This window comes from Sorex fumeus, unplaced genomic scaffold (assembly GCF_029834395.1).
Source record: "Sorex fumeus unplaced genomic scaffold, SorFum_2.1 ptg000006l, whole genome shotgun sequence".
In the NCBI taxonomy this organism is placed as follows: Eukaryota; Metazoa; Chordata; class Mammalia; order Eulipotyphla; family Soricidae; genus Sorex; species Sorex fumeus.
This window is the reverse complement of record NW_026606063.1, coordinates 16,796,785-16,940,963: the sequence shown is the minus strand read 5'-3', so window position 1 is coordinate 16,940,963 and position 144,179 is coordinate 16,796,785. Positions and strand designations below refer to the sequence as shown.

The following is a 144,179-nucleotide window of genomic DNA, read 5'->3' as shown; positions in this document are numbered from 1 at the left end:
AGAGAATCCAAGTCAATGTCACTGGTGTCGGGAGTCACCTGCGGGCGGAGGCCCAGGGGTCCCCTTCCCAAACACTTCTCCCGGCCACTAAGCCCTCCTTCACTGCCAGCTGGGGTTCCAACGTGAAACTGCTTTGGGGCAAGGGGGAGCTCCCGGATGCCCCCCCAACCAAATGAGCTTCACATGGGGCCAGTTCCTATCGAGGCCTCCCCCTCTGTCTCAGGAGCCAGCCAGCAGGTGCAGGCCCCTCCCCACACGCTCCCCTCACCCCTCAACTCTGGGCAGAACCCTGATACTGCCACAAAGTGTCATCCAAATGCTTGGCCTGACCCAGTCTGCTCAGCCCCACCCCCAGCTCCCAGATGGGCTCACTGAGGCAGCAAAATGGGAGTCGGGAACCCTGTCACCCCCCGCGCCCCCCCCCCCCAGGGCCTGCACATGGTGGTCTAGCTGAGGAACCAGGAGGGGTGCGGGGTGGGGGCTCCCAGTCCAGGAGGGCTGGGCGCATCCCCATCGCCCTGAGATGTGTGTGCCCAGCTGAGTGGGACAATGACCGTACCTGCCTGTCCCGCTGCCTGGCTGCCGGATGTGGTTTCCCTTCCTGCTGACCAGCGGCCAGGGCAGGTGGCCAGGATGCCAGGGTGCCTGGAGCCAATGCCCCACCCCCACGACCCGCCTGACCTCACCCAGGGGCCCATCCACCTGAAGGCCCCACAGTGAGTGCTACGCCCACCTCCTCCAGGTGGGCGACCCTGCCTGCCACCCTCACGGACACATGGCCACGCCCCAGACTGCCCCTCGGGGGCTGCTATTCCCTGGAGTCCCCAGCAGGACCAAGGTCAGAGTGGGAGTAGGGACCCACAGGCCCCAGCCCAGTCTCCCTGACCCATGTGCCCTCAAGCCCAGAGACATCAAGGGATGGGGGCGGGGAGTGGGGGGGAGGCGCCCTGCGCTGACGGGGGCTCGGCTGTCTCAGCTGGGGATGAGGCGAGAGCAGGATGGAGGGAACAGGCCCAGAGAAGACAGGGCCCCGCTTTGGGAGGAAATGGCCAGCAGGAAGGTGGCCAGGTTGCCCCAAAATTCAAGGGCTGACTCTGGTGCCCAACGGGAATGAGTCAGCTGCATCTGAGCAAGCCCAGCTACCACTGCACCCCTGCGGGGTCCCAAATGCGTCTACACACACACACATACACACACATACACACATGTCTACACACGCCCACACAACACACTCACATATGCACAGACACCTCGCGCCCTGCTCAGGACCCCCACACATAGTCTATACACACAGAGATGCACACACACACACACACACACGCGCGCGCGCGCAGACACATACACAGATGCATGCACAAACACATGCACACACAGATGCGCACACACAGACACACACACACACACAGATACATGCACACGCACAGATGCGTGCACACCTGCGCACAAACTCACAACCGTCAGCTAAGTCATGGGCAGTTTCTCCCAGGGCTGGCAGCCTAGGAGTAGCTTTCCGGATAATTACAGTGCTCAGGACTTTGGGAAGACCCCTGAGGGGCTGGTGGGGCAGATGAGGGAGCATGGGGCTCCTTCAAGGCCTCGCGGGCCAGGGCAGAGGATAGGGCAGTCCAGTCCAGCCCCCCATCTCCCAGCCCCAGGACTGCACCCCGCTACCCCCACAAACGCCCGAATCAGGCAGCAGAATCCTGCAGGAAAGCTCAGGCCTCAACACCCCCCAACCCCACCCCAGCCTCCTCTTCCCTCAGCACCCAGCACCGGGCGCACACTGAGTGCTCTGGGAATGCTGGAAGGTTCTAGCTATTCCCTGCCCCATGGCAGCTTCCGGAGGACAGGCTGGAGCAGTGGTGTCAGATGTGTAAAGGCACCACTTCCGGGTTGGGCTCAAACCCCCAGTACTCCTCTCGGTGCTGGAGGATACGGGAAGGTCTGTCTGGGCACTGGGGTGCACACAGAGAGGTTCCAGACCACACACTCCCCACCGGTCCCGTGGGACGGCAGAGGGAAGAGACGCCTGCGGAATGGAGGGGCGCCCAGACGCCCTCATCCCCTCCTCTCTACACCTCACACCCAAGTCTCCCTGGCTGGCTGGTGGAACAGAAGAATCAGTTCATGCTGGGACACAGAGAATGGGGGCTTCCTACGGGGCCTCTCCCACTGGGATCTAGCAATGGGAGCGGGGGGGGGGGGGGGGGCCAGGAACTCTTGAGCCCTAGGGGCCAAAGCGATAGTACAGCGAGCAGGGTATCTGCCTTGCATCCGGCCAACCCGGGTTTGGGCCCAGCATCCCATATGGTCCCCCAAGTACCACCAGTAGTTATTCCTGAATACAGAACCAGGAGTAGTCCCTGAGCCTCGCCGGGTGTGACCCAAAAAGCCAGGAAAAAAAATGAAAGAAAGAAACTCTGAGCCCTAGTAACCCCATTTGTGCCATGATGCCTGATTCCCAGGCTGGAAAATGGATCTAGGGATTCCCCAAATGCTTCCTCATGGCTAAGCTGAAATACATCTCAGGCTGGCTCTAGCTGGAGGCCAGCAGGTGGGCGTTGGGCACGGGCAAACCCCTTCACATCCAGGCAAGGATATCAGCCTGCATGCGTGTTCTCTATTCTGGCCTCATGGGTTCCAGTTTCCAAACCCTGACTTCTTGGGGTGAGGGACAGCAGGCTCTTGGCCACCCCTAAGTCAACCACCAAGTGATGCCAGCTCTGGTCCAAACCATCAGGCACGGTGCAGGCCAGCTAAGCACCCCTGTGACTCTCCAGCGATGATGCCCACCAGGACCTTGCGAGGTTGGGCCAGCCCCCCAGATGGAAGCCTCCTGGGGGAGACCGAATGACATCAATCTAGGCTCTGCTACCTCTGCAGAGAGGGACCTCGTGCCTTTGGAACAGTGGTCAGAGTCAAGGCAATGGGAACAATCAGAGAAGTATTATCCCAGTCTGTCACCCAGCCCTTTGGCAGCCAATTAAAGGTGCCACCAATAAAACCAGCAGCTCACTTCCCTCCACAGCAAACTCTCCTGGGGTTACCATGGAAAACGGATGCAAGTGACAGACGTGACAGCCTGACAGCTGAGGGCAGGGAGGGCGGAGAGATGAGATCCACTTTCCAGGGGAACCAGAAGCCAAGGGACTCGGCCCAGCAGGAAAGTAGCTGCAGGAATAGCTGAGGTTGCATCCTGAAGTTCAGCTTAAATCAAAGCACCCTTTCTGGCCTGCCAACGGCAGGGGCACAGGGGCACTCGGAGGAGTACAACCCAATCCAAGTCAGACATGAGTGGCTTGAGACAACAGGGGCATAATGATCAGGTTTCAGAGCAGTTTCTCAAAGAAGGCGATGCCACCCACCCTGCCTCAGGGTGCTGGAACAATCCGGAAGTAGGCACCTCGGCCACAATGCGGGGGGCAGGGGGAGGTGAAGCATTTTCTGCTTGTTCACTGAAAGGAGGCAGATGTCCAGAGGGGCGCTGAGTCCATTTGCTTATGAAAAGGGGGCTGTAGACCTCATACGTTTGGGAGCCTCAGATTCAAAGCAAGCAAACCTGGCTGGGTTCTAGACCAGCTGAGACGTCAGAGAGAGGAAGTGGGGAGCTCCTGTCTGTGCACTAAGGAGGCCCCTTGGTGTTATTCCGGGGACTCTCCGGGACACGGCAGAAGCCCAGGCAGCCCTGACCAGGAGCACTGCTCACACTTAGAAAGGAAATGGAGGGGCTGGAGCAACAGCACAGTGGGTAGGGCGTTCGCCTTGCACGCGGACAACCCGGGTTCGATTCCCAGCATCCCATAGGGTCCCCTGAGCACCACCAGGAGTAATTTCTTAGTGCAAAGCCAGGAGTAACCCCTGTGCATCCCCGGGTGTGACCCAAAAAAGAAAAAAGAAAGAAAGGGAATGGATGAGGAAACTTGCACTTCGCATGGCTGGACCAAAGTGCTAATTCGAATGCAATCTAAAAGCTGACAGCTCACTGATCTCCAAGGGGGATGGGAGACAGGAAAAGCACCTACCAAACACTGCATGAGGCAGGTAGTAGGGAGGGGAGAAGGGAGACCAGGCAGAGGGGCAACTCATTCTCTAGGAAGCTCAACCAACCAGCACCTCTGGGACTTAAAGAAGGTTTCTTGGGGCTGGAGTGATAGCACAGCGGGTAGGTCATTTGCCTTGCACGCGGCTGACCCGAGTTCGATTCCCAGCATCCCGTATGGTCCCCCAGTACCTCCAGGAGTGATTCCTGAGTGCATGAGTGAGCCAGAAGTAACCCCTGTGCATTGCTGGGTGTGATCCAAAAATGCAAAAATGCAAAAAAAAAAAAAAAACAAAACAAAAAACAAGGTTTCTTAGTGCGTTAGAAGAGAGGGAAATAGCTATCTCAGTCAGAGCTCAGTCCTGAAGTAACGCTTCCAAGCACACCACAGACCCTTAGCCAGTAAGAACCCCGACAAGGACCCCGGATCCGAGGAGAGATCATTTCCTCACCCACCCCACCCCCCAGAAGTTGAGAGTCCCAAATCCTGCTGGAATAGAAAAGATTCTGTTCTAAAACACTCCCATTCCGGCTTCTCACTAATTCCTTCCAGAGCCCTCTCCTTCCTTATTCCTCTTTCTGCCTACCCGGTTGGGGGAGTAAGATTTTATTGGAACCCACCACGCACTACAGGTAGAGACTCAGATGGGCTCCACCCTCGCGGGGCCACCGCCAGGCCTGACATCAGCTCCGAGGGCTGCAAGCGCGCGCACAGCCCCGCCCCCACCCACGCCGCCAGGCCGCAGGGAAATGTCTCTACTAGCCCCCATAATTAAGGCAAAAAGGGATTTTATGCCTTTCAAGAAAGAAAAAGAGAAGAAAACAGCAAATAGCTATTCCAGAACAAGTCATTTTTCTTGGGAAACAAAGGGCCCGGGGAAACACACAGGCATGCACAAACCCTGTGAGACAAACCTGTTCTCCACTCTCGGGACCGGCTCGGGGCATCTCCTGCCCCAGCAGACTCACCTGGCCCCTTCCGAGACAGTGCCCAGAATCAGGCCTGTTCTCTGGTCCCCCAGGGGTTCTGACCTGCTTCCCAGGAGCCAAAAGGGGGGAAGAGGGTCACATTTCTGCAACCTGTAGACACACCCCATTTAGGGCTCCGGGGGAGATAGTAAATCATTCTATGCTCCCACTGCTTTTTCTTTGGTGGAGGGTTGGAGTGATAGCACAGCGGGTGGGGTATTTGCCTTGCATGCGGCCGACTCGGGTTTGATTCCTCCATCCCCTCTCGGAGAGCCCGGAAAGCTACCGGGAGTATCCCACCCGCAGAGCAGAGCCTGGCAAGCTCCCCTTGGGGTGTTGAATATGCCAAAAACAGTAACAACAAGTCTCAGAATGGAGACCTTACCGTTGCCCGCTGGAGCAAATTGATGAACAATGGGAGGACAGTGCTACGGGGGTGGTGAATAGCTCTGGCAGTGCTCAGGGCCAACTGCTGGCTCAGTGTCTGGGCCTCACTCCCGGCAGCCATGGGATACTGGGAATTGAACCCAGGGCCTCATACATGCGGAGCAAGTGCTGTGCCACCGAGCCACATCCCAGGCCCGCTTCTTGCCACTTTTGACCAAGGACCGAGCCCTCACTGTAACATGGAACAGGCAGGATGCGGGAAAAAGAAAGAAACTAAAACTTAAGAAAACCTAAACCCAGGGCTGGAGCGATAGTACAGGGGGTAGGGCATTTGCCTTGCATGGGGCCGACCCGGGTTTGATTCCCAGCATCCCATATGTTCCCCCGAGCACTGCCAGGAGTAATTCCTGAGTGCAGAGCCAGAAGTAACCCTGTGCATGACTGGGTGTGACCCAAAAATCAAAAAGCAAGATGCAAACCTAAATCCTAGGCTGGAGTCTGCCCGTTGTCCTCCCCACCCCCCAGTATAGTACTTTAAGGCTCAGCTCAATCACCCCCGCCAGGAAGCCCTCCTAGGATGGCAGCTCTAACGAGCCTCCCTTCTTCCAGCTCAGCACATTCAGAAAGTTGGTCCACAGAGAAGCTCAAACCCCACAGTGCCAGCCTCAGCCTGAAGCCTCCTCCCCACTCACAGGGCAGTGGGTGAGAGCCCACCTCAGCAGTGGAGGTGGGGGCAAACCTCGGGGAGCCTGGAGAGAGTGGGACTCCCCGGTTAAGCCCTGCTGAGCCTGGGGGACACGCCAAGTCCCTCCCACCCCGTCTCCATAGCATTAACTATGAGTCCAGGCACCCTCCAGAGTCCCACAAAAGCCACAGGCCAACGTGCCGGACCCCAAGGCCAGGAAAACATCAGACACCCAGCAGCCAGGTCCTCCGGTTCCCTGGGGCTCCCGCAGACCGGGCATCCCGATTCCTTCTCTCTCTCTCTCTCTCTCTCTCTCTCTCTCTCTCTCTCTCTCTCTCTCTCTCTCTCTCTCTCTCTCTCTCTCTCTCTCTCTCTCTCTCTCTCCAGCCATTCAAGGGCCATCAAGAAGCTCCCGGGTTTCCAAATGTTTGCCTGGGCAGGCGGCAGGCGCCCACCTCGCAGCCCCCCCCTCCCCCCCGGCTTGGGGAAACGCCTCCCTCCCGGGGTGGTGGGGTGCGGGCAGCCGGCGGCTCCCATCCTGCGGCCGCGCCGGCCCGGAGCTGGCCCAGATGCCACCGGGAGGGCGAGTGGGGGACGCCGGTGCCCACGCGGCCGGTTCCTTTCCCCGCCCACGTGCCTGGCTGGCCCGGGCCTGGGAAGTCGGGGCCAGATGTGGTGGCGAGAGAGACCGCCACTTCCGGAGCGGGGGGCGCCCCTCTGCATCCCCGCCGCCGCCGGGACGACCCCGGGGGTGTCGGGGGGAGGGGGGGCGGCGGGGATGCTGGACGCGGGCCCCCCGACAGCCAGGTGGGCGCGGGTCTCGGACCCTCGAGCGGGCCGGCGGCGCCGCGGGGCGGTTCCCAGGAAAGGGTTCCAGGGGCCGAGAACAAAGCGCCCCCGTTGGGGAAGGCGCGCTAGCGGCCGGCGGCCCGGGCGGGAGACCACTTTCTGGGGTCCCTGGGGATGCTCTTTGTCGGCCACGTCTCTTTCGAGGGGAGCCCAGCCTTCCCCCAAGGTGGATGCTGCAGTGGTCCCCGAAAGGCCTCCCCGCCCCCCCCCCCCGCCCCAGCAAACCTCGGGCTCCACGTTGGTCTCCCCTCTCCCCCCCCTCCACCCCCCACCCTCCTCCAAGCTCCGCTGGGCGGGCCGAGGGACCCGCCTTCCCTCCGCGCGGCTCCAGCACAAAGCCGGACCGGGGGAGGGGAAGGGCCGGCCCCGGGTCCCCCAGGCGGGGAAGGCGCCCGGCCGGCCCCGCGGTGCCCAAGCGCCCGCACGCGCCCCCGGGGGCGACCGGGCGCCTCGACCCGGGCCGGCCGCAGAGAAGTTGGTTCCCGCCGATCGCCAGGTTCCGGGCCAAGTTCCCGGAACTCCAGCTGCCAGCTCGGCCCTGCCCGGCTCCCCTCGAAAAAGCGCGGGGAGTCCCCCCCGCTCCCCACCGCCACCTCCGCCCGCCCCCGCGGGGACCCCCTGCGAGTCCCGGCCGGCCCCGGCTCCCAGCAAACGCGCCCGCGCCCGTCCCGCGGTGCCCCCACGGGTCTCGACCCAAGGGGCCCGGGCTTTCGGGGCTGCGGGAAGGGACTGAAGGAAGGGTCCGCGGGGCTGGACGCCGGGGTCGTGGTCACTGGATCTCCCGGGTCACCGCCACGGTGCTCGGAGTGACGGGGTGCGAACCGGCGATCCCCGGCACTGCCGCAGGCTGGCGGGCTCCAATGCCGGTGGAGCCGGGTTTTTTTTTTTCTATTTTTGATATGTATATATAATTGAATGCAGAGGGGAGGTGGGTGGGGTGGGGTAGGGGGGTGTTGGGGCGCAGGCTCCGACACCCCCAGCTCCCGCCGCCCCGAGCCGCGGGACCCCGCGCAGCGCGCAGCCAACGGCGGCGGAAACCGGGACGCGGAGCGCGGACTGGGGGTGCCCACGGTCCCGGGCAGCGCGGGAAGAAAAGGAAGGGGGGGGTCTCCGCTCCCCTCCCCCTCCACGTGCGGCCCCCCGGGTGGCCCAGCCCCGCGCCGCACTCACCGGGACGGCCGGCTGCAGGCGCAGCGCCAGTGCGCACAGCCAGAGCCAGAGCGCCGCGCGCCTCATGCTGCCGGCACCGGGGGGCACCGTGCGGGGTTCCGGGGCGCGGGGAGCGGCTCCTGCGGTCCGAGGCGGAGGCTGCTGCCCGCTCTGGGCGGTGGGAGTCCTCGTCGCCGCGCTCCGCTCAGCTCCCGCCGCACCTCTCGCGCCGAGCTCCGCCTTAGAATAAACCCACGGGCCCTTCGCCGTTGCAAAAACTCGCCCCCTACCCCCCCCCACCCCACCCCACCCCCAGTTCGCCGGGTCTCGGGGCCGGCCCCAGTCCCCACCCCCTAGGACCCCGCCCCCCGAGCCGCCCCGGCCGGCCCCCGCGGAACGTCCCCGCCCCGGCGCCCGGACACGCCCCGGGCACGCCCCCCTCCCGCACCGCGGGCCGAAAGCCTGGCGGGGCCGGCCGGCTGGCCTTCCCCTTGGCGCCCGCTGCGGTCCTTGGGGGGGCTCCGCCGGCCCGCGGGTGGTGGTGGTGGTGGTGGGATTTCGAGTGGACGCCCCCCCTCTTCCGCCGCACTCCGTGGGCTCGCGTCGCGATCCACCGGGAGAAGGACGGGAGAGGAGGTCACTGGTTCTCTGCTGTGGGAGACAGGCTGCAGCGCCCTCTGGGCGTGAACGCCGAGCGCCCTCCTGTGCCTTGACCGCCCAGATCCCGGTGGGAGCCCTGGCGGGCTGGAGGTGCTGGGGTCTTCCACTCCCATCCAGTGCTGGCATCCTCACGCCGCCCCCCCACCCTACCTCCAACGCGCGCGCCCGCTGCAGCTGGGACTCCCCACGCCTGTGCGCCCAGCTCGGGTTCCCACGGGCGCGAGCGTCTGCGCAGCCTGTCCTTGCGCTTGGAAACGAGGGTGTCCGAGCAGCTGCACGCGCGCGCGCACACACACGCACACACACGTTCAGGTGGGGGCTGTACATAAATCAAAGGAAAAGCACCAGCAGGATGGGGCAACTTTCTTGAGAGATCAGTCTCCTGCCTTTTCAGCCACCGACTCGAAAGGAAAATCAGGTTGGAGGCACTCCCAAGTGATTCCAGTCTGCAGCCCTGCTGAGCGCCGCCTCAGTGCCTCAGTGATTCTTGGAGAGGCCCAGGTCTTCAGCGTTTCCATCGCCGATCACACAGGCTATGGAGACAGGCTATGGAGAGTGCGGGCTCCGGGCACTGGCTCTGCGTGTGACGGCCAGGGTTCCCACCCTGCACCCCTGCCCCGCCCCGGGAGTGATCTCTGAGCACAGAGCGTGGAAGAAGCCAAGGGAACAGCCAGATACAGTCCAGCCGCCCCCCTGACCCCCACAGAACACTGATCACATGCTTTGGCAGCAGGAGGCCCGACTTGGATCTTGGTTCCCTGAGCACTGGCAAGACAGAGACACCCCCCCAACCCTAAACACAGCTGGGTGTGGCCCAGACTTTTATTTTTTTATAGAATAGGATCTAGTGTAGGTATTGGGCAAAAAAAATACTAGAAAGAAACTGGGAAGAAACAAAAGGATGGTACTAATGACCCTGTGACCCCAGGATGGCAGCATCTCACAGTCCTCCAGGGCAGAGGACAAAGCCCCCTCACTCCCCCCAACACACACAGACATGTACACGCACATACACACACATACACACACATACACACACACACCTAGCTGGAGAGTAAGAAAGACTTTTTTTGTTTGGTTTGGCTTGGTTTTTGGATTTGGGGGCTAGGAGTACTCAGGGTTTACTCCTGGCTCTGTACTCAGGGATTTCTCCTGGCGATGCTCAGGGGACCATATGGGATGCCAGGGATAAAACCCAGGTCAGACTCGTGCAAGGTAAATGCCCTACATACTGTACTATCTCTCTGGCCCAGAAAGTTTCTCTTTTGTTTTTTTTTTTTTGCTTTTTGGGTCACACCTGGCAATGCACAGGGGTTACTCCTGGCTCATGCACTCAGGAATTACTCCTGGCAGTGCTCAGGGGCCATATGGGATGTTGGGAACCGAACCCAGGTCGGCTGCATGCAGGGCAAACGCCCTACCCGCTGAGCTATCACTCCAGCCCCTGGCCCAGAAAGTCTCTTAAGGCATCATTGCCCCTCTGGCTGTCCAGTCTTTCTGCTTAGTTGCATTAAATGTTCCTGGTGCTGCTTTGTGGCTGGGATTTGAGCACTTGGATCCTCTTTCACCAGCTCTGTGCTCTGGGATCACTCCGGGAGAGGCTTGGGGACCATATGGGATGCTGTGGATTGAACCTGGGTCTGTCCAGTGCCAGGCAAGCTCCCTACCCACTGAACCATCTCGCTGACCCACTAATATATATACTTTTTTTTTGCATCTTTTTGTTTGTTTTTTTTGGGATCACTCCTGATCACTCTGATTTTGAATGGCTCCCCACACTAAAACAGTTTGCTAAAGGCTTTGCCTACCTGCTTATAGGGGAGCGACTAGTGCCAGTGGCCCTCTCTGTTTCTCTTCTAGAAAAGAACCCCCAATCTCCACTCAGGGCCGCTGAAAATCCCCCATGACTGCCGTGTGTGTCATTCCTGCCACGCAGAGCGCATGACTCGGTGGAGCATGAGCCGTGGGCCATGAGTTCACTGCGGCCTGGGGAAGCTTTTTCCTGCTGGGATGCAGAGGGTGCAGCTGGGGCCAAGAAGTGACCTTTGATCCAGAGGTCACACATGGCCTACCTAAGGGCAGGGGAGCAGGAGCAAGGTGGCACCGTCCCTCCACACTACCCTGGGACCCCTCCCCCTGGAGGAAGACTCCTCTACTCCACTTCAGATGTTGTCATCTTGGCCTGGCTGTCCTTAGCCAGCAATCCCAGTCTCTCCCCCTCTCTCCACCACCCCACCCCCATCCCCGGAGAGAGCAGGGCTGGGCAAGCAGCTGGGAGAGGCCTGAGGGAGCTCTGAGATGCCCTGAAGCAAAATGGCACGCCCTGGGCTAAGCACAGCCTGACCTGGCCTGGACCACACTCACCATCTCTATCCTTCAAGGGCTTTTGCCTTGCACGCAGCCGACCCGGGTTCGATTCCCAGCATCCCATATGGTCCCCTGAGCACCGCCAGGAGTCATTCCTGAGTGAAGAGCCAGGAGTAACCCCTGTGCATTGCTGGCTGTGACCCCCTCCCCCTAAAAAAAAACCTGTGTTACCAGGGACCCAGTGGTAGTATGGTGGGTAGGGGACTGCTTTGCACACAGCCAACCCAGGTTTGATCCCCAACACCCCATATGGTCCCTAGGAGTGATGCCTTAGTGCAGAGCCAGGAAGGAGTAAGCCCTGAGCATCACTGAGTGTAACCCAATGGCCACCCCCCCCAAAAAAAAAGTATAAATAAGAGGATCTGTTCCACAATAGCCCCAGCAAGGCCTCCCAAGCTCCCAAGAGGGATGATTCTGGGTGTGCGGGGCCACCCTCAGCTCCAGGGGGGGTTCTAGAGACCCGAGCTCCCCTCCCAACCCCTGCCCCTTTGCTGGGCTTGAGTCCATGAGTGACTAGTTGTTGCATCTTCTAAGTAACTCCCACATTAGCTGCCGGGAGGAGCTGAGGGTCAAGACGGGGCTGAGTGTACCGTGTATTTGGTGCTGGGTGGCCCTGTGGCTGGGGATGGGAGCCTGTGGGTGCAGTCCCCCTTTGTCCTCCCTCCAGCTGCTGCTTGACAGTTTCTTATTTCCTCCCAGTCTGACTCGCCTCTCCTATTGGCCAGAATGTCAGAGGTGAGCGGACATAGATGCATCCTTTGTAAATATCACTGAAATTTACACATTCAAATGAGCGTATCTGCTTCCTGCAAGCAGCCCCTGGCAGGGAGTGAGCGGCTCCCCCTGATGCCCACCCCACCCCCAGAGGAGGCCGAGGGACCTTTGGCCTGCAGGATAATTATTGATTGGACTGTGAGGGGAAGCGGACCATGTAGCCCATTCATTAGGGGACGCGAGACCCAGTGCTACAGGCTGACCTGCTCGGGCAGTTCTGCCCCAGCTGTGTTCCTGACCTGCCTGCATGGTGCCCCTGGAGTGACAGCCACGATGCACCCGACGGAGCCACCACCTCCACCCCAGGCTGCAGAGACAACGTGAGAACACGACCTTTGCAGGCTGGAGAAGGCAAAGTCTCAGAGGGAAAATAGAGGCTCATTAAAAAAAAAAAAAAGAAAACAAAAAACTGGAGCGGCCTTGCATGCACCCAACCCGGGTCTGACCCCCAGAGCCACACATGGCTCCCTGATCCCTGGCAGGAATGACCCTGAATCCCGAGCTAAGAGTAAACCTTGAGCACCACCAGGTACAGCCGTCAAACCCAAGTCTCCCTCTAAAAATAAGTATATAAACTTAAAACAATACCCTAAAAACAAAAGTATGTGTATACACAAAATAGTGCATTGTCTGTCATCTAACTAATACTCGAAGCTGGAGCACACAACTGTTTTGAGCTGCAGAGGGAAGGTCCCAACAAGTTTCACAGATGAGGAGGGGTCTGGGATGGGGGTCAGAACCGGAACCCGGGGCGGAGAGATAGTACCAGGGTTAAGGTTTTTGCCTCGAATGTATTTAACCCTTTATAGTCTACCAAGAGTGATCCCTGAGCACGGAGTGAGGAGTTAGCTCTGAGTACCGCTGCGTGTGGTCCAAAAACTAGGGAAAGTCATTAGAAGCTGTCTTTTGATAAAGAAACAGAATTTCAGGGGCCGGAGCGAGAGCATTTGCCTTCCACGAAGCCGACCCGAGTTTGATTCCCAGCATCCCATATGGTCCCCCGAGCACCGCCAGGAGTAATTCCTGAGTGCATGAGCCAGGAGTAACCCCTGTTCAATGCCGTGTGGTGACCCAAAAAGCAAAGAAAAAAAAAAAAGAAAAAAAGAAACAGAATTTCAGCCGTGTGTGAGTTTCCTGTGGCTTCATGATGCCGAGTTGAATGGCCTCAGTTGACCCAGTTATTCTCTGAAGAATCCGGAGTCCACAAGTTCCTCATCAGTTACACGCATCGAGGTTCAGATAAGTTGTTCTCTCTCACCCCAAACCTCAGAGTGGAATCGCTCATGACTCGCGGCTGGAGGCTTCCGGCTTCCCAGCCAGCCCTGCACGCCCTTCTCTATGTGGGGCCATGGTCCTGCCATAAGGACACAGGCTTGTAGTCCTGGGTAACCTCGTATCAAAATACTGATTTTAGGGCTGGAGCGATAGTACAGCGGGGAGGGCGTTTGCCTTGCATGTGACTGACCCGGTGTCGATTCCCAGCATCCCAGATGGTCTCTCGAGCACTGCCAGGAGTAATTCCTGAGTGCAGAGCCAGAAGTAACCCCTGAGCATTGCCAGGTGTGAGCCAAAAAGAAAAATAAATAAATAATAATAATAATAATACTGAATTTAGCCAATCCACAAGGATCCCCTTACACATACTCTCTCTCTCTCTCTCTCTCTCTATATATATATATATATATCAGATCACAGATAACAGATCATCCTGTTATTCGTCGATTGCCTCGAACAGGCCCCAGTAACGTCTCCTTCATCCGAGCCCTGAGATTATATTCAAGGCTCTTTAGGAGAATGAGACCCATCATTGTTACTGGTATTTGGCATATTGGGTACGCCACGGGGAGTTTGCCAGACTCTGCTGTGTGGGCACGCTACATTCAGTAGCCTGCCAGTTTGTCAAAGTAGGAATGAGATGTCATAATAAGATGTCGCGCGGCCGCGAATGTGGCCGCACGGTTCCGGGAGCTGGTTTATATATATATATATAGTATATATATATATATATATATATCGTCCCCCCCTTGTTATGCCATTGAAGATGACAAGATGACCTTCCCAAGGTACAGCCTTGAATAGAAAGTGGCTTTTTCAAAAAAAAACATGGATTTGTTTTTAATTATTACAGTTTAGGTCACATGTTTACAGTAAGTGTTAATGAGTTTGATTTTCACCATCAAAATGTCCATGAGATATTTATTTTATTAATTTATTTAAGATTTTTTTATTGAATCACTGTGAGATAGAGCCTTACAAAACTGTTCATGATTAGGTTTCAGTCATACAGTGTTCCAACACCATCCCTCCACCAGTGTCCATTTCCCAGCACCAGTGTCCCCAGGTACCCTCCCGTCACCCCCCACCCCATTTCCAGCCTGCCTCTATGGCAGGCACTTTTCTATCTCTGTCTCTGTCTCTGTCTCTGTCTCTGTCTCTGTCTCTGTGTCTCTGTCTCCTTCTCTCTCTCTCTCTCTCTCTCTCTCTCTCTCTCTCTCTCTCTCTCTCTCTCTCTCCCCTTCCCTCCTTTTGGGCATTGTGGTTTGCACTACAGATACCGAAAGGTTGTCATATCTACCCCTTCACCTACTTTTAACACTCAGTTCTTGTCCAACGTGGTCATTCCCAGCTATCATTTCATGCTGGTCCCTTCTCTATCCTACCTACCCTCTGCCCCACACGCGCTTGTGGTAGATTCCAACCACTGACCAGTCCTCCTAGCCCCTGTTTTCCTTGGCCATGGATATTAGTCTTCTACTATATATTTCTTTATACATCACAAACGAACGCAGTCATTCTCTATCTGTCCCTCTCCTTCTGACGCACTTCACTCAGCACGATACTCTCCATGGGATATGACTTTGGGGGGGGGACAGTTATTTAGTGGGCCACTGGCCCTTCCCAGGCAGGGGAGGGACACCCAGGGGTGTAATCTGCACAGCAGCAGCCAGGGAGGGAGAAGCTTTGGAACATTTAGGAGCCAGAAAGCGTTTCCCATCCCGGGCTTGGCCAGGGAGTCAGTGGCACAGAGAGGTGCCCTCAAGGGACTGGGAGGGCCCACGGGGCTGCCGCCTTCTTTCTTCTGAGTGGACCTCTTCACGGCTGAGGAAGAGAGGCAGAGTGGGGCACGGGAGAGGACGGAGGTGACTTAGAAGCGACTTCCTGTCTAGGTTGGGTGCCTGGTCAGAGCATCAGAGGTGGCCACGCCTGGGTGCTGAGGTCACCCAATGGACTCCCCCTTGTGGCTTGTGAGTCAGATCTGGCCTCCAGGAACGGCCTCTGTTAGACAGAGTAGGGATCTTTCCCAAGGGCACCAGTGGGGACCAGGGACAGCCGCGCCCTCCCAGGCAGGCCTGTGCTCCTGAGCCATTTCCGGGGGTGTGGTGCCTCGTCCCTGACCCAGGCAGCCGTCACCCAGGACCCGCTGTCTGAGACGTGGCCCTCCGCTCTGACTCAGCCTTGGGTGGGAAGGGGACCCGGGGCTGCAGACCTGCTCCCCTCACCTGCCCCACCCTCTCGCTTCCCCAGATTCAGTTTCCTTCTACAAGGTCCTTGAGAAGGACCAGAGAGACAGTACGGTGGGTAGGGTGCTTGCCTTCCGCAGGGCTGCCCTGGGTTTGGTCCCTGCCACCCCACCTGGTCCCCTGCACCTGCTAGGAGGGAGCAGGCATGGAACTGGAGTGAGCTCTGAGCACCACAAGGTGTGGCCTCAAAACCAAAAAATAAAATAGACGTTTCCTAGCTGCATTCTGAATGGAGACAAGGATCTTGGCATCATGAGACCTGCCTGGGCTTGGCTGTGCTCCCCTGAACATGCCCCATGCTGGAGAGACTCCCCAAGGGCCCGGGAGAAGCTGGCTTGGGTTTCCACCTCTGCTCTATGGCCCCTGTCCTTAGACGACTATGGAACTGTCCCTCAAGCATCCTGAGCCCAGGTCTACACAACATGCTGCACCCACATTCTAACCCCTGTCCACGCCCTCCCCCAGGGTGTTCAGGAGAAATGCAGCTGCCAAGGGTACTGGCCCCACCCAGGGGAGCCTCCCCTCAGGGGCAGGATACACAAACTCACCCCCAAAGAGACAACGGCCAGTTGGCATTCCCCATACTGCCTAGGACCTGTAGAAGATTTGCATGTTTGGGGGCTGGAGCTATAGCACAGCGGGTAGGGTGTTTGCCTTGCATGCAGTCCACCTGAGTTCGATCCCTGCATCCCATATGGTCCCCCAAGCACCACCAGGGGTAATTCCTGAGTGCAGAGTCCGGAGTAACATCCCTGTGCATCGCGAGGTGTGACCATAAAAGAAAAAAACGATTTTCTTATTTTATTTTGGGGAGACACAGCCAGTGGTGCTCAGGGGTTACTCCTTGTTCTGTGCTCAGGGATCACTGCTAGTGGGGCTCAAGGAGACCATATGATACCCGGGATCTGACCTGTGCCAGACAAGCACCCTACCCGCTGTCCTATTTCTTCTGTTTCAACGCTAGATTTTTTTTTTTTTTTTTTTTTTTTGCTTTTTGGGTCACACCCAGCGATGCTCAGGGGTTATTCCTGGCTCTGCACTCAGGAGTTACTCCTGGCGGTGCTTGGGGGACCATATGGGATGCCGAGGATTGAACCCAGGTCGGCCGCGTGCAAGGCAAACGCCCTACCCTCTGTGCTATCACTCCGGCCCCATCCAACGCTAGATAGATTTTGTCCTTAATGTTTAAAAGGAATTTCCGCTGAGGAATTGCAGCTGGTTTCTAACCAGGTGTTGTTTTTTGTTCATCAATGAATAACTTAGAAAACCCCCTTCCTTAAAAATAAAAAAATCTGAGCGAGAGGACAAGGGTTAAAGTGCTTGGTTGGCTTGCTTGCATGGAGCCAACCCGTTTCATCCCTGGCACCGTAAATGTTTCCCTGAGCACTGCCAGGAGTGACCTCTGAGCACAGAGCTGAGAGTAAGCCCTGAGCACCATGGTGTGCCTCCAGAACAAAACAAAAGCAAAACAAGGATGTGTGGTTGTTTTAAGAACAAAATTAGGCACTGGAGCAATAATAGTACTGCGGGTAGGGTGTTTGCTTTGCATGCGGCTGACCCAGGTTTGATTCCCGCATCCCACACGGTCCCCTGAGCACCACCAGGAGTTAATTCCTAAATGCAAAGCCAGGAGTAACCCCTGTGTATCACCGGGTGTGACCCACAAAGAAAAAAAAAAAGAACAAAATTAGTATTTGCTTGTCATCATAAATCCAAACAAGACCCACATTTTTATTCATTTAGCATAAAACTTGGAAGTTCTTTTTCCCTTAGCCCCCCGCCCCCCCTCAGGCATCACCACTCTGCAGAATTCGTTCTGGGTCCTTCCAGGTTGTTCCTATTTGCATCCACAATCACAAGTGGCATTTATGCTAACGGCCTATATTGGGCATGACTCTAAATCAACATAGATTCATCGTTATTTGTGTATTTGGAGGGGGGGGTGTCACACCGGGCAGAGTCTGGGTCTGAAGACAGCGTCTTCAGCAGACACTAAGGCCCTTGTTAGCACTCTGTCCCCCTGCCCCCCATAACGTGATTTTTAGAATATAAATAGTACATGCATACATTCCACCCTCCAAGAAGTCTAACAATACAGAGATGAATAAGGAGGAAATTCAGAAATAAATTTCCCCCATCCCCCACTCCACGTCCTTTCCTTTGCATTTATATACACACACATACATACACATATGTATGCCTGGGGGTGTACTTCCGCCCTGCCCTGCCCTCTGTGGCTGCCTCTGTGTGCGATGCCCAGGGCTCACCCATGCCCAGCTGGGGGTCCCCCCCCACCCCCGGCACTGGTGGCTGGCTCCCACATGTGTTTGTCAGGAGCTCACAGAGGTTGCACAGCCTGGCTATGGCGCTCACACCTCTTGGTTGTGCTCTGCAGTCTCCGTTGTTTCCGCAAGGGTCCCAGACAGTCCAACTGCAGATGTGGCACAAGTGGGCAGCACTGGGAATTGAACGTGGAGCCTCACGCTTGTGAGGCAGGTGCTCCCACACCCTGGGGGAGGTTTTGAACGTCTTCCCGTAAACTTGCTTTTTTGCCCGAGCAGTGTGTAGAGAACTGCCGCGGTCCACCAGCAGTCGAGGTCTTGCTAATGAGGAGGAAATTGCTAATGAGGAGGAAATTCAGAAATAAAAGCTCCTTTTCCCTCCCAGCTGTTCAGTGCCACCTTGAAATGTCAAAACCTCCTTCTCTTCCAAGGGCCATTTTAAATATAAACCAAGCCGGGCAACCTCTTCAAGGGGTTCTTTTTGGGCGGGGATGGTTGGTGGTGGGGCCAAAGTCAACAGTGCTCAGGGCTTCCTCCTGGCTCTGGGCTCAGGGGTCACTCCTGGCAAGGCTCAGGGGACCATATAGGGTTCAGGGGATGGAACTTGGGTATGCAAGGCAAGTGTCTGAACCCCGTCTCTCTTGCCCTTCAACGAACTCCTCCCCTGGGACACAGTGGTCAACTGCCTCGGGAGACGGGATTCTGAGAACTCTGCTAAATTGACCTCTGCAAAACTGGCAATTCCGCATTTCTCACCAGCTAACGTCAGCTCCGGAGGCAGCCGCTTAAAAGATGAGCCTGCAATATCTTGTATGATTCTGGTGTGTTTGACCGATCTTCTACTCTGAAAGAAAACATTGCTTTTGTCTGGGAGGGTTGGATTCCGCTGTGCTGGTTTGGGACCATTATCTAGCAGTGCTTGGGGACTACCGTGGGGCTCTGTGCTCAGGGGGACCCCGGGGTGCTGAGGATGGACCGCAGGGCTCCTGCATGCAAAGCATGAGCCCGGTATATTGAATGCTCTCTCCAGCCCCAGTTTGGTTTTGCTTGTTTGTTTTTTTGGGTGTGTGGGGTTTTTGTTTTGGATTTTGTTGTTGCTGTTGTTGTTGTCGTTTGCCTCATGCAGTGTGAGTCATGCTGCTTTACCCCCTAGGATGGCTGAAGACTGAGCTAGAACAACTCCTGCCCGCTGGACCAGGAGTGATGGGACTTCCAGAATTCCCATATGGAGCCCAGGGTCCTCAGCTCCCGAGCAGGTGGGGGACACCCCTGACCTGCAGTTAGTGTGTGTCCCCATGATCTCTCTCCAAGGACCTCCAAGGTGGCTGTTTGCGCCACTCCCTTGGGGGGCGAAGGACATGCAGGGGTCCCTTCACCTAGGGGCACACTTCTCATTTGTGGAAGGAGGCTGCGCGCTGGATCAGGTGAGAGGAGGCTGGGTGTTCCGTGCAGCGTTTGTTTTGTTTTGCCACGATTCCTGTATCACGACCCGACCCGACCCATAGAGGCAGTTCCCCTCATGGCCCACAGCCAGTGATTGGGGCTGAGTGATTGGCTCAGGTGAGTTGAAAATGTTTGTCCACACGAAAACCTGCACACACAGGCCCGGGGGTCAAGCTCATGTGCCGGGCATGTGGGAAGTCCTGGGCCCAGCTTCACAGCCCCTGAGCACTTCTGGACATGGTCTCTGGCGGCCCCAGCATCCCGCTGAGTTCTGCTGGAAGTGGCCCTGGCCTCCTCCCCATAGCCCGGCTGGGAGGTGGCCGAGAAAAAAAAAATCCACTTGCTGAGAGTAGACTTTAGACCGAACATGATTGCCATTCAATGCCTCTTTTGCAAACCATGGCATCCAAAAGGAGAGAAAGAACAAGGGGGAATGCCCTGCCACAGAGGCAGGGTGGGTGGGGGAGGGCGGGGGGGCGGGGGTGGGAGGGATACTGGGATTCGTGGTGGTGGAAAATGGGCACTGGTGGAGGGATGGGTACTTGATCATTGTATCACTGAAACCCAAGCACAAAAATTTGTAGATCTACAACTGTACCTCATGGTGTTTTATTAATAAAAATCCAAATTAAAAAAAAATCCACTTGCAAGTATTCATTGAGGCTTTAGTCACAATTGCTACAACTTGGAAGCCACCAAGCTGCCCTCCAGTAGATGGATGGACAAAGACAAGAATATATCCAGGAAAACACCTCCTCCCTCCCTCCTTCCTTCTGTCCCTCTCTTCCTCCCTCCCTCCATCTCTCCCTTTCTCCCTTTCTTGGCTTTCTGGGTCACACCTGGCGATGCTCAGGGGTTACTCCTAGTTCTACAGCTCAGGAATTACTCCTGGTGGTGCTCTGGGGACTATAGGGGGTGCCGGGGTTCGAGCCCGGGTCAGTCGCATGCAAGGCAATCACCCCGCCCACTGTGCTATCACTCTTGTCTTTGTCCATCCATCTACTGGAGGGCAGCTTGGTGGCTTCCAAGTTGTAGCAATTGTGACTAAAGCCTCCAGCCTCCTTCCTCTCTTGCACTGCCATACCCCAGGACACATTTCCTCATGCAGGGCAAATGGCCCCCACACCCCTACTTAACACGAATACTTACTTTTTCTCATTTTGTTAAGGCCCCTGTTCTCTCTCGAGCACGGATCCATCACCTCTCTCCTGCTCTCTTTTTATTTCCCCAATAAGCGTAAAAAAAAAAACCCAAAACCCAAACCAGAGGACCTGCAGTCCAAAAAAGCCGAGCAACACCCCCACGACTGAGTCCAGCCAGGCCTTCTGGGGAGGCCAGGAGGGACTGGTGAAAAACACCAGCAGTTCCCAAGGCTGGGGGAGGACTCGGCGGAGCACAGGGTCCATTGAGGGCTGTGAATCTGCTCTCTAGGTCCTAGTGTCTTCAACGGTGCATGGCCATCTCGGCCACGTAACTGAAGGTGGGCGGGCTTATGAAAAATGCGGTGATGGTGCAAGATTTCTGAGCATGCAAGGTCCCAGAATAAATTCAGACTCCATCACGCGTCTGAAGAGTTGCTGGCAGTACTCACCCGCGATGCATTTCTCTGACATGGGGTGGGGAGGCATCAAACCGTGGAGCATGCATGAAGGCCTCAGCAAAGAGCGGTGGGTGGGGCTGGAGCGATAGCACAGCGGGTAGGGCATTTGCCTTGCATGCAGCCGACCCAGGTTCAATTCCCAGCATCCCATATGGTCCCCTGAGCACCGTCAAGAGTAATCCTGAGTGCATGAGCCAGGAGTGACCCCTGTGCATTGCCGGGTGTGGCCCAAAAAGCAAAAAAAAAAAAAGAAAAAGAACGGTGGGTGCCCGCGTGTTTGGCCGACACCCTGGGTGTGCATCATTGACAGCGCCCCCTGATGGACGCTCTGGGCTTGAGCACCTGAGACTGCACAGCCGCCTGGACACGCAGCTGCCCCTGTTGGATGGCCACAAGGGACACTGGAGGGGAGCAGGGGGGATCCTTTCGTTTTCCTCTTTTTTTCCCTCCCTCTCATTTTTTTTTCCTCTGTAAACCTAAGCTGCTGTTTTGTTTTGGGCCACACCTGGCGGTGCTCAGGGCTCACTCCTGACAGGGACTCCCGGAACTATGTGGCACTCTGTGGAATTGCGCCAGGTTAGCTGCGTGGAAGGCAAGCACCTACCCCCGTCCTCTTCGGCCCCCTAAGCAGCTACCTGTGGTGGTGTTGGTGGCGGGGTCACACCTGACAGTACTCAGGGCTAACCGTGCTCTGTGCTCTCTGCTCTAGGATCACTCCTGTGGGACTCGAGGGACCATATGAGATGCCTGGGACTGAACCTGGGTTGGCCCTATGCAAGGCAAACACCCTAAACAGCTATTTCAAAGAAAGTCACTGTCCTCCCGTTGCTCATCGATTTGCTCGAGCAGGCCCAGTAACATCTCCGTTGTGAGACTTCTGTTACTGTGTTTGGCATATTGGTCACGGTTAGCTTGCCAGGCTTTGCCGTAGGGGTAAGATACTCTTGGTAGCTTTCCGGGCTCTCTGAGAGGGGCAGAGGAATTGAACTTGAAACCAGCTCGGCCGCATGCAAGGCAAAAGCCCTACTGCTGTGCTACCACTCCAGTAGAAATATCTGGGGTCTCGTTCTTGGAACATTCCTAGTGGAGGGACCTGCGTAGCTTGCATGCTACATGTGTTCAACCCCCGTCACATTCGCACTATCCCCCCCGTGACCACCCCACTGTCTGCTCCTGGGCATCCTCAGAAGCCTCCCCAGCCCCTTGGACCTGGGGCCTTACCCCCTCAGTATTGGGTTTCCCTGGACCCTGGCACGATATTCACACCCAGCGCTATTCTGGGGAGGCTGCTCCTCCAGGGGCATATGGAGCCAGCCTTAAGGGGAGCAGTCTGGGCTCTCCTGCAAACAGAAATTCTGTTAGCCCAGGGAGAAGAAAAGTGACACTCAAGAGTCCCATCCAGAAATAGTGTATTTGTAACTTTTTTTTTTTGTTTACCATTAGTTATAGCTTTTGTTACTATTTGGGGGATGGAAAGTACAGTAGGTAGGGCACTTGCCTTGCAGGCAGCCAGCCCAGGTTCAATCCCCGGCACCTCATATGATTCCCTGAACGACCCTCCCCACCCGCCGCCAGGAGAAATTCCTGAGCACAGAGCCAGGAATAACCTGAGAACCCTGGGCGTGCGCACCCCCCACCAAAAATTTTTCAGTTTAATTGGAGGGGTTAGCGATGCTTGTCTTGCATATGATCCTCCCAAGCAGTGCGGCGAATGACCACTGAGCACAGAGCCAGGAGTAAGTCTTGAGCACTGCTATTGTGGTCTCAAAACCAAAATAAAATAAATGGAGTTCTCAGGGGTCCCGAGAGCTCAGTGGGCTAGAGAACATTTTAACCTTGAGGAGACCTGAGTTCAGTTCCTGGCCCCACAGGGCAGTGGAATTTATCAATTGCTTTTCTATTTCATGGGATTATAAAAACTTCCCTGCTTACCTGTTCATATTGTCAGGGACTTTTTTTCCCCCTAAAAGTTTAACAACAACATCAAGCATTTCCAAACTGGCCAGTGAAAATGATGGAAGGGGAAGACCAAGAGCCAGGCTTGAACTAAACTGTTCACAAAGCCTTGGCAGTTCTGCAACAAATGTGCTTGCCGAGTGCGCTAGGTGTACACGACGACACATGTATACCGACCTTTCTGTTCTGTACATACACATCGAGGCAAGCTGATTCTTGAGTTAGCACCATGACTAAGAATTAAAATGGCAAGCTCCTTAAAAGTATTTTTTTGGGGTATGGTGCCGCCAGCAGGTCAATCTGTACCCGTGAGGCGAGTACATCAGCCTCATAGGGCCTTTAGACTTCCAGATACCCCAAGATTGCTGTGGTGCCTTTGGCCAGACTCCCAAAACTTGGGGCAAAGTTTACTAAAGGAAGTAAACGGCCAAAAGTTAGGTATGTGGGAGACACACCCACAAACCACCTCCGGCTCAGCAATCTAATTGGACGCATGGCCTTTCTGGTTCCTGATGAACTGCTGAACGGCCCTGATCCCAGAGACTCAGAAACAAATCTCAAAACCCAATGGCTTCTGGCAGAAATGCATCCAGTCCCTGCAGTAGGTTACGGGCGCCGGGTCACCCCAGGTGGGAATAGGTTTTGTGCCTTGGCCTGTTCTCCCTGGCGGCCTGGTGGCCGTCATCCTACAGAGGCCACTGGACAGTCAGGTGTGGACTCCAGTGACGAGACACATGGGACCTCACGAGATGGGGTGGAGCCGGCCCTTTCCACCCCGTCCCAAGACCGAGTGGCCTCTCTGGCTCCTGATCAAGCTGCTTAATGGCCATGATCCCAGAGACTCAGGAACAAATTTCAGAACTCAGCAGGTTATGGAAAGAAATCCATCCAAATTTGTTAAAATTTTGTAATTTCAAAATCGCGTGGCAACTACCGCAGCCGCGTGACATCATGTTATTCATAACCAGGAATAGAAAACAAATTGCCTATGGTTGCCTTTTCAGCAGATCTGAGTGTTGGGGTGAAATCCCAAATAATGGTGGGTCTGGTGTCAAAATATTGAATGTAATCAAAGTAGAGTAATTTGGAAATCATCAGCCCCACAGGTAGGAGGAGGGTGTGGGATGGGGGTATACTGGGGTTTTTGGTGGTGGAGAATGGGCACTGGTATGGGTGTTTCATTGTATAACTGAGACTTAAACCCGAAAGCTTTGTAACTGCTCTCACGGTGACTCAATAAATAAAATTATAAAAAATGGGGAAAAAAAGTAAAGTGGAATTCATTCACAATTCAATCAGCCTAATCAGTGGTTGAATAAATATTACTCCTAACGTTTTAAAAAAAAAAAGTATTCTGACAATAGTTTCCCAAAGTAGTTGATTTCTTGAGAGCTCCAAACAAAACGTTTTCAGGCTGTGTGTAGGCAAACTCAGAAAGTACAAGAGGTTTTAATTAAGCCACTGAATGTGCCAGGCTCAATCTTCAGTATTTCATGGGATAGTAACATTGTTCTCACCTCACAAGGAAACTAAGATGACACCAACGATGAATCTGAAAGATTTGAAGTGTAGATTCTAGAATTCTGAACCATCCGATTCTGATTATGCCCACAAAAAAATTCTAAGTAATCCTTAATCACCTTTAGAACTGTCAAATATAACACACAATTCCAGTTTAAATTCTGTTGCTGACTGGCCCATGAAAAAAAAAAGTTCTTTACTGGTTACTGAGATGAAGTTGTCATTCACCTAGCTTCTTTGGGTGCCAACTTCAGTGTTGGGGTTAAACCTACCACTGGGTCTGTGTGTGGGAGGAGGAGGTCCCCTTCCCGAACTCAAGGACCCATGTTGCAAGAGTCAGAGTCCAAGAACGCAAGGCCACTCAGCATTAAGCCATGCCTTGGCCATAACTCCACCCAGCTTTAATGTTCTCTTAGGGGCCTTAGCATCTTCCCAGGCCCATGCTCTGGGGAGTTAGGGTACTGTTCCTGCTTTCTAGTATCCAACTGAGAAGCTGAGAGCGTCAGCCTGGACCAAAGCTGGCCAGTCCACACACAACTCAGGCTCCTCCCTCTGGCCGTACTGTCAACTTTCCCAGCATACCTGCCTCTCCAGGGAGAGCCCAGGTGGGATTCAGTCAGAACCCCTCACAGGTTACACAGGACCCTCAAAAGCTAGACCAGCTCAACCTCACTGCTCCCTTAGTGGAAACCAGAGCTGGGCACTTGGGAGGAATAGCATGAGTATGGCCAGGAGACTTGACAATGTTTACTTTCCTAGGTAAGGAGCTATTTTCAATTCTATCATGTCAAAGGACAAGAAAATAGAAATAGCATTTAACATTAATTCCAAGCTTATCAGAATTGGGTGTGATCCCATGTATCACGTGCAAGTCATCTGCCTGTCAGGTAAACTTGACAACGCCTTACTCCGGGGTACACTTTCTGAAGTACATGCAGAAAGGAAACAAACGCCAATGGGTAAAGACGTGATTTAATTAATCCTCAAAGCAACCTTGGTGAAGTATCATATCATCAGGAAACTGGCTGTTTTGTCCCAGGAAGTGCATAATTAATCCTATGTAATTAGAAGATCCTGAGTACTTAAACTAGAGGGAACCAATAGTATCAGAGTGATTAGTGGTCCCAGACTAGAGTCCATGTGATTAAAAAGTAAATGTGGATGGGTAATCTGAATTATAATGAGGTACAGAGGGGGATTTTATCTAGAGAAAAACACAAGACCAGGTTTATTTCATACAATGTTATTCACACATTTTCATTTTCTAATTTATACATAATATACAAAGAAGTGAACATAACATTATTTCATATGAACCAATAAGAGCCAGGACTTAAGACAAACTGGTCCGGAAACAATCCACGTCAAAAGGAAACACTCGAGAAAAGCCTAAGTGGTTCTGCCCAATTAAACGTCTTTATTCTGAAATGTCATTTTCAGACTTGACCAAAACTCCATACCAACGTACTCAAAGGTGGAATAATCAGGGAGATGGGTACCAAAAATGGCTGACCATAAAATTTCTACAGTTATTTTTCCACAATGGGCCCTCAAGTACTGTGACTACAGGGCTGACTTTGGGGAACGTGGGAACATCAGGATCCACCAAAGAGGATTCAGTTTCCCAACCGACTATTCTCTAGGACTTTCTAAATTTGCAGAAAACAATTTCCTGTACCAACAGAGGGGAAGGATAAAGGAAAACTAGGAATTAAACCATGCGAGTGCAAGAGTATCACTACACCGATCTCCAATAAGGATAACTTTGATCCTGAAACCATGAGTGGCTACTTGAACACAAGCTCCATCTGGGACCAGACACTCTGGGGCAGGGGTGGATGAGAGCAGCACCCCTGTGACTGGGACATGCTGATGAGCCAGTGTGACTACAAGATGGGATTGTGGTTGAACGTTAATGGCCTCAACATGGAATGTTGGGTTAGGAAACTAGAATAATTCAACACCAAACACAAGAAACTATGCCTGGCACCCCAAACCTCACGCCATTATTTTTGGATTCATGATATGAACAGCTAAGTGATAAAACCTTTATATTCAATATTGTGCCCAGAAGACTGCTTTTCTTCTGCAGACCTCTAATAAAAAAATCCTTCCCAGGTTCAATCAAGAGATAGCATGGTTCATTTTAGTCTTCGGTACTAAACGTAAGTGGGTCAACATAAACGTTTTATACAAAATACTGACTTCAACAAAATACAAAGCACTTTCTTTTATCTTTCAGAAACTGAATATACAAAGCAAGTTTTTTTTCCAAAATATCTTCATAGGCAAAGGATTAAAAACGATTTTAATTATACACATATGGTCACAATTTTGCCTTAAAAAGATTGTTGGGAAATGTACATAAGGCCGCTTGTAAATGTACATCATGTTACTGTTATAATGTCTTATGTCCAGAGAAAAAAATGTTATCATACAGATTTGCTCTTACTTGGGAGTAGGCTATTCAAAAATACAGTACTCTTCTGTACAAAGAAAAAAAGTCAGATCACATTTAATTAAGATGGAAAAAGCATTGGCCTCCATGGTAACCAAATATCTTAGTCCAATACTTCCTATTATGCACAATACCCTGACTTCTTGAAAGCTATCCAAATCCTAGCATGTCCATATTAACAGAGTCAACTATGTTATAAAACAAAATGCTTCTCACAATAATAAAAGAAAGCTGGTTCATACATCTGAAACCATATAAAGATAAAAAATTTTAAAAAAATCACTCTCAATTTGAAGAAATAAATTTACATTATACAACACTATATGGCAGGTCAGAAAGGGCAGGGATGTCAATGTACACTAAAATGCAATTGTTTCCAAGGAGATAAAACAAATTCCATTTACAGCATGAAGGTTTACAAATGTACACCTGTACAACCAAGGAAAGCATCACTACCAAATTAGCAAGGCTTTTATAATAAACATTGAAACAAGATTTGCTTTCAAAGTGTAAACTTACATCTATTACTACACACACAATGCATATATTTATAGGAAGCAAAAAAAGCTATCTGAATATGTAATCATGCTTATATGTTGAGCTATCAAATTCACTTTTTGGTGGCCCCTTTTCACCTCTATCTGTCTCCTACTTTCTGAACCTACTAGGAAAAAGTAAAATAAAGCTCAACAATTCCTCAACACATCCACATAATTCTATAAGCAAAACAATATACAAATTTCCACTCCTTCCCATTGCAAACCAAACAGAAAGGTTAAAAATGGGACTTAACTTTTCATTTAGTGTACTTAACTGGATGGAAATGTCACCATGATTTTTTTTCTACTTCTTACAACAATTACATATGTAAGTATATACAATGCTCTGTACATTGCCAGACACAATTTAGGGCAGTTATTGTATTAAAACAACATCCACTGTCAATAATTTAAGTTCACTTCATTTCAATTCATTTCATTCTTTTCTTACTTGCTGAGATTTTATTTGCATGATAGTTTGTGAATTACCAAAGTACAACTAAACTTTCCTTTTAAAATACTAATAATATTTATGCAGTTGATTGTTAATTTGTTATAAAAGGTTTCACACAAAGGACAAAAAAAAAATAAGGACTATATTTCTATATACATCTCTATAAACCTGTTGTGCTATGGGGTCCACAGACCTACCAGACTGCAAGCCAGTTTATTAAAAGAATACTGTACTTTTTCCTTTAAAAACTATTTTTGTGACTTTACAAGGTAAAAATTTACAAAATATGTGACAGCTCTTTTGCTACAGTTACATCATATACAGGCATTCTGTGCTTTGCCAGCAATCCAATCTGATAGGTCTCCACTCAGGGCTGAATATAATTTATAATCCACCCCCCACCCCCCAAATATACACAAGAACCTTAAAAAATTTACAAATGGATGAATAAAGTCAATAAATAGTTTTGCTTTAAAAAAAATGTGAAGATTCATAGTTGAGTTGTGTTTTGATAATTCACAAAAGAAACATTCTTTTCTCATGGTCACATGATCTTCCTTCTCTCTCCTTACAGCATTCCATTTGGTGGGCCTCCGATAGGTCCAAGATCTGGACTATTTTTCAAATAATATTTTTCCAACTTGGCCAGTATATGCTTCCCATACGTGTATTTGCGCAAAGTAGTAATGTGAGGTCGGATCTGCAAAAATAAATATTGTTTAATAATGTATTTTCAGTTTCTCATTTCCTAAAAAAAGCACCAGCACATCTGGGTGACTTACCAAGTCTAAGTGCAATCTAAAAATTTGTCAGACTCAACAGCTCTGATGCACTCAATCCAAACTTTGCAGGAAAGTATCACTAGTGAGCCATAAATTCTTTTATTCCGTTGTGTGTGTGTGTGTGTGGCTCAGAGCTATGAAATTCTTACACTTACATAAAACGCAGCAAAAGGCATGTATGAATATACATTTTAATGTTGTAAAAGCTATCACCTTTCTGTAATTTGAAAATGATTTTATAAATAATAGCTAGTATTTATAACACTTGTCATATACTAGGTGTATAAACTTACACAGACTTTTTTTGGGGTCACACAGGCATTGCTCAAGACTCATTCCCTGTAGTACCGAGGGGACTTTATGGAGCACAGGTCAGCTGCATGCAAGGCAAGTACCCTACCTGCCGTATTATCTCTCCAGCTCCCTTAATCAAATTTTTTTGCACAGTATTAAAATGTACAAGGCAATACTCAGGGCTGGAGAGATAGTAAGTTCTGAGAACTTCCATGTGTGGTCCCCAAACAAAAAAGTACAGGGTCAGATAGGAATTACCACATTAACTTGGCACATACCACTAGCGGCTCACTCTTGGATGTGGTTTAATTAACATATAAATTGCAACCACAGAGTTGACATGTTAAGGTGGTTGGCTTGCATGTGGCTGACCTGCATTTTTTGGGAGGTGGGTGGGTCGGATCATATCGGGCAATACTCAGGGGTACTCCTTGATGGTGCTCTAGGAACCATCTGGAAAGCTAAATTGAACCCAGGATGGGTGAGTGCAAGTGCCCTCCCTCTTAGACAAATGCTCTGGCCCTCACCTGTATTCTATCCCATTCTGTCCCCTGAATACCACTAGGTGAGATTTTCCAAGAATAGTATGTGGGGATGGGGGGGCTGGGTGGGGAAGGAAGGCCCACTTTTTTTTTTTCATTTTATTTTTTATTCAGATTTTTATTACTGAAACACCATGAGGTACAGTTGTAGATCTACAAATTTTTGTGCTTGGATTTCAGTTATACAATGATCAAATACCCATCCCTCCACCAGTGCCCATTCTCCACCACCACGGATCCCAGTATCCCTTCCACGCTCCCCCCGCCCCCCATCCTACTCTGCCTCTGTGGCAGGGCATTCCCCCTTGTTCTCTCTCTCCTTTTGGGTGGTGTGGTTTGCAAAAGAGGAACTGAGTAGCAATCATGTTCGGTCTTAGAGTCTACTCTCAGCACGCATCTCCCATCCTGGGAGGATCCTCCCAACACCCTTTATTTGGTCCTCCCTTGTCTATCTGAGCTGCCTTTTCTCCCAGCATGTGCGGCCGAAGGCCCAACATTTTAGGAGTGCTGAGATGCATATACAGACTGGGGCAAAGAGGCACATGCACTGGACCACAGTTGAGTCCCTGGTGACTCTCGGAAGCACAGTCCAGCCTGACTATCCGAGCACTACTGAGCACTGGGCCCCAGGAACACTGCTCGGGAGCAAACCCCCCACACGCACAAAACTTTCCCCTTCTGTTTAAGTATGTTTCAACTTAATTTTTTTTGTATTAAAAAGTCTCTTTTAAAATGCATACTTATTTTAAAAAATTTGACTGTGGGAGAAGTAGATGTTTTTGGTGCTATGCCTCAGGATGCCATAAAGTGCCAAGAATCAAACTTGAGGTCCAAAGTGAGAAAAGTATACTCCATGCCCTACCCCCCGTTATCACTTAAATCTTAAGAGTGACATTATTTAGCCATTATCTGTATGTATGGTATTTGGATTATTAGTTTTTTTAATATGAATGTCTATGCGTCATTTTGGGGAGGTCGTTCTCAAGCACTGGTCAAGAGGTCTGCTTATGATCCCTCCCACGCCCCCAGCCAATTACTGACCAACCAGGCCAGAAGTTCCAGGCAAGAGGCCAAAGGTACGATGCTCTGGAGCCCTGGAGAACCTCCAGTAGGCCATGGCAGTGAAACATGAGGGTAGCATAGGCATGCACTCTAACTGCTCTACCATCTCCTGGTCTGTGCAGTTATTTTTGTAGGATAATTCTTAGATGTAGAACTGCTATCATTGAAAGTGCAGTTTACCTTTTCGTGAGAGTGGGCCTCCCAAGCAGAGGGCCCAGGAACCATTTTGTGTGCTCTTGGTCCTGAGCTACCTCCCGGTCACCAAAGCTTGTGATCTTATGTGATCACTTTCCTCTAGGTTCAAAGGAGCTATATTTTTGGGAAATTATAGACTTTATATCATTTTAATATGATATATTAATCAAACCAAGCAATATAGCAATCATATAAATCATATCAATTAATATAGTATTATCAATTAAACATACAATTAGTATGATACCATAATATATCATATTAATACATACCCAGAACACTGGGGAGAGAGCTCTGATGGCCAGAGTATATGCTTTGCATGCTGGAGCCCAAGGTTCAATCCCTGGCACTGCATGGACCCCTAAGCACTTTCAGGAATTAACCCCTGACAAAAGAGATTTGAATAGTGTCCCTAGCCCGACACTGTCTGATGAGACACCAAACAACAATAAATTTGCAATTTTCTGCAAATCAGAGGGGTTATAAGAAGTCAGAAGGAAAACAAAAGTACTGAACAATTTTTTGTGTGCAGTATATAAATGAAACTGAAAAAAAGACAAAATAACACTAAAGCAGGAGACAAGGAAACTAAGACTATGTGAAAGGAAGAGGGTGGGGGAGAAGGAAAAAGGTAAAGAATGACAGGAAAATGACGGTCTTTGTTCTTCTTGTACAATGGGGAAAAAAACACCATGCACCTTTCCCCACTTCTTAGTGAACATTTTGGAAAAAAATTAAGAACAAATACTTAAACGTGATTTCTTCGAACAATTATTACATTTTGAGGCGGGCAAACCTAGACAGAGTTGCTTCAGGGAACCATGCAGTGCTACAGTTGAAGCCTCAACCTCCTGCAGGAAGTTTTGTGTGCAGGCTGTTGGGAATGAATCCTATGGCCCTCCAGTGGCCTTTTAATAAAAAGTTTTCCAATGGAAATTAATAATTTCTTAAGAGACACATCAGATTCTAGGACGAAAAGCAACATAAAAGGAGTTACTACCATAAGAAAAAAAAAATCAATATATATTCTCTTTAGGAAAGTGGGTAACTAAGTGTAGTGAGAAAAAAATCGGCTTTAAATCAACATTCAATTCATATGCTATGGCAAATCAAATACGCCTAAATAAAAAACAATGATCCAAGTAGGTAAACAGGTGAGAAATGGTCGATTTTACTGAGTTAATAAAAAAGAACACTATACTGACTGCATCTGCCAAAAATCTAGGAAGTCAAATGAATGAACTTTTGTAAGCTGCATTACCTTGTGCATGATTATCTTTCTCTGAGCAGGTTCAGCCATATCAATCATCTTTTGAACCACGTAATTGGCATACTGGTCCTTCATCATGGTGTATAAGGCACTGTGAGGACCATCATTCTGGCAGCAAACTTCATCTATCAGTAAAGCTCTCTCAGCACGGGAAGCATGAGTAACACATTTTTCTACAACATTGCTGAAAAGTAAAGCATATAGACAAATATTATTTCTATATTTTCTTTATATCAAGATCCCTCTAGCCATTGTGGGTGGGGTCGTGGAATATATACATTGTAACGGTAAAAAGGTAAAGGCCCTCCCGTTGATCATGGATTTGCTTGAGCGGGCCCAGTAACGGGCCCAGTAACGTCTCCATTGGAGACTTTGTTGCTACTGTGTTTGGCATATCAATATGTCACGGGGAGCTTGCCAGGCTCTCCGAGAGGGGCGAGGGAATCGAACTCGGGTTGGCCATGTTGGCTGTGATATACATTATATATAACATAAATATATATATAACATACACACACATATATAACTGCTAAATTCACTGGAAGACAGAACGTTAAGACAAAATTCACTTACAGCTGCCTTGAACAAATATATGTATTTTTGGGGCAGGAGTGCCAGGAATTAAAACCAAAACCTCCTACATGCAAGGCAAGACTGTCCCTACAATTACTTCTAAAACAAAGACTATCACAGTAGAACCTGTATTTGATGCCCATGTTAGTCACCAGCTGCATAAAAATTAAAGCTATAATTTAAAAGAGAGAGAGAGACCGAGGCCATTAATAAGGTCCAACAAACATGTGCCAGAGCAAATTTGTATTTACTCAAAGGGATTAAGTTTTCTAAATATAAATTTAAATAATAAGAGCAAAGTTCTGTACATGCTTTTTTACATTTGCTCAAAGTTATACCCTACATGCAAGTTCTGTGCTTACTGATGAAAGGCAAAGACATGAAAGAATAGGCCCGTGAAACCAGAAAATACTGTTACCTGGCAAATTTGTGTTGACTCAGGGCTAAGACCTTTCCTCTGATTTCAGAAACAATTTTGCTCTTGTCTTCAGGTCGACCATGTTCCAGGACATGCTGAATAACATAATTGCCATACTGATCCTAAGTATAGATAGGTAAAAATTAAGTCACTAAAATTGTTCTTTAAAAAGATGTTCATCATCATTTAACTGAAAATCTAGTAGTATAATTAGAGTACAACTTATTATCTACCTTTGTATAGTGCTAACGATTAATTTCCTTAAGAAAAAAAAACCCACAGAATTTATTAAAGAAAATTTAAACATTTCAAATGAGAGAATTTATACCTGTACCAACTGTTCTGTATGTTGGTGGAGTTCTTCCAAGATAGGTAATGTCTGTTCTGCAGTGCAATGCTCTAGGATGCGCTGGATTACTCTGCAGCCATAAGGATGAGTTGAAAGCACAAATACCTGAAAACAATTGGTAGAATTAAATGTTCTTTTCCTGAAATTTCTTCCAAGTTGCACAAGGCAGACAGGTTTTAGCCCCCCCTCAACCCCCTCCCCCCCCATCTACCAAGCAGTGCTTAGGGTTTACTCCTGACTCAGGAAAACACTTGCGGGGGTGGGGGAACCATATGTGATGCCTGGGATGGAGTCCTGGTTGGCAACATGAAAGGCACGCAGAGAACCCACTGTACTATCTTTCTGGCCCAGGGGCAGATGGGTTTTAAAAGACCTTCTGAATTATTTAAAATGAAAGGAAGAATTTGAATATGACGATACCAAACTAGCAAAGAATGAGAAATAGTTGGCAAAATTTAGGAGCCAAGAATTATTCGGATGAAAAGAAATCTCACCAGAAGACAGAGAACATGCAAAAATGAAGAAGGGGTCAGTTGAAGGGGTCAAGGCACTTGCCCGCCTTGCATACAACTGACCTTGGTACTTGCCCTGACCCTACCGGGAGTGACTCCTGAGCACAGACCCAGAAGCAGCTGGGGAGATCCACCCAGTGTGGCCCAACCCTCTCCTCAAAACGACACAAGACTAAGAAGGGGAAAGCACAGGAGTGCACAGTAGAACGAAGAGGTATTAGTTACTAATTATTATTTATTTTGTCTTCTGGCTGGAGCGATAGCACGGCGGGTAGGGCGTTTGCCTTGCACGCGGCCAACATGGCCGACCCGAGTTCGATTCCTCCGCCCCTCTCGGAGAGCCCGGCAAGCTACCGAGAGTATTCGATATGCCAGACACAGTAACAACAAAGTCTCCAATGGAGACGTTACTGGGCCCGCTCGAGCAAATCGATGATCAACGGGAGGGCCATTTTATTTTTGTTATACTGAGGAAGTCTTAAGTCTTCTCTCCCGCCTCTTCCCAGGAAGTTTGCAAAACATTACTAAGTCTATAATTCTAATAGTTTATTTATTTCTGCTTCCTAAAATAAAATAATTAAACCTCATTTCTACATTTTTCAACATAGAAAAATCAGTAGTCTCTCTGCATCTATGCAAGAAGCAGAAATACACATCACTACTTTGTCTACTTTTGTAGGAAAGTACTAGGTGTTAGCTTTGTAACATAATGAAAAATGTGCTAACACTCAAATTATAGAAGTCATGCTAACTCTTCAGAAAGCAAAATAAGCAGTCTTACCTGGCCTTTGAAAGCATCAATGATGAACTGCAGTGATTGTGGCTGAACACATTCAATACATTTTTGTACAACGTGGTTTCCATTTTGATCTTTCACACATTTGAGTACATGGCCATCTAGTTCCTTTACCATTTCACTCTAGAAAAGATGACATTTAAATATTTACATCAAACAGCCTAATAGAAATAAAAATGGTGATGAGAACAAAAGCACTCAAACACCTATGTCTAATATATCAAATTTTACTGCACCCAGTATAATTAGCAGATGCCACTGAAAGTGAAAATTACTAAAAATTTTTGCTAAATGGTAAGTAAAGAGTACTTGTTAATAAATTGCCCTGTGATGCCAAATTTGCCTATTTAAACTGTCTCCCTATGCAAATATTCCACTTTTCTTTCTTAGTTGACAGTTCAGAATTTTAGTTTCTCTAATGGCTGAATAAATTCACCAAATATAGGAGAAAAACGAGTTCTTTTTACATATTTTTACATATTAAATCATCACATAATTTCTCAACTATATGTCGTTAATAGTTATTTGCCATTTGCCCTAAATGTTTGTGAGGCCCTGGATTCAAACTCAGGGACCCTCCCCTCCCCTTTTCTCCCCTCCATTTCAACATAGCTTTTCTTTATGACTTTATTCAAGCTGAGACTGATGAATTTTGGGAGAGATCTTACAATTCTTCAATTACCAATAAATTGGGTTAAAATTACAGAGCACCCAAGGTTTACAAGTACCTCTGGGTATGGCCCTTAAAACTAAGTAAAACTAAGTAAAATTTCTCACTGAAAATTAGCCATGTTCTGACAAACCTATGGGACTCTTAACTAAATTAAAATATAGGCTAAATCACAAAATAAAATTCACAGAAAAAAAATCTAAGCGGGTATTACCACTACTCATGAAACGATTCATCTAAGACTTATTTCTATGTTCTATTTAAAAATCTTCAAACGTGTTTATAATCTTTAAAGCATTTACACCAGCTTCAAATTTATTCTGGTAAGTTCTACAGTGCAAAATGTTTGCTGATCATTTATCAACAAATGACAATGTGTTACTGGGCTGGAAGCTCAGATTCAGTTCTTGGCATAGCACTCCCAGCACAGTGGGAGGAGCTCTGAGCAGTCAGGAGGAACACACAGCCCCTCCTTCCCACCTCCTGCTGATAAACTCAACCTCGCTTTATTTTCAAACTCAAGTTTTCTTGGAAGAACTAAATAAATAATGTTATTTCCCCAAAGATTTTCGAAACTGTGATTAACGCATATACATATTCATTCATGTATTATGAAGTTGTCTTGGGGGGGGGAGAGCAGCACATGTTCCCTAGTGATGTTCAATGTGATGCTGAGAATTCAACTAGGGTAGAGATGCATGCAAGGCACACACAGTGTACACTGTACTATACCCTGTTACCCTGTGAACAATTTCCCCAGCCCACATTTGCTTCCAATTCTAGGTTTACTTCACAATGTACGGATTGTGAGTCACAGCTGACCTAATTTATTAATTACTTTCAAATGTTAACTCGGTTATATATAAAACACTATTTGGGGTTATAAAAGTCAACATAATTTTATTCAAAATTCCTACCAATTAGTGTTGCTTCCACATTTAAAAAAAATCTAGTGGAATGGGGCTGGGGAGATTGTAGAGTGGGTAGGGAACTTGACTTGCAAGTGGCTGACCCGGGTTCAATCCCTGATACCCCATATTATTCCCTATGCCTGGCCAAGAGTAATCCCTGAGCATCGTTGAATGTGGCCCAAAACAAACAAAAACTAGTGGACTAACATTAACCTTACGGCCTGTGCTGAATATGAGTAAAGGTAAAGGCCCTCCCGTTGATCATCGATTTGCTCAAGCGGGCCCAGTAACGTCTCCATTGGAGACTTTGTTGTTACTGTGTCTGGCATATCGAATACTCTCGGTAGCTTGCCGGGCTCTCCGAGAGGGGTGGAGGAATCGAACTCGGGTCGGCCATGTTGGCCGCGTGCAAGGCAAACGCCCTACCCGCTGTGCTATCGCTCCAGCTGAATATGAATATTCTTGTCTATTTCAACTAAGGAATTATCATTCTGGTCAGTTATGCAAATATGATTGGAATGATATCTTTTCAAAACCCAAATATTTAATATTTCTCTAAGAACATGGTATATCTCTGATCTAATTTAGTGTTCTCTTCTTTTTTTTGGGGGGAGGGGGCGCTTTTTGGATCACACACATCAATGCTCAGGGCTCCTGGCTCTGCACTCAGTAATTACTACTGGTGGTGGTCATGGGACCATATGGGATGTTGGAGATTGTACCTGGTTTGGCTGAGTTCAAGCTCCCTACCCACTATTACTAGCCTTCTTTTTCTCCCTCTTGAATAACTATAAATACTGTTAAGGAGGTTATTATAATTTGTTGAGATTAAAAAAAAAAATTTGTGGTGTTATTTTAACTGGCATGCAGGAATGCAATTCATTTTCACATTGTGATACTATTCAAAAATTACTGGAATGGCAAAATGTATACATGATAATACAAGAGAAAATGTAATAGGTAAGCAATAGCAAAAATCACCTATTACTTAGCAGTTCACTTTGTCCATCACGTAGGAGGTATTCAAGCTTCTTCATTTTTATTTATGACAAAATGATGCTAATGGGAATGAACAAGAGCAACTGCTCTATCACTTTAAATTAATCTGCGTGCTACTTCAGACATTTAAAAAATACTTTAGTCCAAGGAAATATTCCACTCCAAGGTTGCAGAAATATTTTTAAAAATGGGGTAAAATACAAAAAGTTTGTCGTTAACTTACAATTACCTGCTGGTCAGATGAAACAGACTCTAGCGCTTTCTGGATGACACGGCAGCCATACATCTGCAAGGCCAAGGGCAGGACATGACCGCGAATCCGAGTAGCCAGGGCTAATTTTTGATCCAAACTCCCAAACTAGTGAAAAAGAACACGTTCTCAGTGAAACTCAATCATATGACTTTGCTAAACATAACCCACCTGTAGCCACCTTTATAAAATATCACATACAGGAGGAAGTATGAGGTAAAACTTAAGATGCTTGAAACACTGTACTAACTTTTGAAGCCTTATTGTCTAAAATTTCTGTAATTACCAACACATCTTTATTCAAACAAGCAAAACACCCAGAATGAAACCTCTATTATCTTTAAGAGTATGAACCTGAGCCATATACATTCAGACCAAATAATTACCATCCATATCTTGATATAATTGTGGAAGAAATTCATAAGTTTAGTTAGCATACAGACTTTTAGGCTGTATGCTATAAAGTAACATTTTGATGAATTATAAAACATACCCAACAAGTCTAATGATAATTATACAGGCTATGTTACTAATTTCTTCTTTCGGGGCATTCCCAATGCTTTATATTACAAAGTATTAATGAGGAACATAATTGAGGATTAATATCAATCTCATTTAAAGTATGCCCATAGACAGCTATCCCAAAAAAAAGGGCGGGGGGATAACCATACGACCTGGAGATTGCATTTCTTAGCATCAATCCCCTAAACACTAAGCAATTTGAAAAGGGGGGCTGGAGTGACAGCACAGTGGGTAGGGGTTTTGCCTTGCATGCGGTCAGCCCCGGGTTCGATTCCCAGCATCCCATACGATCCTCCAAGCACTGCAAGGAGTAATTCTTGAGTGCCGAGTCAGGAGTAACCCCCGAGCATTGCTGGGTGTGACCACAAAAAAAAAAAAAAAAGGAAAAGAAAAGATATAAGTAGACCCATGTTCACCTCCACACTTATTAGACAACAGTCAAGATATGAAAACAAACTAAATGGCCAACTACAGATGAATGGATCAAAAAGTTGTGGAGTGTATGTGTGTGTGTATATTTATATATATATGTAATTCTAGATTTACTTCCCTATGTAAGGGGTTAATTACATACACAACAGACTTCTATACAATTCTAAGAACAAAAATGTAATTTGCAGCAACATGGATAGGACTAGAGAATACTGCGCTAAGTGGAATTAGTCAAAAGAAAAAGGATACAGAATTCTCTCACATAAGTGGATATATATCTCATAGGTAAAGATGCAGCAAAGTACAGCAATGTAGCAATAAAATTTCAAAGAGAAGAAAATGGTAGAACTGATCCACACAATTGCTGGGGTCCTTGGGAAGGTAGGTACAGGTGATAGTTGTAGTACTGAAATTATGTGCATTAGAAACCACTATTTTAACTGTTCTGTAAAAAGAACAGAATCTCAATAATTTAAAAACAGTAAAAGTAGGGAGATACAGATATATCTATATATCTATATCTCTTTGGGTCACACCCAGCGATGCACAGTGGTTACTCCTGGCTCAGCACTCACTCAGTAATTACTCCTGGCGGTGCTTGGGGGACCATAAGGGATGCCAGGGATCGAAGCCAGGTTAGCCTCGTGCAAGGTCAACGCCCTACCTGCTGGACTATCGCTCCGGCCCCAGGCCCATATATTTAAAAAACATTTTGCTATGTGGTGTTAGGTTCATTCTCTAGAATGTCCCACTTGTATAATGCCACTGTCACTGTTCACGTGTTATTCATCGATTTTCTTGAGCGGGCCCAGTAATGTCTCCATCGTGAGACTTCTTGTTACTGTGTTTGGCATATCGAATATGTCACGGGGAGCTTGCCAGGCTTTGCCGTGCAGGCGAGATACTCTCAGTAGCTTGCCGGGCTCTCCGGAGGAATTGAACTTGGGTCGGCCATGTTGGCTGCATGCAAGACAAACTCCCTACACGCTGTGCTATCGCTCCAGCCCTTGTATAATGTATACTTTAAAATTAAAATGTCATTTTCAGGATGCAATTCAATTATAAACACTGCTGTAGGACAGGAGCAGTAGTTCAGCAGGGAGGGGATTTGCCTTGCCACATGCCTGATCCTGACCCCCCTGGCATCCCATACGGTCCCCTGAGCAGTGCCACGAGTAATTCTTGAGTGCAGAGCCCTGAACATCGCTGGGTGTGATGCAGAAAGTCCCCAAGCCGCCCAAAAAGAAAAAAAAAATCAACACTGCCATGTAACTATCACCACTATCTATTTCCAAATATCTCCCATTATCCCAACTGAATCCCTATCTGACCAAAGCACAAGCTCTCACTCTTCCTCCCCCTCTAGGGAGACAAACCTCATCTACTTGGATCTCTAATTGATATAAATGTCATCCTATGGGGTTTTTCTTCTAATTTCTGGCTTTTTCAGATCAGAACTTCACTTCCTCTTGAGCTGAGTAAAAATTCTACTGTTAGTCATGGTCACTGTCCTCCCGTTGTTCATAGATTTTGCTCAAGCGGGCACCAGTAACATTGTCAAACTTGTTGTTATCGTGTTTGGCATATCGAATACGTACTGGGGAGCTTACCAGGCTTTGCTGTGTGGGCAAAATACTCTCGGTAGCTTGCCAGGCTCTCTGAGAAGGGCGGAGGAATTGAACTTGGGTCAACCGGGTTAGCCGCGTGCAAGGCAAATGCCCTACCCACTGTGCTCAGACCACAATTTGATTTTCATTGATTGACTAGATACCTGTGTATTTTCCATCTTTTTGCTTATTATGAATAAATAAAATTAACAAGGGTGCTGAGTTCTTTTTCTGTTTTAGGGACTACTCCTGGTTTGGCGCCTTAAAAATCCAGGACTTCTGCATGCAGAGCAAGAATTCAGTCCATGGAGCTATCTCTCCTAACCCTATGCATGGAACTGCTGAGCTATTTTTCAGTTTTTTTTGAGGAACTGACAACAAATATTTCACAGTGATATACAACTACTTTCCTACCAACAATGTACAAAAGGTCCAACTTTTCCACATCTCCAAAGTGACAATTTTCTTTTCTTTTCTATTTTTGTTACTGGACAATGTCTGATGGTGCTTAGGGGACCCTGTAATGCCTGATTTCAAATACAGGTATGTATTCCACTTGCAAAGCATGCACATAGCCCATTTAATTATCTCTCTCTCCAGCCTTCAACATTTGTGATTTTCCAGATAGAATAATCCTATGAGATGTAAAGTGAAACCTATGGCTTTGATTTACATTTCCCTAATGATTAAGAATACTATCTAATATTAGTCCTTTACACTCTTTTGCTAAGAATGTCTATTCAAGCCCTTGTCTCCTTTTACTATAACCTTTTGTTGTTGACTTTGAGTTTTTACATATTCTGAATTATTATCAGATCTGCAAATACTTTCTCACTAGTTCACATTTTTACATGTGAATTATTATCAATTCTCAGAACTTTTAAAAGCATCAAACATAGAACTGGATGGATATACAACAAACATGAATGTGTGCTTACCTCGAAAAACTTCTGTATGACATAGTTGCCAAAAACGTCTGTCATTAATTGGTAGGCTGCTTGTAGAATTTCATTAAATACCATCTGCCGCTCAGCTGGAGTAGCTCTCTCTAGCTTTTGTTGTATGAATCTATGTGAGAAAAATTTTAAACATTAAAAAAGGTGCCTGCAAAAATCTGCACTTATTTACACACCAGCATTCCCACATACGCACCCACAAAAATTATTTCCACAGATATTTTAATAACACTTTATACCACAATTGGACAATTTAAAATGAGGTCTCAAACTATGTCTTCAAAATACTGTATTTAAAAATAATAGCTACTAACACTGAAAAAATGTTTAATCCTTCTTGTTAGTTCTAGTTGAATTAAAATCAACAAGAGGACATTTGAATGTTTAAAAATTATTTAAAAATTTGAAACCATTATTTGCCCTTTAAAATATACAATATTACTAAATGTCTATTTTAGAACACCAAAGAATCTCTTAGAAATAATATACATCAATACAGTTGAATTTCTAAGCTAGTCACTGTTGAGTAAAACAAGGTTCATTTGCTTCTCTTAAGAACTTTAGAAGTATTCTGGGAAGATAAAATCAGTATGGGACTGGCTTGCTCTTCAAGCCCATGTTCTCCCTTGAACACGTATCTTGCTTGCTTTCCTATTCTACTCCGAAGACATCCACTTCTCACTTTCCCCACCCCCACATCTTTCAAAGTTTCAATAAAAACCACAAATAAAGATACACGAAACCTGTGCTCTCTTCAGAACACCCACTTCTCACTTTAACCCCCCCCCCCACACACACACACAAACACAGTTTCCTGCTCAAGATAATGAAATGGATGATGAGGAAGCTCTCTGGGGGGAGGAAGTCTGACAGACCATGATGTGCCTAGTTTGAAAGTACCTACAGTTGAGACACGACCTGGAGTCAGACAGTAGCATCCTGGGAAGATGTGGCTGCTGTCTGTCTGTCTGGGTGTGGGGGGAGGCAGGTTAAAGCAAACCTGCCCCAGCACAGGAGAAAAAAAAAATCTGTACGTAACTAATCTAAAACTATTCTTTTATAAGGGAAACCGAGCTCAGCAAGTGCTTGCACGTGAGGGGCTGTGTTTGATCCTCAGTACTGCCTGAATCCCTGTGCAGAGTTGGGATCCCCAAACTTGACATGGCCCAAATGCCAAAAACCAACCAAAGAAAAAGCTCTTCCAAGTCAACAGGTTAGGATTTCTACTACCATTGTCCTTCCAGAGCTCCCTCAACTCATTTTAACTCATCTACTGCTATACAATAGCTTCAGATTTCGCTACAAAGTGAAATGTTTCAACTTAATCCAGGTCACATCAAGCAACAATGTAGGAAGAAACACAAAATTAATTTTAAAATTTCTTTCTAGACAAAGTACATGCCAGGGATAGATTCGTGAATGTAATTCAGACCATTATTTTATTTTATTTGCTTTTTGGGTCACACCCAGCATTGCACAGGTGTCACTCCTGGCTCATGAACTCAGGAATTACTCTTGGCAGTGCTCGGGGGACCCTATGGGATGCTGGGAATCGAACCGGGTTGGCTGCGTGCAAGGCAAATGCCCTACCCGCTGTGCTATTGCTCCGGTCCCCAGACCATTCTTTTCAAAGGGGAATTTCTCCTGTTAGCTGGTGGTCAGCTTGGTCACCCCCATGCACTAAGTTGGGAGTGCAGTTCATCAACACAGCCAGGAGCAGCACAAAACACATTCTCATGGAAGAAAACCAAGAAATCATAAAAAAAAAAAAAACCCTAAAAATCTGTACTCATCACTTAATATGATACGTATCAATTTTAAACTTCCAGCATTTATGCATGTGAAACAATTCTAGTTTAAGGAAAAGAAAAAAGGGGGGGGGGGTGCTCTTCAAGACAGAAAATAAAAAAGGGCAACTGGAAATACCTTAAACCATATTTACCACAGAGGCAGGGAGTGGGTAGGTGGGTAGTAGGGATACGAGGGACACTGGTGGTGGAAAATGTACACTGGTGGAGGGATGGGTGTTCAATCATTGTAGACTGAAACTCAAACGTGAAAGCTTTGCTAAGTGTAGCTCACAGTGATTTAGTGAAAGAAAAAAAGAAAAAGAAAAAAAATCATTTGACATACCTGGAACCATGCTGGTCTTGAGAAAACTCAACTATGTGTCCAATTAAGTCTCTAAGTTGCAGGTTTGGGAAGCGGTTGTTCCGGAAATCTTCCAATAATCTACTTCGGCCCGAAGGCATAATATCAGACCTATTGTACCGAAGTCGAGAAGGAGGAAAGAGCTGGCTGCTGGAGCTAAACAGACTGGAAGTGCTTGAGGCACTCCGATATTTTGCTTCTGCTCCTGGCGCTGCAGAGATATATCGACCACTACCATTTGTCAGTCCTCCTACAACAAAGGAGCCGTGGTCAGCAAGTCATTTGGACAAAGTCATTCTGCAAATCAAAGTTACTTCAACTAAAAATGTATGGAAATAACTCATTCAAGAACTCCCGATTTGTTACAAGAGGAAATTATAAAGTTGGGGAAAAACTCCTAGGTATATATGTGTGTATGCAATTATAGGGAGAAAAGGGCTAGAAAATAAACCTGTATTAATTCTTGACAATTTAAAAATAATTATAATACCTAATATCAGACATACAAGTATCAATATCATAGTGCCAAAACCAGCAACAAAAATTTTACACTAACAAGCAAATTAATATAGCAAATGCAAATATTCTTAAGCCACTGAAAGTTTAACTGGAATTTACTTGGTATTAATGAAACATCAAGGGCAACATCTGTACTTATTTTTAAAATATTTTAAAATTCACTATCATGTATACTGTGAAAAGAAAAACTGTTTCTTAGTTAACCCACTGATAAAATATGAGGTTAAAAGAACCAACCCCATAATATGAGATAATATATTCAGATTAAAACTACTTTAAAGTATTTTCTAAAATAAATTCTCCATAAAACAATTATTTTTATAGTTAGTAGTAATAAATAGCATTGATTCCTAGAGCTTAGGCCTGATCATGGAATCTTGTGTATTAAAAAAATCTCTAACACATGATATTCAAAAACAAGAAAATGGAAGGGCAGTATTCAACAGAAACAAAAATACTAAGAATTTTTTTGTTACAAATAACAACTTAAAATTACTTGACAGTGTCCTTTTAAAAAAGGAAAATGTATAGAAAATGGTAAAGTGCAGATTTTAGTAGTTCAGATAAACAATATTCACCATTAGCTTTTCCACTATCACATATGCCATTCTTATGAGGAGTAGTGATGCATGTACAGGCCAGGCCAGTGGGTGTGGCTGACGCCAGGACACACTGTCAGCGCGGTTAGACAGAGGCACTAAAGGCCAAAAAGACTTCAAGGACAATGAGTAATGCAAAATCCCAACCCTGAGGAGTGAGATGAAAGCATTTCTCTTTTACTTTCTCTCCCTACTGTCCTGGCTTATTTTATGTATTTTCAAGAGTCCAGTACGATATACATTGTTATTAGTTATTTGAGACCTAAACTTCGTCTCCAATTTAGAGTCACAAAATTATAATCACCTGTATATTAGATGCCCGATGCCTAAAAAACAATGTCTGACTGACCGTAGTTACATAATATGTATGGAAATCCAACTAGAGATCACAACTATCTGTTTTTAAACATTTTGGGGCCTCCCAAAGAGTGCTCCGGGGACCTGGGGGGCCATTTCTGGCTATATCTGGTCCATCTATGTGGACCAGATGCTTACGGCTCTGCAGGAGAACTCGAGGAGCAACAAGACCTGCCCTCCACTAAAGACGGATCTATTTCTGTGACCCAGCGAGTATGAGTATTCTGTATCCTTCCTTTACAGTGTGGGATTTAAAAAGCTAGTTTATAGACAGACCAAAAGCACTAACTTCATCAAGTTCATTCCAATGCTACATAGCATGTCAACGCCCAATACAAAAAATAAAGTAAAACAATCCCCTAACCAAATATAAATTAAAAAATGATTCAATATCACTGGCTTGCCTGACTCCCTATGAATCTTGATTTCCTATCACCATTTCTACTTATCAAGTCTATCAATGGCTCCAACTCTCAACTACAGGGGTACCCTACTTACCAGACCAACTTGTAAGCTATTTTTCCTGCAGACTAATTCCCTAAACTTATTTGGTCTACCATCCCCTTGTCTATGAGTGGGGGGAAGGGGGAACCACCCCCTGAAAATAGACTTTCATGTAGAACAGAAAACACCCCAACCTCAGCACCCAAGGCCACTACACCCCACCATCCAGGTGTGCCTTCTCTGTGGTCAAGTCACCCACCACCCCTCAGCTAAACCCCAGTAGTATTATGCTGTTGTCGTACATCCTCTGGATTTTTCAGCATGGTACTCAAATAATTTTAAACCTATTCGCACAAATTTCCAAGCAGTATGCTAAGTTCTTGCCCCTTCTTATTCATTATCTCTCCACTGCTATTTAACCTTAAACAAAAAGCCTATTTCTCTTTATCCTTAATGTTCCTATGCTTTCCTAAGATTTTTCGATAAAATTGAAAATATGTACCTTCTTCAGATTATGACTGTCAATTTTATTTGGCATCTGTAAGTTCTATCACAATCAAACAAGAACTTCTGACACACCTAGAGAGCCTTTAACTATATTCTATTAACTAACATCAAACGCTTGGCGTACTTTGACAAATTATAAAAACTAATTTCAGGGCTGGCGAAAAGCTGAGGGTAAGGCGCCTGCTCTGCATACACCCAATACCGATTGAATCCCCAGCACTAAAAAACAATGTCTGACAGACCGCAGTGACGTAGTATGTATGGAAAGCCAACTTGAGATCACAACTATCTATTTTTAAACATTTTGGGGCCTTCCAAAGAGTGCTCTGGGGATCTGGGGGGCCATTTCTGGCTATATCTGGTCCATCTATGTGGATGCTTGGAGCAAGCATATACAGGTAATGGCACCCAAGTGCCACTGATACCTGAGCACTGAGTAAGTCTTGAGCACAGTCCAACCTCCCTAGATCACCCAAAATTCTCTGGGAAACACACCTCTTACACACTAAATAAGCACTAAAAATCCAGTTTACAAAGATAGCGAACACATAGAGGCCTATGGTTCAGTTCAGAGAATGCGGTGGTGCTTGAGCTTGTGGAGCCAGGGATCAAACCTGAGTGAGATGTATTCCAATCCAGGCACAGGCCCTAACTACTGTACCATCTCCCGGCCCTACATATGGTAAATATTGTTGAATTGGTTGCCTACTATTAACCAGCATTCAAAACTTTAACTGAAAATTAAGCAGCATTCCAAAATTAATCAACACTCTTCAAACTAGTTGAGGTCATCAAAGCACATAAAGTTCAAACTCGAAGACTCATGACAAATAAATGTAAAGTGTCTCAACTAAACAGATTCCCAAGTAAATTCTTCTCATCAAAAAAAAAAAGCAGTGAGGGGGGCGGAGAGATAGGACAATCGGCAAGGGACTTGCTAGCAGGAGGCTCACCTGGGTTAGATCGCTGAGTGCAGAACCAGAAGAAAGCCCTGAGCACAGTTAGGTGTGGCTCCCTAACCAAAAATAAAAAAAGGAGAGGGTCTGGTGAAGGGTACTCTAGAGTTCGTACACGTAGTAAGTTACTAAATTACTCCAAAATTTAAAACAAATATATAAACAGTTCACTTATATGCATACCACCGTTAATGGTAGTTTTTTTAAGCTTTTTGGGTTACACCCGGCAATGCTCAGGGGTTACTCCTGGCTCTGCAGTCAGGAATTCCTCCTGGCTGTGCTCAGGGGACCATATGGGATGCTGGGAATCGAATCCATGCTGGCCGTGTGCAAGGCAAACACCCAACCCGCTGTTAATGGTAGTTTTAAAAAAAGAACGTATCCCACACTGAACTGTTAAAGGAAAACAAGGCCCTTTTTATTTAGCAATTAAATCACTGTACCATTGCCAAAGAGTGTGTTATGTGTGTGCGCTTTGGAGGGGAGCACACCCAGTGGTACTCCTGGATCTGTGCTCACGAAATCACCCCTGGTGGGGCTCAGGGGGCCATATGGGATACCAGGTCAGCTGCATGCAAGGTAAGCCCAAACTGACAATTCCTAATCACCCTTGTAAAAGATAAAGTGAACAGTCACTGAGATCTGTATTTCACTTTCACAGAAGTTGTGCAATCCAAAAATGACAAGCTATGCGGCTAGTCAGCCAGAACTTTTAAGCTAGAATATATAATACAATAGTGTTTTGTTGCCCCTAATATGCCATTTCCATAGGTATTTTTCCAGTCCATGACAACTGAAGGCAAATACCCTATAATTAATTGTTTTCATTAGATTTCCTTGAGAAGATACTGGTGCGGGGCTTGAAGATGTGACCCAGCAGGAGAACAAATGGTAGAGAGAGCACATGCTTTCTTGAGTGTGAAAGGTCCTGGGGGAGCAGAGTAGGGAAGGAAAAAGGGGAAGAGAGACCAGAAATCAGAAGACTTTGAAAATATGGAGAAAAACAGGGAAAAAAATCCGAACAACTCAAGACAACTACAAAGTAACTACACTATGGTCAACCATTAGCATTCAGAATAACCATCCCTAAACCTATCAGTCCTACAGAGTCCAAATATATGGATTCCTGAGACCTGCTATTTATTATCCTTAGTAAATAATTCATATTTAAAAATCTGAAAGGTTACTGTAATAGTGAGTAGGCTAATAAGTCAATCAAGAAAATTAAGCTTTCATTGTATAGCAGGTTGTTCAATTCTGATGAAAACAGTGATTCCTGGTGCAAGAGGATAAGTATGGAAGGTAAGGATCTAGAAAGCTCAAGAAATGATATGATTAGCTGGTAGTTTTAACAGTCTATAGAAGTATTTCATTTTATGACTCAACTTCAGTTACTTCTATTTCATAGCATGCTAATTTGAGTCTTGTCTTATCACTTAGAAAAGATGTATCTGGAATATATAGACTGACCAGAGAGTGCATTTATCTGCACGTTTTAAAACTATAGTGAAGGAAAAAAATACTTGGGCAATGGTGTCCTCAATAACGCTCAGGAGTCACTGTGAGACAACAGTAACGTATTTCTAATGTTGAATGTTTTTCAAAAGACAACACTGGTGCAAATGCCCTAAATTCTTGGGATCTCACTGTAAATAGATTTTGTGTGTTCAACATAGTCTAGTTCCCTACTTTAGAAAATGACATAATGGGTTTCTCTCCCCTCCCCCATGCTGGTCTCTCCAATTCCCCAGTTTGTTCCTTTCAGGGGCTCCAAGTAAAAATCCCTCTTCTCTGGGGGGAAAAAAAAAAAAAGACTTCATGGTCCCATAGTCCAGACTGGCATGTTAAACCAAAGGCTCCCAGACTTTCTTAAACAAAAAACCCAAACAAACCAAACCTCAGTACCAATAAGAAATTTACTTTTAAGCAAATAAACAGAAAGCACCTCCAACTGCATAAAGCTACTTAACTACTCCCACAGGGGATAGATAATGCTTATTTTAGGAAATATTGTTAAATTCTGAGGGTTCATGGAATGTATTTTTGATTCAGGAAACAAAAGTCAACCATTCATGGGCCTAACCCAAACTATTATCTGCACGTTCACATGGCCTTGTTATTCTTCTATACACAGGAACATTTTTAAAAGGACAGCTACATTATTGAGGTTTTAGGATGGTAAATTTAGCATAATATGGTGTATTGTGCTGAATCATGAGCCCAAACTGCTTTCTTCTTAGTCACTGAAAAGGTGGTATTTTGCCACAGTGGCTCCAGCATTCTGGTATTGAGAAGTTTCTGTAACACAACTAAAAATGAGGACACGGCTATGGAACTGGGTAATAGGCAGTGTCCAAAGAACCAGGGTATAGGAAAGAAAAGGTCTAAATTGCCTTGGAACGTGGTTTGGAGTCAGAGACAGTTAAGGTCTTGTGTAAGAGGCCAACCCCAGTCGGATCTGTGGCATTCTATGATCGTGCTCCTTAAACTCCTCCCAAAAGAAAAGATGCTTAGCAGAAACAATGCAATGCTGCTGAAAGTTCAGAGAGACTTGGGCATATGATAAAGGTTCTAGGGTCTCAGAAAAAAACATCATAGACAATGTTGGTAAAAACAAGACCGTGAAAGGGGTTCCAAATTATGTCTCATGAGAAAATGAGAAACACTGAAAAACAGAAGACAGGAAATTCTTGTTAACGCCAATCTTTTGGAGTAGCAGAAAACCCAACTGGTTGTGCTATATGGTGCAGCAAAAATCTTTGTGGGATAAGCTTAAATGCCAAAGGTAACCCAAAACCTCAACTATTAAGCAAGGAATACTAGCACTTGATTTTGGTATCTTAGTTCAACCAAAAAGTGCTAAGGAAACACAACCAAAAAGAAGAGCTAAGGAAAACAGAACCACAGAATACACTCCTAATCCTCTCAATTAATGGAGGACTCATAATGGGAAAAGGAGGGGATTTAAAAAAAAAAAAGGCCACACCTAGCAGTGCTCAAGGCTTATTCTTGGTGCTGTGCTTAGAGAACCCTCCATATGGGATGCCAGGGATCGAACCTGGGCAGATCATATGGAGGGCAAACAACCTCCCTGCTGTAACTATTACTCTGACCTAGTTTTTGCTTTTTTTTTTTTTTTTTTTTTTTTTTGCTTTTTGGGTCACACACAGCGATGCACAGGGGTTACTCCTGGCTCTGCACTCAGGAATTACCCCTGGCGGTTCTCAGGGGACCATATGGGATGCTGGGAATTGAACCCGGGTGGCCGCATGCAAGGCAAATGCCCTACCTGCTGTGCTATTGCTCCAGCCCTTTTTTTTTTAAAAATCAGCATAATATACTGCAATTATGGGAGGAAATCAGATGGGACTGAGATAAAGAATTCTCAAACCTTGAAATCTAATGATGAAGAGAGATTTTGCTCTGAGAGGGACTCAGAGTCTTAATTTTTTTTTTCCTTTTTGGGTCACACCCGGAGATGCACAGGGATTGCTCCTGGCTCTGCACTCCTGAACCAGGCAGTGCTCAGGGGACCATATGGGATGCTGGGAATCAAACCTGGGTCGGCCGCGTGCAAGGCAAACACCCTACCCACTGTGCTATGGCTCCAGCCCCCCAGAGCGTTAATTTTGAAGAAGAAATTTTGGAGTTAATGCTAGTATGCCAGGATGAGATGAATATATGTTGAATTTGTACACGGCCCACATCTGAATTTGGGGTTAACAGAAAGCATTCTAGATTAAATAATAATTTCAAAAAGGTATTTTCAAGCCCTAACATTTGCTTCTTTTGAATATAATTTATTTGGAGAAAGTTTTTGCAGAAACTGTCAAGTTAAAAATGAGGTGAATGTGGAATTGAAAGTAGACTTTCATTCAAAGATAGACATACCAGAAACATATCGGGAGAAAAATCTGTATAGACAGAGATAGATATTAGAGTGATGAGTCAATAATTTGTTACCACAAGAAGCTAGGAAAAGGCAAGGTAGTAGATAGTACCTGAAGGATGTTCCCTGATGACATTTTGAGGTGACTTTTATCTTTCAGAAAATAACTTTACCTAGTTATCTAGCTGTAGTAGAATGTTCAGAGAAAATAAATATAGATGAGCCTCTTAAAAACCCTTTGAGGGCTGGAGAGATAGCACAGTGGGTAGGGCGTTTGCCTTGCACGCGGTCGACCTGGGTTCGATTCCCGGCGTCCCATGTGGTCCCCTGAGCACTGCCAGGAGTGACTCCTGGGTGCGGAGCCAGGAGTAACCCCTGTGCATTGCTGGGTGTGACCCAAAAAGAAAATAAAAGAAAAAAAAAACCCTTTGAGACAAAAATATACTCTCCATTTTACTGTGACAAAAAGGTTTAAAGTAGCTAAGTAGCTTATCAAGGATTCATACCTATAACACTTATTTAAAAAACTAATCTTAAGTTTGAATAATTCACTTAAAACTTTCTATTATACTTGCCTAAACTTCATGAATACTTAAGGCTACATGCCAATCTTAAATCAGTGATATGCCTGAAATTACATGGAGGAATAAGCTACATCAAACTTTTTGTGCTCCATTTTCCATACAATGACACATTTTACCGGGAAGAAACTGAGACACCCAAAACACCAAAGTGACAACTAGTTAAAAATATAATTTTCCACATAATATATAAGGAAGGTAGTGCAAACTTTATGACAGTACTAAGCTAAGATACAAACAAAAATTCAAAGTAAAATTTGTTCTTTCCGCCCTGATTGTAATTTTTTTCTTTTATTTGGGGGAGAAGGAGTGTTAGGAATTGGGGAACATACTCGGCGTTGCTCAGGATCTACTTTTAGCTCTGTACTGGATTTGATGGGGCTCAGGAATTGAACCCAGGTTGACCACATGCAAGGCAAGTGCCCTACCAGCTATACTATTTCTCCAGTGCCTGGTGGTATTTTTTATTTTCTAAGAACAAGTAAAATTTTATTCTTTAGCCTCTACTATATATACTTCAGAAATAAGCAAAGCTGGGGTTTTTTGATTAATCAAAGAGAGCACAAGCTGTGGGGCCCCGAGGTTGATCCCTTGTGTAGTGTAAAATAAACAAAATACTCATGGTAGAAAAAAGTAGTGGGTAAGGAGCTTGCCTTCTATGTGCTCACCTGGGTCCAACCCCAGGCACCCCGTATGGGCCCTGGGAGTGAACCCTTGGCACAGACCAGAAGTCAGCCCTGAGTATTGTCCAGTGCCACCTATCATCACAACTTAAGACATTTAACAATCCTTTTAGCATCAAGTAATTTCTATCACTATTCCATTAAATCAATTTCCATTAGTGGTACAAAAATTGACCCACTTTTTTGGTGTGATATCGAAAATAAGCCTGAGGAACTGAAGAGAAAAAAACAGGGGTTAAGACGAGGTTACCTGACCCTGCACACAGAGCAGGGTGTGGCCCACCACTCCAGTGTCTTGAATCTTTAGAGAAATCTAAGTACCAGAGCCACTGCTAAACATGAAGAAATTGTAGAACAAGGAAAAAAGCAGTGGCCCAAGTTCTACAGGCTGCCTAAGGAGAATTGGCTGTCAGTTCTTCTGCCTTCCATGATCAGAGGAATGCCCCTGCACATACCATACCATTCTCCCAGTGAATATCCCACTTATTATACACTGGAACTGCTCATCAGTCAACAAACAACTAAATGGCATCTTATTTCTAAATGGCACCTTATTTCTAGATCATCTTTTTTATTCCAACATCACAAATGTAATTCCTGAATTGATATTTGGCAAAAATTTAAGTAATCTGTTTTTGTAAGATTGTCTTCAGTTATTTTTGGCTGTTTTCTCATTGACATTTAAAATACCAGATTGTCAATTTCTTCTTAAAAGCCTGAAAATTCACAAAAAATTATGCTACAGGGGCTGGACAGATAGTGGGCAGGATGCTTGCCTTGCAGATAGTGAGCTCAGTTTCAATCCTTGGCACGCCATTTGGTCCCCTGGGCATTGCTAGGAGTAATCCCTGAGTAAGCCCTAGGCAGCATTGGGTGTGCCTGACCCAACCCCCGCCCCACCCCGCACCCAAGAGAGGGGCTAGAGTCAGCACTCACTTTGCCACTACTGTCAAGCCTAGGCTGATCCCTGGGCCCACTTATGGTTCCGAAATAATGGGTGCACCCATTAAAACCAAAAATCACGCACCCATACTGAGTCTTTCAATCTGCATGCAACTACTTATCTTTCAGTGTTTTAGTTTACAGCAGAATTCCCTTCCTTGACTTTACTTATTCCTAGGTAAACTACAGAAAACAGTCTCAAAAAAAATCAAGAAATTGCAGTATCACCTTATGAGACACATACTGCATTTCTGGACTAAGACTACAGTTCCTGCATGAAGCACATTTGCCCTTATTTTAAGAAGTTTTTCATTGTTGTTATTACTGTATATTCTTTTCCCTCTTTTTTGGGTTACACCTGGCAATGCACAGGGGTTACTCCTGGTTCATGCACTCAGGAACTGCTCCAGGCCCTACTGTGTATTCTTGATATACAATATAAAAATGTGCAATGAAGTAAGTTCCAAATGATTTTTTTGGGTAAAATTTAAAGTCAAAAATAATAAAAGGCAGGCCCAATGAATGAAAAACAAAATAATGTAACAGCGGGGGATCGGGGGATGGGGGTGGGGGGGATATTATCCATGGTGGTGGAAAATGGGCACTGTTGGAGGGATGGGTATCTGATCATTGTATAATCAAACCCAAGCACAAAAAATTGTAAATCTACAACTGTACCTCATGGTGTTTCACTAATAAAATTAAAAAAAAAAATAATGTAACAGCAAATTATATACAGAATTAGGGCCAGAGAAACTTTAAGGAAGAAACTCAAATTTACAAAATATTAAGAAAATAAAACATACTAACATTTATAATTTTTCAATCTTCTATTTTTAGCATGCTGGTACTAGGAATTTAATGCTGATTCCTATTATCAATGCAAAGGGGGGGAAAACCCCCAAACAACCAAATATCCCCAATGCAAAGCAAAAACTGTTACCCTACATTTCCGAATTGTTCATTTTCTAATACTTTCGAATATGGAGCCTTTAGGGGTTGGGTGTAGGGCTTGGAGAGCCAAACAAAGCCATACAGAGACCACTCCAATGCTTGTAGGCTGCTCTGGGCAGTGGTTTGAAGGGACCATTTGGTGCCAAGGATGGGACCAGGGTCTCTGCATATTTCCAGCCCTGGAGCCATCTCCCTGGCCCCTCACACTTGTTTATGTAAAACAAACAGTTCAGTGGCCTGAGAAATCATATTGGGGATAAGGGACTTACCTTGCAAGCAGCCAATACAGGTACGATTCATGACATTGTATGTGGTCCCTCAGCCCTGCCAGGAGAAATCCCTGAGCGCAAAGCCAGGAATAAGTCCTACGCATAGCAGGGTGCAGCCCCAAAACAAACTAACAAATTACAGTGCCTCAAGAAATAAAACTAAGGCTGGGAAAATGGTACAGCAGGTAGGGCACTTGCCTTGCTAGTAGACAACTGGGTCCGATTCCCAGTACCCCAATAGTCCCCTGGGCACAGAACCAGGAGAAAGCTCTGAGCACAGCAGGGTATGGCCCCCAAACCATGAAATAGTGAAAATTTTAAAATCAGGTAATGAAATAAGCAAGTCACTCCAATGCTGAACCACTAAACGAGACCATCAAGTATTTTCTAGTTTTAAATCTGTGTTTAATTGGTGAAAATATTTCATACTGATCATATAAATCAGAAACTATCTGGCATTTAGATACATTATATCACGTAAATATTCTGTTGAGTAGATATACTGCTCTACAGTCAGCCCCTAAGTCACTTGCCTTGTAATTGACACATATCCTCACCTCATGAGGTAGATAATGTATTTTAAAAGATACTGTATTTAAATTGATAATGTACTTAAAAAAGGCTTAAGAGTTTTTTCTGTATTTTGTGAATAAATGAGAAAGAAACCGAGAAATCTAGTAAACTTACATTGACTCCATTGTGAAGTTAAACAGTTTTGGAGTGGTCAATTAGAAAGAATACTGTCAAATATTTTGGCAACTTTCGGTTAATTTTACAGCTATTAAAAAGTGGGATAGTACAGGGAATCAGAACTGTGTTTTAGCCTCAGTTCCATATCTAAGAATGAAGTTTCTTGTGCTTATAGGTCATATCTGTAATTTTCTAATCCATAATGGGCATATCAGTCAATGTCAATAATTAGGATAAAATAACATGAAGTCGTTTTAGAAAACTAATCTAATTTAAAAGGTATTAACAGTTCTTTTCAGGAAAGCTTCACAATAACCCAGATTGGCTGGTTTGTTTATTCTTTTTTTTTTTTTTTTTGCTTTATGGGTCACACCAGGCATCGCACTCAGGAATTACTCCTGGCGGTGCTTGGGAGACCATATGGAAAGCTGGTAATCGAATCCGGGTCGGCCTAGTGCAAGGCAAATGCCCTGCCCACTGTGCTATTGCTCCAGCCCCAATAACCTGGGTTTTTAAAGACCATAAATGAAATTAGAAAATGTATCAATCCTTAAGAGCCAACGTGGGCATGCCAGTTTTCTGTTGTTCTTTCGTAACAGGAAGGGAACGCAGGTGGGCCATATCAGGGCTGCCTCCTTAAGATGCTTGGAGGACCACATGTGGTGCAAAGAATAAAACTGGGGTTGGTCTCATACAACACAAGCATCTTAAACCGTGTTCTTACTATCTCTCCGGTCTCTTTAACACTTCATTCTGAGCTGGTGAGAAAGCTCAAAGGACTGGGGTGGTTTCTCCCTCTTTTTTGGGGGACCACAACTGGCGGTGCTCAGGGACCATATGGGGGTACCGAGATCTAAACTGGGTCAGCCACATGCAAGGCAAGCCCTCCTCACTGCTGTACAAGTCGCTGGTGTTCTATATTTTACATGCAGAAAATGCACGTTTAATCCCACTATGACACTGTCCCAAGTACAGTGTCATGGTGGGATTAACTATAGGAGACAGCCGTACATGATAAGCTAGTAGTCTCCAAATAACCAAAACTAGGGCTGGGGATGAAGCTCAAAAGTAGAGCGCACTTGCATGTGTAAGCCCTGGGTTCCTTGCCACCCACCCGTACGCAAGATTTTTAAAATAGAGATGTAAGCGTACTTCCACAGGTGTAATAAAAAATATCGGCTGTCTTGATCATAGGACTCATGAAAAAATCAACTTTAAGAACATACGATTTTGCATACTTTTAAACACCAGAAAACATGTTAAATATTGTACAATCAAACAGGAAAAGTACAGGATAAATTATTTCACAAATGGTATGCAAAGAGCACATTTATAAAAAAATCTACCATGAGGCTATTGGTTGTTAACCAGGTTACCACTTACAATAACTAAATAGAGCTGTAAGAAAAGAAAGATAACTAAAAATTAAAATTTTAGATTAAAATTTTAAAAAATCTACAGACAACTGCAATCAGAAGTACATAAAAACATCAGGTTTCCAGCTGAGGCTGAAACTCAGGTGTACAGATACAAATGATTAAGGCCCTGCTGCCAGAGAGAGAGCTCAAGGAGCAGGTGGACAGGTACTGCAGGCTGGCATTTCACCCCTGGCACCCACAGGGTCCCCCCACCCGCCTAGCACTGAGCCAGGAATTGACCCGGAGTACGTTGGGGCACAGCCCAAAGACAAAAATAATTTAGGTTATATATACTGAGCTGCTATACAAGTGATAATTATTTCCTATAACTGATAAAAATCCTTCCCTAAGCACCTATATGGCTAGAACCTACAGTCTAAAAAGAAACCTCTAGCGTGCTGCTAAAAAGTCATTTATAAATCAATGTCTAAGCAAGCTACGTAGAGTAATGCTGAATAACACAGGCTCTAAAGCACAACATAAGCATCAACAGTTGACAAGATTCTGATCTGAAACTTACCTATGGAAAAAAATGACAAGACGTGACAAATATAATCATAACAAATAAAACACAAAACTATTATGAAAAAAATCTATTCTTGGATTTGCTGCATTTCACATTTTTGTGTTCATTTCAAAGTGTCAAAGGCATGTCTTTTAAGTGGTGGTGGGAGAGGATTTGAACACAAAATAACAGAAATCAGAAACTGAGTAGTTCCTGTGACTAAGAAAATAAAGATGAAAAATGAAGGAAGGTGTTAAGCTAAAAATGGATACTTACATAAGCAGTTCTGCAAAGCAGACCTAAGGACCCCCATACAAGTTACTGGTTTAGTTAAGTATGTCTGAAAAGCAAAGGCACCAACTTTGTGGTAGAAGACTAATCTTTAGAGAGAAATCTAGTCCACAAAGACCTTTGTTACATGGAGGCTTACTGAGCACTGGAGAAAAACAGACATAACTTGTGTAAAAGGGAAATGGGGGAGTAGGTAAACATAATCACTAGCCTATATCAACTTACAACAGGATTATTACTTTTTAAATTGCAAGCTGACTTCAATTTTTCTAAATACATAAGAGACAGCAACAGAATCTTAGTTTTTGTTGATTAAAGAGTCAAAAATCTAATTTACTGAATTAGATCTTTGAAGAGATATTCATACACAACCCCTGTTATCTAAAACCCCTTTACAATATACTGTAATGATATGAACAAATACCTGCAAGGGTTACGGGGAAGATAACCACCATTTTAATAAACTTGGGTGGAGACCTTTTAATATGCAGATATAAACAAAAGTTCTAGCTCTAAATGTTCCAACTTCAAGTGTTCAACAAGCCTAAGACACTTTTTTCTTAAACAACATATTCAAAGGTAAGAAAAATATATGGAACAAATCTATTAAGCATCTGGAATTTAAAAACATTAAACTCACATACCCTGATAAAATGGTTAGGATTTCAAAAACCCCAAAATCATTTAACTGAACTAAAATCATCTCAGTTCATTAACTATGTGACTTTTAAAAAGAATGGTGTGCAAAAACTTTTGATAGTGAAATTTCACTAGCATGTATAAATTGACTTTTCAGATGATCTAAAACACACACAAATCAAAAGCACAGACAAGAAAAAACACACCACTGTTATTTCTTAAAAGAAACAAAATAGGGTCTTTACCGTACTGTACATTAGACCCTCACTTTGAATTGTCACAAAACAGAACTTTTTCAAAAGGCTAATATCTAAAAGCAAAAGCAATTTGGCATGTTTTATCCAACATCAAATACTTTACACATAATATAAACACACACAAACACACTTACATGTATACATACAAATAAAAAGGGTTTTGGTTGTTTTTTTTTACCTAAATGCAAACTGGATGAGGATCCATGTGATGAAAGTGATGGCGGTGGCGTAAGTGAATGTCCTGGCGTTTGGCTTGGCAGAGGCATGCCTATTGGACTTGGAGAGGAGGAAAATCCCAGACTATTGTAAAATGGTTGCCCTATGGGTGCTAGGCTGCTACTAGATCTTTTGTACAAGTCAGAGCTAGTAGATAGAGACTCTCTCCTTGTGGCACTACTACTTGCAGAACTGCCAACTGAAGAAGAAATAAAAAAAACCCTAATTACATACAGTGTTAACTGAATAAAACCTATCCCCAACTCTTGCTGGGAAATAACAGAAGTGATCACAATAATTATTTGTAGAAACATATGGAGAAGATAATTACTGTGATAACTATACATACTAGCGTATTAATCATAAAAGGGTATAAATGCACCCCAAATCAAGTAACCAAATACTTAACAGAGCAGTCATATGTTCATTATTTCACACATATTTATCATTGACACATATGATTAATGTGCTTTAATACCCTGGTATGATTTTTTAACCCTAGAATTTTAATGATTTTCTTTAGGATATACTAGAGATAAATTTTAAAGAGGTTAAAATTTGGCAATACCCTAGTCTCTGGAACTGATAAACAGACTAATATAGTGCCCTCATCATTCTTTCTTGTTTAAAAGCTTCCAGTTTTGTGTTCAAACCATAGTCCATTAACTTCATATTGGCCCGAATATTAGTTAATTGTGAATGACAGTACTTTTCACACGATACATTCTCCCTATTCATCAGCTGAATTGCTATACAAATAAAAGAACAACAACAACAAAAAAAACCCCTAAAAACAACAACAATAAATAAATTTAGGAACTAGGAGGGCTTTTTGCTTTCTTTTTTGTTTTTGGGGCCACACTGGCAACGCTTAGGAGTTACTCCTGGTGGTGCTCATGCAGGATGCTGGGCATCATGCCCAAGTTGGCCATGTGCAAGGCAGGTGCCCTACCCACTGTACTATAGTTCGGCCTCCAAAATGAGTAGCTCTTATTACTGTCATCACACCAAACACAGGCTTTTGTTTACCCCTTAGGACCTCTATACCTATGATTCCTAATACTGCCTTGTAAAAACTCTTCCGCCAAAGACTGGTAAGCACCCCACCCCACCCCACCCCGATTCCTCTTGTATCATACATCCCTCACTGCCCTACAAAGGACATCTCCATTTAATCTCAAGTTGAAGTAATTAACCTACTAGATCTTTTATGTCCCATAAAATTGTTTTAAAAAATATTATACAATTTTATTACCTGTGGCTACGCATGCTCAGAAGAGCAACCCAAGATTTGGCTGTTAATCAACATAAAGATCAATTTATTTACCAGTTGTTAAATTTATGGGGCTATCCAAAACTCCCATTTTCCCCTCTCACTATATTTTCCTGTGATTTCTGGGCCATAGCCAGTATGCTCAGGGCTAACTCCGGGCAGGACTTAGAGGATCACATGGGGTGCCAGGAATGGAACTCAGGCCAACTGCGTGCGAGGCAAGCACCTTACCCAATGCACTTTCTCTCCAGCCCCTCTTCCCCCTCCTTATAGCCCATACTGCGGAAGCATGCTTAATTATTGACCACACTATCAGACAGGCTTCTTTCTTATGCTAAGCACTGGTCTCTTTTAACTGAAAGCCTTTTACATTTAGGAGAGGTTCACGTTACATTTCTTAACCTTTCAATGTTTTATATGACAACTTCTATATTCGGACCAATATGGTAATTCTTTTTAAGAAAAAATTTTAAAGTTTCTATCAGGTCTGGGTTTTCTGATCACAAGTAAAAAAGCAGGTCATACAGGATAAAGAGAAAAATTAAGCAGAGCACATGATGGGTACAAGTTGAGCTTGTAATACAGAGTGGAAATAATTACAATGATTTTGCCCAATTCAAAATTGTGTAAAGAAACAATATGATGCTCAAACAACTACACTAAGCAGAATTTGATGCTATTCACCCTATTATACTAGTCAGTCTGATTTCTGGACTTTTATTGACATTTTATAAAGATATATTATGAAAGTATTAGAAAGCTACATGCATTTTATAGCAAAGACAAATATAAATACCAATGCAGTAAATAGTTCTTCTCGAGTCTCGCGATACTGTAAATGTAGTGCATTAACTAAGCTAATTTAAAAGGACACTGTCAAAACTAATTACTCTAAACCATAATTCTATTTTAAATGACTATTTCAGAAAACAATTTAACTGACAAGACAGCACTCTAATGAGAGCAGCAACATCATCATTCCCTAGCAAATGATGAAAGAAACCATAGTTTTGACACTATTTCCTCCAAAAGGGAAAAACAACAAACAATCTATGAACAGTTATACTTTGAACATAAACTCATGTTTTTCCTGCATGTCTAAATAATCTGCAACAGTAAGGCTGAATAAAAAGCATACCTCAAGTATCTAAGAGGCTAGACAGACAATAGTCGTAATCACATCAGTTGTAAGATGTTAAATTACAAGATTTCAAGTGGCACGTAACTGGTTATATAAAGAACTATTTAGTCACTATACTGCAGTAGCTAAGCTTCTGAGCTGTGTAAGAATAGGGTCTTAATAGTTAAACATTAATTTCAACTTATGGGAATGAGAATAACTTACTGTGTGTGTGCGCACATTTAATTATATTTTAGATTTCCTATAACTTTGGAATTATCATGACATGAAACGGCAACCAACAGACTGGTAAGATAGCTCTAGACTTAACTGTCAAACTTCCAGGAGGAGAGAAATTATAGACTACTTGAAGTCAGGGGTGGCAATCAGTAATGTCCTTTGAAGCAAAGTAAAACAAAGGTATGAAGACTGAAAATAAGAATTAAATAGCAATACATATAAATAAGGAAGGCATGAAGAAATCAGTTTTTGGGGAAGAGGTAGGGGGATCTATGTAAGGAATAAAGTGTTCATGCCAACCAGATTCTGATTATGGGGCTGAGGGGGGACAAAATATTAACAATTAAGAGATAATGGGAATTTGGAAAATTTGGGCAGAAGGGCCTACAAATCTATACAACTGTCAGGGAGATGTTTTTATTAGAAAAGGAAATTATAAGGCTTATGAAAGATCCTGTCTATTTGTCTAGATTATACAGTACCCAATGGCTACAGGTTTTGGGGGATTCATTTTTAGAAGCTGTTTTCTATTTCTCAAAGATTGTGTATAGTTTTTTCATAATTTTATGTTGGTTAAGTATGGTATTCTTATATGTTTCTTTAGAACTACAACTCATTCTGTATTTGTGTACCATCATTTTATACCATTCTTCTGGCACAGGGTCAAGGATATGCCTTAGTGGCAGAGCGTTGCCCAAAATGTGTGAAGCCCTAGGTGCAATGCCCCAAATTGCCCAAAAGAAAAGAAAGAAAAGGAATCAATGAGTAATATACTATTTTGTCAGTTTCCATACCAGGAAAATAAAAATTGATGTGGTAGGAAAATACAAGAGGCCAAATATCGTTGAAGATTTCAGAACAGTTACAGAATGAGAGAATCTCTTGAGGTCCTAATAAACAACCCAATCCATCAAGAAAAGGCTGTCACCTTTATCAACAGAACTCTACGGGTAAACTATTCCTCCTCTAATGCTCCCTGATCATCTGGAAATCTCAAGAGAATTTTAACACAAGTGTCAACATGGAGCCAACACAGATTTTTTCACTTCATCTTTCCTCAGCTTACGGGGAGAAAAAAAAAAGTTTGTAGGGCCAGAGTGACAGTACCGTGGGTAGGTGCCTTGTACAAGGCGAACTCAGGTTCAATTCCAGGCACCCCATAAGGTCAGGAGAGCACCACCGGGAATGGCCCAGAAACAAAAAAACAAACCAAAAAATCAGTTCGTGTGAGCATATGTTTATTCAGTGAAGTTATTTAAACTTCGATTTATGTACTTCACTGCATAATCATGACAGATTTCATGCGAATTTTTGTTTATTTGCAGAAAAGTGGGATGCAGTCATTATGCAAGGCTTTATTTTTTAAAATTGTACTGGCATTGTTTAAAACTGTGCTGGTACAGCCATGCTGTTAAAATGGGGTGTGACAATTATGCAGTGGCAAAGATTATACACTGAAATATGGTACTACTTATTCAAATGGGTATATGGAAAAAACATCCTTTATAATAAATTTTTAGTGATATTGGCAAATTATTATTATAAAAGTCATAAACACTAGTAGGTCCTTAGACTTTTTATATAGTTTACTATATATTACATAGCAAAAATTTTTTAAAAACATAATGTACTACTAACATTAAGTTAGTAGGATGAACCACCTGATAAACACACAAATATCATTAGTTAAAACCAGAAATGAGAACAAAATATTTACTTCCTTAAACATTATAACTAAGGGAATAAGGAAGACATAATAATTAAGAGTAAAACATTGTTTCAAATACCTCAGACTGTAAGAAGCTACAGTGTTACAATTCTTAAAGCTGAGGTAAATACTTCAGTAGGAAAAAAAAGGGGGCCTCCTCCAAGTGAGTCATTCATAAACAGGTAAAGGATCTGCAGGAGATAGTGCCTCTTCTAGAAAATTAAACCAACTGACCAATAAATGATTCCTGTCCTTCCTAGACTACACACTGATGTCATTTGGATATTAAACATACACATATCCACGTCCACTTAGTGTCCTCATCTTAAAAAGAAACTTACCTGATGAGCCAAATCCACTGAGGGCTGAGCCTATAGCAGCACCCAAAGAGTTACTGCTTCCAAAGCCAAGAGATGTGCTTCCAGGCTGGCCAGGTCCATGAGAAAACAAAGAACTGCTCTGGGAGCTATTAGTCAGAGAAGTGCTCCCATAAAATGAATTGGACTGCAGATTAGTGCTTGGGGGCTGCTGCTGCTGCTGCTGTGGCGGCTGAGTGCCAATTGGCCGGAACAGACCATTCGTGCTGCCCGTGAGGCTATTGGCCGTTCCTCCAGCTGCTGCTGCGGCCGCTGCTGCTGTAAAATAAGTTTCAGATGTTTCTTGAAACTGCCCACAGGTTTGCTCATTTAAAAATACCCCAAATAAATCTAGAAAAACATTATCCCTCGAAAACTTCACTTCCACTTACCAGCTTGAGCTGCAGCTGAGCTAATGAGAACAGGTGTTGGAGCCATTAACCGAACTGGAGCTCCAAGGCCAGTTCTTGCTCCAGGGCCAACCACTAAGGCACCAGTCTGATCGTAATAGGCAGTTGGAGCCAGTACTTGATAACCTAGGTAACATTAAAATAAACATTTGTGAAAAAAAAAATTTACTACAGAAACTACATTTAATCTCCCTATATGTGTTTTTGCCAATAAAAAAATCGGAACTATAAAACTTCATTACTGTAGCAAAAATAAACATAAGTATGTATACCAAATATATGAAAGCATCACAATATAAAGACCCATTTTTTTTTAAAAGAAACTATTTATTTGGGGGGGGGGGGGTCACACCTGGAAATGCTCAGGGGTTACTCCTGACTGCGTTCAGGAATTACTCCTGGCAGTGCTCAGAGGACCATACGGGATCCCGGGGATCAAATAAGTGTCAGCTGTGTGCAAGGCAAATACCCTACCCACTGCACTAATGCTCCAGCCTGTAAAGAGATCTATTTTTAAAGAACTTTAAACAGACGCGATTTACTTTATGAACCGCAAAACAGGAATTTTCTCTAACATATAAAGTATAGGCTACCATGGGTTGATACTTGAAATATACTACAATTTTGTCAATTATGAGAGGGTTGAAAGGCTAAGGAAAGAGGAGAGATATTCAAAAACTTGAATGATAAAGTTACCTTGATATGGTAAGGTAAAAGACAAATTAAGGTTCTGTAGCGAGCACAAAGCAGCAGACAGTTTGCATGGACTATTATGCTAATTCTCTCCCCAAACAGCACAAACAAGTACAATCTGAGATACATGGGAAAGAGACTAAATACAGAGTGGATACCATAATAAATAAGACTGACAAGCGACAAGAACTTAAACTTAAATGCCTAATATTAACTTGCAAAAAAGGTACTGGTACCCTGATACAGCACACAAATTTTATTGTCTTAAACTTAATGCTAGGAAATGGGGGTCTGAAGGGCACTTGCCTTGTAAGTCGCTGACTCAGGTTCAATCCCCAGCATCCCAAACAATGCCAGGAGTGATTCCTGAGTGCAGAGCCAGGAGTTAACACTTCAGCATTGCCAGGTTTGCACCCCCACCCCCCCAAATGTAAGGGAAACTTCAAGTATAATCAGCTGTGGAGAAGAAAAATGACCTTCACTACTAATACCAATACCTTCACATACAAAGATTATTTTCAGCTGTATACAGTAATTCTGACTGTTCTGTTAGCGTCTAAGAGAACTAAGAGAGAAAGGAGAACTTTCACACCATCTATTTCATGGGATAAAAATGATAAATTTGACAAGATTATGAAACATCCAACTGGAGAAGTAGGATGACCAAGTCTGTAATTTAGAAGAAGGTACAGCAGACTGGAGTAGTAGATCTAGGAGTTGTCAATACGATGATGGTAAAGTCACAGAAATGATTACTACCAAGGAAAAGTTAAGTAATGAAGTATATGAACTGAAGCTACTTCATTCTAAGTGGAGACTGGCAGGAGATATGCTCCAAAGAGGTAGACCACGTGTCTAACATTTAAAAGGGTCTGAGTTTGATCCCCAATAGGAGTGGGCTCTGGCTGCCCACAGTGCTGACCTTTAGTTATGCCTTCAGCACCTGCTATGGCACAGTATTGCTAGGAATGAAGCTCTTGGTGACCCAGAGTAGTCAATGAGAGTGGAAGGATAGAGGGAGGGGGTGGGGGGGAAGAAAAGGAGAGAGGACAGAGAAAGAGAGGGAGAAAGGGCGGAGAGTATCACCTAAGAATGAAAGAATCTCCAGTATAATGTTTTAGCAATTTTCCTGTTGGGAAGAAAGTAAAAGATGGAAGCTACAGAATGATTTTTTTCCCTCCCATTTTTGGGACATACCTGAAGGTGCACAGGGCTTACTCCTGGTTCTCTCTGTGTTAAGGGATCACTTCTGGTGGGGCTTGGGCTGACCATACATGGTGCCAGGGACTGAACGTGAGTCGGCCACATGTAAGGCAAATGCCCTACCTGCTCTACTTATCTCTCTAAAGTATTATTTTCTTAACCAGAAAACTTTTTCTAAGCCAATTTTTATGGAAGCACGTTACAAGCACGTTACACTCCATGATCCTTAAGTATTTCCCTCTAAACAACACTTGATCTAAAGGGCCAGAGAACTAGTAACGAGGATAAGGCCCCTGCTCTGCGGGCCACCAACCGCAGTTAGATGCTTGGTACTGCATATGTTCCCCCAAGCATCATGGGGCAGAGGGGGGGTCCCTGAAAGGAGAGCAAGGATTAAGCTCTGAGTACCACGGAGTGTGGCCCCAGAACAACCACCTCTCCAAAATGCGCTGATTATTAATTACGAATTTCACATCAAATGTGGTAAAATGCACACAGTCCAACTACCAACTCCATTACTGTATACAGCACTTTAATAAAATCACAACTTATCATTTTTGCAGGTCACTGCAAACACTCAGGGGTTGGTTATCAACAACAGTAATACTATAAGCATTTTTTTACATGAATCCTGATGCAAAGATAGCTCTCAAGTCTAAGCTCTATAACTATTATACACTGAGTCCTAAGCAAGTTCATTTTCTCTCTTTCCTTTTTTCTTTTTGCTTTAAGGTCACACCCAGCAGTGCTCAAGGCTCCCTTCTGGCATTGTACTCAGGAATTACTCCTGATGGTGTTTTGGAAGACCATATGGAGTGCCAGGGATTGACCAGGTCAGCCATGTGCAAGGTAAATGCCTTACCCCCATACTATAGCTCCAGTCCAACTGGAGCATACTATACTCCTGTTCAGTATTATTTACTTCCAACCGTGGTAAATAATACTGAATTGCTTTCAAAAAGCAAATTTGTATCATAGATCCTTAAACTGCAAGTTCCCATGCTCTCAATACTTAGCACTGTCAGACATTTAATATTTGATCAATCTAGATATGCTGAAATAATCTGTTGATGGTTCTGATTTTCTTTCCCTATTATAAAGGAAACCATGCATTATTTGATGTACTCATTTCTTCCTGGGACCATCCTTTTCTAGACACTTCTGTTCTCTTATCGGGCTGTCTTCCCAATGATTTTCTTAATTCTTGGATCTATGTTGGATCCAAGTCTTTACTCTTTAGTCACTGCAAATGTCTTCTTTTGTTTCAAATCTCATCTTCCATTCTTTCTGGTGACATGAGGTAACAAGGTCAATCTAATTATTTTCTTAATAGACTTTCCGTAAGGGCCAGAGAGGTAAATGGGGGATATTGCTGCCTTGCATTCAGAACAGGATCAATCCCTGGCACTGCCTATGGTCTCAGGCACTGCCAGGAGTTACCCACTAAGTATAGTCAGGACTAAGTCTTGAGTACTGCCAGATTTGGCACAACCTTCCCATCCCCCCCAAAACCACAGACCAATAAGAATAAAGTAAAACCCCCCAGGATTATGGAATTCCATAAGCAGGTTAAGAAAGTCAGCTTCCCAGCCATGCTTGCCTTGCCTGTGGCTGACCTGGGTTCGATCCTCAGCATCCCATATGGTCCCTTGAACACCATCAGGAATAATTTCTTAGTACAGAGCCAGAAGTAAGCCCTGAGCAGTTTTGTGTGGCCCAATCCCAACCCCCTGCCCCCTGCCCTGACTCCCCAAACAAACACTCAATCACGTAAGTCAGAACCTTCAGCAATATATTAAAACCTGCTTTCTATACTGTCTAAATATTTAGGTGCATTTTATTAAATGGTAACTGAAACTCACATTTCATCAATAAGCAATCTAATTAAAGAAATACCACGCGTATTCTAAAGTGAAAAAAAGCAATCTTAAAAAATAAAGAGTTTAGAATGAAGTACAATACTTTATTACCTACTGATATTTGAATGCAGGTTTATTAATCAAACGAAGGCTGCTTTTATTTACAAAAAACTTATGAAAAAGAAATCTCCCAGAGCCAAAACAGATAGCGCTTGCCTTGCAAGTTGAACCCACAGCACCACACCCAAGTACTGCCAGGAGTCACATGTGAGCAGAGTCAGGAATGGCCCCTGAGCATTACCAGGTGTGGCCCAATACCAGTGGCACCCCTCCACCAACCCCAAATCTTCCTTCCATTCTTCTTCCATCATTATTCAAGCAGTCATTTTTATATTGCTCCATTACAACCTATTTACATGCAAAAAAAATCTTTTACTCTTCCTAAAAATCATGGTGTAGTAATGAGGAGTTATTTTAAAATTTTCTCTATATATTAGCTTTTCACGAACATATTACTAAAGATAGTCCTGTTATTACGATGTAAGTATCAATAGTTTGAAATAGTATAACCAGCTGGGTGTGCCCTCCATCTTCAATAACAAAACTGTCTTTTTGGGTTAGGGAGCATTTAACTGGCAGGGAACCGCTTGCATTTGGAAAGCCCGAGTTAGATTCCTGTCAGTGCATGATCACCTGAGCACCCTACAGGTACAACCCACTCAAGCAGAGTCAGGAGTAGTCCCTGAACAAAGTTGGATGGGGCCCTCAAGCTGCAAATAAATATAACTAGACTAAACAATACTGAAAAATGTTCAAAGTTGAAAATGACAGATGCATTCCTCTTGATATTAACGAAACAACTATTCTTTCAAGGCACGGAGTGACAAGTAGGCTTTTGACCAACTGATTCTATTTTTTGAAGCTGTGAAACAGAATTCTGGGCTACATTCAGCTGCAAAGAAGTTACAGCACATGTCCTAAACAGGAAGAAAAAAATAGCTATGCGACCAACTCTATTACTTTGTTAGCTCATAAATGTTTCATGCAATAACTGATTTCCTCTACTGTCATCTAGTTCTAAATAATTAATTCCAAGTAAGTGAGAGTTTAAAGACATTTTCTAGCTTATCCACTCTTCAATGTGAGAGACCTCTTTCAGCACTTTAAATCTACACAAATTTCTAATATTAATCAACTGTATACCTGGCATGCCGGTAGCAAGACCCTGACCAAAAGCCAAAGTTGGATTTGCTGCTGCAAGTGATTCTGCTTGCTGCCCTTGCTGGCCCTGATTGGGAGTAAGAGGGCGCTGACCTGCTCCAGCACGGAGAACCTATAAAAGACAAATGACTTCTTTAGAAATTGATTGATACATCACAAACAGCCTCTGGATCGTCCTGACATATTTACATGCAAGGAAATGTAGATTTAAGCATAAAATGATGCAAAGTATTAAACAATCACTGACTCATCATATCCAGAGCAATCTATTAACATGGAGGTTCTAGAGAGTCTGGCGAAGAGTACTTGGAGCATTTATATTCTAACTGATCAAAGTACTAAAAAAGAATAAAGACATTTATTTTGAAGAAAAGGATGGAAGCAAGATTTTAGAGACAAAATTTAAAATTTAGATTATTTTCTAAGGCTGAGTACCGACGGGAATAAATTATGATTCTTCAGTCTGTTACGAATGTGAGAGGCCTAAGTGAAAAGCTCAAATTAAACCAGTTTCAGAATGCAGACATTGCTTTTTATAGTAAAAATTTCAGAGTTTAAAAATTCTTAAATATTAAACACAAGATTACAGAACACTCTTTAGGCTAAGTTTGACTACTTTTGCTACATGGTAGTGATAAGGTTATATGCACAGATATACACTGATATACATCCACAAAGATATACACCGACTAATTTAGGATAAGGAAAGGTTAATTTTAGTTACAACTATGAGGGTACTTCATCTTGTCTATCTACTGTGACAGTAGGGTTTTTTTTCCCTATCCAAGGTATAGATTTAAAGAGAAATTACTAAATGATATTGTGGTGAAATCAAAGCAAAACTTTTTTTTTGCTTTTTGGGTCACAATTGGCGATGCACAGGGGTTATTCCTGGCTCATGCAATCAGGAGTTACTCCTGAAAGTGCTCAGAGGACCATATGGGATGCTGGGAATCAAACCCGGGTCAGCCGCGTGCAAGGCAAACGCCCTATCTGCTGTGCTATCGCTTGAGCCCCAAATCAAAACTTTTAACAGAGTATCAACACAGAATTATTACATGCTACAGTAAGAAAATTCAGAATAAAACTATTACATCTGAAATACGAATTTGAAAGTCTGAATTCTGATATTTATCAAAAAAGCTATTATTTACTAAAAATAATTCCATGAAAGTGAATAAAGTTGAAATGATAACTTTATGACATCTGATTAAGAATAAAAATAATCTATTGAAAAAATACCCTTTTCTGCTTAAATCAAGTATCCAGTAGTTTCCTTTATCTGGTCAGTAGTATATTAAGTAAATATTCTGAATAGTGATTTAAATGCTTAGGAAAAATGAAGTAATAATTATTTTGCTACAGACATTTTAGCACACTTTATTAAGCAATTTAAAAAAACATTTAAACTGCTAAGGATTTGCAAACCTTTTCAGTAAGATACGAAAATGGAAAGTAACAAAACTTTTTATTTATTTAACCAACACTCTCCACCCCCAGCTCAGCTTGTGGGATTTCATCTGGTGACGCTCAGGGGCTGATGCCCAGACTGATGCTCGGGATGGGTTCAGGCAGTGCTCAGGTGCCAGGGATCAGATCGGGGATTTCCACATGCAAAACAAGCACTCCAGCCCTCATGAGCCCTCTCCCCAGCTCTACTGGAATCTTTACTGGTCAGACAAGTGCTGGTTGAGGCATCTGTAGTCCTGGCAGAATAGTGGTGCTGGGAAGGACCAGTGCCACACCAGGTGGTGCTCAGAGGACTATGTGGTGTTGGGGATCAAATTCAGTGCCTTGCACATCCTACACAATGCTCTAGTACTTGAATCTCCTACGCCCCAATCAAGATTTTGGATTGATAAAATATTAATTAGGCAAAAAGCCCAGCTTGGTACTGATGTGTCAATTATGCAAGGTAGAATGAAAAGATACAAATCTTAAGCTCAAGTTACTCACAGAATTCAGAGTCGTAAGGTACCATTTAACAAAGCCTATACCTGTTGCTGTCCGGGCTGAGCCTGTGCTGCGGCCTGCTGATTGGTTGTGTTGTTTGCAGCAGCTGCAGCTTGTTGCTGAAATAAATTGGCTGGATACACCCCCCATGGAACACCATAATACTGAGGTGGAACCACTGCTGGACCTAAACCCCACCCAATAAAAGAAAAAGAAAAAGTCAGTAAATCTGACAAATGAGGTCAATTACCATTAGATCCTACGTTAGTTCTTAAGACTTAAGAGACATTCTTATTCTTAGTACAGTACTCTACCCAATTTACACCTTGTTCTACCCTATTTTTTCTGAATCTGAAAATGAGAGTCTCATTAAGGTATTTGTTCATATTTTCCCTGCTAGGGAACTAATTCAGGGTTGCAATACACAAGGCAAGAGTTCTACCTCTGGGATTACAAACCCACCAGTACTGACTACACGTGTAAAGACAAAGTACACAAAAGTGATATAGCAATGAGTGATGGAAAAAGAGGACCAATTAATTAACAGGATACTTAACCAGCTTTCCAACATTATATGTCAATGTATGAATACTGGCAACTGTATTTTCAAAAAACATTTGACAACATAAAAATTTTAAATTTATGACGATCAATTCACTGTTCTTTAAAAGATTTTCATTGTTGTTGTTGCTTGCTCTTCAAAGCCCCTGTTCTCCCTTGAACTATCTCACTTGCTTATCTCTTATGTTTCTTTGCCCACTCTGGAGAAGCCCATTTTCTCAAAGACATTCCCCCTCTTTTCTCCACTCACATTTAAGTTAGGTTCCCCTCGTTTCTCTCCACTCACGTCTGAGTTTCAATGAAAACTACCTGGCTTTAACACTGTATCACTGTCCTCCCATTGTTCATCAATTTGTTCAATAATGTCTCCATTGAGAGACTTTGTTGTTACTGTGTTTGGCATATCGAATATGTCATGGGGAGCTTGCCGGCTTTGCCATGCGGGCAAGATACTCTCCGTAGCTTGCCGGGCTCTCCGAGAGGGGCGGAGGACTCGAACTCGGGTCGACCATGTTAGCTGCGTGCAAGGCAAACGCCCTACCCGCTGTGCTATCACTCCAGCCCTGGCCTCACCAAAAAAAAAAAAAAAAAAAAAAAAAAAAAAAAGCCCTAGTCTATCTGAACCGTTATATGAAGTGAAAACCCTGAATTTGAAAATATTCCTTATATATGTATGGACTAGAATTAGTCACAGTTATCACAAAGCAACTAAAAAGAAAAAAAAATCACAGCAAACAAATGAACATCAGTGGTTTTGTAATTAAGAAAATGAACGCATTAAGAAAGCATTGGAGATTATATGCATACAGGGACAAAGACATAAGAAAGCTAGGAAATATGAATAAATTATTCTTGCTCAAATCTACTTTAGAAAATGTTTAATTCATGAAGAATAAATAGCATCAAGTTTAACAAGCTGTTATAACTAAGGCATCATGATTCCTGATCCTCAAATTCCATACATGATTTAGTGTATCTAATTTGTATGCTTAAGTTTGTTTTTGAAGAAAATAAAGTCCAGTATAATAAAGCAAATCACTAAAATGAGAAACTTTATGAAAGTTTAAAGGCAAGACAATCTAACATAGTCTGCAGTGAGCATGTTAAAACACTAAAAAGATTATGAAGGAAGAATACACTAAAGAAAACAAAACAAAACAAACACCTCTAGGATAATTTTCTAAGTCCCACTATTCAACACAGCAGCCAGCAGGCACTAACTGATAGAAAAACAGCCTTAACTGAGGTGTGCTCTAACATGTAAGATAACGGAACTTCGAGAACAACATGAAAAAGGACAGTACCAGTTAATTTAAAAAATACCGGTAGCATGCTGAAATAGCATTCTGGATCTGAGCTAAAATCAAACATTATGGAAAACTAATTTCATTCATCTTTCACTTTAGTAAATTATTAGGCTTACATTTCTATACAACAGTACTTTAGGCTACACCCAGATTTATCGAGTCTTTATAAAGCCTAAATTCAGATTCACCTGTTATCCCATACCCCCCAAATTTCTAAGTTGTCTAAAGATTTTATGACAACTCACTTAACACATCTCTGAAAGCTTATAAAAAAGAAAAAAAGAAAGAAATGCAGTCCTGAGCATGAAATCAGTCTATAGATTCCTTCAAATGTGACCACACTTCAGGACTAACAACTCTATTCTTGCTCCAGTAATCCACATAAACTATGCCTAAGACCTACTTTGTTTCTATCTCTATAAGTAAGCCAACTACCTTTCCCCCAAAAAATACTACATAAGAGACCAAAGCGTTTTCTGACACTGACCAGCAACCAATTTTACCTAAGTAACTTCAATTTGGGGGAGGAAACAAAGGATGCTGGGGTCACACTCAGCGGTGCTCAGGGATTACTCTAGGCTCAGTGCTCAGGGTCTAATTTTAGTTTTTATTTCAGACTAAGTCGTGAGACCAGAGGAGAGTTAAATGGGTAAAGCACATACTTGACATACTGGAGGGCTCATGTTTCATTCCTAGCATAGTATCCCAAGCACCACCAGGAGTGAGAAAAGCAGAGTAGCCCCTGAGCACATGTGGCCCCAACAAGCAAAACAAGGGAAAAAATTTCAATATGATCTTGGTCCTTTATATTCTAATTAAGTTTCCCATCTTTTTGACTCTTAGTTCAACCCACGCACTTTAATATAACTAAACTTTACTTTTTGAGACAGTCATTTCCTCAAGATTGTAGACGCAGTTTACTTAGCACTATCCTTCAACGGGTAGTCATAGAATCTACCCCTCATTTTGAGAATAACTTGACACTATATGTTTATGGATAACTGGATTGGTCATAATGAGGTTAGAAGAAAAGAATTATCAGGCTTAAGCTTTCTCCTAAGGTTTAAGTTTCTCTAGACACTTGTTTTTCTGAAAGTTTTTATTTTCCTGAGGAACTTCAAGTTGCCCATATAGAAACTAAAATTAACAGAAATCCTTACCAAGCAACAAGGATGAACAGTTACCTGCTAATGTTGCTGCTGCAGCCAATCCTGCTGCAGTATACGGGTCGGTCCCTGGAGGAGCAGCACTAATAATATATGGATTGGGCACAAATGCAGCTGGAGCAAGGCCTGCTGAGAATACACCAGCTGTTAAAAAGGGGAGAAATAATGAATAAAAATGTAAAGTATAGCTTTCCTCATTAGGTAAAAACATTTTAATTCCTTTGAGGGTGGGAAAGTAGAGTCTATGAAAGTATTCAAAATATTGGGGGGGGGGGGGGGGCATAACTCATAACGCTCAGGGCTCACTTTTCCCAGGGCCCTTTCCTCTGTATAGTATAATCTCCAGCCTGAGTCTTGAAATTTTTCTGACAAGGGCATACAAAACAGTTTTATCAATTGGTTGCCTTTAAATTTTTGTGTAAATTAAATGTGATATTAAAGATGAAACTGACTATATAGCATTTGTTGTACATTTAGACATGCGATGAGTGTTTAGAACAAGACCTACTATTGCTTAATAGTTTTCAGTCTTTACTAAACCTACGAGCTATAAAATTGATACTAAAGACATGTATTACAGCCCTCACATCACTCACCTAGTGAGAACACAACAAGAGTGAACAATTAGTAAGTTTTGGAAGGATGAGGGGAGGAGAAAGTGGGCTTAAATGAATTACATGATTAGATAAAGCTAAAATTATAATCAGAACAAAAAGCCATGAAGAACATCCTGGGTCAAAGAAAGCAATTTGGACTTCATTCTGAAAGCAACAATGAAAAAAGCAGATTTCCTTTAATATGTAATGCTCACTTCTAGTGTTTAGTAAAAACAAGAAATTTATTGTTTTCCCTCATATTAACGGTAATGAGGAAAATATGACAAAGATTTTAACATCCATTTGTAGTAATTTACTGCAAGGGAGGGAGGCCTGGGATCAATCGACCTCCAGTACAAAATGATCCTCTGAATTGAATACTGTAAGGAGTAGTCCCCTGAGCACCAGTAGATGTGGCCACCCTTCAAAAATATAGAGCAACAGGGGATGGGATATGGTTTAAATGGATGTGGTATAAAGCACAGGTCTTAATCTAGAGGGGGATAGGGGAAAGAGCTGAATCGTAGGTGGACTGAAAATAACTTAAAAGTACCTCAGAGACTGGAGGAATAGTACAGTACAGTGTTAAGCACATGCCTTGCACATGGCCAACCCTGGTTCAATCCCAGGCATTGACTGCATGGTCCCCCTTGAGTACAGAGCACTGAGTAGTGTCTCAATGCCAGAGATAAAATATAGTGGGTAAAGTGCTTGCTTGCACGTGGTGAATCCAGACTCAATTCCAGCACCACGTAAGCCCTGAGCACAGCTGAGTATGCCAAAACCCAAAAACATTTACTACCCAGCACCATCAGATAAGGCACAAACACTGCATTTCCCACTAAATGAAGTACTTGAAAGAACATATATATATATATATATATACACATACACACACACACACACACACACACACATACATATACATATATACACCTTATGGGTAAGGTCGTCAAAGGCTGGTTCCAAAAACTAAACTGCAACAGTGGGTTTCAAATTTCACTGTGACCCACAATTTGCAATACTTTCTTTAGTTTTGTTTTTTGGGCTACACCCAGAGATGCTCAGGGCTAACTTTTGACTCTGTGCTCAAGGATTATTCCTGGCTGGGGCTCAGGGAACCATATGTGATACCAGGATTTGAATCCAAGCTGGCTGCATGCAAGGCCATTATCCTACTCACTGTAGGGCTGTCCCTTGCAATACATTTCACAGTAACATAGAGTCCATACAGATACATACAACCACCAACAAAAACTTCACAATTTATCAATTTTTTGGTCACACCAGTACAGTTTAGGGGATACTCCCACTACATTGCCCCTTTGGGGGGGACCAGGCAGCGACAGTAATTAAATTCTTGTCTCCACATGTAAACCATTCACTCAAACCTTTAAAATGTCTCCCTCAACCTTTTTTAGGTGCCGCACCTGGTGGTGATCAGGACTTAACTCCTGGCTCTGTGCTCATGGATCACTCCTAGCAGGTTTGGGGCACCGTATGGGACAGTGGGGATTGAACCTGTTTGTCCACAAGACAAACAAGAAAATACCTAGCCACTGTAAACCCTCAACCTTTAAATAATTTTTTTATTTACACACTGTAATATATTCTGTAGTATAATGATGTTTAATATGTTTTAAATTAAGACCTGAGCCAGGACTACCCATCATAGGAGCAGGGGAAGGGGAGGAAGCTTGGTGCCAATTATCAAAATGAACCACATATTGGAACAGGTTTATGTCTCCACGTCATTAAATTGTCATGTCTATGAAAATTAAAAATCTGCCCCATCAATGAACCCTAAACACATATGTGCATAATTGTACAATCTACTGGTTCCCTGTACATACATATGCCAGCCACTGAACTGCTTTAATCACTGGAAGTAATAACTGCTCAGAAATATGGCTGAGCACTGTTGGACACTACTGGGTTTGTCCCCTCCAAATAAATACAACACTCAGACGATGAAAAATAAACATTCGTAAATTTTTAAAAAGCAAAAATACTGCATGCTATCAATAGCTGACAAAAATCTTGACTTTTTAATATTATTTATATAGTTGATGCGAAAATCCTACTATTAGCCAATTCAAAAGTTTATAAAAGAACCACATAACAAACACTTTTATTATAATTCAAGCATGATTCATTAGAACATTCAGGGTCAGGGAGATGGCTCAGGTTAGAGCACATGCTTAACATGCAGAAACCTTGGGGTCAATCATGACAAACATAGTATTACATGATTCCCCAAGCACTGATATGCATGACTCTAAGATGAATAAAAAGGAGCATTGTCCTCCCGTTGTTCACTGATTTGCTCAAGCGGGCCCAGTAACGTCTCCATCGTGAGACTTTGTTGTTACTGTGTTTGGCATATTGAATATGTCACGGGGAGCTTGCCAGGCTCTGCCGTGCGGGCGAGATACTCTCGGTAGCTTGCCGGGCTCTCCGAGAGGGGCGGAGGAATCGAACTCAGGTCAGCCATGTTGGCTGCATGCAAGGCAAACACCCTACCACAGTGCTATCGCTCCAGCCCATGAATAAAAAGAGGGAAAAAAAAATCTTATATATACTAAACAAGAGCTTTTGCAGTGTTAGGATACATGAGGCAAATGCTCCCCTGTAAACCACATCTCTTACCCTTTCATGTGTATCAAGTAGAAGCAAAATGAAAGAAGTCTTTTACAATAATAACAAAGATAAAAAAACTAAGAATGATCAAGAAAAAGGGTGGAGCAATAGTACAGCAGGTAGGGCATTTGTCTCGCAAGAAACCCACAGGGTTTGATTCCTAGCACTTCCTACGGTCCCCAGAGCACTACTAGGAATGATCCCTGGGTGCAGAATCAGGAATCACTCCTGAGCATCACTGCCCCAAAGATCAAGAAATGTGTAAACTTGAGAAAAATCTTGGAGTCGGAGACAGAATACAGGTCAAGCATTTGCCGTGCATATAGCCAACCGTGGTTCGGTATCTGGCACCCCATAGGGTTCCTTGAACCCTGCAGAAATGACTCCCAAACACATAACTGGGAGTAGGTTCTAAGCAATGCTGGGTGTTCACCCCCCATCAATACTAAAAACAATACCAACAGTAAAGATAACCAATGTCCAGGATAAGACCATAAAAACTGTAGCTTAGTTCATTGAGAAATATAATCCACAAATTTATTTTCTAGAAACAGATAAGCAGATCCTTAAATTCATTTGAAAAAGCAAATGGAAAACAAACAGGTTCAAAAAGGAAGCACAACAATGGGTATACAAGTCTGCCAAAAATTGAGACAAACAATAAAGTCCAAAGAAATAAAAACTATCATACTGCAGTATCTGTGGGAAAACTGGCGTCAGTACATTTCTAATAACACACTATAATATTTTATATGTAATAAGAGTACCAAGAGAAAGAAGACAGAAAAAGAGAGTATAGAAACAGGTTCAGAGTACATGTTACTTGGGTTTATCTTTCAATAAAACAAAAAATGTAACCTTGGAAGCCTTCTTGGAATGACAGACCAAGTTGAGAGTATACACAACTTTTCTGAAAGAAAATGAATCTAGCCAAAATCAAATAGGCATAGTTACATGAATCTATATATGTAATGGGATGAAATGATATAAAACTATACATATACACTTACTTACTCATATCTAGTTTTGACCTAGTACTAAAACGATGTAAGATTTTTCACTAGCAGTAAGCCGGAAGGATAAACATAGGACGAGTGATGCCTAGAATCACCCTTGGCCCCAGAGTATAGGGAGAAGGAAAGAAATCAAGTGGTAGTGGCAGGGATAGGGGTGAGTGGGTGGAGAGACTGAGGAGAAAGAAGAGTAAAGGGTTAAGGAGATTCCTTAACACCAGTGGTGCTAAGGTAAATGGGGCTAAACATGCAAAAGAGTCAACCACGCTTCAAATCATGTGACCCAAATTTGATTAACCATACTTGAAAGTGCCAGGTGGGAAGGGATAGGCAATGGGGTGGGTGGTATGTAGGAAAGAGCGAACCTGGGAACACTGGTGCAGAGAAACTCACACTGGTGGTGGGATCAGTGCTGGAACATTATGTCTAAAACCCAACTATGAATAACTTTGTAAACCATGATGCTTGGATAAACGAAAATTGAAGTTTTAGCAAAAGGTTTCTGATAAGGGAAAACTGGAACATGGAACTTTTATGATCTTTTTGTAGCATCACATGAATCCCTATTTCAAAATAAAGTTTTTTTAAAGTCACAATACAGAAAAATATGTGGTGATAACAATAATACACATTAAAGGCCAAAGAACGTATAAGGAACAAAGATTATATTGGGATTCCTATTTCCAAACAGAAACCAAACATTCTGCGGCTGGACAGACAGAACAGTGGTGCATGCTTGGCTCATGGCCGACCACCAAGCTCTCAGCACCACATATGGTACCCCCCCAGACTTCCAGGAGTGATCCTTGAGCACAAAGCCAGGAGGATGCCCTGAGCCTTTCGGGACATAGCTCCAAAACAAAAATTCAAATCAAACATTCACACCTGATAAGAACACAGTAACTGATTTGAATTTCCAGTACTGGATTTTACAATAGGGGAAAAACACATGTGTTGACTGTGCGTGCGTGCACTCTCTCTCTCTCACCACTCCCCACCCCACCCCCGAACAATGTTCACGAGTTACTATACCCTTGCCATCTCTCCGTGAGATATTTTAAAAATAAAAGATGACCTCTTAGTAAATGGAAAAGGAAGAAACTTTAGAGTCTAATCAAGACACTGGCAGCGGCACCGCCACTCACCGATATGCGGCTGCTGAGCTGCAGCTAACGCATACTGCTGCTGCTGGGCCGCGGTCAGCTGCTGCACTGTGAGCGCGCTGGTCCTCTGAAAGAGCTATTGGGAAAAACAGTGCACAGGAACATTAGCCTCAAAACTCTCGCTCCGAATCAGCTATCGGCAACACAACATCTTAAGCTTTTAGAACTGCTTTTTCAACTACAAGAGTATTTCATTAAATGAAACAGCAGGTGTTTAAGAATTCCTGCCGTTTGTCAACATCTCCTCGGCTTCAGACTGTAACAGCAATATACGGGTTCTGAGAAACTTCTCTAAAGGAGCATGCTTTATTTACCTGCTGCTGGGAATTGTAGTCAAAAAGGCCGACAGCAGCTCCTGAAGAGTCCATTGGTACCTGATTACCAGGATAATCAAACTGTAAAGAATCCAGACCAACTTGTTCCATGGCATCCAGATTCTGTGTTTCAGGATTTGAAAATTCTTCAACAAGTGGTTTATTAGCTGTAGGATTAGGAAGAGGCCCCAATCCTTCTGGGGGATTAGTAGTGGGGCCCAGACGTTCAACTACTTCAGTTGGAGAGGCTTGACGACTTCCAGGAGTACGACTATAGAAAGAAAATAGGCATTAATATGTAGAAGGTCAAAAGTTAAAGCAGGAAAGTAGGAAAACTAGAACAATTTACTAACAGCAGCATAATACTAAGTAAGCAGCCTTCATCACTATTCCACTTTACCAATTTTTTTTCCTGTCTAATGTAACTTGCAAGGGTGGACAGGGTTTTGGGCTGTTTATAATATTAACCATCACTGCTTCCAGTTTAAACAGCATAAACGTATTAACTCAATTTTACATTAAAAAGCAGTGAATATCACACTTTAAAGCACATGGAACTTTAGTCTTAAATCAGAGACAAAATGAATAGCAAAAATGAAGAGCAAATGGGGGGAAGAGGACTCTCTGGTGGTGGTGGTGCCGCCAAAATGATGTGTCCATGAAAACGATGTGTAATAATATAGTTTTAGTACCTATGTAGAAAGTTTTGTTGTTTTTTTGAAAGACATTTCCTGCCTTGGGTTTGCTACAGAAGCCTGACGATGGAGTATTTCCTTAGTCAATAATTCAGTTTTACCTTATTTGTGATTACTACAGCTGCAAAATATAATTTTACTGTCTTATTTAAATTTTATAACTTTAAAAATTTCTTACACTGACTTTTCCCAATAAAAAAAGAACAAAACACTATGATAAACACAATGGCCTTGATGCTGTTCACAGAATGGTACCCGGGATAAGGTACCTGCTCTGCACGCAGCCCACCTCAGCGCGAGCTCCCACACCACGTATGATCCCCTGAACGCTGCAAGGAAGGAATTACCCCAAAGTAGAGAGTCAGGAGTGACCCATGAGCACCACAGGGAACCCCAAATCCATCTTTCAGTATATCTGAAAGATCATTATTTGGGCCAACGAGATACCAGTACAGGGTAAGACACGTGCTGTGCAGCATGCAACCCCAGTTCAATCCATTTCACCCACGGAAGGTCCCCCAAGCACTGCTAGGGATAACTCGGGCAGTCAGGAAACCCTGACCACAGCAGTGTGGCCCCAAAGTAAACAAAAAGAAAACCCAACAGATCACTGCTGTACTGTATAATAAAAAGAATTTTAAAGAAATTACCCGCGGCCTACGCATATGAGCAATACGCTAGGACTTTTTGTGCGAAAACAAAAGGGAATGTATATGCGAACATTATCAATATAGTACTGAAATAAAACTAAAATAAATGAAAATTGTAGTCTGCCTTTCCCGCACTAGCTGGCTGACTGCAAAATCCAATTCATTTTCATTTGTTTTCTAATATACAGTGAATTAAAATAAACCCTTACCATGAAATCTAATCACTGTATCTTCCAGGACTCTTTCCTTATTGATAAGACTAAAACTAGTACCTTACCATTCCAAATCAACAAGAATAGCAACAAAAAACTTACGAAAACCCACAATAACAAATTGGTCAGTGTGATTATACCACAGGTTTCAATTTAAACCACCCAGGAAGATAACCAGGGAGTGATACGGAGGATGAGTAAGTGGTTTGCATGCCTCGACACTGGTTTGCTTCCCAGTGGCTCTGGCCCGAGTGCCCCTCCCCACTTTCCTTTTCTTTATCTGAGCCATATCCCCCCACCCCCAGTTCTAATCAATCCCTTTCTATTAAACCAGAGACAAAAATAATCGAAAAATGTTCTTCTCTGCGCATAATGCATTTGTCAAAATATGCACATCATACATGAAAAGTAGCCAACTTTCTCTACCAAATAGCTTCTCCATTTTCCAGAAATGGGCCCAAAAGATAGTATAGCATGTAAGGCACTTGCTTTGCAAGCAGTTTATCTGAGTTTGAAGGGTGACCACACTCATGGACCCCAAGCTCTGCCAGCCAGTGATACCTGACCAGTCAGGAGTAAGCCATTAACACAGCCAGGAGCACCCCAACCCCGCTGCCCCTAAATATTATCACTGGACTATTAAGAAAGGTTCCCTAACATTTAGGAAATTCCATTATCTAATATAAAACCGAAGGCTGAAGAAAATCCTTAGTTACCTGCCATGGAGTAGTAAGACTAAAAACAAAACAAAAAAACTACGAAGAATTTTGAGCTTAAAGCTAATTTTTTTAAAGCCTCCAGGATATTCTCTTCATCCTAATTTCAGAATATTAAGTACTAACATAACACATACTTTAACATCACTTGCTCCTGAGTTAAAATGAAGAGCAACTTCCCAAGTAGTATGCTCAGTCTGTTGCTTGTAGAAGTTTATCCAAAGGGACTTTGGAGACAGTCCTTTGCAGTGCACAGTCCTATCCACCCTCATGCTGCTCCCTGTCTCAGGCACTAAACGTACAAGAAGTGCTTAGAAAAGTTCCAGGCCAGGATCCACACTGGTGAAACCATCATGTCCATCAACATCAAATTGTAGAACAAGGAGCATGTGACTGAGGCTCTGCACAGGGTCAATTTCAAGTGGTCAAGTTCCCTGGCCACCACAAGATTTACATCTCTAAAAAATGCAGCTGTACCGATTAATATTAATATTTCATATTAATACTTAATATTAAAATTAATATTAAGGCAGATTAATATATAAAGACATAATGGTAGAGAAGTGGCTCATCCCAGATGGCCCTGGGATCAAATATATTCCTAATCGCAGACCTCTGGACAAATGGCAGATATTGCACTCCTGAGGGGGCCTCAAAGTTGTCTCACCTCCCCAATCCCCAATCCCCAATCCCCAATCCTGCCTCCTATACAAACAGCAAAAAAGAAAATGGGTGAGAAGCATCCTCCTTTAACCTTTATTCAGAAAGATAAATAAATAAGCAAATAAAAAAAACACCCCAGGTTAACACATGGTACAAAGGAAAATAAACCACAACACCAAACTGGAAAAATGTCCTCATTGGTTACATCAATTAATAAGAAGAGTATCTAAAGAGATAGGCTTTTTTCTTGCCCCCTTGAGAACATTAAAATCTTACTTAAAATCTTTGCAATCAGCATCCATTCCATTTGGCAAACCTCTGCCATTTATTTTAGAATCATCCTCATCTCCTGGTTTAAGATCTCTATTTTGGTCCTCCTCAAACGGAGAAGCCTTGCCTTTCTGATCTCCTTTCTCAGGTCCATCTGTTTCAGCATCTCTAGTACCCTAAGGAAAAAGACTCTGTTAGATTCTGAACATTTAATAGAACACAAAAAAGGCACCATAAAGTGACCTAAACTATACTATGATGCTCTCTATGTAAGAGCAATGGATTTTAGATTTCAGCCAACAATTCATCAAAGGTCCAAATAGCAAGTTCAACCCAGTGATTCAGAACGGGAGAACTAAGGCAACTTGAACTACAGCAGTGACAGAAAAGCATAATTACCACAGTAAGATTAAAACTCCTATTTAATGAAGTCAAAGACTCTGTTCAGCCATTTTCATATCAAGCATTGCCATTAATAAGCTATTTTAATCTTGCAAAAGATTTTTAAAATTAAGATTTTTATAACATAATCAAATGTCCTAACAGGTCTAATATTTCACCCTAAGAAAAGGCCAAAGGAAGAAAACAATTGTACTGACACTGACAGAATGTCCTCTGACTCTACAAAGAACCAGAAAAACGAATCGACTTAATACTTACAAAAGTTCCTTTCCTAAATCGAGAATCCAATTTATCAGCTGGAGAAGAACTTAATACATATTCTACCATGCTCACGCCAAGGCCTCCACTTTCAGATCGCGGAGACAGTATTGCATTTACTTCACTGTTTCCATGAAAACCCTGTCCAGATCTTCTCTGTACCATAATAGGCTGGGACATTGAATGGTCTGTTTGGAAGAAAGATGAGAATCAAATATTTGGACAATTAAACTGAAAAGACTTTACTTAAACAGATAATATACTAAAGAAAATTAACATTTTATTTTAAATGTTACTGAATAATCAATCCATATTGAGATGCAAACTCTTATCTATGTGTTTCTTGAGAAGAAATGGAAATGCATTTGGCAACACAAGAAAAGACTAGGTCAAAACAATTATTGAAGATAAGGACTCAAAAGCCCAGCTGCTGCCTGTTTGCCTTTTTTTTTTTTAAATATATTTTGTACCCAAAAAGTCTTAAGTCTAGTCATTAAATGGCTGAATTATCAGAGAGGTAACAATCATTTCATCAACTTTTACCTTTTTTGGGGGGAGAGGGGCACACAGTACTTGGGGCTCATTACTCCTGGCAGAGCTGTTTATGGGAATATGAGAACTGCCAGAAACTGAACAAGGTCCCATGAAAGGTATCAGTATCTATCTACAAAAGATTGGTTAGTGTCCTTTTTATTCATTCATTTACAGTTCAAATACTGTCTTCTGTATGTAGGCATTTTCCTCTGTGTGGGGAAATCTAAGAAACAAAACTATCCCTGTCCTTGAAAGCACAAGTTCAAAAGACAATTGTACCGAGCAAGTGCTTTAATAAAAATCATCCAGGGCACCATGTTTAAAGAAAGATCATTAATCTTTCAGTTTTAGCATGAATCCCAAATGAACTGATATGAATAAAGACAAGCAAAAAACAGTTGAAGGTTAGGATGGAACAATGATTTTTTTTGAGTGAAACAACATATTCAAAAGATTGAAAAAGCCAGAAAACAACGAAATCAGTCACAAGTAGTTCAGTTGACTAAGAAAAAAATCTGTACAGTCATGGAAAAGAAATTTTCTTAAGAACAATCCCTTCAGGAAAAGGAATACATTGTATTTATACATGCCTGCATTCAGTAATGACTGTCAAATTAAAAATTTTAATTCTGGGTTCACTCTCCTGGGCACTACATGGCACAAGAGCCACCAAAACTTGAGGAGAAATCTTGCTGAATACCACCCCCTCCCCAAGTGTGGTCCAAAACCTATTTTTAAAACAGGCAATACAGAAGGCTGGAGATATAGCTCAGGAGGCTGAAGAATGCATCCTCTGTACTGGTAAAGCACAGGTTTAATTTGTAATGCTGCATGGTCCCTAGCTCTACCGGTTTCCCCTGAATCCGCCCCCCCCCAAAAAAACCCTGCTTTCAATTTTCTCATATCTCTTCATAAATATTAATGACCATTAAAAAATTTTGAGGCAACACTGGGACCTAGGAATGCATGTTCAAGGGTGCAATGTGCCATAGAGCTACCAACAAAATGCCAATCACCTCTCTACCACCATTCACTCACTCATTCAGCCCACTCGCTACCACCCCCACCTCTTGATGATCTTATTTCTCTGATCAGTCTAAGGATTTGCTTAATTTGGAAAGTATATCCTTACATATTTCACCTTTAAAATTTTTTCTATTCAAGGTTGAATAGCTTATCAAGTTGATCTCACAATTTGCAATATAAATATACATGTAGAAAAAGTTTTATCAGTGGCATTAGTTTCCCCCCTCAAAAAAAAAATATTTCCGAAAAATATTTTCCTGTCATTCATCATAAAATATTTTCTCATTTCTCACGAAGCTTTGTTTGGGAATGCCTTATAAAATATTTGGTCTGGCAAATAAACTAATAGACATTTAGCCTTCAAGACAATCAAAACAAGAGTCTAGAGAGACAGTACAGAAGACAACCCTTGCACCCAATCAACCCAAGTTTGATCCCCAGCACCCTATGGAGTAACTTCTTGAGCGCAGAGCCAGAGTTAGAAGCCCTGAGCACTGTTGGGTATAAGCCTCTCCCCCACTCACTGTAGCACTGTCCACTGCCCTCCCATTGTTCATCGATTTGCTCGAGTAGGCACCAGTAATGTCTCCTTTGTGAGACTTGTTGTCACTGTTTTTGGCACATCAAGTACGCCACGGGGAGCTTGCCAGGCTCTGCCGTGCGGGTGGAATACTTTCAGTAGCTTGCCTGGCTCTCCAAGAGGGGCAGAGGAATCAAACCCAGGTCGGCCGCATGCAAGGCAAATGCCCTATCTGCTGTGCTATCACTCTCGCCCCTCAAAACAACAAAAATTTTTAAAATGCACCAACTTTTCAAATTACATATATTTTTTCTGCCAATAAAATACCCTTCTATGGCCTTGCATGAGACCAACTTGGGTTTGATCCTAGGTATCCCATATGGTGCCCTAAGCACTGCCAGGAGTCATTCCTGAGTGCAGAGTAGTGAAGAGCTTCGCCAGGTGTGTCCCCCAAACAGAAACAATAAAAAAAAAACCCAAGGAGCATGCTATATTTGCATATGCTGGTTGAATTCAAAGGAAATTCAAGTATTTCGTTCATTTGGGGGCCACTGCCGTTGTTCAGAGATCACCTGACTTGTACTCAGGAAGCCATTATGTGATGCTAAGGATCAAACCAGGATTTGATCCCCGTAATCCCATATGGTGCCAAACACAACTAAGAGGAATTCCTGAGTGCAGAATCACGAGCAGCCCCTAAGCATGGCTGGGGTGTAACCAAAGTAAGTAAATAAATCAATCTTTTTTTAAAGAGGGAAAAAATCCTATAGTTAAATTAGTATATCCTCTATTTCCATATAAATTCGGAATTCTATCAATTTAAAATGAAACAGTAAAGTATTACTGTTATAAACTCTTGCAATCAGATCATCAATTGAAGAGTTAATTGACATAAGGACACACGTGATTTATGAAATTTCAGAGATAGCACATTTTCTTCGTCAATATCCATTTGGGAGTAGAAAGGGTTTAAGAATGAGCAAGCTAATAATTCTCACATTTATACCAACTTACGAGAAGTTCCCCATGCAGTCTCTCTCCATTCATCATCCCCAAGAAATATGCCTTTTTGTCCATCTTTTGTTGAATCATCAGGTTCCCAAAACTTTTTGGTAGGCAATAGCTATTTAGAAGAAGGGGGGGAAAAAGTATTAAAAATGTATGTTAATTACCAACAATTTTAGGAGAAGCAAACTTACCACAGATATGTAACAAGTTTGAGTTTTTCAATGCTATAAAAATTCAGCTTATTTTTGTCTTGTTAATGCAACAATTCCCCACTTTCAGTACTAGCTCTAGGAATTCTAAATCTGGATGTTAATCAAAGCTCACCTGAGATTTTTCTACATTTCACAACTGCTTATGACTTTTTAAATAGAAATGTTTTTTTCAAAAGACATACTAAATGTCTTACTACAGGCAGGTGACACAAGAAAAAATATCTACCAAACGGGTTACATGTTTTTTCTTTGTTTCCTAGAACTGCCAGTAGACCACCTCCAATCCTACAACTTCTAAGACAACATTTTGTTCTTTCTTCTATTATTCAATAGTACAAACAACTCTTTCTGGGTCCTAAATACACAGTCTATCAATCCCAAAGCAGACAGTTGTGGAAATCAGGAGAGACAAAATAGGGCTACTTAAAACACTTTGGGAATAAAAATCCTGCACTGTGCTCTACTATCCTATAGCAACTAAGGACAGTGTTGATACAATGATTCACTGCTTATTCAAAATGTACATTCGGCTGACTCCTAATCATACTTTAATTTCATGCAGGTCTTCCTATTTAGAGAAAGCCTGACATTTAGAGGTGGTGGACTAGACTTAGGTGAAAAGTATGCACTTGGAATTTTAAAGAAGCTTTAGTTCTCTTCCTCCATTTTGCCCATCTTCCATTGCTCATAACCAAACCTAAATACATACACCTATTTCTATTGCTGTATTTATCACACTAAATTAAGTGTTTGTTTCCTTAAGTGGATGACAACAAGTTTAGACAGCTCACACACTTATAAACTATTAAAAAATGTCACAACACCTGTAGTGGGTCTGAGAGTTCAGACTGCATGCCTGTTGGAGGTTCACAGTATGAGTGGAAGATGAGGATGAACAGAGTAAATCAGGAACAAAGACACAACTGAGAAAATGAAGTGCATAGAACGGGGGTGAGATGGTCACAGATGTGAGGAGGTCACAGCTGATGTTGTTAAAGCTAAGTCAGATTACGAACATTATTAAGGATATGCTAAAAACTGCAACTACACTGAAGCAATAGAAAATCAAGAGTGATATTGTTTTAAACTCAAATTTGTAAATTTAGAATAACAGATATCCTAAATTAAAGGCAAAGAGATCAGTTTAAGAAAATTACAAAACCAATATAACAGGAACTGAAGCAGGGTACTTGAAGAATTGGAAAAATTATTAAGCAGATTGAGACAATTAAAAGGAAAATACAACAACAAATGGAGCTGACGGGCAAAACAAATTTTTAAAAATCCCTCTATGAAACCTATGTTATGGAAAACAGATAACTTTAAATTGAACATTTTTTCACAGTAAAAGCCAAGCTAATTTCTAAAATACTGTATAAGTAAACTATTTCAGGGGAGAAAAAAGGTTCCTGAAAGAATTTTTAAAAAAGAATACCTCTTAATGTCTACTTCATGAGAAAAGTAGTATTAAGCAAGAGCGAAAAAGAATTAGAAATACAATTCACTAGGGGCTGGAGTGACAGTAGAGCAGGTAGGGTATTCTCAATGTGTGCCAGAAATAAGCCCTGAGCACTGCAGGGTTTGGTGTGCATAATAAGGGCATATGCATGTATGTGCGCGCGCACACACACACACACACACACACAAACAGAGATTTCAGTAGCCCATGATCAGGGCAATAAAAATGAATTTGCTGGGGAAAAAATGGAAATAAACAAATTAGCACCGAACTAGAAGTCACAGACTCAGAAATCTCTGATACAAACTAATCATTTGAGATACTTAAAATCAATACCTCTTTGAGGAGACTATTCCAAAGTTAGATTCTATGTGGTACCTTCACTGATTACTGCTTTAAAACACAAACTGCCTAACTATGGGGGAGAAAATCTATATAGCATTTACTCATTGTGCTACATATATAACTTACCTTGCACAAGTAAACAATCATTAAAGAAAATTTAACAACTTTCCTAACGAGGTCTGAACTCATGTTCTTAAAACAGCTTTCTGTGATAGTTTATCTACAATGAGTATGAGTACTTTTAAAGAAACTACAAATTTGTGAACAAGAATAAATGGATTAAATAATGGGGACAAGCAATAATTCAAGACAGAACAGTTTAAAAGTACATACAAGCAGTTCACTGGTTGGAATTACAAAAACACATACATTTGCTGGACCCAGAGACAGACTACTAGGGGAAAGGCACTGGGCTTGTACGAGCCAGACCCAGGGGGTTTGGTCTCCTGGGAATGCATATGGGGTTCTTGATCTCTGCCATGAGTGATCCATGAATGATCCCTGAGCACCACTGTGTGGGCCAAAATCCAAAAACAAAACCAACAAACAAAACCAACAAAAAAACAAACCCACAGATTCTTACTGGAGACTCTGAGAAACGGGCAAGCAGTAGAACTAGGCAAGCACACTTCTAAGAACAACGGCAAGATCTTAAAAATCTGTAAAGTATATACTACCTATAGCTATTCATCAGTTTCTTTTCTCAAAAAAAAAAAAACCCTAAACCAAGACAAGCAACTATATTTCGAGTCAACCCACACTTTGGTCCCCCCAATCCACAGAAATCATGAAATTAACAGGCACCTCCATGTGCATCCATCAGTCCTGCAATGGTACCAAACCAAACGAATTTAAGTCCTAAGAATTGAAAGAGATTTACAAAATAGAGGATATGACTCAGTGGCAGAGAACATACTCCACATGAGTGAAAGTCCTGGGCTGGATCCCTGGTTTCCCCAGCCTCCCAGGCACTTCATGTGGAGGGAGAAGGGGGGGAGATATATAGACTATATTCTCATTTATGTTTTAAATTAGGGCATTTATGCAACCATCCAATTTGAGACTCCTCTACTTCGTAAAAATGTCACAGGTTGGGGCAAGGGAGAGCTCAAAAGACGAAGCATTTCCCTGGCATGTGGAGACCCCCTATTCTGGCACCCCTCTCAGTCTCCTAAGCACCATCAGGATGGCTCTGCTGGGCCTAAGATGCACCAGACTAAGCATCATTAAGAGAGGTCCCACGGGCCCCTGAGCTTTTGCCTGGGAAAATCAAATGTAAGGTGACTAATAATGGGAGTTCATAGAAGACTAGCATAAATGCTAGCAAGTATATGAAGAACGAAAGATATAGATTCCCTAGAACACACAGAATGGTGCTTTCCCCCGCGCCTGGCTGTTCCTCGCCAGGGCCCCTTGGAGGGGAGCGGGTTGAGCTTTCCTCCCCACCCCGACTAGGGCTCCGACAGCCGAAGACCTCCAGGACCAGCCACCACCATGCTGAGACCACTCTCCGCACACCTGAAGGTACTGGCAGAGGGACAAAGCCACGCGGGTTCCGGGGCCGAGATCTCCAAGCCTACTCGGATTGGAGTCGAGCATCTTCCACCCAGATCCTCCAAATTCCAGTAGGCGGGGTCACACCCACCACCTGGCCCCCTGGCGCCGTGTAATCCCATCAACTTCCCTAAATATTCCCTAAATATCCCTTGACTACTCCCAATATCCCTTCAAATCACCAACAAACAATTAATACGTAGTGGGAAGCAATATTGTAAAAAGTCAAGCCACTTATAAATTCAAAGCACTATTACATGGTCTTGAGCCAGTTTATAGTAACCAGCCTAAATTTCAGTTTCTCATCTGCAGAATAAGTAGTCAGTGTCTATGAGTTTCTAGAATAAAAATAATCTACCTGGAATAGCATCTATAGCACACACATAAATACTAAGCATCTTCACAATCAGATGTCTGAATTTATTAATACTGTAAAAGACAAGTAACAGGACGAGAGAGAGCACAAAGGTCTGGAGTGCATGCTCTGCATACAGGAAGCCCAGGGTCCATGCAGAAACACATGATACAAATTCATGGGTAAGGGCCAGTAATATGTAACTGATTAATAACTTTAAAGCATTATAATATTATTCATCACAAAAGGCTTATCAATAGTTGTTTGCCTTCTTTTTTGAAGTCTGGGTATCCTAGGGGACCATGAACCATCATAGGAAGAAGTTGCCTAATGGTTGCCACATTTTGCACAAGCAAAAAGAATTAGGGGGTTGGGCACTGTACAGGTGTTAGGGAACATGCATCTATCCCAGGTTCAATCCCTGGCACCACATGACCTCCTGAACAACCCTGAAGCCCCCTGGCACCCGAGGCTTTAAACAACACAGCATCTGTGGGCCTTAGCATTTGACTGCAGACCAGATGGCTGAGAATAGGCTGTAGTGGTCCCTGAAACCCTAGTCCTGCTTGGAACCTCCCTCCCACCCCCAAAATAAATACAAATAAAAATGGGAAACAGAATTAGAAGTTCAACTGTCCAAAGCCACATACAAAACTAGTAAACGGCAACATTAGGATGAATCCGTTTACTTCTAAGGCCCACTATCTTTACATTTACTACCATTAAAGATGGGCTGGAGCGATAGCACAGCGGTAGGGCGTTTGCTTTGCGCGCAGCCAGCCCGGCTGAGCCGGGTTCGATTCCTCCGCCCCTCTCAGAGAGTCCGGCAAGCTACCGAGAGTATCTCGCCTGCCCGCACAGCAGAGCCTGGCAAGCAACCTGTGATGTATTTGATATGCCAAACACAGTAACAACAACTTTGTTACTTTAAAGTAACTTTAAAGTTATTCAGACAACTTTGTTGTCTCCAATGGAGATGTTACTGGGCCCGCTCCAGCAAAGCTCCAGCAAATCGAATGGGAGGACAGTGATCACAGTGATCACCATCAAAGATTCAGATCAGGTCTGGAGAGTGTACAAGAGTTAAGGTGCTTGCCAAGCATGCAGCTGTAGCTATGACCCTACCTCAAATTTACGTTATAGCACATGACTCCTGAGCACCACTTACAACTGTTCAAAAAGCAAAATTTAAAATGGTGCAAAACAGTTTTATTTCTGAAAATCTCAGTATTAAGGTCAGTAATAGAAACTAAGAAAAATTTAATCAGGGAGATTACTTCAGTGGCAGAGAACTTAACTTGGGATACATGAGGTCCTGATTTGACCTCTGTTTATCAAAATATAGAAAAGCAGTTTGAGATACCTTAATATTCATCCCCTTAAAGTCTGGAATCATTTTCAGCTCATTAAAATAAAATGTGGATTTCCATTTAGCAGACAGAATTTAAGGTTATCATAAGGATTTACTCAGATCCAAAGCAAGTGCATTTGAGCCCAAAGACAAGAGAACAGCAAATAAGACACTTGCCTTGCAAAGCCTGACCCAGGTTTGATTCCGGGCACCACCGATGGTTCCCACAGCTGCAGGGTATGCCCCTGTGCCCCTATGCCCCATACCCCATCCACCAAAAGGCTAGAGATTGGAGAGATATCTATGATTCATAAAAGGTAACTCACATTACTGTCTTCAAAGGTACCAACTTAAGATCATAGGACTACTGACTGATTTAAGCAAAAACCAATCTCCTTTATCCTTATCTATTATGTTTACCACTTCAAACTACCTGAGACTGGTAAACTAATTTTCTTTGAATACTGTGTCAGAAAAAAAAGGATAATTATTTATAGTTCTAGCTATAAAAATATTCCAAGTGATTCAGTTGTTTAAAATTAAATTCTGGGCTGCCTAAAGAACTTCAGGCGCCTCATCCCGTTACTTAAGAAATAACCAACACAGTTCCATATGCTCTCAACAACATAGACAACAGGTAGATGCCCTTACAGTGTGATTTTAAGACATGCATGCATCAAAGTTCAACCTGTTATAAATTAGCTTCGATTTTTTTAAGCTGGATGACATAAGGCAAATCAGGTATGTCTTTTAAACAAAAATGACCTATCAGGGGAAAGATGGAAAGAATGAACTTATGAATGGATGATCTGTTTCTATTTTCAGATGAACTAGGAGAGACTGCCTTCTAAAGGTGAATGAATCAGTGTATCACAACCTACAGAAAAAAACAGTACATTTGAAGATAGTCTAATATGTAAACACAGTGCTTTTATACATTATAATTCAAGACATAATAAGAAAAACGTAAAAGAAAAAGTCAAGAATAGGCTAATCCACTTTAAAAAAAAAGGGTGCTGCATTAAAAAATAAAAATAAACAATTTTAGAAAACCCATGAGCCAGAAACTCAAGGCTGCTTTTCAATTTACTTTAATGAATGAATTCTGGGATACAACAAAAACAAAAAAACCTCACCTGTCAGGAAAGGAGGAGGAGACTGGTGAGAGAGAGACAGGCAAAGAAGGAAATCCCAGAAGGTTCCCTGCTGCCTGTGAGATGAGGAGAGATAGAAAGGCTTGTGGGAGAGAGAACCCAGAGACAGAGACCTGAGTAGGGTCCCTAACTATCTCTTAGAGGTAACAGTGTTAGTAAACAGTTCCGAATAAAACTGCAGTGAGTAACAGCTTACTTTAAACACACATTTACTAGGTGCAGGTCACGATAATGGGCACACTGAAAGAGCAGGCAGTCTAAACCAGCCACTTTCACAGGGCCCGCCTGACATTTCCATTTGAAAACCTAGATCTAATCAATCAATTTAACCCAGCCTCTCCTCTTTCCTAAAAACCTCCCCCACACCCCCCCCCAAACTAAACTCAACTGTTTGGATTTTAATTGCAGAGACGATAAAATAATCTTGGGATTATTAAATCCCAAGAAAGGGAGAAGGAAAGAGATTATAAATAAATATATCTATATGTAGATTTAGGAAGTTACGTGTTGGGAGTCTTAAAAAGAATTAAGGTAACAGTTGTGACTTTACTCATTCTTAAAAAAAAATAGTCTGTAACAGACTCTGCTGAAAAATTATCCAAATATGCATATACAGATGTTTTTCGACTTCTATAGACCAAAAAAATAGTGAAGGGAAAATCGGAAACATTTCTTGACTGTTCTCATTCACCCATACAGTAACATGGTTAAGAGGCCACTGGATTGCGGTGAGGGCTGTAATTTTTGTTGCCTGCTTAATTAAAAAAAAAAAAAAAATCCTTCTCTCAAATTTTCTTTAGGGCCCAGAATTTTACCTTATGCACTGGACTAACAATTTTACTTTGGCAATACTTAAGCTTAAGCACCTTAACTCACCCTTAAATCAGTCCTCAGAAAATGACAAACTCTTTGGAAAACGCTGTTCTGGAGAAGGGGAGGGTTAGCTAGCTGCAGGGTGCCCTCTTGTGGCCCAGAGGAGTGAGTGGACTCTTTTTCTGCATCTGAAGAGCACAGCATTGGATGGAGTGAGTCTCATGAAGGTCTCTATCTACTAAAGTAAAATAATCTCCAGGAGTAAGCAGTTAATTACAAGTTTTAGGTCTGTTCACCATTAATTTCTATCAGCAAAAGTCCACACTAAGTTAGTAGTATAGAACATGACAAGATAAAGATGTGACCACAAGGGTTTTCAGTCAATGTTTTCTAAATATTCAATAAGTATATGGAAAACTAAAATAGTCGATGCCTTAAAATTATATATTGGAGAAGTTAAATGGGATGCCCCAAATGAAAGTCACAGATTAACAGGAATGATATAAAACCCACTCAGAGTTTTAGGGTGCCCACTTTTTGCTAGTCATTAAAAGCTAACAATCTACGAGGGAGACTAATATAAAACAAACTGTAACAAGTAATAAAAGCATGTATAAAGATCTATGAGATGTCAGATGAAGAAGTAATTATTAATTCTACTGCAGATAGCAACAATGGACAATAAAGTCTTTTCAGCAGTGCTGCAGAGTTATTAGAAGTTTACTAAAAGCAAACAGTAAACAAGGAGAGATTTTTGGAAGAGAATAGTGAACAATTAAGTGACTAGAGCAAACAGCATACATATACAAAACAGGACAGGGATATAGAAATGCTCTTTTCTGAGCAATTATAGTTCACTACCAAACCCAAGACATTTTCTGACCAAGTCAAAATCTATTAGACACAATAGTTGCACTCACCACTAAGAAGTACTGTCAAAATTTTTTTAAGTTGAGAATCACAACAGAATTATAACATGTTATTCTGAAATTCCGTATCACTTAAAACTTTATAAACTTAGCTAATAATCATAAAGTGAGTTATAGTTTAATATTCATAAATATTTACCTCTCCCATTCCCCGAGATTCTAATGCAAGAGCTTGAAAATCATGATTCATTTCATCCACAAATCAAACCTGTTAAATAACAAAAACAAAAATTAGAAGAAAAAAATTAAACTACTTTTATTATATGCTTTTTTTTCTTAGACTTACAAACTTTTGTGATTACATTTCAGTTATACAATGATTGGGTACCCATCCCTCCACCAGTGTCCATTCTCCACTACCAATGATCCCAGTAGCCCTCCCTCCAGCACCCCTCACCCTGCCTCTGGCAGGCACATTTCCTTTTTCTCTCTCCTTTTGGATGTTATGGTTTACAATACAGGTAGTAAGTGGACATCATATATACTGCTTCTTTTACTAACATTCAAATGATCTGATTAACAAGAACATTTCTCTAAAATTGGACAAAAGCAATGGAACATGAAAACTGGTCTGTAGAACTAATTCACTGTACCATAGTTGGGATGAAACAATTATGGTGTTAGAATTTGTATGCACAAAACCATACTATTAGCAGTATTTAAATCACAGTGCCTAAGTTTTTTTTAAAGCATCTATCCCTCTTTTTTTTTTTTTTTGGCTTTTTGGGTCACACCTGGTGATGCACAGGGGTTACTCCTGGCTCTGCACTCAGGAATTACTCCTGGCGGTGGTGCTCAGGGGACCATATGGGATGCTGGGGATCGAACCCGGGTCAGCTATGTGCAAGGCAAACGCCCTACCCGCTGTACTATTGTTCCAGCCCCTATCCCTCTTATAAAGAATAAAAATTGGAGTGAGAAGAATGGCTCAACAGCATGAGTTCATGATTTGCAAGCAAGAACACTGCTCCACAAGTAGGCCCAACTCCCAGGTACTGCCCCCCCCCAACAACAACAACAACTATATATATATATATATATATATATATATATATATATATATATAAAATTGGTGGAGTCTGCATTCAAGGGGCCAGCTGTGCAAAGGCTGCAAATAGCAGGCCTCTTTGGTAGCATATAAAGCTTGAAGACAGTCCTCTGGAGAGGACATACGTATCTGCCTCATGTTGTACCCAATGCTGGGCTCAAAACAGTTACAGAGGGTAAACACTCTGGAAAGTCCAAGTGCATGTTAACCAGCTCATCATGAATGCCCACACCAAGCCACATAAAGAGCTGCTGTGGAGATCAAAGGGTCCTGCTCTCTGGCTGCAAGGCCCCAAGAAGAGGGCCTTGCAGCCCTCTTCTTACCAAGTTTAAGAGAAAACAAAATGGCAGACAAAATGCTCATCTCAGATGAAGTCCCTCTGGAGTCCCTTTCCCATTCCTCCTCCACCCCATCCTGCTTCTTATCCAAATAGAAAAAAAATTATGAGAAAACCTGGAATCAAGGGTCCTTGGGTTATTCCGCAAGGCAAAAGAAACCTTTACTGATTTCTCATCCACTCCCCGCCGCCAAGAAAAACAGAATAAAAGTGAGCTAAACGTTTGATGTTGCAGTTCTCATAAAATTTTTGTCTATTACAGAATACTTTTCCAAATTTACAACATTCTACTTTGTAATTCTTGTATAAAGGTAAAGGTAAAGGCCCTCCCGTTGATCGTCGATTTGCTCGAGCGGGCCCAGTAACGTCTCCATTGGAGACTTTGTTGTTACTGTGTCTGGCATATCGAATACTCTCGGTAGCTTGCCGGGCTCTCCGAGAGGGGCGGAGGAATCGAACTCGGGTCGGCCATGTTGGCCGCGTGTAAGGCGAACGCCCTACCCGCGGCCAACATGGCCGACCCAAGTTCGATAATTCTTGTATAAATTATAAAAATTTTCACTGAAAATATTTAAGTGGTTCCCTACTTTCATATATACTTTCTGGGAGAATAATTATAATATTCAGATCAGCGATTAAGAGTAACTATGTTGGGCCAGAGAGAGCTCAAAAGGCTAGAGTGCATACTCTGCAATACAGTCGGCCTGGATTTGATGGCCATACCTCAAGATCCCCAAGCGATGCTAGGAGCAACCCTAGGAGCAACCCCTAAGCACTGAGCTGGAAACACCATGTGTGGCCTAAAATATTAGAAAAATTTCGAGAGAAGATGGCAGGAAATAACCCAATAGCTAAACCTTGCAAAAAACAAGGCCGTGAGTTTGATCCTTAAGTGCTACCTAAATTTGGATGCAATTTCAGCAGCTCTATTTGTGATCCTGGAACCAAGTGATTTCTAGCTGCATGTGAGAGAACCACACCTAGAAAGATGTGTGACCACCACAGCCAGGAACATAACCTCTGGGGAGGGAAACACATCTTCAAGCCCTACAACTAGTGGAAGGTGATCCCCAACGAATACAGTGACCAAATCTGCGAGCACTGCAATGTGAGGCACCACCTCTAATGAGCATAACTAAATGTGTGAACACCACAACCACGAGTGATCCCTGGTCATTACGACACCAATGGAGAAAAGGAAATGGAGAAAAGTGAAAATAATAAGGAGCAATTCTTTTCCCTTCTTAAAATAAAGCACATTTTGACTAGTGGTTTAAATTATTTTTCATCTTTCATGTTCTTAAGTAGAGAACCTACCACAGTCAGCTAGTATGGCTAGAAAACCATTCCAAACTAAAAGCCACTACAATTTAGTCTTTAGATCTTTGGGTCTTAAGATGTAAGGCTATTGTTTATTCTAGTCAATTCTCTAAAATGCCAAAATAGTTGACATTATGAAACATTTAGTTATGGCACCTGTGTTTTTTTTAATTGAATCACTATGAGATAGTTACTTGCTTTCATGATTTTCAATCATACAATGATAAAACACTCATCCCTCCACCAGCACATTTCCCATCACCAATGTCCCCAGTATCCCTCAAGCCACCCCCACCCCACCTCCTGCCTCTATGGCAGACAATTTCCTTCTTATTCGCTCTCTACTTTTGGGCATGATGGTTTGCAATACAAATACTGAGAGGCCATCATGTCTGGTCCTTTATCCACTTTCAGCACACAACTCCATCCCAAGCATTCCCTCCAACCATCACTGACTTAGTGATCCCTTCTCAATCTTGGCTGCCTTCTCCCCCAACTGCTGTGTTTCTTATTTGACTAGTTCTTTTCACTTTCTTATGCTTCCACCTTTTCAATGACTGCTAAATTAAAGTGAAATATTTTGTTTGTTTTTTTGTGGTCACATTGGTGATGCTCAGGGGTTAGTCCTGGCTCTGCACTCAGGAAGCGCTCCTGATGGTGCCGAGCAGACCACTGTCGGCTGCGTGCAAGGTAAATGTCCTACGTACTGTACTATGGTGCTGGCTCCCCACCCTTGCATTATAAACCCAATCTCCTTCCTCCCAGTTCCAAAGAGTATCAAAGAAAAGTTTGTGATTTCTTTCCCATTTACAAGACATTTTCCTTTCTTACACTAATACCTAATAACTTAATTCAACCTACTGACTTATTCCATTTTCCAAGAGCTCAGTTCAACAATCTCTTTTATCTAAGATAGCACAATACTTTCCCATGTTCTCATCCTACAATCTGACCCCTAAAAGACACTCCTCTTTCGGCCATTTACTTTGGCCCCACACCTCTCCCTGCCACCACCTAGTTACTATGAGATAAATTCCAAGACCCCTATTAAGTTGTATAGTTTCCCCTATGCGTACACCTATGATAAAGTGTGATTTACAAATTAGGCACATTAAGAGGTTACCAACAAATTGCAGCACCGACATCAACACTTTAATTGAGTCTCATATGTTTACTAGTAATTAGAAGAATAATTCCTCGGAGACCAACCATTGTGCAGGTTACCTATAAACTCCAGATAAAACACCTAGTTGGAGACACCAGAGATAGCACAAAGGTTAAGGCACTTGCCTGAGCACCATTCAGAAGTGATCCCTGAGCACAAAGCTATGAGCAAACCCTGAGCACTGCTGGGTGTGGCCCAAAAGCAAAAACATAAAACAAAAACTTGAAGGCAGTGGCAAACAAAATAGATAATTGGAAGGCAGTCTACACTTGAGAGGACTGGCATATGTTTTTTAATACTGAAGAGAGATTAGGTGAAGTTTTAACAACAAAATGCCTAGACAGGACAGTTTTACAGATTAAGAGATTTGAAGAATCATAGAACTTGGGGAAACAAACCTGCTAGCTAGAAATCAACAAAAAATCTCAGAGACAAAATTATATATATAAACTTAAGAGTTTTAGTCAACCATCCTGAAAGGTACATAAACACCCTGAGTAAAAATTCATAAAAGGGGCAAATTTCAAATAGAATTAAGCAGCAATGTCTACTGCTGACCTCTACAGATGTGTTAGGAATTTGAAGCTCAAGCCTCATAAAAACAGAAAAAAAATAAATAAGTAAAGCCAATATCTATCTGAAGAAAATAATAGAATCCAGAATCTTTTCAATGTTCCTAGGACACAATCCAAAATAACTATACACAGAAACAAGAAAATTTTGTCTTTTAAAGGACCAGAGGAATAGCTGAAAAGGCCAATCACATGTGTAATACATGACAGCCCTGGGTTCAATCCTGACACCACTGGATGCAGCACCCTCCAAAAAAGAAAACAAAGCCAGGGCCAGAGCAATAGCATAGCAGGTAGGGTGTTTGCCTTGCACGTGGCCAACCCAGGTTCAATCCCCAACATCTCATATGGTCCCCCAAGTACCACCAGGAGTAACTCCTGAGTGCAGAACCATGAGTAACCCCTAAGCATCGCTGGGTGTGACCCAAAAAGCAAAAACACAAAGCCTAAGACAGGAGAAAATGCTCAATAGACCGCAGTGCATGCTCTGCAAGCAGGAGGCCTGAGTTCTATCCCTGGCACTGGGTAGATAACTCAAAAACAGGGTACACACCCCTAATTAAGCCCATCCCCCAAAAAAATAAAAAAGAGAGGAAGATAATTCACCTTCCAGCCCTTTATTTTAGCCTACAACACCACTGCCTGACCCCACCTAATTACCATGAAATAAATTCCAAAACCCGCCATTTAATTCCTGAAATCCAGAATTGTACAGTTGTCCCTACATGTACACCTACATAGACACCAAACCCTCCCCACACCCACAATCACATAAGGGTTACATGATTCAAGTGCCACATCACTGCCAGAAAAGTGGGAGGCTGCAAAACGCTAATCCTCCAGTGTAAAGTGGGAAAGTCCTTGGAGGACTCTGGTACAATACAGCGGCCAATAGTTAAAAGTAGCCTGGGATGCTGTTTCAAGGTGGGGAGGGATGCTTTCTGCTTATTTTCTCAAGAAAATAAAGTGGATAAACTGGGGGTTTGGGGGAGAACACTGGGCCAGAGAATTCAAAGACAAAAAATAGAGTTCTGATTTAAGTACTAAAAGATGGTGGGGACACTATTATGGCACACACCAAAAGGTTTCACTTCACTAGTCCTAGAAAGGAATCTGAAAAGGAGAATTTAAGAATGGCCTGGGGGGGAAAAAAAAGGAATAATGGCCTGAAATTCCCTCAGTTGATGAAAACTAAACACAAAATGTAGATTAAGGATGCTAAGTGAACACCAGGCAAGATAAACAAAGGGAGGCTGGAAGATCCATACCATTACACACCAGAAAAATGCTGGGATGGGGGAGGAGAAAATCCGTAAGATACATAAAGATAATATATTACATAAGTGAAGCAGGAAACAGACGACAACATAAATGATCACAAAAATTGCACCATGGGAACTAGAATTACAGGATCAGGATCAGAATACAAAAATGCTGGAGAAGATGCCATCCTAGAATTTGTAAGGTGAAAATATCCATTGTGAATAAAGGCTAAGTGAAAGGTTCTTATTTGTTTGTTTGGGGGCCACACCCAGCAGTGCTAAGGACTTACTCCTGGCTCTGTGCTTGTGCTGAAGGATCATTTGTGGTGCCAGGGATGTGCCCCAGGATGGCTACACGCAAGGTGAGCACCTTAACTGCTGTACTATCTCTCTGGCCCATTGTTTTTATTTTTTATTAAACAAAAATTCATCACAACACTTCCACATGCAACGTTGAAAAATAATTCCTCGGATCAGAAAGTACAGATGGAAATCCTGATCATCAACAAGGAATGGAGAGCCCCAGAAATGCTATGTATGCGTAAATACAAAGAACTAGTTTTCCATCTTAATTCTACCTTGCAAGCGGCCAACCTGGTCGACCTGAGTTCAATTCCTCCGCCCCTCTCGGAGAGCCCAGCAAGCTACCGAGGGTATCTCGTCCCCGTGGCAAAGCCTGGCAAGATCCCCGTGATGTATTCAATATGCCAAACACAGTAACAACAAGTTTCACAATGGAAATGTTACTGGGTCCGCTCAAGCAAATCGATGAACAAATTTGCTCGAGCAAATTGGAGGACAGAGCGACAGTGCTACAATTCTTCAAAATAGATCCAGGGAAATAGTGTAGGGGCAGGAGCAACAGCCTGTACAGTCAAGAGTTCTGATCCCCAATGTCCCACATTTACCAAATTAAAAATATTTCTGCAGCCAGTTATATGGGAAAAGAAACAAAGCATCTCAAATTAAGTGTTCTTCTCTAATGCATAATCTAAACACCTAACAAATAGTTGTGTAAAAAAAAAATTTAAGAATATAAACTGCCACTTTATAAATATAAAAACTTAAGTGTGATGCTACCTTCAATGATCCTTATCACCAAAAGCAATTTCCAGAACCACCACAGCCAAGTGTGTGCACCACAGGGAAGGATACAATCCTTCAACTAAACAAGATATGTGAATGCTGTGGCCCAGAAGTGCAACACCTGGAAAGCACTTAGACTATTAACATGTATATCTACTAAGAATCCAGGGGGGCTGGAACAATATCACAGCAGGTAGGACGTTTGCCTTGCACGCGGCCGACCCAGGTTCGATTCCCAACAACCCATATGGTCCCCTGAGCACCGCCAGGGCTAATTCCTGAGCACAGAGCCAGGAGTAACCCCTGTGCACTGCCGGGTGTGACCCAAAAAAAAAAAAGAAAAAAGAAAAAAGAATCCAGTCCCTGGCAAGCACACATGCAGGTATTGCAACCTGATGTGCAACTTTTGGTAAGCGCCACATCTGAGTGTCTATGCAATTCCCAGTCACTGCAACAGAACAAGGGAAAGGGGGGAAGGAATACATTTTTAATTTAATCTTTTTTTCCCTTCAAACCATGATTCAAAGTAACAACTTCACACACTGTATTATGGATTTTACATCTACCTTCACATCCAAGACCTACTGTAATAAATTATCGAGTCATCATGACACAGAGCTTTAAAGTAAAACCTAACCTGATATCAAAATACCACAGAGCTCTGAATGTGGTTAAGTGAGATCCATACGTTGCCGGCATGCATCAATGAATTCATTTCCCCTCAGTGCAAAGAAAAAGAATCTATAAACTTATTTTTTTGGTGATGCTGGGGATCAAAACCAGGATCTGTTCCATGCAAAACAAATGTTCTGCAATCAGGCTACACTCCACTCCCCCCATACATATAAAAAGTGCATTTTGAGCCCAGTTTTTGTATTATCTCCTGCATGCTGCCAGGTGTGGTCTCAGAACTCAAATATAATACACCCAAAGTGTTTTGTGAGCTATTAATAAAAAGTGCTAAATATCAGAGTTAAAAGTATCACTTTCTGAGATACTTAGGGACTTGATTTGTTGGTTGTCTATTAGCCTTACCTTGGTGTGAGATGGGACATCAAGTGAACATCCAGATTGACTGTGTTTACATCATTCTAACTTTTCTAATTTATAATAATTTATTCCTTTAGATACCCAAATATGGTTAACATATAAAGGTTAAAAGGCTCATAGAAGGAAATTATCTCTTTTTTAACTAAATCACTGTGAAATAGTTACAAGCTTTCATGTTTGGGTTACAATCACACAATGATCTAACACCCATCCCTCCACCAGTGCACATTCCTCAGCACCAACATCCAGGGATGTTACCCCCCCCTTTTCCGACCCTTCCCCTGCCTCCATGGCAGACAATAAAAAATAGAAGGGTTCTCGAATCTGCGTATCATCCTTGCGCAGGGGCCATGCTAATCTTCTCTGTATCTTCCAAACTTAGTGTATGTGCTGCCGAAGCAAGCATAGAAGGAAATTAACAAACACAAAAATATATGCCTTAGGATATATATATTTATTTCTTAGGGAAGAAATTTGGACGTGGCTTTCCTCTCACAGATTAAATTTCTTCTTAATCAGTTTTCCCCAACAGTGGGAATTCAAAAAACAAATCAAAAGGACAATGACATTTGGCATACACCAGCAAGAACTGTTTGTCAAACAGGCTGGAAACAAGGCCATGGAGATACGGCAGGGCTTGAGTGCATGCCCTACCATGTCTGGTGGTTTGATAGGCCCCGTTTGATTCCCCAGCACAACATATAGTCCCCCAAGCACCAATGGGCCTGGGGGACTCTATGCAGCACAGCATTAATGGGTCCAAACATTGAACTGTCTGTTTTGCATGGCTGGACCAAGCAATGCTGGGAGTGGTTGAGGGGATACAATGAAGATTTTATTTCATTATAAATAAAACCTACAGGTTCAGCCTCTACATAAAGCAGTATGAGGACTTCTAGGGCTGGAGCGATAGCACAGCGGTAGGGTGTTTGCCTTGCACACTGCCGACCTGCCCGACCCAAGTTCGATTCCTCCGCCCCTCTCGGAGAGCCTGGCATGCTACCGAGAGTATCTCGCCTGCACGGCAAAGCCTGGCAAGCTCCCCGTGATGTATTCGATATGCCAAACACAGTAACAACAAGTCTCACAATGGAGATGTTACTGGGCCTGCTCGAGCAACTCGATGAACAATGGGAGGACAGTGCTACAGACAGTGCAGAGGACTTCTCAAAATGTTAAAAACAGGACCAAGGAGGTAACAGCTCAAGCAAAAGGCTCAAGTTCAATCCGCATGCTCCACAAAGTAGCATCAAAACTAGCCCCTGAACCCTCCAGGGTGTGGCTCAAAAACCTATAAACAGACAGTACAGTATCTCTGAGGAGAGATTAGAAGTCAAGGCACTTGCTTGCTTGCCTTGTACAAGACTAACCCAAGTCCAATCTCTGACACCGCAATTTTCAGAGTCCAGCAAAAGTGATCCTTGAGTCTGAGCACAGCAGATGTGGTGAAAAAAATAGGAACAAAAACCAAACTTTAGACAAAAAATAAAACCCCCCTACCATACAAACCAGCAATTCCACTCCTTAGTACAAAACATCAATGTGAAGATACATGCACACCCATGTTCAATAGCCAAGATCTAAATACAGCTCATGTCTGCAAGCTGAATAAATAGATTGTGGTATATACAGAATACTACTACTCAGCTGTAAGAAAAGATGAAATTTTGCCTTTTTCTACAAACTGGATGGAACTAGAGGGTGTCATGGTAAGCAAACATGATGGAACTTTTTTGGGGGGGGGGTTACACCCGACAGTGCTCAGGGGTTACTACTGGCCCTACACTCAGGAATCATTCCTGGCATTGCATGAGGGACCATATGGGGTGTCAGGGATCAAACCTAAGTGGGTCTCATGCAAGTTAAAACGTGCTATCCACTGTACTATCACTCCAGCACAAACATGATGAACTCTTGTATGTAGTATATAAAGCAGCAAAGCAAGGTCATAAATCCAATGAAAACAAATTGTCAAGATTCTCACAACAACACTTAGATTACCAAGGGGAAGGGGAACTGGAAAGTATCTATAAACAGCAGTGAAAATTTTTTTGGTACTTTTCTGGTGAGTGTTTAACACTGTCCCCTGAAATAATAATTCACACTCTTGTAAACCAGTATTACCTCAATTAATAAAGTTACTGTTTTAATGATTAGAAATTCTACTGAATTCTGAAATGCAACAGTTCTGGGCCCAAAGAGAAAGTACAGCTGGCAAGGCACTTATCTTGCATGAGGCTGACCTAGGTTTGATTCCTGGAACCCAGATGGTTCCCCAGGCCTGCTAGGAGTAAGCCCTGACCTCAGAGCCAGGAGCGCCAAATTAAAAATATTTCTGCAGCCAGTTATATGGGAAAAGAAACAAAGCATCTCAAATTAAATGTTCTTCTCTAATGCATAATCTAAACACCTAACAAATAGTTTTGTAAAAAAAAAATTTTAAGAATATAAACTGCCACTTTATAAATATAAAAACTTAAAACTTGGGAGCCCGTTTTTTGGCAGAACCTGCCTTGCAAGTATGAGGAACAAGGCCATGAATTCAACTGGTAAAACTGCCCTGCACATACCAACCTTGATCTGGGCACAACTGCTTATGATTCCCAATACTATACAAACTGTATAGTGTATCTCCAACATGCTGCAACCAGGTGTATGAAGCACAACTAAGGTTTACGATCCCTGGTAAACAAATGGGCAGGTCCCACAACCAAGTGTGTATTACCTACTACCACAGCATAGGGGGAAATCGACTACATTTTCTCAGATAAAGTTATCTAGTTCATCCTCACATTCCTATAATAGAAAGTTCATGAGAAAATTAGAACTACACAGGACAGAGAGAGTACAATGGCAAGTACAGTCGCCTTGCATAGCCAACCCGGTTTTGATTCCCCACACCACATACTGGTACCACCAGCCAACCAACAGAAACATCAACAATCAAATATATGATACTAACCACATTTTTGTAGTACCGTCATTTCCACATTAAGGTTATAAAAAACTAAACTCGGGGGATCAATAAAGCTAAAAAACCAGTCATCTAAATGCTCTATAGTGAATAATTTACTCACTATGAGAACTTAATCAAATCAGCTAATATCTAAATAGTAACTGTTTATAAATGCCCTTGTATTTACTAATACATGATCATATGTTAATTATTGGGAGGGCCACACCCAGCGGTGAGGGGGCTACAAAGCGGTGCTGGGAATGGAATGGAGGGCTTCACAAACACAGGCACCATCCTACCACTGGAGTCACATTCCAGGTCCCACAGGTTCATTTTAATAGAAAACAAGGTTCTCCTTCAGCTTTTTTGTACTACCAACATAAAATGACAAAGTGTGAGCCAGAGAGGCAGCTTAAAGGTCTGTAGTTCACACAAAAGATGCAAGTTCAATACCCAACACCGTATGGGGTTCCCAACACAATTGGAAGCAAACTAAGAGCACTGAGCCAGGAGTAGCACCTGAGCACTACCGAGGGCGGCCCAAAACATGAAAGGAAAGATCCTCATGAGAATCATTATATTTAACAGGTCCTTCAAAATCTCTCAAATTACAGAGCATTTCTGGTTTATAAGACATTCTCTCAATTGCTTTATTCTGGGGGAAAATACTGTTTGGAGAAGATTTACATACTAATTGCCAGTCTTTGATGCTTTTAGATATTACCTGACAAGTCAATCAAAAAGCTTAGAAAGATGACAAACTTTAGAAAACTTAGATAATACAAAGAGGCTTTAATGATACCAAAGACATATTATGAAATAAGCCTCCTCCCAAAAGCAGTATTTCTTAGTTAACATTATTTTTATGATTTGCCATCCTAAAAGTAGAATAAGCAGCCATTATATGCTTCATGATGTAATGTAATATGAAACAGCACCACTGCTGACAAAAGAACTTACTGCTTTGGTGGAGGGGGGAGGGGAGCACTAAACTTCAATCTAATAAAGCCACTATATCTAAATACTGGCATATTTCTAATATGAGAGCTAGAATAAAGGAAGTAACACAAGAAAGTCATCTTTTGGGCTGGAAAGATCATACGAGAGAATAAGGCATAGTTTACCTCACGTGCAGCCAATCCAGTTCGATTTCTAGCACCACATACAGTTCCCCTCAAGCTCTTCCCTTGGAGCAGAACCAGGAGTAAGCCCTGACCAACAATGGATGTGCCACCCCAACCATCAAAAAAGGAATCTTACAATTCAGCATATGGACGGGGACGGGGACGGGGGGGGGGGGGGGGGGGGGGGGGGGATATCACGTGTCTTCTCTAACGAGAGATTCACAAACTTATTTTGCCTATCAGCTCCTTAAAAAAAAGAAAAAGAAAAAAAGCATCACTCAGTGCCCCCTGAACACCTAATTTCTTTTAGCAAACTAAAAAGAACACCTCAACTGCACCCAAGGCTACCAAGCACCTTTCTCCGCTGGACTGCTTCAGTGCCCCCAGAGGGCAGTGTCGCTCACTGTGGAAAATACTCTTAAATGAACTTTTTATAGGGAAAGAACTATTATATAAAGAGGTTTAATTGCCAAATGCATGGTGTAAACTCTGTTTAAATCCTGATTCTAATAGTTCAACCATTACAATTTTGAGAGAGTGTACAGGGGATTAAAGTTCATGCCGTCATGCGGTCAACCCAATTAGATTCCCAAGCATCAATCATGGGTGCAGCCCTGGAGTACCGACAGTAATCCCGTGCAGGCACCACAAGCCCAGCTGACCAAGAATCTCAGAAGTCTTCCCTTCCCCCACTACAAAAAAATCTTGGGGAAATCTAATATTGAATGGATATTAAATGATAGATGGTTTGATCTGCTATAAAAGGAAAATTTAATGTCTCATCTTTATGATCTTTATAAGAGAATTTGTTTAAGCCGGCATGTTTTCTGGTGTTTGCTCTAAAATGCTCTTTTAAAAAAAGCAAAGTAGGGGCTGGAGAGATAGCACAGCGGGTAGGGCGTTTGTCTTGCACGCGGCCAACCCAGGTTCGATTCCCAGCATCCCATATGGTCCCCCGAGCACCGCCAGGAGAAACTCCTGAGTGCAAAGCCAGGAGTAACCCCTGTGCCCTGTGCATCGCCGGGTGTGACCCAAAAAGCAAAAGCAAAAAAAAAAAGCAAAGTATGGAATAAGGATTTCATACAATATTGAATGTGGATGGACAGGAAGGTACACAAGACTATTTTACTTGTGCTTGATAACTTATACAATGAAACACGTAACAGTAACTCAAAGAACCACATGAAATAGATGATATTTAAGCCTTGAAAGATTGTAACAACTTGAAAAACTCCCTTAAAATTTGTAAAACCCGTCACTTTGTTAATGACTAAATTATTTGACTTATTACTTCCCCAATCTTTTGACAAGCAGTATATAACACCCCCCAAAAAAATCTTATTTCCAAATGAAAACCTCTAAACCAATACAACAGGTTAGAAGTATTTGGCATAACTCAATCTTCGCACCAAGATCACGCAGGTACATTTTATCAAATTCTTACTACAAACCTGTAAAATAGGACTTGATTTTTCTACTTTACAAAAAAAGGTAAATTATGGCCAATTTTCCTACTCTAACAGAAAAAAAAACCTATCGACAAGGCAGAGGATGCAATGCTAAGACTACTCAAGTTTCGTGCTCTCTTCCATACCAACCAAGTATAAATCATAACTCAGCAGATGTCAGTTATACAATCACACAAGGCAACCTAAATTACCTTGTCCTCAGGCTTCATTTTCTTCACAAACAGGAGAGATTCCTCAGTCTGGCTCAAACAGGCTTTCTCCATTGAAGCCTATTGGGCTGGAGAGATAGTACAACGGGTGGGGCGTTTGCCTTGCATGCGGCCGACCCGGGTTCGATTCCCAGCACCCCACATGGTCCCCTGAGCACCACCAGGAGTTAACTCCTGAGTGCAGAGTCAGGAGTAATCCAAAAAAAAAACAAACCCAAAAAACTTTTCTGAAACAGAGTAATGGGTAGGGGAATCTAATAATTTTGCAGATGGCATTGGTATGCCATTGTTCCATAAATGTTAATGGTTATGACAGAGACCAAAAGAAGACTATCAAGATATGTAATAGGAAGAGTATCTGAGAAAATTATAAATCATTATCCATGAAGAAGCACAAGTAGGGGGCCAGGGAGACAGCTCAATGAATTGGAGTGCATGCTCTGCTACACGAGCCCCATTTTGACCCTTGGCACCACAAAAAGGGGGGGGGGGGTGGTGTGGAAAGAGTTGAGATGGATATATTTATGCATATGTGCATGGGGTACGAACCATGTGAAAAAATGTATACATTTTTCTTTTACCTTTTATAGTTTCTTGACTATTCTATCTGCAATATAATATATAATTCTCAGTAGACAAATCAGTTGGGAAACCAATGTGGTCTTGTTTACTGTAGAACTATATACAAGTTATATGTATTAGGATTTAAAGAGAACAGAAAAACATCTTAAATCAACTAGACATTCCTTAAATATTCTCTCGTTGTATTTGTAAAGTTCTATGGATTTTTTTTTTGTAAACATCAGGATCTTAAACTCCTTGGTATAAAAAGGTAAAGGTAAAGGCCCTCCCGTTGTTCATCAATTTGCTCAAGTGGGCCCAGTAACATGTCCACTGGAGACTTTGTTGTTACTGTGTTTGGCATATGGAATACGTCACGGGGAGCTTGCCAGGCTCTGCCATGCGGGCGAGATACTCTCGGTAGCTTGCCAGGCTCTCCGAGAGGGACGGAGGAATCGAACTCGGGTCGGCCATGTTGGCTGCGTGCAAGGCAAATGCCCTACCACTGTGCTATCGCTCCAGCCCAAACTCCTTGGTATAATTTAACGTATACATACAGCTACTAAATTTCTTAAATTGCACCTTCAGGACAATTTACATTAATTGCACCAACATTTGAAAGAGTGGAGTGCACATCTTTATTATGACACTGCTTGTGGAAGTTCAAAAATAAACTAACTAACCTAAACAACTGTAATGACAATGGTTTAACAACATAAAAATCCAAGAGCCAACTATGACACATTGTTAAAATTCTGGTTTTATATACTATGTAACACAATGTCCACCACATTAAACAAAAATACCTGGTTTGTATGGTCTATCATATGACTCCAATTTTTGTTAAAAACAGGAGGGGTGGTGAGTTCAAAGGTTAAGGCATTGTTCTTGAATGCCACTATAGCAGTCAGTGACAGTGGTTCAAATCCAGGCATAAAATATACACTCCCCTGAGCACAAGGTCAAGTGAGGCCTCAAGCAAGAATGCAGGGTTGAAGTCCTTGCATGCGCTCAGAGCCATTTTGATCCTTGACACAAAAAGGTCCCTTAGGTAGCACCAAAACTGCAGGTCCACTGAACCACTGGCCAGTTGACCATGAACTGCCAGAAGATCATCCCAATTCTCCTGAGCACTTTGGGAATTACTTCGGGAACGCCCATAATTCAATTTAACAATGTAATAATTAAAATATAATAATTAAAATAGGAAAGGAGAGCAATGATTCAAAGGACTAAGCATACACTTTGCAAGTAGGTGACCTGGGTTCAATCCGGCATTGCACAGCCCTCAATCAGCACCGGGTATGACACAAAAACCAAACCAAAAGTAAAAGAATTTCTTTGAAAGAAACAGGAGAGGGGACACTGTATGATTGTATATGTAGACTATTAAACAACCCTTAACTTTGCTGGAGGAGGCAGTGCAAGCTTTGTTTTTATATTTCTCTGCTCCAAAGCGGGTAGGACACTTGCCTAGCACACAACTACCCAGATCCAATCCCTGAGCATAGGTGACTAACAATAAAACTAGTCTTTAAAAGCTAGCTAGTAATTTCCAATTGTTACACATATCAACTGAAATTACCAGGCACAAAGGGCCAGAGAATTAGTACAGGAGTTAAGTCATTTGCCTTGCTAGCTGTAGGACAAGCTGGCCACAATTCTACCTCAGGCACTGCACTAAGGTCCCAAGCACTACAAGCAGAGATCCCTGGGCACAGAACCAGGATAAAATCCCAAACACTACGATTGGCTGTGGCTCCAAAACAAAATATTAACGAGCACCAATGAGAAGCAACTGAAGAAATAATCGTTAGAGAGGTTGGAGAGTTTGTCTTGCATGCCACTGGCCTGGGTTCGGTCTCTGGCACCCCATATAAGGCTCCCTGAGCAAGGCAAGGAGTAATCCCTCAGCACTGCCTGATGTGGCCCAAAGGGGGGAAAAATGGTTAAATGGGTTCTAACTGGGGAAAAAAAAAGCCATGGTCTTTTGAACCCATAGTTTAAATGCATGGTCTAAGATAACTGGGCTAATAAAATCTACTTTAGTAGAATCTGAAGTGATTCTCACCCTCCGCCCCCTTAAAAAATTTTCTAGAATATAACTAGTTTTTTTTTGGGGGGGGGAGGGGTGGTAAATGTTGTGGGATATACCTAATAGTAATCTGGGACCAATCCCAGGTTCTGAACTCATGTATGTAATGAAACCTAGGCCTCCTACATGCAAGCATGTACTCCAAGCCTGCTGAGCTCCTGGGCCCCCAAAACATGTTCTCTGACCAACTCTTTGTTCAATAAGGTTCCTTGTCTGATATATTAAATTACGCTTCTCCCAAACAACCACTAATTCCTTTGGAAGCTCAAGATATATGAGGTTTATTGTGTCATTAGCATATTAAAAAGCACATAGTAAGAATTCAGAAGTCCATAATTAAAGTTGCTATAACTTGTTATCATAAATTTTGATATGCATCATTTCTAACAATTTCCAAGAAAACAAAGACAAACAGGTTATATAATTTCAATCTTCAGCCTGTGTTCTGTATTTTTAAAAAATACTTCGATTGCAGTGTCTAAAAAGAAAGATCCTTACATTATGTTCAAGGAAAATTATTATATACTACTCTTCCTTCATGGGGGGAAAAAAAAGACCTGATGGAAGTAGCAATGGAGTTAGATTTAAATAAAATGTTTTATATCTTTAAATTTGGAAGTCACATTATCTCACACAACAAAAACTAATCCTAGGAAAATAAGCAAAAGTTGAAAACAAAAATAGTCAACTCTTAAATTTAACTTCTGAGGACAATGATAAAAGGATGAAAATAGTCAATCATAAAATTCTCCCCCATAAAAAGAAAACATGACATTTACTTGGAGGCAATGTTATTTCCTGAACTAAAATTTGTTTGTTTAGTATTACAGAGGACACAGCTGTGAAAGAAAACATCTTCAATGATATTATCTCTTAACAGATGCAAGGCTTCATCTATATTTTTTACAGGTGGTCCCTCAAGTCAAGTCACATACCTAATTCCTACCACAATCCAAGGAAAGCAATTCCACAGTAATTCTTTTAGGGGTTTCCAGGACACTGGTTGAAATCTTTGCGGATTTGACCTTAGATTTCCAAAGTTTTCAGGACTGTTCAAATTTGATAAAGCCTTTGTATGGAATGGACACAAAACTAACTCTCAAACTGTATCTTTTCAATTCCCCTTATCCCACTCTCCTGTAGTTTAACTTCATAGATGGTTACAAATTATACAGAGTAACAAATGGACTAAAATGTTCTTCAAACAATACACCACAAATTTCTTCCCAACCAGATTTACCAAAGAAACTGGTGAACAATTCACCTTTGGCAAGATCCCCAAATTCTGTATTTCTGCTAGTGCTGGAGCCATATGATTTTGAGATTAAATGAACCACCGAAGACTTGTCTGGATGAAAAGCTATCAATTAACTGCAAGGTAGTCTAGGAAAACACTGGAAGACAAAAGCTATCAACCCTTCTAACCTTGAAAGCAAAGCTGCATATCTTGAATTGGTTTTAGACATGAAACTTTTAATGCTTTACCTTTACTGATTTTAAATGTGCAGCTAAAATACTACAAAGACGTTAATCAACAACTTGCTACGAATTCTGCATAATCTTTCTTATTAAAAAAAAAACCCACAATTATCTTTTTCTCTGTATGATTTGCCTAATTTATCAGCTGGCAAAAACCTATACTTAGGGTTAAAACTATTTCTACCACATGAAGAGCTTCAATAAAAAGGGTCTGAAAGAGGGGCAGGAGTGATAGTATAGCAGGTAGGGTGTCCTTAGCGCCTGCCAGGAGTGATCCCTGAGCACCTTAGGGTATGGCCAAAAACCTAAAAATGAAGTGTAAAAACAGTTTAAATTTCTCTATTTTCATGAAGCTGCTTCTAGAGTTAGGCCCACTGACTCCTAGGAGGTATTTCAGAAAGCAATGAAGAGCTCTTTAGATCACAATAAAAAGATATCACTGTTTTGAGATCTAGAACTTCTTAATACTTGACCCAAGATCTACTGCAATAGCAATCACTAAAATTTGTTTCTAAACTAGGTTCTCTACATATTTGTGTTTTTAGGACTTAAAAAAATGTGATTTCCCTGTTCCCACCCATAATTTTACATACTTTGTGGCAGTTGCAGATTTCATTCTAACCAGGTGCTGAATAGATGACTTTATAGTAATTTTAGTGAATTTACCAAAACCATCCCAGGAAGCCAGATTGTGGGGTACAAATACTCATCTCACTCTAGGTAGGTAAAAACATCTGCCTTTTTTCTCTGTCCTATAGGAATCTGACATTCCAACTATCCTTTCTCTCACCACTGCTTCTATGCAATTCTAGTAAAAGAATGTGATAAAATTCTGGAATATGCATACCTGGATTTTTTTTGAAATCTTTTATCTAGTCAAAAAGAATAAAAAGCTAAATGAAAATGGTATGTAAAATGAAAACTGTTGGAATTATGATAGCTAAATTTGTAGAGGTAAGATACACTGAAAAAACTATTTTTTGTCAATATGTTTGAAAAATCTTTTCAATTCTTTAAATCTTTTCAATTCTTTAAAGCAGTTTGGAAAAGGAGGCAAGAAAGAGCTAGGGAAATTAATTTAATGAATACTAATGCAATTCCACTAAGGATTAAAATGTCTCTGGAGCAGGGGTTGAGTTCAGTGGCAGACAACACATTTCAGATGAATGAGCCCTAAGTTAGGCCCCCAGAGTCCCCCCCCCCCAAATAAAGTAACTTTGAAGATAACACTGGTGTTTAAACAAGACCTAATTTTTCATCTACATAGAAGCTGGGGCCAGGCAGACTGCTCCAAAAGATGAGGCCTGAGGTCTCTGCAGGTGGGAGACAAAAAAGTTCAATTCTAGGCGACACAAGGTCGCCCCCCACCCACCCACCCACCCACCGAAGCAAATTGGGTGTGCCCCAAGTCCCACCCCACACCAGGAAAACTAGAAGAAAAGCTATTCACTGGCTGGATAGTACAGACGTTAAGGAACTTGCCTTACAAGTGGGAGACTCGGGCCCACACATCCTCAGGCCAAGGGTCCAGTCCCTTCAAGGAGGGAAGCCAGAGCAGAGCCAGAAGTAAACCCTGAGCACTACCAGGTGTGCCCTACCCCCGCCGGGAAAGAACTATCCCCGAATATTCACCTTTCATTTTTAAAGGCACTGCTACCTGAAACTCAAGAAAAGGCACTGATCTAAAAAGCAACTCTACACACTTTCAGTATTTCTCCAGAAATTCATTTTCCACTCTAACAGCAATAAATTTTCAATAAAAAAAAGGTCTCTACTTTGCTGTGAGAATACATATACAATTATTTCAGCTCTAAACGAAAAGCTGGGGAAAACAAGGGAGATGCATAAACTAAACTGATAGCAACCTATATATCTCCTTTATTTCTGATAAAGCTACCCTGGAAGGTCTAATTCATACCTAGATTTCATACCAGGCTTCCTTTTACCACACCCCACAATTATCCTAACCCAGTGACAACTGGCAAGGGACAACTATGGTTCCCCTTCCGAAGAGACAGAAAAAAGTGTTTTCTGCAGGGGGAAGGGTGGAAGGAGGGGCATAAGGGGGGGAGGAGCAGAGCTGGACTTAATAGTTCCTTTTCACAAATTCTTCAAAGGGAAGAGCCAAAAGGTGGAACAATAGGAGCAAGTCAGACTATTTTTATTTCTTCCTAAAAACTGTATATTAAGTACATCATAAACTAATTCACTAATGCAATTCTTACCTTAATCACAACTGTCAGTAAAGCGGCCTCATATTGTGGATGCAAGTCTGACAAAGGCAGGTAACAAACATTTAAAAGTCTTAAGAATACGGAAAGATCTCTTCATCTCTTAGAAGCAACAGGCTTAAAGGTTTTTGAATTAGAAAAAGTATAGAAGTGGAGTCAAGAAGACAGAAACCCTCTGAAAACTATAAAAATACAGACAGTGTCTATAAAAAGGACAGAATCTGGTCACTGAATATCACACCTAAACAATATCTCTTCTAATCATAATTACACTAACACGCATAACTACTTACATTGTATCTTTCAAGACCAGAAACATTTATAAGCAAGCATGGAAGGTTTAAGAAAAGCAAACTCTTTGCATGAAGTATTCGCGTTAAGGTGAATTACATGACTTATAATGCCAAAGAAAAAACTGGCCTGGTAAAACTTAAGGCCGATTTACACATGCCGATAGAATTAAGGCGTTTTAAAAGTTGAAATGTTACTAAGTATTGAAACATAAGAACTTTGGACTCTAAGGTTTGATGACCACATATATAAACACAAACTTGCTTAAAAACACTTAATTCCAAGATAAAACAAGACGTGTGCAAATAAAGCTAAACTTCAAAAAAGTAACAGTCTAAAAACCACCAAGGACACTAAAACATAATTTAACCCAACTATATTTCACCCAAAACCTAACTTTTAAAAGACATTCTTGCAATGCCAACAACTATGAGTGTGCAAAGGAAGCTAACCTTTTTCTTTAGAGCAGGGAATTAAACGACTAAAAACAGAAACGTAGCCAATTAAAAATATTTACCCTTGTATTTTTAACAGGGTCCTCGCAAGAATTCCTTAAAGCTTACTTTATATATACTCCGGGTCACATGGTGAAGAGTCACCTATTAAACCCCAATCTAAGCAGTAAACAAGCTTTTAAAGTCCTTAGGTAACACCCTTTACTAAAAATTTTCCTTGATATACAATACCTTTACAAGTATTACATTTCTCTTTAAGCGTTTAAAAGCATTTTTCTAGCAAACCTCACCCCCTTGAAAAAAAAAAAAGCTCTACCAAATAAACCTGTCACTGGTTTTTAAGTTAAACTGTCACCAAGTACTAAGTCCTGATTTTACCCGATAGCCTTATTGCACTTAGTAAATCCGCGATACTCCGGAGGCACCACCCCCACCACCCCCATCACCGCCCCCCCCCCCACCCCGCCCGGGGCAAAGGTTTAAACGTGAGTTAGATTAAAAACGCGGAAAAAGCGGGCCAAGTCCTCAGGAAGCATGGGTTTGTTTTGTTTTTTTTTGGGGGGAGCATTCAACTTTATATAAACAATTCCCCGTCCTCTCCCCCAAGTGGAGCCCGTTGCAGCTACAAAAAACTTGAGAAAGAGAGAGAGAGAGAAAGAGAAAGAGAGAGATAGAGAGAAAGAGAGAAAGAGAGAAAGAAAGTAAGAGAGAGAGAAAGAGGGAAAGAAAGAAGAGAGAGAAAGAAAGGAGAGAAAGGCAGGCAGGCAGGCACTCTGGGCTCTTTGGTTGAAAACTTCCACGTTTTATCGAGGGATGGAAATCTTCGCCCCAAACCGAGAACAAGAAAAAAAAAAACGCAGAGGAAGAAGGACCCCTCCCTCCCCCTCACCCTTCTTCCCACCCTCCTTCCCGAGGGCCCCCCACCAAGTGGCACCCCATACCCATCCCACCTGTCCGGCGCAGGAGCTCGGAACCGGCCAGCCTCGGGGGTCCGAACGCCCCCCCCCACTCACCCCCCCCCCACACACACGCACGCACGAGCCCTCCCGAGACCCCCGCAGCTCACCCGCACGCACCTCGGGGAGGGAGGGCGGCGGCGTCCCGCGATCCGCGCTCCGGGGGGGGGGGGGTGCTGGTGGGGGGCTCCGAGAGGCCGTCCGTTGGGGTGGGGGGGGGCGGCAGCCCGCGAGCGCGCCCAGAACAAGAGGCGGCGGCGGGCGGGCCCCGGCGCGCGCGGCCAGGCCCAGGCGCCGAGGGGCGGGCGGGGGGCGCGAGGGAAGGAAGGAAGGAAGCGGGAAAAGCGGCGGCGGCGGCGGGGCCCAGCCCCCGTCCCCACACCTCAGGCCCGCAGCCCACCCCCCCCGCCACACACACACACACACACACACACACACACACTCACTCACACCCCGCGCATTGTGCGGCGCGCGCGCGGCGGCCCCAGGCCGCGGCCCGCCCGCTCCCGCCAACGCGGCCACACAAAGCCCCGCGCGGGGCGGCGTCGGCGCGGGCCCGGGAGACGCGAGGCCGCCAAGACGGACGGACGGACGCAAGAGAAAGAAGGCGGAGGGGTGGGGTGGGGGGGGGAACTTACGGGGCTGCTGCGGCCGCGCTGCCTCAGCCGGGGACGCCGCGCGGCGGGCACACGGCGGCGTGTGGGTCTGGCCCGTCGTCCCCCCTCGTCTGCCTCCCGCGGCGGCGGCGGCGGCGGCGGCGAGCGCTTCTTCTCTCCACCTACCTCCCTCCTCCCCCCCACCCCACCTCCTCCTTCTCCTCCCCCTCCTCCTCCTCCTCCTCCTCCTCCTCCGAACCACCGAAGGAACCGAGGGTGAGACACACAGAGACTCACAACAACATGGCTGCCACTGCCGCCTCCCCTCCCCTCCCCTCCCCCCGCCCACCGGCCGCGCGCGGTGCACCCCGGGAGAAAGGGGCGGGGCCGGGGAGGGAAGGGAAGTGGGCGGGGGAGGGGGAGAGGTGGAGTGGGGATGGGGGGGGGGGCGGATAGAGCGGCTCACCTCGCCGCGGCGCCTTTCAGCGGCTTCCGCGCCTTCTCCCGCGCGCCGGGCGCCCGGGCGCCGGCCGGGCGGGCGGGCGGGCAGCGCGCTGTGCGCGTGCGCACGCTTGCAGCAAGCGCTCGCGAGGTTTCGGGACGTGCCGTGCGCGCCCCGCGCGCCCCCCTCCCTCCCCGGCTCACCGTGCTCACCTTGCGGGCGCCGCCGCTGCTGCTGGTGCTGGTGCTGCTGCTGCTGGTGGTGCTGATGCTGCTGCTGCTGCTGCTGCTGCTGCTGCTGCTCTGGGCGGCGGCGGCGGCGGCGGCGGCCGGCGGGAGCGCGCGCCGGAGGTCGGGCGGCGCAGGCGTGGTGTTTTCCGAACGCCGCGCGTGCTGGCCTCGACTTCCGAATTCGCTTACTCGCGGCTTCCTCCCCTCCTCCCTCCCCCCACCCCACCCCCCCGTGACTCATTGTTCTCCTCCTGGCTGCTCGGCGCGGCTTCTCGGCGTCGTTTTTACCCCCCGCCCCCGGAGCCCGGCCCCGTGGAACTCCGCGCGCACTTTTCTTTTCCGGGGTGCTGGCACGCTCGGCAAGCCGGAGAATCGCAGTTTACTCGGAGGCCTAATTGAGGCCTCTTCCTTCCCTCCACCCCCCCCCACAACTGGGCGCTGGAGACCCCATTGTGCGTGAACGGCCGACCCCGAAGTGGACTCAGTGTCTTTCCGACACTCGGCCTCCTGGGCTTATCAGTCGCGCCTGGCTTCGGGAGGTTCGGCTGGAGCAAACACAAAGGAAAAGGACTTTGTTGGGTGTCCCAGCTCTCCGGGCTACTGGGGATTCTGGGCATCGCGCCCCCTCTTGCACTCCACCGTGGGGTTCTCATAGTAGCTGTTGCTTCCAGGCTTGAAATCCCCACCCTCCCCACCCCCAACTCGTGGCCTCTGTCACAGTTCCCTCACCAAGTCTGACTTGGCTTCTTTGGTTGGCACCACTACTTGGCTGAGCTGGCGTTACGCATTAAGGAAAAGAAAGATTCTTATAATGAGTTTGCTTCGTATTAGTTTAATCTTCCCAGGTGACTCTAAGCATCACGGATCTGACTCCTAGGTCCACCGTGTGTCCCCTGTGTCTGGGTATGATGAGGAATAGGCCCGTGTTGAATGGCCGGGGCTCTTCCGTTTTTAACTATAACAGGAGAGTTGTGACATTGAAATCCATCTCAGATCTTTGACTCAGTGACAAAACTTTTTGGATATTTTCACACGAATGTTTGTCTGGAGACCAAAAAAACGAGAAAGTGGAACTCGCATCCCCCAGTTTGTGAATTTTCCCAACACTTGGTGATGTCCCCGCCTATTCAGTGCCTCAGATTAATCCTTTGAAGCATCCTTGACTTCCTCTTCTCTCTGTTACCAACTTGCCAAGTCTTGCAGATTTTTACTTCCTAAATATTTCTGCAGCTAGCCTCTGCTTCCCCTGCAGCCCAGTAATGCTACTTAGCCTTGTTTCCCAAGTCTGGCTTTCCATAGCAGGTTCTCCTTTAGCCTGACTTCCTCCAGTCTCATGTCTCTTGTCATTCTCTGCTCACTGCCGGCTAAAATGAAAATCTGATTTCTGGCATGCACACCTTTCCTTCAACCATTGCATTGCAGTTCCTCTTACCTACACTGCATTTTCTCTGGGTCCTAATAGATGTTCCTTCAAGAATATCCAGGACGGGGAACTGGGGTGACAATCCAACGGGTCGGGTGCTTGCCTTGCATTGAATCCAGGCTGACCTGGATTCAATTCCTGGTATGCCATCCCTTATGGTCTCTGAGCACTGCCAGTAATAATTTCTGAGTGCAGAGGCAGGAGTAACCTCTGAGCTTTGCCAGGTGTTGCCCAAACACCCCGCTCAAAACAACAAAGGAATGTCCAGGATGGACCAGATAGATAGTACAATGGGGCGGGGGGAGGGCGCAGATGCTGACCACAGTTGATTTCCAACATAGCATATGACCCCTGGTGCAGTACCAGGAATGACCCCTAAGCACCTTTGGGTGTACACTTTGGGTGTACCCCTCCTCCCCCGCCCCAAAAAGGAATGTCTATGTTGAAGTATTTATAGAAGATTCTAGGATGTATGCATTTTGTCTGTCTTCTCTTTATATTGGGCTGAAGTTGCTTATTCACAAGGAAAGTAGGAGACTCCATCATGACCTGCTTCAGAATATAGACTAAGGACAAAGACTCCCGTCTCCCCCTGGGAAGGCTCAAACCTGGCATCTCTGGACTGATGTCCCACCGGAGACAGGGAACCTGGGGAGAAGAGTGGAGCTGAGACAGAGAAAAGAGGACCAGAGATCCTGTGTCTTGCTTACCTTCTCTGTCTTTATTTCTGACTGTTGAAACCCGTTCCTGAACCCTTATGTAAATTCTGCTGTTTGGCCATAGCTAGATAATGTGACTATCTCTTATAACCAAAAGGCCTAATGAGATTTGTGAGTCTACCATGGTTATGATTTATTTGATGCTTATAAGTGCAGTAAAGCACTTTCCATATATTGTCTCATTTAGTAGTTTTAAATACTCTGGGAGGAGAACCCAATCCAGGGATTTATGAGCAGTCATACATGACCTCAAGCTTTAGAAATCTTTCACAACTGGCTTAATGCTCTGTGTCCACCTTCTCAAATGTCTTTGGAGGGGAAGGGGTCTATCTAACAGTGCTTGCCAGCTATTTGGCATGTTGATTTTTTTTTTCCGGAGGGACTTTTGCTTCTGGAGGCGCTTAGGGTACCATGGATTGCCAGTGATCAAACCTGAAATTCTTGAATACAAAGTATGCACTTTGCCCTTTGAGCTCTCTCTAGACACAATCCACCCATTTAGAAAGTCTTTGCTACATTTATTTCTTTTATTTACTTTGTAATTTTTTGAGTCACCTTGAATTACAAAGTTACAAACCTATTTATGATTGAACTTCAAGTATACAATGTTTCAACAACACCTTCACTTCCCTCCACCAAGGTCGCTTTCTTTCCTGCCCCTCCCCCTACCCCACCCCACCCCCACGACGGGAGATACTCTTTTCCTCTGCCATTGGTACTGTTACCTTTCTTGCCCTACCCAGCCCCACCCCCCACCCCCTCCTGTGGCAAGCTTTCTGCTAAGCCCAGTTCTCAAACTCTCCGTTTCTATTGCTTCTGGGCATTTGTTATCTCCCTACTGTGTTTCTTTATATCCTGCAGATGAGTGAGATCTTTGTGTCTGTCCTTCTCACTGACTTTACTCAGCGCAATGCTCTCCAGATCCATCTATGCCTCAGCAAATTGTGTGGCTTTATCTTTTTTTCCTTTTCTTTTTTGCCTTTTTTTGGGTCACACCCCGAAATGCACGGGGGTTACTCCTGGCTCATGCACTCAGGAATTACTCCTGATGGTGTGCAGGGGACCGTATGGGATGCTGGGAATCGAACCCACATCGCTGTGCTATCGCTCTAGCCCCGTGGCTTCATCTTTTCTAATGGCCAAGTAGTATTCCACTGTATATATGTGCCACAGTTTCTTTATCCAGGCTTCTGTTCTTGGGTACCAGGGTTGTTTCCGGATTATGGCTATGGTGACTAGTGCTGCCTTGAACGCAGGAGTACAGAGAGTTTCTACACTATATTTGGGAGAAGTTCCAAGAAATAGAATTGCTTTGTCATCTGGAAGCTCAATTTCTAGTTTTTGAGGAATGTTCACGTTGTTTTCCATGAGGCTGGACTGACTAGTCAACATTCCCACCAGCAGCCAATGAGGCTCCCTTTTTCCTCTTCACAGCTTTTAGAAAAAGGGCCTGTCATTTCTGCATTATTCCAAATTATACAACCTGTTTTTTCCTCTGGGGTATTTTCTCTCAAAAGGTTTCTTCCCTGTCAGCCTGACACCCGAACTATCAAAATGTGGGATTGGGGTGTGACTCAGTGGTAAAGCACTTGCCTTATTGTAATACCCCCCACTTTGTAAAGACTATAGCAAAATTGAATTGGTAAAGGAAACTTAAGCCACAGACTGTGCATGGTTGGGCCAAATAAGGTTTAAAGGTTTGTCCCTCAGCTTTACGGCCACCCTCTGTATCTATTCACTGACTCAACTCCTTGCTAGTCCCCCTGGACCTTGCCAGGACCACCTGAACTGACTCCCTGAGAAGTGATAGAAAGCGTACTCTTTCGCTGAGCAGTGTGAAAGAAATCATTTTCTCCTTTTGATCATATGACTGTAACCGTATCTTGTTTTCCTTGTACTTTGCTAGGATGTAGGGTGGTGTTTTGTTTTACTACAGATTGCAGTTAATCTTGGACACTCTTGATTGACACATCGCAATGTAGGTTGAGGGCACAAACGAGGATTAGAGGCCCCAACCCACTGTGCAGTGTTCGGGATAGAGGAGTAAAGCTTCTTGTAAATCTCTCCTATTTATCTTTGGCAGCTCTCATTGACTTCAGGTACACTTGGGTGCAACATAATTTTGTGAGGCCCTGGGTTCAATTCCTGATATCAACAAAGCAATAATCAAATAAAGTGGCCAAGTAAGGGGACATAGAGCAAGCAAATTTGTTATCCAGAGAAATTTATTTATTTATTTATTTATTTGCTTTTTGGGTCACACCCGGCAATGCACAGGGGTTACTCCTGGCTCATGCACTCAGGAATTACTCCTGGTGGTGCTCAGGGGACCATATAGGATGGTGGGGATTGAACCCAGGTTGCCTGTGTGCAAGGCAAACGCCCTACCCGCTGTACTATGGCTCCAGCCCCCTCCCAGACAAAGTTAACTCTGATAAATTTTTTTCATAGGAAACTTTAGTTTTTCAAAAAGTATGTATTTATTAGCATCTGGGAGTACTCAGGGATGTCCTGACTGTGCTCAGATGTGACCCCTAGTGGTGCTCAGGGGACCATATGTGGTACAGGGCATTGAAACGAGTGTTGGGGCTGTCAGAGCCGCTTACAAAGCAGGTACCTGACCTCCTCTTAATCTTTTAGAGGCTTTTGCTCTATAGGACACAGAGGACAGCCCAGCCCTTTAAGGATCTGACCATTTGTCACTTGATTCCCAAAGCAGTGCGAGCAGTTTCTTGCTTCTGTGTCCTCACATATGTTTCGCAATCTGGCCTTGCTCATTAACACCTTCTGATTATAATTGGCTTCTCTTGCAAATTTACCTCTGAGGATAAAACACACTCCCCACTTACAACGAAATATCTAGAGTGCTTGATAGTTACAGTGGACATCGTAATTGACAGCTGACAGCCCTTCTTAATCACCTATGAGCTTGTTAGAGACGCAGACTTGGCCTCCCTCCAGACCTACTGAACCAGAATCTGCCTTTTAACAAGATTCCTGGGCAATTCCTCCAGCCTGTCATAATGGTTTTATTTCACAGGAGAGGGACTGCTTTAGTCATGGTTGTGCTTTTTCCATTTGGAACCACTAAGACACAAAGAGGTGCCAACCCAGAGCACCAGAGCATCTGGGAGATTAAGGCTCTTTCTCTCTCTTTCTTTCTCTCTCTCTCTCTCTCTCTCTCTTTCCCTGTCTCTCTCTTGGTCTCTCTCTCAGTCTCTATCTCTCTGTCTCGGTCTCTCTCTCTGTCTCTCTCCTCTCTCTCTGTCTCTGTCTCTCTCTCTCTCGGTCTCTGTCTCAGTCTCTATGTCTCTGTCTCTGTCTTTCTCTTGGCCTCTCTCTCTGTCTCTCTCTCTGTCTCTCTCAGTCTCTATCTCTATGTCTCTGTCTCTCTCTTGGTCTGTCTCTCTCTGTCTCTCTCCTCTCTGTCTGTCTCTGTCTCTCTCCCCTTTTGAGTGTAAATAAGGAAACACATTGTCCCTATTCACATGACCACAAGGAAACCGAGACAGAGGCTGAGACTGCTAGCAGCCTAATAGTCTCCCTTCCTTCATTCCAGGTCCTGGGATTGTTCCCTGATCTGGAGGACGCACTAGAGGGGATGAGAGTCCTGACTTTCCAGTAACACACTTCTTTGCAACTTAGGAATGTGTCTGTGGCCTGTTGAGACATGTAGTTCTCAACCAGAGCTGCACAGCAGAATCACTAGGGAAGATTTTAAATATATATCAATTCCCAGGCTCCATTCCAGAGACCTTGATTTAATGGCTCTGGGCTGAAGCCTGGACCTTGATATTTTTAGAAAGTTCCCCGGTGGTTGCAACATGGAGTCACCGTATTGCTTTGCTTTATCAACTTTCTCCTCCACCCCCCTCCCCCGCCACTCCCCAGTTCCCTTCCCTTTGTTGCTGCTGTGGTTGCAATGACCAGGGGTCATACAGGAATCATTAAAGAGGGTCTCACATCCAGTTTTGGTGCTCGTTCCTGGCTGTTCATTTTCATGTACGTTTCTGGCTGCAGTGCTCACACTTGCTCACAGGGGGGTTTGCATTCCTGGCCATGTGCCTGCACTTCTTTACTTGTGGTGCTTATGGGGAGTCATCTGCCAGGAGAGCTAGATTAGCATTTTTCCATTTTTCTTCTTCCTCCTTCTCTGTATTCCCCCTCTGTACATAATAATTACTTCACATATATTACTTTCCATTGTGGTGAACTTTATAACTTAATCTGTGTTATCCATCATTTCCAGACTGCCTCATCATAACACATCCCCATTTCCAATTTCATTTGGATTGGATTCTGTCTGGGATTTGCTGTTTACCATAAAGCCATCCCCATTAACCATGACCTAGCTGTTAATTCTGTGGGTCGATCAGCTAGTTCAGTTGAATATTTTGACGGACCTCTCCTGGACTTACCTATATATTGTGGTCATCTGATGCTTGGGCTGGAGCTGCATGATTCTGGTCTGGCAGGCAGCCATCGCCCCGTGAAACCCTCCAGCAGCCTAGCTTGGCCACTCACCATTGACAGAATGAGAATGAAGCTGCACCCAGTCACTCCAGGCCTTTGCTTGGAACAAGCAAGTAAATGGAGATGCTTCCACCAAAGTCACTGGCTGAAGCAAATCATAAGGTCAGCCCAATTTCGAAAGATAGAGAAACACACTTTACCTTTCCATGAAAGGAGCTGCAAAGAATTTTCATCTACTTCTGATTTTTCATTATAGCCCCTGCTCCTTAAATTATTTCATGCTTAAAAATACTTTCCTGCTTCAAACTCACAATTATTTGGACGGATTGCTGTTGTTTTCCTTCTCAGAACTTTGTAGACTGAGGCTGACTTGGTCTTAATGTATCTAAAATATTTTTCTGTGCTCTTTTATTTTTCTTTTTTGTTTCTTGGGCCACACCCAGCTTGCTCGGGGCTTATTCCTGGCTCTGTCTTCAGACTTCATTCCTGGCAGGCTCAGGGAACCATAACGGGGTACCAGGTCAAACCCACACCAGCAGCATTCAAGGCCATATCTCCATATGATCTCTCCAGCGCCCAAGAATTTTTCTGTGCTCTTAAAGTTCAGTGTCTTAACCATACTATGTCTCACTGTCAATCAGCCTCAAACAGATTTTCTTGACATTACGATATAATTTTAATGTTTGAAAAGTAAATTTTTTCATCAGTTTAAGGAGGTTTTTCAGTATACTATCTCTGAATTTTTTTTATGTAGGAATGCTGCTATTTATTCAGCCACTGATTAGCTGATTGAATTGGGCATGAACTCCACCTTACTTTTTTTTTCATAATTTTATTTATTTTTTTCTTCTTATATTTATCTATTGAATAACTGTGGAAAAAGTTACTAAGCTTTCAGGTTTAAGTCTCAGTCATACAATGATCAAACACCTTTTCCTTCACCAGTACTCATATTTCACCACCAAGAACCCCAATATACCCCCCTCCCACCCCTCCCAATGCCTGTGAGGCAGATGACTTCTACTTAACTCTTCTCTATATTGATTACATTCATTATTTTGACAAAAGATGCACCATTATTGTTCAGAATTCCCCCCCCGCCCCAACAATCAGAATTGCTGAAAAGGCATTGTGAAATACTTTGTTTTTTTATAGTTGGTTATGAGAATCGTATAATGATTTTAGATTTCTGCAAAGAGCCAGATAATTATGAAATTGGCTTCTGTGTGTCTGGTGTTATGGCTGTGCTGGAGAGCCGCTCGTGGGGGGCAACTCATGACCTCAATAGGGCGTGAAGGACGAGCTGGTACCACCCCCCCTTCCCATGAGACTGCAGTTGCCCCATCACCGCTGGCTCATACCTAGCTTTCCAATAAGCTCTGAGGCGACGGCCACCTTGCAGCTGGGGACGGGAGGGCGGGGAGGCGGAAGGGAGCAACACCCTTTCCCTTCTGGGGAGGCATGGCACCGTAGTTTAACGCATGGTCCATTCACTTTTCTGCCGCAAGTTGCCAGGCTCTGGATTAAGTTCTTTTGCCTCTGGAGCCATGGCCGTGCCGGAGAGCCACTCGTGGGGAGCAACTCATGACCTCGTAGGGCTCTGAATATTTTTTTCTCTGACTTTTGATAGTTTCTCTACTTTGGGAACAAAGTTGTTTTTATGATATTTTTGAAGTAGACTATCTTTGGATAGGAAATATTTGAGAGGATAGAGAGAGTCACATAAATAAGATGAATTACACACCAGGAGCTGGGATGCAAGCACCTCGGGAACAGAGCACACCTACAATTACTATTCTTTTTGTTTTGTTTATCTTTTTTAGCTTTTGGATCATACCAGGCGATGTTTAGGGTTTACTTCTGAATCATTCAGGAATCATTCCTGGTGGAGCTCAGGATTACCACATGGGATGCTGGGGATCAAAACCAGGTCGGACACATGTAAAGCAAGTGCCCTACCCACTGTGCTGTCTCTTCAGCACAATTACTATTGTTTTGTTTTGTTTTTCACCACACTTAGCAGTGCTCAGGGCTTACTCCTAGCTGAGGCCCCAGGGACCACATGTGGTACTAGGAATTGAACCCAGGTGAGGCAAGCAGCCTACTGGTTGTACTATTTCATTGGTCCCTACAATGACTCTTCTTATTTCATACATCTTTGTGTAACATGTTTCTTCTTGATAATTGTTTTAATAGCTTTATCTCCCCTCCCCCCTTATACACTAAAATTAAATCAAGCCATTTCCCCCCATCACAGTCACTGTCACTGTCCTCCCGTTATTCATTGATTTGCTCGAGCGGGCCCAGTAATATCTCCATTGTGACACTTGTTACTGTGTTTGGCATATTGAATACGTCACGGGTAGCTTGCCAGGCTTTGCGTGCGGGTGAGACACTCTCAGTAGCTTGCCGGGCTCTCCGAGAAGGGCAGAAGAATCAAACCTGGGTTGGCCTGGTCAGCCATGTGCAAAGCAAGTGCCCGACCCACTGTGCTATTGCTCCAACCATGTTAATGTTGTCAAAAACAAACACTGTCCCCCCATTGTTCATCGATTTTGCTCAAGTGGGCCCAGTAACGTCTCCATTTTGAGACTTGTTATTACTGTGTTTGGCATATTGAATATGTCACAGGGAGCTTGCCAGGCTTTGTTGTGCGGGCAAGATACTCTCAGTAGCTTGCCGGGCTCTCCGAGAGGGATGGAGTAATTGAACCCAGCTCGGCCGGGCTGGCTGCGCACAAGGCAAACGCCCTACCACTGTGCTATCGCTTCATGTTAATTAATGAATTGACATTAATTCTATATCTATTTTTTTGCCCTCCCGTTGATCATCGATTTGCTCGAGCGGGCCCAGTAACGTCTCCATTGGAGACTTTATTGTTACTGTGTTTGGCATATCGAATACATCATGGAGAGCTTGCCAGGCTCTGCCCTGCGGGCGAGATACTCTCGGTAGCTTGCCGGGCTCTCCAAGAGGGGCGGAGGAATCGAACTCAGGTCGGCCATGTTGGCTGCGTGCAAGGCAAACGCCCTACCGCTGTGCTATCACTCTAGCTCCATTAATTCTATATCTATTCACTTAATCACTTAACTTCCCGTTAGTCGTCGATTTGCTCGAGCGGGCGCCAGTAACGTCTCCATTTGTCCCTGTCACGTGCTAGTGTAGCCCAATGGCATCTGTTCACTCCGGGAACATGAAGGGCCTCAAACCGATCGTTCATGATCTTGACGAAGAAGTCTGGCCATCTGGTAGGTGGGCGGCCACGCGGTCTCTTGACATCCCGTGGAATCCAATCAGTAACAGCTCTAGTCCAACGGTCATCTTTAAATCTCATTATGTGACCAGCCCATCTGATCTTTAACACCTTGGCAAATGAGACAGCGTCCCTGATCCTTGATCGTGGACGGATGTCAGAACTCCGGATTCGTTCTCTCATTTGAGTGAAACGTGATATTCCAAGCATGGCTCTTTCTATTCTTCTTTGGGAGACCTGAATAGCGTTCTCATCTTGTTTGCGTAGGGCCCAGGTCTCTGAGGCATATGTTAATGCAGGAAGAACAGTGGAATCAAAGAGATGTGCCCAGAGCCAGAGGTTCTTCGTCCTCTTAGCTATTTCTTGGACGTTCTTGAAGGCGTTCCAAGCCGCTCTCTTCCTCCTGCGCAGCTCGGGTACCAGGTCATTTGTCATGTTGACCTCTCGACCTAGGTACACATAGTTGTTGCATTCGGAGATGGTCGTTCCATTGAGAGCGAATGGGGCATCAGGAACGAGGCTGTTTCTCATAAACATTGTCTTCGTAAGATTCAGCTGTAGTCCTACCTTTCCACACTCACAGTCAAAGTCGGCCAGCATTTGTGCCGCTTGGCTGATGTTTGGTGTTATTAAAACAATGTCATCAGCAAAGCGGAGGTGGTGTAGTTGCCGACCATCTATCTTCACTCCCATTCCTTCCCATTCCAGTCGTCGCATGATGTTCTATATCTATTAGAAATAGAAATTCTATTTCAATTCTATGTTCATTCTACTTTCTGCTGTAACATAGTGGTGTTTGAGTTTCAGTGTTTCCTTGGCTGTCCTTTTCATCTCAGTGTGATGTCTTGTTTCTCTATTCTCATTGCTATCATTTTAGACATAACTGGTGGTTTTCACTTCTGTCAGTGGTCAGGACCACGGGATGCTGGGGATTCAAGCCAGTCTTCTGCAAGCAGATTAGGTGCTTAGATCATGAACTCTCTCCAGCTTCTTTGGAGCTACACCTGGTAGTGTGATTAATCCTGACTTGGGGTTCAAGGGTCATTCCAGGCAGTGCTGGATACCCATCCCATGCCAGGGCTCAAGCCTAAGTTCCTACAAATAAAGCTTATGCTCTGGTCCTTTGAGGGATGGCCCTGTCCTTCACTGGGAGGTTTTAATGTCATAGACACTGATCACTGTCCCTTGGCGTCCAACTCCAAGGTGCTGAGCTGGGGGTTGTGCAAATGTCATTTTGCTTCTAGCAACCTCCACGGTAGATATTGCCAGACGTGGTCACTCAGAGAGAGACTAGGTGGGGAAAAAAGGAGGTTCCTTTTACTCTTTCCAGTTTGCATGTTTATTTCCGCAAATACATTTCATAAAAACTTGCAGCCTGGCTGGATCCTTTGGTTCCAGTTTTTACTTCTTTACATACTTTCAGAACTAGATTCTTGGTTCCTCTTCAAAGATATAGTAAGTCCTCACTTACGTCATTATACATATATTGGGGGCTGGGGGGTGGAGATTGGTCCCCACCCAGCAGTTATCAGGGCTTAATCCTGACTCAGTATTCAGGATTTATTCCTGGTGGTACTCCAAGGGAAATAAGTGATGCTGAGGTTTGAACTGGAGTCAGCTACAACAAGGTGAGCACCTTAAGCCCTGTACCATTTCTCCAGTCTTCATTGTCTATATATTCTTAGAAACGGACTTTTGTTCAATGTTGGCAGGGGGTGATTTGTTTTGTATTTCCTCGTCAGCACTGTAAGGAAACACCATCAAACAGAAAGATGTTCTCTGAGGATTGCTGTGTAAGCCTGGACAGTGTTCCCCACAGAGGGGTAGGTCTTGTTCCATGGGATCTCTTGTCCAAACCTCTGTGGCACCCTCTTTTCCGTGGTCCAAGTCCCAACTCTGTTGTGCTCCCACTCTGTTCCTCTGTTCAGATTTGTCCCCCTCTATCCTTTATGTCTCACTTATTCCTCTGTTTCCCCAGGAGTGAGAGCTTTCAAGTGAGGGTCACTGTTATTCTCTGACCCTGCTGTTGGGTCAGTTTTTAAATGCTGGTTAACCAACACCCTTGTGTTACGTTCTTTGTGAACAAAACCCACACGATCTCTACTTTCAGTTCCTCTCTACTTAAACTGATACATCATCTTCTGGAATTTACGACTTAATATTTTTTTCCACTGTGCTCTGATTGTCAGATTTTCTGCATCCTATTTATTTATTTATTTTGTTGTTTAAATGAGTATCTTTTAGGCCTGTTGGTAGCTCTACTACTAGAAAACACATGTATCGAGCTATAAGCCATGCATGATACAGTTTACTCACTTGACATAAACAATTCACCGGGGTTGACACGTACAATTTGGTGCATGTCTCTAGATGCAATGAAAGCATCAGGAGTCATTTTCAGAATGTTTCCCAGCACTTCAGGAGGAAACCACGTACCTTTAGACTACGCTCCAGTATCAACCCCCTCCTCCCCTAGTTTCAGGCAAACACGAACTGTCTATAGAGATAATTTGCCTTCTCTGTACATTGCATTTAAATGGAAACTAGTTTTGTCCGTGACTGACTTCTTTCACTTCACATCTTATCAAGGTTTATCTAAGCTACAGCACTTATCTGTACTTCATGCTTTTTACAGCCAAATTCTATTGCTTTGCATTCATATGCTACATTTTCTTTACCCATTTTTTTTTATGTAGGAGTACTGCTATTTACTCAGCCACTGATTAGCTGATTGAATTGTGCATGAACTCCACCTTGCTTTTTTTTTCATTTTTTATAATTTTATTTATTGAATCACCGTGAGAGCAGTTACAAAGCTTTCAGGTCTAAGTCTCGGTCATACAATGAAACACCTGTACCTTCACCAGTGCCCACTCTCCACCACCAAAAACCCCAGTATACCCCCATCCCACACCCTCCCCCCACCTGTGGGGCAGATGATTTCCACATTACTCTCTCTCTACTTTGATCACATTCAATATTTTGACACCAGATCCACCATTATTATTTGGGATTTTACCCCAACACTTAGATCTGCTGAAAAGGCAGCAGTAGACAATTTGTGTTCTATTGCTGATTATGAATAACATATGATGTCGCGTGGCTGAAGTAGGGCCATGTGATTTTGAAATTCTGAAATTTTAACACTTAAATCTGGAGGGACCACAGCCCCAGAAGCACAAGGACTTAATGCAGAACCCAGCAGCTTGGAGCAGAAAAGTGAAAGGACTATGCGTTAATCCAGGCCATCATGTCTGTCCGGAGGGGAAAGGGTGTTGGTCCCTTCCGCCCTCCTCCCTCTGGAAAGAAAGGTGGCGGCCACGTGGGAGCCTTGTGGACAGCAGGCATGAGCCGGGAGTGTGGGGGCGACTAAAACCTCATGGGAAGGGGGGCGTTCCGATCCGTCCTTCACGCCCTACCGAGGTCACCAGTTGCCCCCCGCGAGCGGCTCTCCAGCACGGCCACAGCCCCAGAAGCACAGGGACTTAATGCAGAACCCGGTAGCTTGGAGCAGAAAAGTGAAAGGACTATGCGTTAATCCAGGCCATCATGTCTGTCCGGAGGGGAAAGGGTGTTGCCCCAGTCGCCTTCTCCTCTCTGGAAAGAAAGATGGCGGCCGCATGGGAGCCTTGTGGACAGCAGGTATGAGCCGGGGGAGTGGGGGCGACTAAAACCTCATGGGAAGGGGGCGTTTCGGTCTGCCCTTCACGCCCTACCGAGGCCACCAGTTGCCCCCCACTAGCGGCTCTCCAGCACGGCCACGACTCCAGAGCACAGAAACCAATTTCTTAACTATCCGAGTTTCAGTAGAAATACTTCCAGGGTCAATAAGTAAAATAGCAGAAATCCAAAACCAACATTTAATTCTTGAACCCAGCTGTAGAAAGCAAATCACGTCACAATGCTTTTTCAGCTTGTCTGATTTGGGGGGGGGGGGTAAACTCTAAATAATAGTGGTGAATCTTTTATTGAAACAATGAATCTAATCAAAGCAGATAGAGTGTTAACTAGAATTCATCTGCCCCACAGGGACTGGGAGGGGTGAGGGGTGGGGTTTTATTGGGGTTCTTCATGGTAAAAAAAAAGTATTGGTAAAGGGAAATGTGTTTGATATTTGCATGACTGAGACCTAAGCCTGAAAGCTTTGTAACCTTTCCCACGGTGATTCAATAAATAAATAAAAAAAAAAAAGCCATAATCATGTTACCTATAGTACAGAGTACTTTCTTTTTAAATAAATTGGTCAATAGCAAGTGTAAAAAAAAAAAAATAAATAAATCTGGAGGGATTTCTGCCAAAAGCCACTGGGTTTCGAGATTTGCTCCTGAGTCTCTGGGTTCATGGCCATTGGGCAGCTTGATCAGGAGCCAAAGAGGCCGTTCGTGGGCAATGACTTGGGGTCTCATTGGGGTGGGGAGATAGGCCCGGCTCCACCCCCATCCTGTGAGGCCCAAAATGTCTCGTCACTGTGGGCCCAGACCTGACTGTCCAATGGCCTTTGGAGGATGATGGCCACTGAGCCACCAAGGGGGAGCAGGCAGAGGGACAACACCTTTTCCCCCTTGGGGTCACCCGGTGACAGTAACCTACTGTGAGGTCCAGACACATTTCTGCCAAAAGCCGCTGGGTTTCGAGATTTGTTTCTGAGTCTCTGGGATCAAGGCCGTTAAGCAGCTTGATCAGGAGCCAGAGAGGCCATTCGTGGGTGATGACTTGGGGTCTCGTTGGGGTGTGGGGAGGACAGGACCGGCTCCACCCTCATCCCGTGAGGCCCTGCATGTCTTGTCACTGGGGGCCCAAACCTGACTGTCCAGTGGCCTCTGAAGGATGGCGGCCACTGGGCCACCAGGGGGAACAGGCCAAGGCATGAAACCTATTCCCACCTGGGTTGGCCCAGCACCAGTAACCTACTGCAGGGACCAGACGCATTTCTGCCAAAAGCCGCTGGGTTTCAAGATTTGTTTCTGAGTCTCTGGGATCATGGCCATTAAGCAGTTCGATCAAGAACCAGAGAGGCCATGCCTCCAATTATATAGCTGAGCCGGAGGTGGTTGGTGGGTGTGTTTCCCACATACCTAACTTTTGGCTGTTTACTTTCTTGGTAAACTTTGCCTCAAGGTTTTGGGGTCTGGCCAAAGGCACAGCAGCAATTTTGGGGTATCTGGAAGTCTGAAGGCGCCATCAGGCTGCTGATGCACTCGCCTCACAGGTACAGATTGACCTGCTGGCCACACCATACCCCCTCTTTACCCATTCTTCAGTAGATAAACTTTTCAGCTGTTTCCAATATTTGAAAACTATGGATAATCCAGAAGAACTATTTTTTCTTTTTTTTTAAGAATGACATTAAAAACCAAAATTTAATCAAGAAAATTTTATTGACTTGATTAAATAATCCCTGAATCTGGCAACATTTGATCTAGCCATGGAAGGTCTTAGTGAGAGGACAGGTTGTACATAATTAAAAACATTTAATAGTCAAAAAAGAGGATAGGACTAAATGTTTTAACAAAAGACAAAATTGTTTTAGGCACAATTACTCCTTCTTTGGGGAAAACAGAGTCATTTTATCAAGCAGACTGCCTATTATCACTGATCAAGATGGTCATTATATTCCTGTGAAGGGTTGAAATGCCAATTCGTTCAGCTGCTACATTTGGTTTGGGAATGTGAGTTTGGGGTGAGTGACTCCATTTTAGGCTGGGTGGACCTTTCAAAGGATGGGATCTATCAGACAGGGTTACCTGTTCTGTGTAATGTGTTCCTTTATTTTTCTCCCTTCATAGAATATATTTTTTGGTGAAGTAAATAGATTGTACTTGGAGGGTTCGTGAGGGGGAGGGAGAGAGAAAGAGAGAGTAAAGTGCTCAAGAAAGAACGCGGGCTTCCCCAAGGGCAGAGAGAGCCCTTACACACATCCCAGCATTAGACACCAAAGTATGAAGATGCGGGCACCACATGTGCTCGGCCACATGGGCATAGTAGCACATGGGCTCGGGCAGCATATGTGCCCTTCAGAGTATATTTGCTTAATGAAAAGACCTCCCTATCCCTCACCCACCTCTGTTACTCAAGCTATGGGAAAATCTGGCATGCTTTCTTTGGACTCTGTGTAAGCATGAGTGAAATATTTTTGCTAGCTTTCTGACTCATCTGGGGCTATTATAAGTTCTTTCAAAGCTATATTTTAAATAGTGGGTGTAGTTGGTTGTTTATTTGTTTTGGGGGACCAGACCCCTGAACGAGGAAAAGCTCAGGGGCTCTTCCTGGTCCTGTGCTCAGCAGTGAACCCTGGCTGTGCCATATTGTGGTGCCAAGGATTCAAACCGGGGTCAGCAGTACCTTAACCCCTGTATGATTGTTTTGTTTTGAGGGGGGCATACCTAGTGGTACTCAGGTACTACTCCCAGATCTGTCTTCAGGGATTGCTCCTTGGGGTGCTTGGGGGATCTTATGGTGCTGGGAATGCATCAAGGGCTCCCTCATGCAAAGCACAGGCTCAGTTATTGAATTATCTCTCCGGCTCTGGGTATAGTTTTAAGACACTTGACTATTGCCCGAGGAAACTGAAGTACAGGGGAGGGAAGGCATGTGGTCAGCATTACATTAAATTTTTCTTGCATTAAGCTGTAGGAGCGATAGCACAGCGGGTAGGGCGTTCGCCTTACACGTGGCCAACATGGCCGACCCGAGTTCGATTCCTCCGCCCCTCTCGGAGAGCCCGGCAAGCTACCGAGAGTATTCGATATGCCAGACACAGTAACAACAAAGTCTCCAATGGAGACGTTACTGGGCCCGCTCGAGCAAATCGACGATCAATGGGAGGGCCTTTACCTTACCTTTACCTAAGCTGTAGGACTGGAACAGTAGCACAGCGGGTGGGACATTTGCCTTTCACACAGCCAACCCAGGTTCGATTCCCAGCATCCCATATGGTCCCTTGAGCACCGCCAAGAGTAATTCCTGAGTGCAGAGCCAGGAGTGACCCCTGAGCATCGCCAGGTGTGACCCAAAAAGAAAAAAAAATGGCCGCAGTACTTTGGTTCTCAACGCAGATTCTCTTAAACATTAATTTCTTTGTGTTTTGTTTTTGGGCCACCCCTGGCTGTGCTCAGGGTTTCCTCCTGGCTCTGTGCTCAGGGATCAGACCTGGCAGTGCATGGGGGACTTGTATGTGATGGCAGAGATTAAACCAGGGTTGGCCATGTGCAAGGCAAGCGCCTTACTCCCTCTTGCCTTCCGTGCCAGGCAAGCTCTGTATATCTTTCCGGTTCTTTGAACATTCTTTATTGTTACTGCTACAGGATGCAGGGGGAGCATATCCTGTGGGGGTCGAGAACCACACAAAGCTGGGGCTTAACCCCAGGCCCAACTCATGCAAGCTCTGTGTCTCCCCATTGAGTCACATCCTCAGCCCTTCTTGAACACGTTTTACCAACACCCCTGACACCCAGTCAAGGATCCATTCTACTCCCAGGGAATCCAACTTCTGTCAACTGAGACCGTGTTGGAAAATGCAAATCCGACGACACCCTCTTTGCTTTCTGGCTTATCCTCCTGCAGCAGTCTGGTGTGTGAGAATCTCACTTCAGTGCCAGAGGAGAGTCTGAACCCTGAACAGTCTGTGCAGAGTCCTCAGAAACCTTCCCCATCGAGACCGATTTCTTCCAGAATTCTTCGTCTGTGGAAGCTTGGTGTATATATTAGTTTCCCGTTTTCAAAATGAAGAGGAAAATTTTCTTAGACAGCCTGAATACCTTGTTCTCAGAGACAGTCATGAGCGGGAGCATTTCTCTAAAGCTTTTGTTTCCCATCGCAAAGCAGTTTCCACAATTTCCTTCTGTCATTCTGGTGGTATTCTAAGGAACAACGTGACTCATGCAGGCTTGAATTCTGTTCCCTTACCCCAGAGCCAGCACAAAAGAAAAAGACCCTGCTGTTAGCGAAACCTCGACTACCTATTGTTTTCCTGTGACAGGCAATGAAGCAATGTGGCATGTTACAGAACACTTAGTCTAGCTGAGATAAATTGGGGTGGCTGTGGGCTTATTTGTATTATAATCTGTGAGTGTTTGTGCACTGAGCTAGCCCTGTCATAATCAGGTGTGCTTTGCAGAGCCCTGAAGGAGTGGCCCACTGACTCAGAGAAAGAGAGAGACAGAGAGAGAGAGAGAGAGAGAGAGAGAGAGAGAGAGAGAGAGAGAGAGAGAGAGATATTCCTGAATGCCTGGGGTAGAAAAGGTTCTCCAAGCTACTTTTGTTTTTGTTGGGGATTTCTTTGACCCACTCCTCACATTTGGTAAAGAGGAGAGCAGAGCTTGGCTTGGCTTGGCTTGGCTAAAGTTAGGAAGGTAGATCTGGGAGCCAGGGAGAACCAGGGCTTCATCCCGTGTCCCTAAATCAAGGGTGACTCTGAATCAAGACTCAGACTGTGCTTCCCGAATTCCCCAAGTATGACTTACATACCACTGGGGTGAGTCTGAGCCTGTAAGAGGTGCATCAAAAACTCAAATTATGCTCATAAAACTCTAAAACGAAACCACGAGCCATCTATGGTGTCAAGGAAACCCTGGGGCTTTATCTTTGGCTTTATCTGCTTTCTAGCAGTGGACAATGTCTTCTCATTTTGTCATATACTTAGCGATGCATCCCAGAGGGAAAATCTGGGTACCAAGTACAGTGCAAGTGGAGAAGGCTTGCTGTGATGTTAGGACTAATGAGGTTAAGTACATCTTGGATCTTCATTCCCATTCTGGGCATAGTGCTTCTAAAACCCTTGGAATTTCTTGAGCTCTAAGAGAGGAAGGTGTCTTCTATTATGCATACCAAGTGTCTCAATCACCTGGAGTTTACATGAGTAGGCGACATGTGTATTTATGTGTGTGCTGCCAGGAAATGAACTCTGGGTCTCATTCATGCAAGATGTGTGAGCTACTGCTAAGCCATATCCCTGCCCAAGAGAGTGATTCTTGGGAAAAGTCCAAAGAATGGAAGCTGGTTGGAACCACAGGAACCAACCAAGTAATTAGAGGGTTGGTACTTTTAGTCCCATCCCTTGGGGCGAAGAGTGGATCTGGAGTCTGAATGTAGCACCAGTGGCCATGGTTCAGTCAACCCCATCCACTCTGATGCAGTGGAATTTACCAAATAGTTACTTTGCCCTGTGTATCTCTTCCTCCTAAGTTGTGTCCTTTCGTGAAAGGCTGCTGACTTGAGAGGAAGAGCACAGTGAGTTAAAGCGTTCGTCTTGCAACCATCAGAGCATCTGATCAGGAGTTGAAATCCCCAGTGTCCCCTCTGTGCCAAGCACAGCCCTGGAACACTCCACGTGGCAGCCCTAGAAGCCTCAAGTGATTCCTGACACATGCTATAGCCAGGTGTAAGAAACATCTGGTTGGTGTGTGTGTGTGTGTGTGTGTGTGTGTGTGTATCACAACCGCAACCTGTGTACCTCCACTAAGAGTGCTCAACCCTGAGCCCAAGGACTCATGTCCCACAGCCTGAGGAGTACTGAGCTCACATCCCAGTACTGAGGAGACTGAGCTCACAGCCCAGTCTGTAAGCCTGAGTCACCTGATGTATGACCCTGGTGAGCATCTGATTTTGGTTTGGGGGCCACACCTGGTTGTGCTCAGGACTACTCCAGACTCTGTGTTCAGGGGTCACTTCTGGTGGCTCTCAGGCAACCCTGTGCTGGGCCCAGGGTTGTACTGAGGTTGGCTGTGTGCAAAGCAAGCTTCCTATCATCTGTACACCTCTCCGCCCCCAATGAGCATCTGAAACTACAAGTCCTACAGGCAGGCATGTGTGGACCGCAGACCACCAGACAGAATCAGCAAACTGCAGCAATGAAGGGAAAGGGAAGAAGAAATGAAATGGAAAAAATATAGAATAAATAGAATAGGGGCTGGGAGATAATACAGCAGCAGGACACTTGCCTTGCATGTGATCAACCCTGGTTTGGTCCCTAGGATCATGTATTGTCCCCCTAGCCTGCCAGAAGTGATCCCTGAGTGCAGAGCCAGAAGTAAGCCCTGAGCAAAAGCTCAAGTGAAACCCCCAAACCAAAATAAATACGTGATTGATTAAAAAATAATAAATAGATAATATTTCTATAATTCGTCGATTGCCTCGAGCAGGCCCCAGTAACGTCTCCTTCATCCTAGCCCTGAGATTATATTCAAGGCTTTTTAGGAGAATGAGACCCATCATTGTTACTGGTATTTGGCATATTGGGTACGCCACGGGGAGTTTGCCAGACTCTGCCGTGTGGGCAGGTTACATTCGGTAGCCTGCAAGTTTGTTCAAAGTAGGAATGAGATAATAAGATGTCATAATAAGATCTGGGTGGAGGATGCTCAACCCCGATCTGAGCAGGCTTGGAGATCTCAGCCCTGGGACCCGCTTGCCTTTGTCCCTCTGCCAGTACCTTCATGTGTGCGGAGAGTGGTCTCAGCATGGTGGTGGCTGGTTCTGGAGGTCTTTGGCTGCCGGATCCCTGGTTGGGGCGAGGAGGAAAGCTCAACCCACTCCCCTCCAAGGGGCCCCTGGCGAGGTCAGCCAGGCGCGGGGGCAGGAGACTGCGCTGTTCTCTTCCAGGAGCTGGGTTTTATAGTCTCTGAGTCTTGGCCGTTGATGGGATTACACGGCGCCAGAGGGCCAGTTGGTGGGTGTGACCCCCACCTACTGGAATTCGGAGGGTTTCTATAATAAATGAGGAATCTGGTAAATAAGCTATTTCCTGGACACCTCCAAGCATATCTAGTGAATTTGAGAGTTGGAGAAGGTCACCATGGGAAGAAGGGAACTTCTGACCTACTGCCAAAATGTCAGAAGCAAGGTCACCACCTTGCCTGGTGGTTGACATTTGAAGTTTATGTCAAGGAAAAGCTTTGGAAACTAATCCTTAACCTGTGGGGCTGTGCTAAGCCCAGGCAGATGGTGGCAGATAGAATTGAGGGTCAGGACCTCCAGATGTCCGCAGAGAATCAGAGAATTGTGTAGCATAGGGAAAGCAGCTCACAGTTGATGACTGAAAGTGAAATACTGAGAGTAGCAGAGGAAGAAACAGTGGTGTTCTTTATTTTTATTTTATTTTGGGTATTGAGTCATATCTGGCTGTGCTGAGGGGATGCTCCCGGTTTGGTGCTCTGGGATCACACTGGGCAGCACTCAGCCCATGACTTATATGCCCAGCCCTTTTCTCTCCTTTGATTGGAAACAGGATGTGGGAAAATCTCTGTTTGGCGCACACAGAGGAAGATGTTGGACAATATTTGGACAAAGGGAACCCAAGGGAAGTGAGTGTTCCTGGGTACCACTATTCCAGGATTTGACCATCTTCTAAGTGAGGAGAACCTGGGGACAAGCTGAGGCTCTTGGGTGCTGCACTTCTGTCTTGCTCGTGAATTAAACCAAATGGATCGTGGATCTCATCCTCCATAATAAACTGGTCATGCTCAGCGAATCCTGTTGATGCCTGCACAAAGCTCCTGCTCAAACCTTAAGTTTTGTTTTGTTTTGTTTTTATTTTTGGGTCACACCTGGAAATGCACAGGGGTTACTCTTGGCTCTGCACTCAGGAGTTACTCCTGGCAGTGCTCAGGGGACCATATGAGATGCTGGGAATTGAACCTGGGTCGGCTGCGTGCAAGGCAAATGCCCTACCCACTGTGCTATCTCTCCAGCCCCAAACCTTAAGTTGTTTTGAACAGGGCAAGGGTGTCCCCAGTGGTGGTTGGGGGTCAGTGAAGCCACTCCCAGCAGTACTTGGCTTGGTGACTCCAGCAGTGCTGGGGTCCACTAGGAGTAGATCTTCCCTGCTAGTGGTCAGGTGTGTGGGGAGTGGGGGTGGCAGTGAGTGTTGGTCACTTGGGGCAGGGGACTGAACTCAGGGCCTTGTATGCTGTGCCCATTTGAGCTAACTCTCTGGTTCTGAAACTTCAAGATTTGATCACCAATGATACTAAAGTTGAATAAAACTTTTCTTTTAAAATTTGGGGAGGAATCTCCCAAGCAGTGCTCAGGGGTTCAAAAATCACTCCCAGAAATACTTGGACAACTGGGCCAGACACATCAGTACTGGGACCCAAGGATGCAGAACTTGTCAGAGCCTATGGTGCCAGGGACTGTGAGGACCATATGGTGCTGGGTTCAACCACTGAGCCCTCTCCCTGGCCTTAAAGAAGCATGAACCTTACTAAACTCTTCAAATCAAAAGCCTAGTCAGGGGCCAGGGAGATAGTTCAGTGGTCAGGGATGCATGCCTTGCAGGCACAAATTTAATCCCAAACACTGCACAACCTCCTGAGTACTAATTGGGTATAGGCCTGGTGTCTTTCAGCATCATTGGGCCAAGTTTGAGCATTGAATCCTGCCCAGCTGGCAGAGTATTTCTGAGTGGCCTCCAGGTCCCCCCGGTCACTGCTTGGAAGTCTCCAGCACCCAGTCCTCCACATTACCCAGTACAGACACGAGTAGTATCCACAGAGCCCAACCCACACCCGCGGGGTCACCTCTTACCTTGCATCACCACCTTCAGTGTGCATCCTCCCTGTGTCCCGTGGATATGTGTTGCCATGAGCATGCAGGTTTGAGGGTTACCATCTTCTAGGGACAATGGTTACTGCATCCTGGTCCCTGACATCTTTTCCTTGAGTTCTGGATGCAGCATATAGAGCGCTCAGCAGTAGAGCAATCTCATGTCATGGGTGCCTGCCGAGTTCCACCCCTGGAATGAGGAGGGGGGGAGGGAAAAGGGAGGGAAGGGGAGAGGGAGAGGAAAGGGAAAGGGAACTGAAGAAAGGGAGAGGGAGAGGAGAGAGGAAAGAAAGAAAAGGAAGGAAGGAAGGAAGGAAGGAAGGAAGGAAGGAAGGAAGGAAGGAAGGAAGGAAGGAAGGACAATGAAATGGCCCTGAGCCAGAGAGATAGTTCAATGGGCTGAGTGAATGGTTTGAATGGGAGAGGCCCTGGGGTTGATCCTTGGCACTGCCTTTTTTTAAAAATTTTTATTAGTGAGACACCATGAGGTACAGTTGTAGACTTACAAATTTTTGTGCTTGGGTTTCAGTTATATGATGATCCAGTACGCATCCCTCCACCAATGCCCATTCTCCATCATTTACATTTTTTAAAAATTTTTCACTAACAAAAATTTGGCACTGCTTTTGCCCGGAGCACCCTTGGGAACAATCCCTGAGCACTTGGTCGGGATTAGCTTCTGAACATTGCAGAATCACTCCAGACACCAAAAGGGGGCGGGGAAGGAAGAAGAAATGTTCCTTTCTTGAGTCCTGAGTTTTACTCTCCTTTCTGAGGACTCCAAGCAAGAACCTTGGGTGGAAAGCATCTCTTCCCGGCGGCTTCCTTCTCCTCGGTGCTTGGCCCCACATGCTGATTCATGCTGCTGGCATGCCCGACCTGCACCTTTCTCTAGAGCAGCACATGCCTCTACCAGAAAACCTGGTCACTGCCCCTGGACACCCCTAGATTCCATCCATCCCCCTCGCGTCCCCCCAGCCGCTGGAGTCCAGCTGCCCTCAGTCTTCAGCAGATTCCCCTGAAGTCTCTTATCTCTCTGCTCTATGGCCGGTCTGTTTTCTGGGCCGCTCTGTAGCCGACAGCCAGAGTATCCTGTCATGACTCAAGTTGGATCATGTCACTCATTCCCTCAGAACTCCTCATGGCTGCCCAAGTTGCTGGGAATAAATCCAGAATCCTTATCCTGGCCTCCCTGCTCTGAGCGCTTCTCTCGTCAGTCTGTATCTGTCTCACCCTTATCAAGCCATTCTGGGTGCTTGGCTGAGCCTCAAACATACCAGCTGCTCTAGCTGCAGCTTTTAATGTTTTTATTCTATTTTATTTTGTTTGAGTTGTTTGGAGTGTGTGTGTATGTGGGGGCTGGAGCAATAGCACAGTGGTAGGGTGTTTGCCTTGCATGTGGCCGGCCCTGTCGACCTGGGTTCGATTCCTCCACCCCTCTTGGAGAGCCCGGCAAGCTACCAAGAGTATCTTGCCCGCACAGCAAAGCCTGGCAAGCTTCCCGTGACGTATTTGATATGCCAAACACAGTAACAACAAAGTCTCACAATGGAGACATTACTGAGCCCGCTTGAGCAAATTGATGAACAACGGGAGGACAGTGCTACAGCGCTACAGTGTGTGTGTCTGTGTGTGTGTGTGGCGGGGGGGTGGTGATTTGGGCAACACCCAGTGATACTCTGGGCTCTGCACTCAGGAATTACTCCTGGTGGTGCTTGAGGGACCATGTGGGATGCTGGGATTCAACCTGGGTTGGCTGCATGCAAGACAAATGCCCTTCCGCTGTACTATATTGCTCCGACCCTGGGGGCTTTGTGTTTTTCACCCCTCTGCTCCCCCACACCCCCAGCTCACTTTCTCACTCCCTCCAGGTCACTGCCCAAATTTCACAGCTTCAGGATGCCCTTCTTCAGAGACATCTCTAACAAAACGCCAGACACGCACGTCCTTCCCTGACCCTGGGGGTCCCAAGTGCATTTCTCGATGAACTCACCCCTGCAGCCTGGCCTGGTTCCTCCAGCTTCCTCTCTCTAGCTCTAGATTCTAGCGAAGAAAACTCTCTCTCAGAGGCGTTTTTCTTCTTCCCACTCTAGTACTGCCCAGCAAACTCCGTCAGGGCTTTCCCAGTGGGCCTGATGTGGGAAAGCCCTTGACCAGCCCCATGGAGGGCGGGACTCGGCTCTCGTGGGGTGTGCTCAGGCCTCTCTGGGGGAGGAGCTTGGGAGGAGGGTGTCCCGCCCCTCTGAGGACATGGGGGTGCAGCGGGTGTGGCCCCCTGGCCTGGTGCTGGCTCCTTCTGTCTCTGGACTCTCTTCACAGCCCTGCATCAAGTGTGCCCTGAGGGGAAGGCCCTGGGGACTGTCGCTCTGAGGGGTCAGGCCCTGTGAAGTGAAGCCATCCAAACCAGTTTGACGGGACTGAGGGCAGGATTCTGTCCCCACTTGTAAAAAACAGACAGCTCACAGGGGCTTCCTGAACCTGATGTGGGCCATACTGAAGGCAGGTGGCCTTGCTGTGAGCTGATAATGTGGGTTTCAGGGAGGCCGAAAGTGCCGTGTTCCCCTTGGGGTACAGGGTCTGAAGAATGCAGAGGTCATTGCCCCTCTACCCCCAGCACGGAGATGGGGCTGCAGGCAGGTTGCCTGGTCTCTCTCTCTCTCTCTCTCTCTCTCTCTCTCTCTCTGTGCCCTCCATCTGCTCCCAAATGTTTCCTGAGTGTATACTATGTGCCACACACAAGTTTAGGTCTCAGCTGAACATTCCTGGGATGGGAGCCCCAGGGCCACAGGGAGAGGCTGAAGTGGGCTCAGGAGAGTCCCCAAACCCTCCTTCATTTCCAGACTTGCCCCTTTCCTCCCTGGAGGAAGCAGGAGTATTGCCCACCCTCTGCCATTTCGCCCCCAGTGGATTAGTGGTGTCTTTGCCCCGCACACCAGGAGTCACCTCGTGCTCTTTCCCCACGAGTCCCCGCTAGGCTCCTCCTTCCATCGGCTACCAACTCCACAGGGCTAGGGACACTGGCCATGGCCATTCCCAGCTACCCTGTACTCAGGGCCCAGAGCCCTGCCTGCTGACAGACTCTGGACAGCGCTAGAGTCTGCCCAATATATTTTTTATTTATTTGAGGGCCACATCTGGTAACATTCAGGGCTGACTCCTGGTTCTATGCTCAGGGACCACTCAGGAACCACTTCCAGGGAGTTGCTTAGGAGTCCACGTATGGTGGCAGGAATAGAGGCACGCTTGGCTGTGTGCAAGGTTAGCTCTTTTCCTGCTGCACTATCACTCAGCCCCAGACTTTGGAATCTTTTTTTTCTTTTTGGGTCACACCCAGTGATGCTCAGGGAATACTCCTGGCTCTGTGCTCAGGAATTACTCCTGGCAGTGCTCAGGGGGACCATATGGGATGCCGGGGATCGAACCTGGGTCGGTCACATGCAAGGCAAACGCCCTACTCACTGTACTATCGCGTGGGCCCTGACTTCAGAATCTTAAGCAGGGTATGACCCTCCTGATTTTTTTTTTTTGCTTTTTGGGTCACACCCGGCGATGCTCAGGGGTTACTCCTGGCTCATGCACTCAGGAATTGCTCCTGGAGGTGCTCAGGGGACCATATGGAGTGCTGGGAATCGAACCTGTGTTGGCCATGTTGGCTGCATGCAAGGCGAACGCCCTACCTGCTGTGCTATCGCTCCAGCACCCCCCCCCCCGATGTTTTAAGGACTGACCTCCCCCATTCACCATGAAGTACAGTCTCAGGGTCACTCAGACTTCCTATAGGACTGGAGGGAACCAGCACCTCTAAGATGACTGTGTTCTTGGCAGCTGGAGGGGTGATGTCACTGGTCAACACTTGGATGTACATCTGAAACAGCCAGGTGAGGCTAAGAACAGGCAAAGGCTAATATGATTTTAGTTTCTAGAATTTAGCATCCCCTGCCCAGTCAGCTCGGAGTTCATTCCCCTCCCCTCCCTTCCCCTCTCTTCCTTTCCCATCTTTTCTCCTCCAGGTGATATTAAGGTTTAAATTCAGGCATGCAGACATGTGGAGTAAGTAAGTGTTCTACTGCCAGTCACATTCAGGCCTCTTTTTCTTTTGGAAGTTGAAGTAACATGGTTTACTCACAATCACAATCATCCTGTTGTTCGTAGATTGCCTCAAGCAGGCCCCAGTAAAGTCTCCTTCGTCCTAGCCCTGAGATTTTAAAATGTGCCGTATTCAAGGCTCTTTCAGGGTTAGGAGAATGAGACCCATCATTGTTACTGGTATTTGGCATATTGGGTACGCCACGGGGAGTTTGCCAGACTCTGCCATGTGGGCAGGTTACATTCGGTAGCCTGCCAGGATGTCCAAAGTAAGAATGAGATAATAAGATATTGTGATCGCGCGGCCGCAAATGCGGCCATGCGCTTCTGGGAGCTGGGTTTTATAATCTCTGGGTCTTGGCCATTGATGGGATTACAAGGCGCCAGGGGGCCAGTTGGTGGGTGTGACCCCTGCCTACTAGAAGATGAAGGATCTGGGTGGAGGATGCTCAGCCCCGAACCAAGCAGCCTTGGAGATCTCAGCCCCGGGACCCGCATGCCTTAGTTCCTCTGCCGGTACCTTCATGCGTGTGGAGAGTGGTCTCAGCATGGTTGTGGCTGGTTCTGGAGGTCTTCGGCTGCCGGAGCTCTGCTCGGGGCGGGGAGGGAAGCTCAACCCGCCCCCCTCCAAGGGGCCCCAGCAAGGACAGCCAGGCGCGGGGGCAGGAGACTCTGCACTGTTCTCTTCCGAACATGGTTTACTATCGCGTTAATATTTGTGCTTTGGTCTACGCAATTCCTGCACTTGCACCACACTACTAAAACACTCAAACCCACCCCCTGTGTCCAAGATCTCTCTGGTTCACCCCATCCCTTCCCCCACACCCACCCCTACTTCATAACCCCAGTCTGTTGTCAGGGTCCAAGGGTTTGTTTTCTTTGGATACTATCCCCTCCCTCGCCTTGTTTCTTTATACACTACATATGGGTGAGATCATTTGGCATTTGTCCTTCTTCCTCTGTTTCACTATGTGACATCCTCCAGTTCCATCCAAGTGGCAAAAGATGAGATCACATCTTTTCTTATAGTTGAGTAGGATTCCCCTGTGTCAATCCATCACCATGTCTGTGTCCACTTATCTGTCATGGGGTATTTGGGTTGTTTCTGGATCTGGGGTATGTCAATAGCATCATCATGAACATAGGTGTGCATGGATCTTTTTAAATGA

The 144,179-nt window shown here is 44.2% G+C and overlaps 2 protein-coding genes and 1 non-coding gene across 17 annotated transcripts in view; all 3 read right to left on the bottom strand.

Moving 5' to 3' along the window:
- Positions 1 to 8,359, bottom strand: part of SDC1 (syndecan 1) — a 23,636-nt gene extending 15,277 nt beyond the window's left edge. Inside the window, exon 1 of the mRNA XM_056128890.1 lies at positions 8,100 to 8,359. Coding sequence (XP_055984865.1) covers positions 8,100 to 8,165 — 66 coding nt within the window. The 5' untranslated portion in view covers positions 8,166 to 8,359. The remainder of the gene's footprint in view (positions 1 to 8,099) is intronic.
- A 16,798-nt stretch (positions 8,360 to 25,157) lies between these two features.
- Positions 25,158 to 116,056, bottom strand: PUM2 (pumilio RNA binding family member 2). 15 transcript variants are annotated; one of them, XM_056128876.1, is made up of 23 exons: positions 115,887 to 116,055; positions 93,722 to 93,790; positions 92,717 to 92,891; positions 91,823 to 91,896; positions 85,401 to 85,525; positions 82,323 to 82,510; positions 81,669 to 81,838; positions 78,457 to 78,727; positions 78,125 to 78,218; positions 72,749 to 72,856; positions 69,741 to 69,883; positions 67,726 to 67,855; positions 62,750 to 62,893; positions 62,343 to 62,636; positions 57,623 to 57,859; positions 42,927 to 43,194; positions 40,776 to 40,905; positions 37,250 to 37,384; positions 34,432 to 34,569; positions 33,118 to 33,243; positions 32,790 to 32,911; positions 31,790 to 31,982; positions 25,158 to 28,353 (listed from the first exon to the last, which is right to left on the bottom strand). In XM_056128876.1, the coding sequence occupies exons 3-23, from the start codon at positions 92,855 to 92,857 to the stop codon at positions 28,222 to 28,224; spliced, it is 3,363 nt and encodes a 1,120-aa protein (XP_055984851.1). In that variant the 5' UTR covers positions 92,858 to 92,891; positions 93,722 to 93,790; positions 115,887 to 116,055; the 3' UTR covers positions 25,158 to 28,221. The 15 variants fall into 15 exon arrangements, with proteins under 15 accessions (XP_055984851.1, XP_055984849.1, XP_055984856.1 ...); XM_056128874.1 differs by having other exon boundaries at positions 72,749 to 72,874; positions 115,887 to 116,054; XM_056128881.1 differs by having other exon boundaries at positions 72,749 to 72,874; positions 92,717 to 92,841; positions 115,887 to 116,054.
- Positions 101,723 to 101,828, bottom strand: LOC130038047 (U6 spliceosomal RNA). Its single transcript, XR_008794590.1, has one exon. It is a non-coding gene; the product is annotated as a U6 spliceosomal RNA (small nuclear RNA).
- Positions 116,057 to 144,179: the final 28,123 nt, after the last annotated feature.

Excerpts from the sequence above, each read along its gene's own strand:
- PUM2 (XM_056128874.1), bottom strand. The coding sequence starts at position 92,857 with ATGCTGTGCTCTTCAGATGCAGAAAAAGAGTCCACTCACTCCTCTGGG. Across the intron at positions 43,195-57,622 it reads CTCATCCAGTTTGCATTTAG|GAGGACTGACAAATGGTAGT; the intron begins GTAAAAAAAAAC and ends CCTTTGTTGTAG. Across the intron at positions 33,244-34,431 it reads TTGATGCTTTCAAAGGCCAG|GTATTTGTGCTTTCAACTCA; the intron begins GTAAGACTGCTT and ends AATTGTTTTCAG.